At 40.3% G+C, this 144,179-nt stretch overlaps 1 protein-coding gene and 5 non-coding genes across 7 annotated transcripts; 5 read left to right on the top strand and 1 right to left on the bottom strand.

Moving 5' to 3' along the window:
* The first annotated feature begins 10,270 nt into the window (after nt 1–10,270).
* Nucleotides 10,271–10,345, top strand: Trnas-cga (transfer RNA serine (anticodon CGA)). Its single transcript has one exon. It is a non-coding gene; the product is annotated as a tRNA-Ser (tRNA).
* A 19,635-nt stretch (nt 10,346–29,980) lies between these two features.
* Nucleotides 29,981–140,775, top strand: LOC126365804 (mitogen-activated protein kinase p38b). Of its 2 annotated transcripts, none has more exons than XM_050008386.1 (10): nt 29,981–30,236; nt 55,422–55,551; nt 81,036–81,094; nt 90,201–90,342; nt 92,223–92,385; nt 94,972–95,043; nt 126,479–126,558; nt 134,070–134,148; nt 136,963–137,136; nt 137,247–140,775. In XM_050008386.1, exons 1-10 carry the CDS (start codon nt 30,133–30,135, stop codon nt 137,315–137,317), a joined length of 1,074 nt encoding a protein of 357 aa, XP_049864343.1. In that variant the 5' UTR covers nt 29,981–30,132; the 3' UTR covers nt 137,318–140,775. The 2 variants fall into 2 exon arrangements, with proteins under 2 accessions (XP_049864343.1, XP_049864342.1); XM_050008385.1 differs by lacking the exon at nt 126,479–126,558 and adding an exon at nt 103,880–103,959.
* On the bottom strand, nt 49,115–49,189 carry Trnas-cga (transfer RNA serine (anticodon CGA)). Its single transcript has one exon. It is a non-coding gene; the product is annotated as a tRNA-Ser (tRNA).
* Nucleotides 49,379–49,453, top strand: Trnas-cga (transfer RNA serine (anticodon CGA)). The gene has a single exon. It is a non-coding gene; the product is annotated as a tRNA-Ser (tRNA).
* Nucleotides 49,979–50,053, top strand: Trnas-cga (transfer RNA serine (anticodon CGA)). The gene has a single exon. It is a non-coding gene; the product is annotated as a tRNA-Ser (tRNA).
* Trnas-cga (transfer RNA serine (anticodon CGA)) lies at nt 50,279–50,353 on the top strand. Its single transcript has one exon. It is a non-coding gene; the product is annotated as a tRNA-Ser (tRNA).
* Nucleotides 140,776–144,179: the final 3,404 nt, after the last annotated feature.

The raw sequence follows: 144,179 nt of genomic DNA, 5'->3' as shown, positions 1-144,179 counted from the left end.
GCTCCACCTGCTCAGCCCACCTCGTTTGAGATGGAAGTACATATGGTGCGCCTGCCTATGCGCACGATTTCCACCGACGTCGACGCACGCACGCGCTCATCCTTGGACATCTGTAGTACTCCATACTGCAAGGGGGGGGGGGGGGGTGTCTGTGTGGCATCGATAGCTCGTATCGACCACGAAACTTAATATCTGTGAACTCTAAGTGCTCTGTCGAGCCTTAACTTTACTTTAGTCAGTTCTTTGTTATACTTCATTCTGTACAGACGCAGTGTCAAGTGTAAATACAGGGTGTTTCAAAAAGGTACGACCAAACTTTCAGGAAACATTCGTCACACACAAAGAAAGAAAATGTGTTATGTGGACATGTGTCCGCAAACGCTTACTTTCCATGTTAGTCCTCATTTTATTACTTCTCTTCAAATCACATTAATCATGGAATGGAAACACACAGAACAGAACGTACCAGCGTGACTTCAAACACTTTGTTACAGGAAATATTCAAAATGTCCTCCGTTAGCGAGGATACATGCATCCACCCTCCATCACATGGAATCCCTGATGCGCTGATGCAGCCCTGGAGAATGGCGTATTGTATCACAGCCATCCACAATACGAGCATGAAGAGTCTCTACATTTGGTACCGGGGTTGCGTAGACAAGAGCTTTCAAATGCCCCCATAAATGAAAGTCAAGATGGTTGAGGTCAGGAGAGCGTAGAGGCCATGGAATTGATCCGCCTCACCAATCCATCGGTCACCGAACCGTTGGTGACAAGCGTATGAACACTTCAACTGAAATGTGCATGAACCACATGTTGTGTCGTACTTGTAAAGGCACATATTCTAGCAGCACATATAGAATATCCTGTATGAAATGATGATAACGTGCTCCATTGAGCATAGGTGGGAGAACATGGGGCCCAATCAAGACATCGCCAACAATGCCTGCCCAAGCATTCACAGAAAATCTGTGTTGATGACATGATTGCACAATTGCGTGTGGATTCTCGTCAGGCCACACATGTTGATTGTGAAAATTTACAATTTGGTCACGTTGGAATGAAGCCTCATCTGTAAAGAGAACATTTGCACTGAAATGAGGATTGACACATTGTTGGATGAACCATTCACAGAAGTGTACCCATGGAGGCCAATTAGCTGCTGATAGTGCCTGCACACGCTGTACATGGTACGGAAACAACTGGTTCTCCCGTAGCACTCTCCATACAGTGACGTGGTCAACGTTACCTTGAACAGCAGCAACTTCTCTGACGCTGACATTAGGGTTATCGTCAACTGCACGAAGAATTGCCTCATCCATTGCAGGTGTCCTCGTCGTTTCTAGGTCTTCCCCAGTCGCGAGTCATAGGCTGGAATGTTCCGTGCTCCCTAAGACGCCGATCAATTGCTTCGAACGTCTTCCTGTCGGGACACCTTCGTTCTGGAAATGTCTCGATACAAACGTACCGCGCCACGGCTATTGCCCCGTGCTAACCCATACATCAAATGGGCATCTGCCAACTCCGCATTTGTAAACATTGCACTGACTGCAAAACCACGTTCATGATGAACACTGACCTGTTGATGCTACGTACTGATGAGCTTGATGCTAATGCTGTAGAGCAGTGAGTCGCATGTCAACACAAGCACCGAAGTCAACATTACCTTCCTTCAATTGGACCAACTGGCGGTGAATCGAGGAAGTACAGTACATACTGACGAAACTAAAATGTGCTCTAACATGGAAATTAAGCGTTTCCGGACACATGTCCACATAACATCTTTTCTTTATTTGTGTGTGAGGAATGTTTCCTGAAAGTTTGGCTGTACCTTTTTGTAACACACTGTGTATACGAGTTACGACATATGTGGGAATTAAGTCTTCTATATCCCGATTACCGATCCCATTCCCATAGGGGCAATTCTTCTCATCCAATAGAGTGAGAGACATTGAAATATATTCGATTTTATTTAGACTTTGAACAAGATCCGACAATCGTAGAACTCTATGTTATTCAAATTTGTGAGGACTGTAAGCTCAGAAAACCAGAACCACGAGTGGCGTATGTGATGTCGATGTTACAGGAAATCTGTAACACATTGTCCCATCATTACAACACAGTGGTAATTACTTGTTTCTATGCTACAGTAAAGTTGTAACAAATTATCACCTATTGCAGGGAAATTATAACAAAATTCTCCTATTACAGTGAAATTATAACAAATTACAACATATTACAGTACAACAGTATCAGAATGCTGCATGTTGCAGCAACATTGTAACTGATAACACTTAGGTTACAGTAAAATTTCAACAAGTATCACCTGTGTAACAGTTATATTGTAACAAATTGGCCTATATTACAGCAAAAATTAAGAAAATTCTCCATGCTAGAGCAAAAATTGTAACAGAATGGCCCTACTACAGATGAAATTGTAACCAGACACACCTGTTACAGTGAATTTGTAACAAAATGCCTTATGTCACAGATAAATTGTAAGTATTACCTGAAATACCAACACGTTATGGCAAAATTCCCTAAATGCCTGCAAGCTGCAGAGTTCCACAAAAGCTGTATAGCAGGCCAGAGACCAAACATGACAGATCAGTACAAGTTTGACACCACTAACATAGTGATTGTTCTGACTTGGGCCCATTATTAGATGCAACATCATAGCTTTGACACGTGTTCAGTGCTGTTATGAAAGACATCATAGCTCCAGCACAGTCATATCCTGCTAGGTTTTCCTCTTAGATCACACACTGTTATGGCTGTAAAATGTATTTACACCTCACGAACATTCTATAGCTGGTCGTCTGATTTCCTGAACCCATTGACATCACAGTGGAAGTACATCACTCATGCTAAGTATACTGTCCAAGATAGCTACTTAATTTAATATCCAAGATGAGAGTCCAAGTTGGCGGACCTTAGTGGTGCACTACGACATCACAATCAAATATGGCTACCTAGGACATCATCGATAGTGTTGTAATCCAAGATGACTCACCTGCAGATAATGGCGCAGCGTGCAATGTCACAGGTCCAAAATACTTATTCCAATGTCTGTGGTGCTGCAGTCACTCTCACAACTCATTCAGAGTATCCAGGCTTAGTTGCCATCAGGGTGGAGATGGCGTTCATGTCATGTATACCACAGTGAACGACTGGTCGTCATGAAGTATCAGCATAAATCTGCCACCTCCAGAAAGATAAAATTGACTCATATTGTCAGTTCCTCTCTGTCAGTGTTTATTATTATTCATTTTGTGTATGTGCATGTGTTTTCGTAGTTTTCATTTGTTTCTGCGTCAGCACAATAGCTCTCTGATGTAGACAATACATTGGCTAATACATTTGTTTGTGCAGCATCAGAAATTAAGACAGTGCATAGACATGTTCCTTGAGGCAGCTCCCAGCATTTAGAAGTAGAAATCAAATGAGCACACAGAACTGTTTCCAGACAATCTCCATGATACAATGTCTCATATATTTGAGCAGAGTACTGAACTGTTTCCAGACTTTGAGTTTCCACTATATCCAACGTCCACACCATTCATAAAGCTGTGACTAAATAGTATCAGAAAGCTCCAGTTGTTCAACATTGTTTATCAACTAACAAGGCAGTGGATCAAAATGTGTATAGCACCTGACATTGAATTCGAAGTAGGGAATGTCTGGCAGGGTACACAGTACAGTTGACTGACATGCAAGGGATCAACTGTTCAAGAAGCTGAAATACATTGAGGTTTGCATGACAACTGGCTGCAACACTCTCTCAAGACATCAATTCCTTTAGCAGCAACACCAGCAGTAGGGCACCCATCTCTACTATCTTTGGGGTGTGGTATACTGAATTTAACACCTCAAGATCCAACACAGTGTATATATTTAAAGCACCCAATTCTCATGGTCCGGCAAGCCTTGTACACTGCAGTATGGATTACCATGGTTAGTGCTGACCTATGGTGAACCCACATTAAATGACTCTTTGATGACATTCCCAGGTATGCACTGGAACATAAAGTTCACAGGTGGATGAGGAAGTAGACAAGTGTGTAAGTGTGTGTTTGTGTCTACTAATTCTACATCAACATCTATTCACATACTTTGCAGGCCACTGTACTGTGCATAGTGGAGGATAAAATGTACCGACACCCTACCTTGTTTCATCCACAGAAAAGAGTGAGGGAAAAACGACTACTATAAGCTTGTCTAGGAGACCTCATTTATTATATCTTACCTTTGTGGTACTTGTGTGAAATGTACAATGCAGCAGTAGAATCATTTTGCAGTTGGCCTCAAACGACAGTTCTCCAAATGCCCTTAAGAGTGTGTTGCAAAGAGAATGTCTTCCCTCCAGGGATCCCCATTAGAGTTGACGATGCATCTCCATAATACCTGCATGCTGATCAATCTTACCAGTAACAAATCTAGCAGCATGCCTCTGAACTGCTTTGATGTCTTCCTATAATCCAACTAGTGGGGCCCAAAACACGCTAGCAGTACTCAAGAATGGGTCGCACTAGTGTTCTACATGCTGCCTCCTTTATAGTTGAGCTCAAGTTTCCAAAAATTCTGTCAATAAAACGAAGTGCACCACTCGTCGTCCCTACTATCAACCTAACATGCTCATATCGCTATCTATAAAGTCTGTTACTATTGCTCCTATAAATAGAAATTCCATACAGCAGAGTTTACAGACAGTATATGTAAGTTTATTAATGCTCTGGTTGGTTTGGATGCAATACAAACTGAATTTAAAGAATATAAAAGGCAGTTATTTGGAAAATATTGCAGAGTGATGAATATGTTTCATGAAGAAAAAAGAATGACTATGTTTTAATGACAGAGTTCTGTTTTCCACAGCTAAGAAAGAACAAAAATGTATATCAACAGTGTGTGAAAGTTACATCAAAATATATATAGGGTATCTCACTAAATGTGTTTGCCTCTGTAAGTTACAAAGTAATATGCAACGGAAATATTTATTGCAGTAGGTTACCATAAGAAACGTTACACTGTCTGTGGAGCTATGAACATGGTTTACTGTGTTATTATTCAAAGACTTAAAGCAAAAAGATGCAATTTTTTTAATGGAACAATGGTTTTTTGTATCATGCACTGGAATCAGTAACACAAGTTATATATACATCAATTTAAATTACATTCCTATTACTTTTAGTTTGGGAGCTACAACCCATCATAGTTTCAGTGGCAGATACTACACACATTGCACGTAACGCAATGCACCTTCTAAATGTGAAATGTGATGCGACTGAGTTATAACGTCGCCGGTGACAAGGAGCGAGAAGCTTACTCGATGCGCTGTTAGACTACCGATTGTCGCAGCACACGACCATATATCCGACAGTTCGAGCCACACAAGCAAACGGGGCTCAATATACCACAGTTACTGACGTTGGATGAAGATGGTGTACACGAATAACGAGTACATTGACATGTTGCTGATGCTCGGCCAGTACCGACTCGATGCCACTGAAGCAGCCATGGCGTACGCTGTGAGATATCCCAGGCGAAGGGCTCTGAGAGCCATTACATTCTTACGTGCAGAACAACAATTTCGGGAAACAGGCAGCTTGGTAATGCACTGCAGTAACAGATGAAGAACTGCAAGAAGTGAGGAGATGGAGGTGTTTGTTTTAGCTGCAGTACACCACGGTCCTCATGTCAGCTTACAAGCTGTTGCTGTAGTCACTGGTGTCAGTGTCATATCTGTGTGGCATATAGTACATGGCCAAAGGTTTCACCTGTACAGCATGTCACTGACCCAGAGGCTGCATGGCAACGATTTCTGTGCGAGAGTTACATTCTGTGAATGGGCCATGCATTATTTCATGCTGAAGTCTTTACAAGGTGTTATGTTCTCTGATGAGTCCATGTTCACAAATTATGGTGCAGTGAATCGCCATAACGTGCACTTCTGGGCCGTAGACAATCCTCAGTGGGTATGACCTGTTGTCTTTCAACATCGGTGGTCTATTAATGTATGGTGTGTAATCCTTGGGGATGGAATCATCAGTCAACAGTTTGGGTGGTCTCCTTGAACAGGTGTGTCTACATCCAAGAGTCCGTATGTGGATGCAGCACAATGGTCACTCAGCCCATTCTGCATGTGCTGTTGTGTAAGAACTAAACAACAGGTTAGCAGGAAGGTGGTTCGGGCGCCATGGTCCTCATTCGTGAACCGCAAGGTCGCCCAATTTAACATCATTAGATTTCTTTTTGCGGGGATACCAAAAGGATCGTGTTTATGTCACTGAGCCCACATCTCCAGATGATCTAAAACGGAGCATCGAGGACGCATGTTGCTCTGTGACACCAGCAATGTTACATCTCGTCGCAGATCCTTTAGAAGGCGCATTGCACTGTGCATTCAGGAACATGTACCCACATTTGAACATATCATTTAAACAAACTTCCCACCGCCAGAACATCCATCACCCTCCACACAGCCATGTATTATGTACAGTGTGTAGTATCTGCCCCTGAAACTTTGAAGGGTTGTAGCTCCCAACCTAAAAGTGATAGGAATGTAATTTAAACTGATGTGTACACAGCTGGTGTTACTGATTACACTGCAAGATAGAAACAACTATTGTTCCATTTAAAAAATTGTATCTTTTGGCTTTAACTCATTGGATAATAACACAATAAACTATGTTCATAGCTCCGCAGACAGTGCAACGTTTCTTATGATCAACTACCGCAATACAAATTTCCGTCGTCTATTAGTTCGTAACTTACAGAGGTAAACACATTTAGTGAAACATCCTGTATAATAATAAGTTATATTTGTAGAAGTTGTATGTTTTATTCCATCATACATACTTCCCATGAGACATACCAGTTCAGCTGTTGGAGAGAGAGTCGTAGTAGTTCAACACATTAGCATTGTTAGAGAGACTTTGCAGTCCATTTGTTGCTATGTCGAAGAGTTAGTAAATTTTTACGTGAGATAAAACTTAACAGTTCAAAAGTTGCAATGTCAGAGAGTGAGACATAGCAGTTCATACATTTTCCAGTTGTTGCTGGACTTAGCACTTCATTATTAGAAGCAAAATTAATAAAAATAAATGCAGTAAAACATTCTTTGCTGCTAAGCTTATTATGACTAAAATTCTCTTACTTTAGTTGCACTTCAACATAAAGTGGAAGGGGAGCATTTACCTCAAACTGAAATATGCCTGCATGGATAGAACAGCACTCCAGTTTCATCAAGGAAAACGTTTTACATGGCCGACTATTGTCAAGAACCCTCATAGACACAGGCAGTTCAGTTGATGATTCACTCAATGCTTTTACAGAGTTTCAGATTCAGAGTAAGTTTTACATTAGCTGCATCCCTTGTTGTAATTAACAGAGATTTGTTGTGGCACACAGATCTATAAAATATTTACCCTTCACAAGGATCACAAATAAGCACATAGAAAGTCACAGAACATATTGAATTGATGGATCTTGTTTTCTTCCCAGCCTTTCAAGCCTTCACCACAAAGGATACACAAGGTTTGATCACCTTTACTGGTATAAAAGAATCCAACTCCACTGAGTTCGTCTGGGCACTGCTTAATATCTAACAACTAGTTGTTGAAGGATGCTGCCCCTTCTCATACATATTATATTTAAATTGAATTAACTCAGTGGTGATGGCTAGCACATCATGCTTTGAACTGCACATGATGTTAGTTAGTACATTCGTCAATGCACATGCATTTCCATTCTGCACTGGCTACAAGTATCATGCAAATAGACTTCAAGGTGTAACATTTAACTCGGCACAGACAGTCGGTAATCTTCCCCCATTCTTCTCATTACTTTTTTCTGGAAATAGGGCACTCGTCCAGTACAATTGACAAAATTTTACAATACGTGCGGCACTATAGAAGAACCCTATTCATCTCTTTTCTGAACTGACATATTTTATCTGCAAATTGCCCTTTCTTCTTATAATTATTAGACGAAGCCTACAGACGATATACGGTTTAAAATAACAAGAAAGCAGTGCGTTCAAACTCTTGACTTTTTGGTAACACAGCACGACCTTTATAAGCAGGTTACAACACAAAAACAGCTCGAGCAATCGCAAACACTGCCTCCACATCCTATAGTGTGGACAGTTCATGTAGACTGACGCATATAGGATTTTCAGAGATGGGCAAGATAACTGGCCCCTAATGTGAATAATTCTCACTTAGTTTCTGTGGTGATCAGCTGGCAGTCAGCTTTTATGTTACAGACTGCACAATCTATAGCCACCATTCTCGCTGTGTGTCTCCCTCTCACTAGTAATGATTTATCAAACAAGACAGAGAACAATTTGATGACAAAAATATCATTACCAGTCATGTTATTAGACTGTTGTATCTTTAACTGACCAGTGATTTCTTCAAGGACACAATAGTGTAAAACATATTGGTATTCTTCAATGTCAGTGGAAACCTCAAAACTTAAAGCCTCGGCAGAAATTGAGGCGATGAGATCAGAAACGGGTCTTGTCATCAGTTTTGGGGTATATGAGTTATTACTGTAGTTGGTATTTTCACACGATTCCGCATCTGTTGGGTATAAAATGGGACTTGTTCAGTGTTTTTTTTCCTGTCAAACTCAGTGTTGAAATTACGTTTCGTGCAGAAAGAGGACTTGTCACAAAGGCAAGTCCCTATATTACACTAATGAACGTGAGGCTTGAGGGCAGCTCTGTAGTGGTTTGCAGTAATCAGCTGTGAGATTTCAAAATGGCTTTGGTGATGAAACAGTCAGACGAGTCCGAAGACGATTTACGTGAATTTAGAAGGAAGAAAAGACGCCCTGAATTGTGGGAGCGGAATGTGATTAAGCAAAATAAGGCCAAGGGCTTGGAGCATACCAATTGGAAAGGACACATGGTTCCTAGGAGGGAAACAGGTGCAGATTGCAGGTAAATGGTCATACAATGTTTATTGTTTGAATTCTCTGTACATAATGTAATATTATGTAGCAGAGGCAAGTTGTGTAGGAACATTGTACAGAAATGTAAATATAAATTCCATTCATGGACGCAAAGTTTCAATTTCTGTTTTAGTTGTAATACAGGAAATAGGTAAAAATATGTTATTTGCCGATTATATAGGTTAATAATACGCTAATATCTGTTTACAGATGCCGGCGAAAATTTTTTGAGATGTTCTCATTTGCTGAGGAACTATTCTTGACAGAATTCAACAACATGAATAACAAAGATGGACAGGGTGTTCACATCCTTCCCTTCATTCCAAAAGCAAGGAGACCACTCCCAAATTCCGTTACCAATCGTGGAAGGACAGCAAACTATTATTATAAGATAACTGGCATGACAGTTGTAATATTACTTTATTAAGTATTTCGTTCCCGAATTATGGACATCTTTGATCTACGTTTTGTAAAATCCTTAAGACAATTAGTTAAGGCATATATTTAATACAGTCACAGTATTATGATTATGTAGATTTTTGTTTTATGATGCTAATTCACTTGTATCTGCAGGTTAAAGTTGGCTTCAAGGAAACTATGCTCTGCAAGAAAGCTTTTAATGCACTCCATGAAATAACAAAACACCGAGTGGAGAGACTGTGCAGCTTAAGTCAAGGAGGAGTAATTTCACCACATGATGGTCGTAGTAGACACCAACACTGTTTTTGGGTTCCAAAAAATAGCACTATGATGGTAGAGGAATTCACTGGGTCGTTTCCAGTAAGGGTAGCACATTATGTACATTGTGGTAGGACGAAGAGATACCTCTCAAGTTCTTTATCTGTTAAAACCATGTGGGAAATGTTTCTTGAAAAATACGACCCTGAGATGTAAATAATTTATAGGTCTCACCAAAGGTATGATATCATCATTTTTATCATTACTTCGTGAATCATTAAACTATGGCTTTGTCGTCCTCGAGTGTATGTCTGTGGTGAATGTGAATGGCTTACATGTACAATTGGTGAGAACAACTCCACCATTAAGATTGCAGCGCAAAATGAGTTGAAACTGCATAAGCTTCAGGCATGTCAGTTCCATGATAACATGCACATCGTGTAAAACTTGTACTAGGAGAAGAGGTGGAAAAATCAGAAATGATCACATTCGATTTCATGCAGAACATGCCTCTTCCACACATACCGGAAACTGATATGTTCTATTTGCGGCAGCCATGAGTATTTATCAGAATGAGATTTTCACTCTGCAGTGGAGTGTGCGCTGATATGAAGCTGTGAGTACCGGGCGTGAGTCGTGCTTCGGTAGCTCAGTTGGTAGAGCACTTGCCCGCGAAAGGCAAAGGTCCCGAGTTCGAGTCTCGGTCGGGCACAGAGTTTTAATCTGCCAGGAAGTTACATGAGTATTTATAATTGGTATTCATGGATTTTCTGGTGACAAAGCTTTCATTTATATCTTTAATGAAGTAACCGCTAAGAAGGGTCCTAATGCAATGGTTTCTCTCCTTATGGATTTCATAACTAAACATTTTCCCCCCCATGAACCATGGACCTCGCCATTGGTGGAGAGGCTTGCATGCCTCAGTGACACAGATAACCGTACTGTAGGTGAAACCACAATGGAGGGCTATCTGTTGAAAGGCCAGACAAACATGTGATTCCTGAAGAGGGGCAGCAGCCTTTTCAGTAGCTGCAGGGGCAACAGTTTGGATGATTGACTTATCTGGCCTTGTAACAATAATCAAAACGGCCTTGCTGTGCTGGTACTGCAAACGGCTGAAAGCAAGGGGAAACTACGGCCATAATTTTTCCCGAGGCATGCAGCTTTACTGTATGATCAAATGATGATGGCATCCTACTGGGTAAAATATTCCGGAGGTAAAATAGTCCCCGATTCGGATCTCCAGGCGGGGACTACTCAAGAGGATGTCATTATCAGGAGAAAGAAACTGGCGTTCTACGGATCGGAGCGTGGAATGTCAGATCCCTTAATCGGGCAGGTAGGTTAGAAAATTTAAAAAGGGAAATGGATAGGTTAAAGTTAGATATAGTGGGAATTAGTGAAGTTCGATGGCAGGAGGAAAAAGACTTCTGGTTATAGACACAAAATCAAATAGGGGTAATGCAGGAGTATGTTTAATAATGAATAGGAAAATAGGAATGCGGGTAAGCTACTACAAACAGCATAGTGAACGCATAATTGTGGCCAAGATAGATACGAAGCCCACACCTACTACAGTAGTACAAGTTTATATGCCAACTAGCTCTGCAGATGATGAAGAAATTGAAGAAATGTATGATCAAATAAAAGAAATTATTCAGATAGTGAAGGATGACGAAAATTTAATAGTCATGGGTGACTGTAATTCGGCAGTGGGAAAAGGGAGAGAAGGAAACGTAGTAGGTGAATATGGACTGGGGCAAAGAAATAAAAGAGGAAGCCACCTGGTAGAATTTTGCACAGAGCACAACTTAATCATAGCTAACATTTGGTTCAAGAATCATAAAAGAAGGCTGTGTCAATGGAAGAATCCTGGAGATACTGACAGGTTTCAGATAGATTATATAATGGTAAGACAGAGATTTAGGAACAAGGTTTTAAATTGTAAGACATTTCCAGGGGAAGATGTGGACTCTGACCACAATCTATTGGTTATGACCTGTAGATTAAAACTGAAGAAACTGCAAAAAGGTGGGAATTTTAGGACATGGGATCTGGATAAGCTGAAAGAACCAGAGTATATAGAGGGTCAATACATGGGCGATGTACTTGAGGACAATATTATGGAAATGGAAGAGGATGTAGATGAAGACGAAATGGGAGATAAGATACTGTGTGAAGAGTTTGACAGAGCACTGAATGACCTGAGTCGAAACAAGGCCCCCGGAGTAGACAACATTCCATTGGAACTACTGACGGCCTTGGGAGAACCAGTCCTGACAAAACTCTACCATCTGGTGAGCAAGATGTATGAGACAGGTGAAATACCCTCAGACTTCAAGAAGAATATAATTCCAATTCCGAAGAAAGCAGGTGTTGACAGATGTGAAAATTACCGAACTATCAGTTTAATGAGTCACAGCTGCAAAATACTAACGCGAATTCTTTACAGACAAGTGGAAAAACTAGTAGAAGCGGACCTCGGGGAAGATCAGTTTGGATTCCGTAGTAATGTGTGAGGCAATACTGACCCTACAACTTATCATAGAAGCTAGATTAAGGAAGGGCAAACCTACGTTTCTAGCATTTGTAGACTTAGAGAAAGCTTTTGACAATGTTGACTGGAATACTCTCTTTCAAATTCTGAAGATGGCAGGGGTAAAATACAGGGAGCGAAAGGCTATTTACAATTTGTATAGAAACCAGATGGCAGTTATAAGAGTCGAGGGACATGAAAGGGAGGCAGTGGTTGGGAAGGGAGTAAGACAGGGTTGTAACCTCTCCTGATGTTATTCAAACTGTATATTGAGCAAGCAGTGAAGGAAACAAAAGAAAAATTCGGAGTAGGTATTAAAATCCATGGAGAAGAAATAAAAACTTTGAGGTTCGCCGATGACATCGTAATTCTGTCAGAGACAGCAAAGGACTTGGAAGAGCAGTTGAATGGAATGGATAGTGTCTTGAAAGGAGGATATAAGATGAACATCAACAAAAGCAAAACGAGCATAATGGAATGTAGTCGAATTAAGTCAGGTGATGCTGAGGGAATTAGATTAGGAAATGAGGCACTTAAAGTAGTAAAGGAGTTTTGCTATTTGGGGAGCAAAATAACTGATGATGGTCGAAGTAGAGAGGATATAAAATGTAGACTGGCAATGGCCAAATAAGCGTTTCTGAAGAAGAGAAATTTGTTAACATAGCGTATAGATTTAAGTATCAGGAAGTCATCTCTGAAAGTATTTGTATGGAGTGTAGCCATGTATGGAAGCGAAACATGGACGATAAATAGTTTGGACAAGAAGAGAATAGAAGTTTTCGAAATGTGGTGCTACAGAAGAATGCTGAAGATTAGATGGGTAGATCACATAACTAATGAGGAAGTATTGAATAGTATTGGGGAGAAGAGAAGTTTGTGGCATAACTTAACTAGAAGAAGGGATCGGTTGGTAGGACATGTTGTGAGGCATCAAGGGATCACAAATTTAGTATTGGATGGCAGTGTGGAGAGTAAAAATCGTAGAGGGAGACCAAGAGATGAATACACTAAGCAGATTCAGAAGGATGTAGGTTGCAGTAGGTACTGGGAGATGAAGAAGCTTGCACAGGATAGAGTAGCATGGAGAGCTGCATCAAACCAGTCTCCGGACTGAAGACCACAACATCAACAAGAACCAATCATTTGGCCTCTGGTGTGAAAACGTTGTATACATTTTCAGATGCCTGTGCGGGACAGAACAGGAAACGCACAATGGTTCAATGTTGATACACTTTAGTTCATAGTGGTAGATTTTCCAACGTTTTCCACATGTTTCCAACCAGTGGGTATTCCTACAATGCTTGTGATAGGGACTTTACAAGTCTGGAATTACGGAAAAGGAAACTGGACACAGTGTATTCTCCCCACCAATGGTTCAGAGTACTTCAGAAAGCAAGGAAACGCATGAATATTGAACTATGCACACAAGATGCATTTCTTGACTGTCAGAAACTCTGTAACTGTGAAAGGAGAAAAATGGGCCGTTACACGCTACAAACTATTAGAGTACACTGACCAGTCAAAATGCGTCTCTGCTCCACCCAGTAGCAGTGGAATTGTGAAATATGATTCTCATCTGGTTAAGGCTGGGACAGTCCCTCATTTCCATAATGTGCCAAGAGCATACATGGACATCATTCAGCTGAAACCTGAGAAACTGAAGGATATTGCACGCATGATTGACTTTATCCCTTTGCAGTTTCAGGATTATTTTGATAGCTTTCTAAAACAATGTGACATTAATAAACTGACTGGTGGAGAGAACGTCAATGCATCTGGAAGTGAAGTTTGGGACAGTGATCAAGACAAATGTAAAAAGGGTTGTTTAACAAGCAAAACATGTGGAATTAACTCTCCCATGTTACATGTGTATGAATATGTTGAAAAGATTAAAAATAATATTTTGCTGTAGATGTGGTATTTTGTTTCATTATACAATATTTAAGTACAGTGATTGTTGTTTAAATCAAAAAGAGCATATGTCAGTCATTTTCTATTAGTTGCCTTCATCCTATGATTACAGGTTGTTGGTATAACATTTCATTCTTCCTCACGAGCCTGTGGGACTAACTATAAGATTTGGGAATAACGCTATTCAGAATTATACAGTTTTTTCAATATATCTCAGAACATCAATTGAGTGACATATCCCCATTTTGATCTCAATGCCTCAATTATTCAGACCAAATATAGAAGCTCTGCTTCAGAAATATTACTTGTTTATAGACGAGGAATTTATGAGAGGCATTCTACAAGCAATGAGTTCCATGTTCTTAATATTTGATGATATTTCTGTTTGAGATGTATTTCAAATAAATTATTTGATAATTTAATTAGTAATTAATTAAAATAAGTGCAATTTCATTTATTCATCCAGGTACATAATGATATTGTATGGATGTCATTAAACAAACACAAAACTTGATAAAATAGGGAATATACGATGCAATAAAACTTATTATGGTTTTATGAGTAAATGCAGTAAAAACAAAATATTGCAAGGTGTACTGTAGAAAAACCATACAGTGTAATTCGTTGTCAATACAATAAATCCAAAAGGCTGTACATTGTGTGAGAAACAGAATACAGGAGCAAAAACCTATTGCTCAGTTACATGCCATTTTATGTAAATAATTTCTTGTAAGATTCAATAAATATTTATTGCATTAGATGCATGAAATCATTCTTGCTACAAAAGGACTTTCGCATGAGATATTTTAAATCTGTTGAACACAGTTATTAATTACTGAGAACATCCACGACAGTTGTAATACATTTTTATTTTTGAATAGAAGAAGAACACAAATAGGTTTCAGGCGAGCAATTCCATCTTCAAATGCACGTGAAAAATTACAACTGAACTTTCACAACTGTCAAACTCTAGAAGACCCAAGGTAACTTGTAGTAATATTCTAAAGGGTATACACATATACATACAGATGGTTTATATAAGTCAACTAACAGGAGTTAATATAGTGATTACCCGGAACATGGCATGCAAACAAAAAATTTATCTCACATGTTTCTAGGCCAGATGGAAAATCTCTTAAAGAGGAGGACCTACATAAAACACATTAGATACCATGTATAACAGAGCACAACCACAGCAAATAAAATAAAAAGACAAAGTAATCACATCCTGACATCACACTAATCACAATACGAACTTACTGTGGTCCAGGCTTAAGGTTTTTGTTAACATACTTCCGCATAAAGCGAGATAACGGGAACTTTGCACACTGAAACCATAAAAAGAAATTATGCACTGTCTCTACACCTACAGGCCTCAATGTGTACATGAAATGTTCCCTTTTGTAATGTTTCTGTCTTACCAGTACTGCATACATGCTCATAGTACTGTACCGACCACAAGCCCTCAGTCTGAAAATGTAACTATAATAGCGAGTACTCACATATCTAAGGTCATAAGATGAACAGAAACTGTGGTGGTATGAAAAAGCCAACATTCACTGTCGTTTAGAGTTAAAACGAAAGTGCTAAAGATGTGGTACATCAAAAATAAAAGCCACAGACAGCAATCAAATCACTGATTAACTGATAATACCTAATAAACACAGTAACATGCTGTGTGACAGCTGACAAAATCACACAGACCTTGTGTAGTTAAATAGCAAAATAAAATACGGGATCAAATACAAACATCTCATCAAAAGCTATAATCCGATGGTATAACTGTCAGCTAGTTCAGAAGATAAACAGTGAAAGCCAGTGATAGGTCGAAAACTGGATTTCCATGGTAGAAAAACCAGAACTTAGCAATAAACCAATAGTGCTGTCAGTTGAAAGGAATGTGCGAAAACAATGAACCCAGATGAGAAAACACCATTATTCAGGCACTCAGTCCAACAAGGTCCCGTAGACACATCCTCAGGTAGCGTAATACGAAGATGCAAAAATAATCAGCTGACAAAGAAGTGAAGTGCATGCACTACAGACAAAAGTGTGTGTGGAGCCATGGAAAGAGGTGTGAACATTAACTGGTCTGGTATCGCCCATGTTACATTCTACAGCTTCAGTTGCAGTTATTAATATAAGAAGATGAATGGGAATAGCGAAAAAAGTTTTGTTTTCCTTTTTTCCAGGAAAATTAATAAATTATTGCAAGTGTACATTAACCTAATGATAAAAAAATGATGACGAATATTCAGTCTTTCATATAGATCTACTGTTGTTCATCTTGTGACTTGAGATATGTGACTACCCACTATTACAGGTACATTTTAGGACTGAGGATTTATGCTATAGGGAAAATAGAGTGGTTACATGTTTATATCTACATAATAACCTGCAGATGTGCTTGCAATGCCACAAAACCTGTTGTTAGCCCAATAAAAAGGATTTTCATACTTCTGAAGTAGTTTTTTATTTTCCAAGGCACAGATTTGCAACTGCGTTTGTCGGGACTCGATAATATTTTGCAAACAATATACGTTTAGTTGAACAATAACCTATTTAGAAGATCTTAGCATGGAAAGTCTTTGTGCTTTTTCTTACAGCTCATTTTCATAAAGTGTTTCAATCCTGTGCCAGAAAACGGAAATATGAAAAATTTGAAGCCCTTGTGCATTCTATTCTCCACTTGCTTGTGATTAAACGTAAAGTCAAAAAGTGAATTCAGCTTATTTTTGTCATGTAGTCTGGGTTTCCATCTAGATATAAACCCAAAATTCAGTCATAGGTTCTCTCTATCAGCAGATGCTTATCACTGATAACGAGGTCTGGATGAGACTTTATTTTTTGAAACGAAGTTAATTCGTTTTAGAAACATTTACAGTCATCCAGTTTTAGTCAAATCAGTCTTGTTTATACTCCAGTACTCCACGGGAAGTGTCTCACAACACCTTATATACTTCTCTTACTATAAAATTTGTTTCACCAGTAAGCGATGTAATTGGTGCATTGTTTGTAGAGCCTGTTGAACTTCCACTTCAACTGGTTAGTTGTTTGATATTAATTTATATGAGACTCTGAATTTTAGTCGAAATTATTTTAAAATATTGTACCATACTGTTTCTTCAAGTTTCTTCATATTTCCTTATCAAAATACCTTTTATGAATTGTGTGCTTTGGTCCAGAGATCGCAGTGCCACATCCAAAGTCAGCAACGCAAACCAGTACCACAGAAATTAGCGAGGGCTCACTGCAATATGCAATAACCAGTGGGAGACACTTCAGTGGACCACATCTCCCTCTCAGCGTAGCAGTTCCCTCGCACTGAGGTCAATATTGTGTCGAGCATGAAAGAGCTCTGAGTCTGTGACGTCATATGAAGGAGTCAACATCATGTTGTAGGGCCAACGAGTTGTTAAAGTTTTAAATGAAATTGTATTGTCATACACGTCTAATATTGCACCTCAAGAGAACTGTTTGTTACATAGTGCATCAAGTGAAACTTTTTTAGAAAAAGGAAGTCGTAAATTATCCAGTACTCGAGTCGCAAACAAGTGTGACACAGTTGAGTGTATCTTTATTCATTAATGTAATAAAGTTAACTAATATTTCACATTCTAGTGTGATGAGTCTTCTCCCAGAGCAATCAAGGAATTCATAGTTGTGGCCAGATAAAACTAATTTCATGTGGTAACAACATTTTGAGCTGTCTTATTCAGTATACTTACCTTTATGAAAACCATATAGAAATATAGAGAGGAGGGTCAGATTTTACAAGAAATTTTATACTTTTTTCCAAGATAGTTTCTATAGATTTTAAGAAGACTGGCAGAAATGATATGGGTATGTAGTTACCTACCTCTATCATGTCTTTCTTTTTAAGTAGCAGACCTATTTTGGCAAATTTTAATCTCTTTAGAAAAGTGTCTTTGAAATATACACTCCTGGAAATGGAAAAAAGAACACATTGACACCGGTGTGTCAGACCCACCATACTTGCTCCGGACACTGCGAGAGGGCTGTACAAGCAATGATCACACGCACGGCACAGCGGACACACCAGGAACCGCGGTGTTGGCCGTCGAATGGTGCTAGCTGCGCAGCATTTGTGCACCGCCGCCGTCAGTGTCAGCCAGTTTGTCGTGACATACGGAGCTCCATCGCAGTCTTTAACACTAGTAGCATGCCACGACAGCGTGGACGTGAACCGTATGTGCAGTTGGCGGACTTTGAGCGAGGGCGTATAGTGGGCATGCGGGAGGCCGGGTGGACGTACCGCCGAATTGCTCAACACGTGGGGCGTGAGGTCTCCACAGTACATCGATGTTGTCACCAGTGGTCGGCGGAAGGTGCACGTGCCCGTCGACCTGGGACCGGACCACAGCGACGCACGGATGCACGCCAAGACCGTAGGATCCTACGCAGTGCCGTAGGGGACCGCACCGCCACTTCCCAGCAAATTAGGGACACTGTTGCTCCTGGGGTATCGGCGAGGACCATTCGCAACCGTCTCCATGAAGCTGGGCTACGGTCCCGCACACCGTTAGGCCGTCTTCCGCTCACGCCCCAACATCGTGCAGCCCGCCTCCAGTGGTGTCGCGACAGGCGTGAATGGAGGGACGAATGGAGACGTGTCGTCTTCAGCGATGAGAGTCGCTTCTGCCTTGGTGCCAATGATGGTCGTATGCGTGTTTGGCGCCGTGCAGGTGAGCGCCACAATCAGGACTGCATACGACCGAGGCACACAGGGCCAACACCCGGCATCATGGTGTGGGGAGCGATCTCCTACACTGGCCGTACACCTCTGGTGATAGTCGTGGGGACACTGAATAGTGCACGGTACATCCAAACCGTCATCGAACCCATCGTTCTACCATTCCTAGACCGGCAAGGGAACTTGCTGTTCCAACAGGACAATGCACGTCAGCATGTATCCCGTGCCACCCAACGTGCTCTAGAAGGTGTAAGTCAACTACCCTGGCCAGCAAGATCTCCGGATCTGTCCCCCATTGAGCATGTTTGGGACTGGATGAAGTGTCGTCTCACGCGGTCTGCACGTCCAGCACGAACGCTGGTCCAACTGAGGTGCCAGGTGGAAATGGCATGGCAAGCCGTTCCACAGGACAACATGCAGCATCTCTACGATCGTCTCCATTGGAGAATAGCAGCCTGCATTGCTGCGAAAGGTGGATATACACTGTACTAGTGCCGACATTGTGCATGCTCTGTTGCCTGTGTCTATGTGCCTGTGGTTCTGTCAGTGTGATCATGTGATGTATCTGACCCCAGGAATGTGTCAATAAAGTTTCCCCTTCCTGGGACAATGAATTCACGGTGTTCTTATTTCAATTTCCAGGAGTGTATGTTGAGTGTATCTCTTGTTGCACGGTCATGGACAGAGCTGTTTGTGCAGAAATTAACAATGTTACTTTTGATATGTATAACTGACTGGTAAATGCATTCACATGGAGCAGTTAAAATTCCCAGTGTTTTGAACAGATCTTTACAATGTGCTCGACTAGTATTTTTGGGTATTGTTCCTATGGCCCTATTCTGGAGTTTGAAAATTTTGTTCATATTTTGTGCATTTGTTCCCCAAAACAGAATGCCATAACTAAGAACTGAGTCTAAATATGAATAATATGAAACTAAGAGGCACTGCATGTTACACACTGATGATAGGATTCTAAGGGCATAACGCTGATGACATTCTGTATCCCCTTTGCGTGTTCACACCACTTCAACTGAGAATCAGTATTCATTCCCAGAAATTTTGCATTTGTTACACAGTCTATAGACGTGCCATCTACATTTAATTTATCATTGTCATTTTTCCTCTTCAAACTGAAATTCATGGCATTAGTTTTCTTTATGTTCAGTGTCACTTTATTACTTATTGACCATTCATAAACTTCCTTGAGAGTTTCATTTGCTTTCTCAGCAAAGGAATTCTCTTGTTTTCTCAGTGACTGTTGTATTGCTGTCATCAGCAAAGAGAGTAACACTACTGGGCAAGTCATTGATGTATGTCAGGAATATTATTGGTCCTAATATGCTACCTTTGTTAACCTCCATATTAATGTATTTTGGTTATGATAAGTGTTTTACAAATTGTTTAAATCTATTGGAAGTATGTGTTGTCTGTACTCTTTGTACACTATCTGCTAGGTATGATTGAAACGAGTTATTAGCGACCCCTCTTATTCCTAATGCTTCTAATTTATGCAACAGAATCTTGTGGTTGACTGTAACAAACGCCTTAGACAGGTCCAAAAATATGCCTGTGACACTCTTATCTTTATCAAGAGCATCAAGTACAACTTTTGTGAATTCTACTACAGCTGACTCCGTATTTTTGCCACTACAGAAACCAAACTGTGATTAGCTTAAAAGATTGTATTTATTCAGGTAATTCATTAAACTGTCTTCCATAATTGCTGCTATTATTTTTGACAATACTGACAGCAAGGAAATGGGTCGGTAATTTTCTATGTCTTCTGCATTACCTTTTTTAAGCAAAGATGCAACTCTTAACTATTTTAACTGCTCTGGAAATGTCCCTGATGTGAAGGATTCATTTATGATATTCGTTAAGGGGCCTTCTATAATCCCTATGCATTGTTTCAGTACACACATTTATACTTCATGCAAGCATACTGACTTGTTATTTTTTAGTTTTTGAACGTTTTTATTGACTTCATTCTCTGTGGTTGGAAGTAACATCATTGTATTTAGTGCAACATTATTTATAGGTGTTATATTTGTTTCGGGGAATTTTTGCTGTAACTTTTCTGCAATACTTGAAAAATGCTCGTTTACATAGTTTCCATTTATTACCTTATCCCCCTCCCTTAGCAGTATGTTATTCTGTGATTGTTTGCCTCTCTCCATTTCCTTTTTTATAACATCCCAGACTGCTTCCCTTTATTCTCTGCATTATATATTATTTTGTCATTAAATGACTTTCTTGCATCAATCAGCACCTTCCTATACATCTTTTTGTATCTGTGATAGAAATTTAAGAATTCTGGATCATTGTGAATCTTTTTCGTGGAACTGAGGTGTTTAAGTGTTTCGGAGGACTTCTTAACACCTGCTGTTATCCATCTGTTTTGTGGGATATTGATACAGAGAAGCATGCGATTGGAAATGCCATTTCAAAGTTCACTTTAAACAATGTGGAGAATTATGTTGACCATTGTACTTGAGACGTTATCTAGAATTTCTGTTAATTTATTGAAAAAGGTATCCACACTACCACTATGCACACACAAAATGATTAATTTCCTGGCGATATCAAGCCCTGTTAATTCAATAGCTGATGTTTCAAAGTGTTTGTCTTCACTTACTGTACTGGGGTCATGTCTCGATTTGAACTATGTTCCTATTCTGATATAAATGCATGATCCTCCACCTCTTGAAGTAGTTCTGCAGTAAGAGTTTGCCCTTTCATTCACTGATAATACAACATGTTGGATTTCTGTGTCTCTACACCAGTGCTCAGAAATACAAACTACTGTGCAGTTCAAAGATTGGAGCTATACTTCTAATAGTTGTATTTTATTTTTTAATGATTCCATATTTTGATGGAGGATTATAAGGTCTGTGAAGTTCCCCATGTTACTCTTTTCAATGGTCTGTTTTTCTTTGTGATATCTGGGATGCGTGATATTTGAAATGTTAAAGTCAGTCTTGTGAGTGATTGTTTCAGTATTGTTTCAAACTGTTGGGTATACTATTCAAGAAGAGGAACCTGTTGTCTGGATTTATCCTAAAAAAGACCTACTTTTCCTACCAATGACAACAGGTATTTGACCATGTGTGGCCCAAGGTCCACCCCCTATACTTTCATGCATCACCTGCACCAATCTTCCCACCCCAATCCTGTTTAGGTGTGGGCCATGCCTAGTGAAACCCCATCTGTTGACAGTCCCAATGGGCACCAAAGAAACAAGAGCAAAGTTGACTGTCTTCAGAGCTATCCCTAACCCCACATTGATTCACCTCACAGCTCCATCAAGGTGTGGTCGATCATGATGCTGAAACAGCTCAACAAAGTGTATGTTGGTGCCATGAGTCAGGGAAGCTATCTTGTCCAGGTAACCACCTATGTCATATGCCCCATCCCTGTCCAAACTGTTTCCTGCCCCACCCACTATCACTACATGGTCCTCTTTTGTAAAGTTCTTACATAAAGACCCTAGGCCCTCTATCACATGACTTAGCCCTACATTTGGCATGAAGATAATGGTGGTCTGGTACACTGCCCCTAAACTTCCCTGTAACTGAGGACCTGCACCTCACCCATGGCTACTACCTAGCAGCAGCACTTTCTTCTTCCTAACACTTTGTACATTCCTAGGGTTTTTGCCTCTGTTGAAGTGTGCTGCACTTTTCGTGTCCCTTGTTCCACCTGAGGCTCTTCTCCACTTAATTCTGGCAGTGGTAAATACCTGTTTTTGGTTTTGATGATAAAACCGTCAGCTCGCGTTCTCTTTCTTCCTATCCTCCTACCAGCTGCCAGTTCCCAACCACCAGACTCCTCCCATCTCGCTTGATCCTTATGAGTTCCTTCCTTGCTTCCTCCAACTGTGCCTGAAGGGCACAGATTTTCCTCTCCTGTTCCCCAATCAGAATGTTCCTACTGCATACTTTGCAGTTCCAGGAGAGAGCCACTTCTGTTCTCCCAACATTCTCCCCACTGCATCCCCCACAGTGAAAATATTTCCTACAAGATTGGCAACAAATCCCTCTACTCACTACTCTATAGCAGCTCCCACATTCCTCACTCATGGTCAGTTTTGAAAGAATAATTACGTTTAAAGACTGCTTTAAATTTGTCAAGGACGTGAGATTGGTTGTGTTAAACAAAAAACGAGACAAAGGTCTTATGTGTAGTGGTTGTTGTTTTTGTACTGATTTAGAGATACAATGACAGAAGAATGTATTTGTAATTACACTGCTTTTAGAGAATTTACGTTATCAGGCGCGTTTGGTGAGGTTTTTAAACGTTTATAATTCGGAAAATGTAGGCCTGGATCTCGTCTATCTAACTAGTTAACAATACGAAATGTGTTAGTTAAATAGGATTTATAAGCGTTTAGTTACACTTTTATTGCGACAGTAGAAACTGTTGAAACTAGAAGCTGTCTTTTTAAACGAATTTTGCACTATCAAGAAAACTTGAATAGAATGTTTTGTTTTTGTCACTCAAAATTTCGGATATGTCGCGATTATCGGCACTTCAGCTAAAGAACAAGCTTTTTTAAGAACACTCTCAACTGGGACGCTAATATTCAGTTGTGTGACAAGAACAGACACTGCAGCAAGTATACAAAACGAAGAAAATTTTAATCTGACACTATTTCGTCTCAAATAAGCTCTTTTTCTGGACGAAGAAAATACCTGTGATCTCACTCGGCGGCCATCTTGTATATTGTTAGTTACTTCGTTGGTCCTTTTGACTAGCTAAACAAGCTTCAACCATTTGAAAGCTTCATTCACAATTCAGTACATGACCGAAATCTGCCATGCTAATTTATCATTCAAGTACTTTCACTGTTTAGAATGAGAGGTAGTGCTATCACTTCCAATCACACATGATGCATAACAGCAATTATCGTCATTTCTCTTCAGTCAGAACTTCCATAGACTTCTTCTGGACTCTAAAAATTTTTCTTAAAGTTACTTGACAAATCTTCCTTCGAACAGAATCCCTCAAAGTTACATTTTTTATATTATATATTAATCTCATTTGAACTAGTTCATTACTTCTTCAGAAGAGTTCTTACTTTTTAGAGATTACTAGTAGAAGCATATCTGATAGTAAACAATTTTCACAGTTCGACATCATGTACAATAGCGAGTACAAATTAAGCATTTACTTGTATTAGCAAGACATCTTGATAATAAGAGATATATCTTGAGAATGTCTGCCAAGTTCGCTGCTACCCACTGATCATTGGCTGGATTCTAATGGAGCCCAGAGTACCTGTTTCCATGTTGTGAGCACAGCACTGGAACCTTGTCTCGAGTCGATCGTATAACATGAAACAAATAACAAACATAGGGTTTTAATACAATGCTTCATGTAAAATTTATAGTACAAATTATGACATATATTTGTTGTTGCCTGCCATTGCTCAGTGAGATGCACCATTGTTATTATGATTACCATAATTACTATGAACTACTTAAGTAGATAGAATATTATGAAAGGCTTAAAAAGAATGTGATTAGGCAAAGGCAATGTATAGTGATAAAATAATCAAAGGTTCACAAATGAAATCCAACGACATTTCAGAAATGATATGTAAGTAAAGAAACAAAAGATGACAAACTGTGGTGGTACATTCTTAAGAAAATAAAAAAGACCCATTTCTTTGTCTGAGACCTGGAATTTAAAAAAATCGTATAGGAAGATTAGTGACTCAGTATCAGCAACATAGATCATCCTTAATAGTGTGTGGATGTAACTTATTTGCATATTTTACAACTTGTTTGGAATTTATAGCCATCTCAGTGTAACAACATACTGTGAAATTACTGGTGTCAATTAAGCAAATTTTATTATTTATTTGCTTGTGCGCTTCTTTTTAACAGTGATATGAGATATGTCAACAAAGACATTATAGGAACAAATTGACCTAAATGTAGAGAAAAAAATATATATGTAAATGTAAAATCTCATGCTACAAGGGCACGTAAAGTCCACTCATAGAAACTGTATTTCACTGGCGGACACTGTTTCATGAAGATCTGTTGCTCACATCAATGTATGTTACATTTAATGTAATATCAATGTCAACAGCAGGCAGACCCATATCACAGATAACAATGAAGTGGAACTTATCACACCATCACTCAGTATCATATTTGAACTACATTTCTTCTTCCATTGGCAGTAGCAGGTATAGCTGCTAGTGTATCTTATAAACGTGCAAATGAAAAATAGAAACAGTGAGCATTCCTATAACCAAAGTTATGCAGAACTTGTCTGCTATAATAAGTTCAAATTTAGATCTTTCATAAAGGCGTACATGTGAATCAGACTGAGATGCTGCTGCAATTTATTTCTTAAGGCGAACAACACCATGGCATTCTTTATGTTGTATGAAAAGTTATTCTTTAAAAACTCTTCCTACCTTTACTTGAATTTTATTCATTACTTTTAAAAACTTACTTTCTATACGACAATCATTCCTATTCCTACTGTTATGATCATGTATATCTTGGTTTAATTTGGCTGAGCAGTGATAGTTTACAAAGGAATCGTTTCATAAGCTGGAGATCTTTAAATTTTCCTCTGCAATGATTTCATTTATGTATAATGTGGCAACCGTTAACTTCTGGACATCTCTAATTTCCTCTCTGCAAAATTGTGAAAGACCTGTTTTTGTCATACACTTAATGGCTTTCTTTTGAAGTTTTAACAACCCTTGTATATGGACATTTGTAGCACGATCCCAGACCACAACGCAGTTAGTCATGTGTGTATGAGACTTTAGCACATTTTTAATAAAGTGTCTTTATTTACTGTACTAGAGGTTTTCCTCATAAAAGTAGTACTGTTATGCAAATCTTCTCTATATGAGTCTTGCATGTCACGTAACTGTCCACTACCACATCCAGTAATTTATGTCTGTTTGCTTCCTGTACCGCTGAGCTTCCAAAACTAAGGCTAGAATTATCAATGTAGAGTACTGTGCTGGTGTGTAACTGCATGTACATTCTTTTGCTTCCATTTTTAAACTATTGTTGCAGTTGAATTATATGTTTGATTTTCCAGTACTAAGATATGGCTGTTTTTGAAGTACTTGTGCTGTGTTACAGAAAGTAGCAAGAGAAGTGTTGTCAGCTTACATAATGACTTTGTCTCCCTGAACAACATTTGTGCCATTTGTGAAACGAATGAAAAGTAATGGCCCATGTACAGAACACTGAGCTGCTCTGTTCTTGATGTCAAGGAATCCACTGCAAGCATTAACAACATCATTATCCATTTTATATTTATCAGAACATTGTTGTTATCAGCAGAAAGAAAACTTGCGTTCTACAGATCGGAGCATGGAATGTCAGATCCCTTAATCGGGCAGGTAGGTTTGAAAATTTAAAAAGGGAAATGGATAGGTTAAAGTTAGATATAGTGGGAATTAGTGAAGTTCGGTGGCAGGAGGAACAAGACTTCTGGCCAGGTGACTACAGGGTTATAAACACAAAATCAAATAGAGGTAATGCAGGAGTAGGTTTAATAATGAATAGGAAAATAGGAATGCGGGTAAGCTACTACAAACAGCATAGTGAACGCATTATTGTGGGCAGGATAGATACGAAGCCCACACCTACTACAGTAGTAGAAGTTTATATGCCAACTAGCTCTGCAGATGACGAAGAAATTGAAGAAATGTATAATGATATAAAAGAAATTATTCAGATAGTGAATGGTGATGAAAATTTAATAGTCATGGGTGACTGGAATTCGGCAGTGGGAAAAGGGAGAGAAGGAAACGTAGTAGGTGAATATGGATTGAGGCTAAGAAATGAAAGAGGAACCCGCCTGGTAGAATTTTGCACAGAGCACAACTTAATCATAGCTAATACTTGGTTTAAAATTCATAAAAGAAGGTTGTATACATGGAAGAACCCTGGAGATACTAAAAGGTATCAGATAGATTATATAATGGTAAGATAGAGATTTAGGAAACAGGTTTTAAATTGTAAGACATTATCAGGGGCAGATGTGGACTCTGACCACAATCTATTGGTTATGACCTGTAGATTAAAACTGAAGAAACTGCAAAAAGGTGGGAAGTTTAGGACATGGGATCTGGATAAGCTGAAAGAACCAGAGTATATAGAGGGTCAATACAAGGGTGATGTACTTGAGGACAATATTATGGAAATGGAAGAGGATGTAGATGAAGACGAAATGGGAGATAAGATACTGCGTGAAGAGTTTGACAGAGCACTGAAAGACCTGAGTAGAAACAAGGCCCAGGAGTAGACAACATTCTATTAGAACTACTGACGGCCTTGGGAGAGCCAGTCCTGACAAAACTCTATCATCTGGTGAACAAGATGTATGAAACAGGCGAAATACCCGCAGACTTTAAGAAGAATATAATAATTCCAATCAAAAAGAAAGCAGGTGTTGACAGATGTGAAAATTAGCGAACTATCAGATAATAAGCCACAGCTGCAAAAAACTAACACGAATTCTTTACAGACGAGTGGAAAAACTAATAGAAGCCGACCTCAGGGAAGATCAGTTTGGATTCCGTAGAAATGTTGGAACACGTGAGGTAATACTGACCTTACGACTTATCTTAGAAGAAAGATTAAGGAAAGGCAAACCTACGTTTCTAGCATTCGTAGACTTAGAGAAAGCTTTTGACAACGTTGACTGGAATACTCTCTTTCAAATTCTGAAAGTGGCAGGGGTAAAATACAGGGAGCGAAAGGCTATTTACAATTTGTACAAAAACCAGATGGCAGTTATAAGAGTCGAGGGACATGAAAGGGAGGCAGTGGTTGGGAAGGGAGTAAGACAGGGTTGTAGCATCTCCCGATGTTATTCAAACTGTACATTGAGCAAGCAGTGAAGGAAACAAAAGAAAAATTCGGGGTAGGCATTAAAATCCATGGAGAAGAAATAAAAACTTTGAGGTTCGCCGATGACATCGTAATTCTGTCAGAGACAGCAAAGGACTTGGCAGAGCAGTTGAATGGAATGGATAGTGTCTTGGAAGGAGGATATAAGATGAACATCAACCATAGCAAAACGAGGATAATGGAATGTAGTCGAATTAAGTCGGGTGATGTTGAGAGAATTAGATTAGGAAATGAGGCACTTAAAGTAGTAAAGGAGTTTTGCTATTTGGGGAGAAAAATAACTGATGATGGTCGAAGTAGAGAGGATATAAAATGTAGACTGGCAATGGCCAGGAAAGCGTTTCTGAAGAAGAGAAATTTGTTAACATAGCGTATAGATTTAAGTGTCAGGAAGTCATCTCTGAAAGTATTTGTATGGAGTGTAGCCATGTATGGAAGCGAAACATGGACGATAAATAGTTTGGACAAGAAGAGAATAGAAGTTTTCGAAATGTGGTGCTACAGAAGAATGCTGAAGATTAGACGGGTAGATCACATAACTAATGAGGAAGTATTGAATAGGATTGGGGAGAAGAGAAGTTTGTGGCACAACTTGACCAGAAGAAGGGATCGGTTGGTAGGACATGTTTTGAGGCATCAAGGGATCACCAATTTAGTATTGGAGGGCAGTGTGGAGGGTAAAAATCGTAGAGGGAGACCAAGAGATGAATACACTAAGCAGATTCAGAAGGATGTAGGTTGCAGTAGGTACTGGGAGATGAAGAAGCTTGCACAGGATAGAGCTGCATCAAACCAGTCTCAGGACTGAAGACCACAACAACAACAACAACATTGTTCTCTCAATTTCACAAAAGAATTTGTAGGTATCATCAGGCATCACACAAAAAATTAAATGCATGTACTTTTTCTTGTATTATCTATTTCAGGCTCAGCACATCATTAGGAGTTTAGATTTAGTATCAAATCATCAGCAAATGATTTGAACTTAACATAATAACTCATCAAACAAACTGTGAGCACATTTCTGGTCCTGATCAGTTGACAGATTATTATGCAAAATATTGACATCGTCTGATGATGACTTGATAAAATGGCGAAAGTGGTATGATACCATTTGGATAAGATGTGGATGAAATTTATTGTATATCTCTGCTGTGGGTCTTCAAGTGTACATTCTCAGGTGTTTCGACAGATATTTGCAGTTTCGTTTTTGCAGTACGTATCCGGAGTCAGCCCAAACAAAAGCCGGCCTAAGTGGCCGAGCGGTTCTAGGCGCTTCAGTCTGGAACTGCGTCACTGCTACGGTTGCAGGTTTGAATCCTGCCTCGGGCATGGATGTGTGTGACGTCCTTAGGATAGTTAGGTTTAAGTAGTTCTAAGTTCTAGAGGACTGATTACCTCCGCTGTTAAGTCCCATAGTGCTTGGAGCCATTTGAACCCAAACAAAAACTGCTCACAATTCTTACTTAGGACACCAGGTGTCGATGAAAATTACAAACAGCACGACTTTTAAATCGGAATTTTGTGAGCCCATTAGATAGTTCGGTCCTAAGCTAGTGTAGTGCGTTATTCGTTTTATCTATATGTATTAACAGAAATAGTAAAGGCCAAAGAATAATCAGTACTCCAGCAGCGACTGCAAAACAGTAGCAGTCAGTGCAAGCCAGAGTGGTGCTATCGCTACTGGAACATTAGTTATTCTTCGTGTTTTACTAGCTGTATCGAATGGGCACTTAGAATTCCATTTTAAAAACCATTTTTTTTAAGGGAACCAAACCGACGCTTTCCATAGAACCTGGGAGTCGATTAAGGACATGATGAGCAATATATGTTTGAGCTGACTCCAGCCCCATGTTGCAAAAACGAAATTGCAAATTGATGCCGAAACATCATTGAAAACGTTCTTGATGGCTCTTGGGAGAGACACCCTAAATAACAAAAAAAAAATTAGGAAACGTCACTTAGTTTCGTCGGTTTCTGATACATGTTTAATGATTGATGCCATTTGTAGCTCCTTCAGCGTAATGACAAATAACAAGATAGCATTTATACCGTTCTAGAAGCGGATTCTTGCGTAGCTGTCTAACAAGAGCAGACGGAGATAATTTATAGTTGGCTAAAGATTAATTAAAGATTGCAATTCTGTCAGACCGCTTTTTTATCGAGTTGATCTCTGATATGGATTGCATGTTAGCGACATATGAGAGAATTATTAGCTTCGTGCTAGGGGAGCAAATTTTGCTTTGCGACTATCGAGATTTGTTTATCACCTTTGCGACAAAATAAGGTGCCAATTTTTGCGGGAGTTATGGAATATTTTCTAGTACGTAATATCTTTGTTGTCCCGTAGGATTTTGAGTAGGGTGTAGGATGTGATTGTGGTGTTGTTGATTCTGTTGTTTGAAAAGTACCATTACTGTCACAACCCAAAATATTAAAAAATGCCCTCCTTTTATAAAATTGAAATCAACAGAACGGAATGGGAAGTGCCAGAACGATACCAGATGCTTACTGCAGTAGGTTCAGGTGCCTATGGCCAAGTTTGGTATGTGCAGAAAAGAACTATTATGCTTTATAGTTGTATCAGTGTCTGTGCAATTAATGAAAGAATACCAGAGCTGAAATTTTCATAACTTTATTTAGGCTATCAAAGCTATTTTATCAGCGTTCAGTTGGCACTTTAGTTTTATTAGTACGGCGTCAAATAAAATGTCCAACTTAATGTCTGAGAGTTGTGCAAATTTAAGTTAAGAGTAATTTCGTCATGCTCAAAGTATATGCATATCCTTTCGCAGTTCAACAGTTTGCGTCTTTTCTACCCACATTCCATCCCTCTGATCCTTATCTATCTTTCGGCTCCTGTCACCTCCGCCTCCTCTAACCTTTCCTCGCTGTTTCACCTTTTCTGCCTCTCTCCGACCATCAACTCCATTCTCACAAATTTCATTTGCTTCAGAATTTCTACATGCTTTTCAGACACATTTCTTTGTGTGATCTCCAATGTATATGACTTGACTGTATCAGGAAGATGCTTGACACTCTTGAAATCATGGGGCGGTATCAAAAGAATGGGTGGCCTGCTATAAAATTCCCGAAACATTTTCACACTTTATTTGAATTTCACATGAAATAATACATGTACTATGATTGTCAATTGTATGTTGATTTGTTATTAGCGTATTAATAAGGCATAACATAAAAATCTGTCTTTTTAATTAATAGGAGCCTAGATATTTAGTTGTTCCAGTATTGCTCATGGCTTTATCAGTGATTCCTTTCCTACAACAATAGTAAATTTGACATTTTCCGGTCAATCCTATAAGGCTATCCAAGCAATACAACTGTTATTAGTGTAGGAATGTGCAATATCATTATTGCTCCATTTCAGTTTTTCTATTCACAAATGATCAATTTTAAAGAAAGTTGTTTTGTCCATGACGCAGCAATTTTGATTTTTGTACTATACAACCACTGTGCTATCGTACCTCATTTGTATGTGATTGCTAGGTATTTCATTCTGTGATAGCAGGATTTGTGGTCACTCTGACTCGATTTAAGTTGTATTTATTCCATCTTGTGGCAATTTAGGATTGAAACTCAGACTGTCCTTTACTGAAAGAGTTGTTAGTCACAATGAGAAGCCGGCTGTTGTGGCCAAGTGGTTGTTGGTGCTTCAGTCCAGAACTGCGCGACTGCCACGGTCACAGGTTCGAATCCTGCCTCGGGCATGGATGTGTGTGATGTCATTAGGTTAGGTGTAGGTAGTTCTAAGCTCTAGGGGACTGATGACCTCAGATGTTAAGTCCCATAGTGCTCAGAGGCATTTGAACCATTTTCTCAATGAGAGTGGATGGTGCTTCATAGTTCATATTATGATATTGTGGTTGCATGTAGCAAAATTATTATGTCTACACTGTACGTATGGTATTGGAGACCTGGGTATGTTAAAATTACATACTCATGAAACCACTGTTTTGATTTTGTCGTAACAACTATTGAGCTACCCCAAATTATATTGAGATTTAAAAGAAATTCAATAATTGTATTGTAAATTTGTAACTTCCATATTTTGTGGATCAAGAATAGAATTTATTGAGATTCGTTTCAAGTGATGTTTTTCAGACTCTGCATCGATGCCTCAGATAAAATTCCAAACCTCTGTGTAGAGTCTCTTGGAGTTAGGGCTTGTGATATTGTTGATGGTGACCCATCCATCAGTTGGGTTCTGAGCTCGGCAGCCCCATTGGTGCTATTCGAGAGGAATATGCTATGTTCCATTGCTGGGTTTCACCCTGTTCATTCTCTGATCATCGTACAATGCAAAAATAACACACACACACACACACACACACACACACACACACACACACACACACACACACACACAACAATCATCTATATGTCAGATATGTTTCCATAAAAATCTCGTGCTTCAAAAGAAAGGTGCCAGTGTGTGCAAAGGATCAGTAAAACCTCTCCAATTAGTGGCTTAATCTGTTCTTTGAGGTCTCCCAACCAATCCTGCTGCACAACTGTAAGTGAAGTTTTCATTTGTTGCTGTTTGTGTATTGCATGCAGAGAGACAATGGGGAGTTCCACTGTCACATACAGGGCAGTTGTACGGCATCTTTTTTTCTTTTCATAAAACACTTGAGTGTTACTGAATGTGAAAATTATATCTAAAGTAGGGCACATTATTTATTTTTCTTGCTATAAATTACTGTCTTGTACTTTTACATATTCTTGAAAACATGCTCTATACAGATGCCACATGCAGGACAATGCATGAAATACCTATACATGTAAAGAGTTAATAAAAAAATTCTGCTATTTGAAAAATACTACTGTAAGAAGACAATTTCCTCTTGAGAATATAGAGTGTCTCACATATAAATGAAATACTACTAAAATTTATGAATCCTGGAAATTAGTAAACAATTTATTTTTGTCACATGTATGGACTCTACACACATCTGGTAGGATGCAGGCATGTGATGGGATCAGTTAACTATATCCCAAGACTACACATGTTTAGTGTATGCAAGCTGTGAGGTCTACAGATGAAGGAAGTCGTTAGAGTACAGTTTCGAGAACAGTGTCATCAGTCTGACATTTATTTTGTAAAAACACCAACATAAACAAAACTTGGTATTTAAAATAACACTTTTTAAGATTGTTAGTTTCAGTTTAGTATGAAGTGAAAGCAGATAATACAAACAGTGACAATTAAATGTATCCCGTGAAGCAGAAGTGTCCATGCTTGTTTACAATTTCTCGTATTGCAATCTTACAAATCCATTATCATTGCAATAAATGCAGCCAGGGGGAACTGGCCACTTGAAGGTACCTGAGCTAATTTTGTGCACAACTTATATCTCGGTCCCTTGGGGATAGTTTTACAAGTCTCTCCAGGATATTTTTGTCCATTGTATGACGCAGTTACCCGGTCTCCAGCTGACCAGCTGTCATGTTGATTGTGCCTGCAGGAGTAAATTACATTGCAATCTAAGGAATATTATTCCTTCTTTATTTATTTCAATTGCATGAGACTGTAATACTCCTGCAGTTTCAGGAACATTTTTCCAAGGTTTCTCTTGTTCAATGCTTTTTTAATCGTCTCCTGGTCCACATTGAGCATGGTAGTATTTTTGCAAGCTTCAGAAGTCCTTGGCGGACTGTACAATTGTTGCTTTCTCACCCTGGGCCATGCTCTTCTGGCATACAAGATGCTTTGCATTTCCACCCACTCCATCCACTACATTTTTTCCCTATGAAGTGGCAAGATATTTCCAAGTAAATTTCTTGGAATGCTTCGCAAACAATAAGAAAAAAAAAAATAATCAAGAAGTCTGACCATGAGTCGATTTTTAAATTCTGAGGATGGGCCACCCCTCCAAATTACCACCTCTCCAGAATTAGATTTAAGTTCATTTTGGCAAATAGTATCATACAGTATATTCATAAAGACAAATATTGTGTCTCTGTCTTTCTGTGCATATTTGAACATATAAGTTTTACATTTTCCCTTGTAGAATTTGGCTGCAGTAAATAAAAGAATACTACTTCTAGGCCACAATGCACTCTGAATCTCATTTTGATACGTGCAGGAGTGTGACAGCAAAATCTACCTGAGGGCTACTCTCCCACTTTGTATTGTTTTATCCCTTTCAAAGACTGCATGTTGTATGCATTTTATGTTTACGTGATTCAGAATTTTAGGGAATTATCCTATGAGTACTTCAAACAATCCTCCCAAACACCCTTCCTCACAGAGGAGCTTAAACTTCATTTTTTCTCGAGTCTTTCCAAGTTATTTCTTTTTCAGGCTCACCTGGTGCCATAAGTTTACTCCCAGAACTACATGTGGAACATTTATTTTGTCAACAATTAGAATTTAAAATAGAATGACACAAATGGGACTTCAAAAAAGTCATCACTATAGTGGTATCGCAGACTCTTCAACTTCAGAATGAAATTCTCATGAATTTTACATTAGCATGGGTCAAGATGAGTAGACTTCAGAAGTAGAACATTTAGTGGTTTTGAGGAACAGAATTTTGAAAAGGCTATATGTAAATCTATACTACTCTCTTCCTTAAAGATTGCCAGATAATACATCTGCAAAATTTGTTTGTTTCTGTTTAACCAAAGGCACTTAGTCTCTTTTATCCCTGGGCAAAAGAAGAACACGACAACTTTGAATAACCTTTATTGCGATTAGAGGACATTTTCTTGTGCATTTCATTTGCAGGGGTCAGGCCAACTTTCTTCACAAGTCCTTCAACTACAGCTATGTTTTTCCAAGGGGATGTAGGAAGTGCCTGGATAGGCTTTGATAAAGCCTTGCCAAATATCTGAGGACATTCGTATGATGATATAATTGGCATTAGGATGTTCAGAAGAATAGCATTCTTCTTTTTCGTCCTCTGAAGGTGCTCTCGAACAAGCTCCTTCTTTTGAAGCTCCTAGAGTTCCATTTCTGTCATATGGTACATTCTTTATGTTTTAATTTTATTTATCTTTTTATTTCTTTCTTTCTGAAGCTGTGGATTTTCTTCTTTGTGCCGACTTCTCATTTTCCTCATTCTGGCTGCACTTGTGAGCGTCTTCTTTGATTGATCTGCTGCTTCTGTCAAAACGTAATCCAAATTAGATTTATGAACATCTTAAAATTAAATTATTTGCCAATGGCTGAAGCTAAATATGGATAGAAAGGAGTAAATTCATACTCTTACAGCATTGTTTAAGTAAAATTAGTATCCTTTACATACATTCATATGCATATGATGTCACATGTGGGACAAAAGTAAAATTAAGATATATCTAAACACGTAATTGAACTATTGTTGCCATATGTCAGTACTTCCACTCCGTCTTAGGAAACAAAGCCATCCCCTTTTTAACTTTTTCTCTGGATGCAATTTGAATCATAACCTCATTTTTGTCACATGCGTAACAACTGATTTTGGATGAACTCAAAATCATGTGGTCATAAGCTATAGGTATGTTAGTAAAATATGCATGCTGAGTATAGTTGTGCTTTCTATTATCAGAAACTAGAGCCACTTTCGGTGTTTCACACCCCAGGTGTGCAGCTGTATGACTTGAAGAAGATATACTAATTCAGCATGCACAAATCAGCTGATGGGCAGCCATCTTTAACATAATGCTGCCAACTCATAAAACGAAAATTCCTGAAGTATTATGTAGGTCACTGCTGTTGGTGCATTTCATTACTCTTTAATACAGTTTTTAACACTCAAAAATATATTTTTAAAGTATACATGTGGTTGCTGCTTTTCATGGAACACCCCAGTATAGCCTCTTTGTTCAGGTGAAGTGAGTATTTAATACAACCTGTTTTGGGATGGATTCAGTTCCTGGAATTAGAATAATGGCATGTAATTTCCAGTACCTTTAGTTTTGATCATTAATGGTTATCTAATTATTTTCATGTGTAGCTGCTTTTTCTCTCTTTACTGTTACTCCTATTGTGGATAAAACTCTACATCAGGGCTAGTGGCGTGCTTGTTTCATACATCGATGTTGTCTTTGCTGGTAGTGAGTTGTGATGGGAAGCAAAGGGGAGTGTCAGCGGCTGGGTCTACCTAGCCAAAGAGAGAACAGCAGACAGATGATTTATATGTGATGCCTTTTCTTTTGGACATTTCCGACTTTGACACGTCCGAAAGAACACACACGATTTTGACTCTGCAGGCATTATGAATTAGCCAGGACACAAAGGAACTCATGACATTAGCTGCCAGTGGCCATTGATTTAAATCAATGGGGAAAGTTGAAAATTTGTGCTAGGGTGGGATTCAGAGCCTGACTTCCTGTTTACCCAGTTCGGCACAAAATTTTCAACTTTCCACATTGATTTAAATCAGTGCCATTGCCAGCTAATGTCATTAATTGCTTTGTGTTTTGATTGACAGGCGGTGTGTTTAGAGGGATATTGTCACATTCTCATGGCAGTAGATCACAACCTCTGAAATGTAAACACATTGGGAAGGAACAGGTAAATATTATTTGAGACCTGAGATTATTAATTTAATGTAAGATGTACTGTTAGGGTATAACCTAACCACAACCTCATAATTTGTGATGTATACGGCAGAAACCAATGTATGTGAAAGTAAAGAAAGCTTCTGAGATGAAGTTTATTGCCTTGACCATGTGTATGTACATGGGTTACTAGTTCTGAGAGGACTAAGCTACCATCTTCAGATACACTTGAGTACAGGAGAGTAGAACATTAAAAAGTGTAGCTGTGTCTTCATGGCAAGACAGTGATACAAATGTGACATATCAAGAAGTGCTGCGTGTATCTGGTTTGGCTGTCAGCTACAAGTCACACACATGTGGCACTTCTTGATATGTCACACTTGTATGACTCTGTCTTGCCATGAAGACACAGCTATGTTATTGTAATATTCTGCCCAGTTTTTATTATGAACCCATTATGATGGTTGTTGTTGTTGTTGTCTTCAGTCCTGAGACTGGTTTGATGCAGCTCTCTATGCTACTCTATCCTGTGCAAGCTGCTTCATCTCCCAGTACCTACTGCAACCTACATCCTTCTGAATCTGCTTAGTGTACTCCTCTCGGTCTCCCTCTACGATTTTTACCCTCCACGCTGCCTTCCAATGCTAAATTTGTGATCCCTTGATGCCTCAAAACATGTCCTACCAACCGATCCCTTCTTCTAGTCAAGTTGTGCCACAAACTTCTCTTCTCCCCAATCCTATTCAATACCTCCTCATTAGTTACGTGATCTATCCACCTTATCTTCAGTATTCTTCTGTAGCACCATATTTCGAAAGCTTCTATGATGGTACAAACATAAATGTGTGGTTTAATGCACAGCATGATTTCATAACCTGTTCTCAGTGGATCTTAAGATGGCAACTTAAGCCTGTCAGAACTAGTAATCCTGTGTACACACACATGGTGAAGGCAATAAAAAACTTCATATCAGAAGTTTTATTTACATTGAATTAACTGATCACTATCCAGATGACAATGTCAGGTATTTATGAGAAGTGAAAGTGTTGCATTCTAACCCAAGCTAGGCCTTCGGATAAGATACTGATCAGTCTGTCACTACAGCCAGGTTTTTAAGCTTTCACATTCTTTGGCTTCGCCAACTCACAACGAAACTCACATTCCAATGTATCCTAAATCTCAGGCTGAGCTACAGATCAGTTTGTCGCCACAACGCTTTTTAGCTTTCACATTTGTTGGCTACACCAGCTCACAACCAAACTATTACATTCCAACTTTACCACAATGTTGTAATTCATGACATGCTTGGAAAAAAACTGTCACATTTGTGACAGTGAATTGCTGCTCCTTTAAATCACAGCTGTTTAAGCTGTGTTATTAGGTCCCAGCCTAACACAGTCTCATAATTCGTGACTCACCGGAAAAAAGTCTAAGAAGAGAATGGTTTCTATTTTGGCACTGTAAATTCATTGCCTCTTTCCTTTCCTCTCATTGGGTATGTGAAAGTATTATCCGATCAGCTACACAAACTGATTTTGCCAACTTGTGAGTAGTAGAGAAATGCTGCTGTGTCTTCCACAGGCTGTAATTTAGACTTTAGAACTCATTGTCCAATGTGGTCTATGGATATAATTTTTAAATACTCTCTCAGTATGACAAGGCCATACTCACAGGTTGGTAATATCTTTCACAAACCATAATACAAATGGGTATATTTTACCTGTAATGATGGAATTTTTACATGGTGTGTAGTAATTAGAGCACTGTTTTTGTATGTTGTGATTGATTTCTTTCTAGAGAGAAACATCAATGCATTTTCTTGCCACCATAGTGTGATATGTGTATTTTTTATCCACAAAGAATTAGTATTAATACCTAAATGGTTGTCCTGTGATTATTGAAACCTCAGTAACAAGACACATTGAGGATTTCAGCAACTCAAAATGGGTATTATTTGCAATCCAGCCTTGGTGTCAATTATTACTTTTTCTAACAGTAGTATGAATATTGTGACAGTGCTGTGGATGACATTGACAGAACTTCTTCTTCTCTCTATTCTCGTAAGTATTTCTCTGTCTCTATTAGGTTTGAAGGTCGTTCTTGTCATTCTTATTTCCAAGATATCCAATTTCATGGTGTGCCAAAGTTTCATGCTCAAGGTTACAATTGGGTGAATGGTGTATCTATGAAGACTGAAGCGACAGATGAAAATTCGTACCAAGCCTGGTGTCTCCTACTCACTAGGCAGATATGCTAACTATTATGCCACACTGGTACATTGGCTTTGCACAACTGTTCAAACTGCTCTAGCATGCGTCCCTCTTCCATCCAAATTCCCATTTACACCTCAGCCCACTAGATATTCCCGCTAAATTCAAGCAGCAGTGTAGAGGCTCTCCAACTGTATTGGAATAGTGCCTATGCATCAAACAAAATTGAGGATTCTCCTTGAAACTGGGCATAGGTGCTTTGATCAAATGCTGTTTGAGTTTAAGGGAAATACTATGTGGGTGGAGACACAAATTGGAATTTGGACTAAGGAGGTAGGCATCCGTGCAGTTGTGCAAAGCCACTGTGCCAGGGTGGCATAATGGTAAGTGCATCTACCTAATGAACAGGGGACCTGGGTTTGAAGCCTGGCCTGACACAAATTTTCAATCGTTACTTCAGTCTGCACATATACATCACACATAGATGTTTCAGATTTCAAAAGATCTCTGGAACCATTTTGTTTCATTTGAAAAATCCAGGATGGAATGTAACAACATTCTGGGAAGGAAAGTAACTACTCACCATACAGCGGAGATGCCAAGTTGCATATAGGCACAAGAAAAAGACACACACAATTAAAGCTTTCAGCCATTGGCCTTCATCAACAAATGCAACTCTCACACACACGACTGCAGTCTCAGGCAACTGAAGCCACACTACGAGCAGCAGCACCAGTGCATGATGGGCAATTGGGTGGGGTAAGGAGGAGATCGGGGCAGGGAGGGGGGGGGGGGATAGTGTGGTGGAAGTGGCGGACAGTGATGTGCTGCAGGTTACATGGAGGGCAGCGGAGGGGGAAGTAGCGGAAAAGGAGAGAAATAAAAAGATTGAGTCTAGTAGTGGAATGACAGCTGTATAGTGATGGAATGGGAACAGGGAAGGGGTTGCATGGGTGAGAACAGTGAGTAACGTAGGTTGAGGCCAGGAGGGTTACAGGAACATAACATGTATTGCAGAGAGAGTTCCCACCTGCGCAATTCAAGAAAGCTGGTGTTGGTGGGAAGGATCCATGTGGCACAGGCTGCGAAGCAGTCATTGAAGGATATCACGTTTAGCAGCGTGTTCAGAAACAGGGTGGTTCACTTGTTTCTTGGCTACAGTTTGACAGTGGCCATTCATGTGGACAGACTGCTTGTTGGTTGTCATGCCTGCATAGAATGCAGCACAGTGGTTGCAGATTAGTTTGTAGACCACATGACTGGTTTCACAGGTAGCCCTGCCTTTGATGGGATAGGTGATGTTAGTGACCAGACTGGAGTAGATGGTGGTGGGAAGGTGTATGGGACAGGTCTCACATCTAGGTCTGTAGGGGTATGAGCCAAGAGGTAAGGGTTTGGGAGCAGTAGTTGTGTAAGGATGGAAAAGTATATTGTGTAGGTTCAGTAGACAGCGGAATACCACTGTAGGAGGGGTAGGAAGGACAGTGGGCTGGACATTTCTCATTTCAGGGCACGACGAGAGGTAATTGAAACCCTGGTGGAGTATGTAATTCAGGCATCAGTAGTCACGAGCAGAACACCATGTGGTAAAGGGGCAGGAACTGTGGATAGTTGGTGGAGGAAATGGTTGTTATCTTTTATATAGAGGGTAGGTTCTGGGTAATAGGTTGACGGTGTTGGTCTATGAGAGCAGATATTCTCTCATTGGGAGCACAGTAACTGGACACAATGAGGCGTTCTGGGTGGTTAGGTTTACGGACTTTAGGAAGCATGTGAATTGGGCAGGGGCAGCAGGCCTGAAAACTGGTCTTTCTTCCATTTGCCTTGCCTCCTTTAATTAAGGACCAGTTTAGTACTAGTGGTGACCTAGATGCAAGACCTGCCCCATACATTGTCCCACCACCACCTACTCTAGTCCGGTCACTAACATCACCTATCCCATCAAAGGCAGGGCTACCTGTGAAACCAGTCATGTGGTCTACAAGCTGAGCTGCAACCACTGTGCTGCATTCTATGTAAGCATGACAACCAACAAGCTGTCTGTCCACATGAATGGCCCTGACAAACTGTGGCCAAGAAACAAGTGAACCACTCTCTTGCTGAACTTACTGCCAGATATGACATCCTTCATTTCAATGGCTGCTTCTCAGCCTGTGCCATATGGATCCTTCCCATTAACATCAACTTTTCTGAATTGCGCAGGTGGGAACTTTCCCTGCAATATATCCTACGTTCCCGTAACCACCCTGGCCTCAACCTTCGTTAGTCACTGTCCTTACCTATCCGATCCCTTCCCTGTTCCCACTCCAGCACTCATTCATTCAATCATTCATTCATTCATTCATTCATTCATTCCTGTTTCCAGCCAGCATTTGCAAAAAATAGCAGCTGTGATAGCTTTGTCATTTCCTTCGTAAACATTTTGTATTGAGCACGGTTTTTCCAGTGTCCAGGATGGGGCATACAAGTAGGTGGCCTGGATCTTCTTCAGCCCCGCAGTTGCAAGAGATGTCTGCAGTTGCTGGAAGGATTCCCCAATTCGTCAAATTGGCCTTGTATCAGGCGGACGCCCACTCTTAGGCTGTTGAGGAACTTCCATACAGGCTATTGTAGGTTTGCACCGGGAGCTAGTTCTTTTGGTGGTACATCTATGGGCAGTGAGCTCTTCCATGTTGCAAGACGAATTGTCTCCACTGGCACAGTCCTAGCAAGGAAACTCTTGTGGGATTGCAGCAGTGGCCCTCTGGATATTGGGTGAGGTTATTCCAATAATTGGACTGGTGTTGGCTTCAAGCATGCTGATATCATCCTTGCAGTATTGTTGACCGCAATATTGACTTGCTTAGTATGAGCCACATGGGAGCAGCATACGCAGTGACTGATACACAAAGCGCAGGTTCAGATTTCCTTGCGAGGTGCGGATTGACTCCTCAGCTGTTGCCAATCACCTTCAATCACCTTCTTAAGTATCCCACTGCGAGCAATGACTTCATGTTTAGACATTGCTGCCTGTACGCTAGAGCCCTGTCCAGTGTGACACTGGGGTAGACTGGTGTTGGGCAATTTTTCAGTTGCTCTCCTCGCCATGTGATGTCAGGCTTTTGCTGCACTTCCCTGTTTCGTGAGTAAAAGGCACTCACTTGAGTTTTACTGGGATTGGGCTTGAGGTGGTTGGCATCATAGTACTTGGAGAGTTCATCCATTGCTAGAGACAGTTTTCCCTCTACTTCCTTGGGCATAGATGAAAGAGAGTAGTACTTGCTGGTATTGGCTGATCATTTATGTATGTATTGTACAGTACTGGAGCAAGCACACTGCCTTGGGGAAGTCTGTTCTTCTGCATTCACCATCTACTCCTCTTACCCTGTAATGAACCTAGAATTTTCTGTTCTGAAGGATGGTACTAATAAGGGATGTTAGTTGGTAGTCCTTAGTAAGGTTATACAATTTCTCTAACAATTCCTTATGCTTCACAATGTCTTATGCAGCTGTTAGATCAACAAAAGTGACTCCAATAGTCTCACCATGTTCAAAACCATCTTTAATGTGCTGGGTTAGTTTCAAGATCTGACTACAGCATGATTTGCCAGCATAAAAGCGAGTTGTTGTGGGATAAACTTCACTTAGACAGTGGCACTGCTTCAACTAAGTACCAGCACTACACAGCCGTCATTCCACCACCACACCCAGTCTTTTTATTTCTCTCCTTTTCCACTACTCCCCCCCCCCCCCCCCACACCACACCCTCCATCTCTCCCCCACTCTCCATGTAACTTGCAGCAGTTCAATGTCCACCACCCCCACAACACTATCCCACCCTCTCCCTGCCCCAGCCTCCTCCTTACCTCCAATGAGTTGCCACTCCCGTCGTACACTGGTGTTGCTACTCGCAGTGTGGTTTCAGTTGCCTGAGACTACAGTTTTGTGTGTGTGTGTGGGGGGGGGGGGGCGGTGGGGGAGGCGGGGGGAGCAGCAGGCCTGAAAAATAGTCTTCTTCCATTTGCCTTGTCTCCTTTGAATTAAGGACGAGTTCAGTAAAAGTGGTGAATTAAACTCCCAGGTGTCGGAATTTATTCCATATTTTAACCTTAGTCCACTATCAGACAAAGTAGTCCATCACATTACCAAACACACACACACACACACACACACACACACACACACACACACACACACACACAGAGAGAGAGAGAGAGAGAGAGAGAGAGAGAGAGAGAGAGAGTCTGTCATTCATTGGTCCATAATTTCACTTTTGCAGCATGCTGCATAATATTTCCTGTCATACTTTTAAGTTTATCTTTGTCTTAGTTCAACACTCACAATGGTTTTCCATGTTTACTCACAGATCACAATGTCTTTTCAACTCTACTCTGTTGCAGTGGTTCTGTCTGTGTTCTTGATGACACTTTCCAGCCTTAGATTGAGTAAACTTATGCATCACTGCACCTGAGCTTGCAATTCATTGGAAACCTCTGACTTACCTCTTCACCTGCCACCAATTATGTTAGTTTAATCAGCACTTTGAGTGCTTGAAACATTTTCATGATAACTGCAAAGGCGCTTTTGGTGGGTTATATCATTTGTATCTTTAAAGGCAGTGAAAAGTTTGTGCAAGTCCTTGTGATGTTCAACACATCTTTTCCATGGGAAAAAAATATGTATGTCTTGTCAGGAGACTGATTGGTTCTTTCATTTTGTACAATCGAAATTTTCATTGACACAGGCCCCCCATGAACCATGGACCTTGCCGTTGGTGGGGAGGCTTGCGTGCCTCAGCGATACAGATGGCCGTACCGTAGGTGCGACCTCAACGGAGGGGTATCTGTTGAGAGGCCAGACAAACGTGGTTCCTGAAGAGGGGCAGCAGCCTTTTCAGTAGTTGCAGGGGCAACAGTCTGGATGATTGACTGACCTGGCCTTGCAACATCAACCAAAACGGCCTTGCTGTGTTGGTACTGCGAATGGCTGAAAGCAAGGGGAAACTACAGCCGTAATTTTTCCCGAGGACATGCAGCTTTACTGTATGATTAAATGATGATGGCGTCCTCTTGGGTAAAATATTCTGGAGGTAAAATAGTCCCCCATTCGGATCTCCGGGCGGGGACTACTCAGGAGGACGTCGTTATCAGGAGAAAGAAAACTGGCGTTCTACGGATCGGAGCGTGGAATGTCAGATCCCTTAATCGGGCAGGTAGGTTAGAAAATTTAAAAAGGGAAATGGATAGGTTAAAGTTAGATATAGTGGGAATTAGTGAAGTTCGGTGGCAGGAGGAACAAGACTTTTGGTCAGGTGAATACAGGGGTATAAATACAAAATCAAATAGGGGTAATGCAGGAGTAGGTTTAATAATGAATAAAAAAAATAGGAGTGCGGGTAAGCTACTACAAACAGCATAGTGAACGCATTATTGTGGCCAAGATAGACACAAAGCCCATGCCTACTACAGTAGTAAAAGTTTATATGCCAACTAGCTCTGCAGATGATGAAGAAATTGATGAAATGTATGATGAGATAAAAGAAATTATTCAGGTAGTGAAGGGAGACGAAAATTTAATAGTCATGGGTGACTGGAATTCGTCAGTAGGAAAAGGGAGAGAAGGAAACATAGTAGGTGATTATGGATTGGGGCTAAGAAATGATAGAGGAAGCCGCCTGGTAGAATTTTGCACAGAGCATAACGTAATCATAACTAACACTTCGTTCAAGAATCATAAAAGAAGGTTGTATACATGGAAGAATCCTGGAGATGCTAAAAGGTATCAGATAGATTATATAATGGTAAGACAGAGATTTAGGAACCAGGTTTTAAATTGTAGGACATTACCAGGAGCAGATGTGGACTCTGACCACAATCTATTGGTTATGACCTGTAGGTTAAAACTGAAGAAACTGCAAAAAGGTGGGAATTTAAGGACATGTGATCTGGATAAGCTGAAAGAACCAGAGATTGTACAGAGTTTCAAGGAGAGAATAAGGGAACAAGTGACAGGAATGGGGGAAAGAAACACAGTAGAAAAAGAATGGGTAGCTCTGAGGGATGAAGTAGTGAAGGGAGCAGAGGATAAAGTAGGTAAAAAGATGAGGGCTAGTAGAAATCCTTGGGTAACAGAGGAAATATTGAATTTAATTGATGAAAGGAGAAAATACAAAAATGCAGTAAATGAAACAGGCAAAAAGGAATACAAATGTCTCAAAAATGAGATCGACAGGAAGTGCAAAATGGCTAGGCAGGGATGGCTAGAGAACAAATGTAAGGATGTAGAAGCTTATCTCACTAGGGGTAAGATAGATGCTGCATACAGAAAAATTAAAGAGACCTTTGGAGAGAAGAGAACCACGTGTATGAATATCAAGAGCTCAGATGGCAACCCAGTTCTAAGCAAAGAAGGGAAGGCAGAAAGGTGGAAGGAGTATATAGAAGGTTTATACAAGGGCAATGTACTTGAGGACAATATTATGGAAATGGAAGAGGATGTAGGTGAAGACGAAATGGGAGATAAGATACTGCGTGAAGAGTTTGACAGAGCACTGAAAGACCTGAGTCGAAACAAGGCGCCCGGAGTAGACAACATTCCATTAGAACTACTGACGGCCTTGGGAGAGCCAGTCATGACAAAACTCTACCAGCTGGTAAGCAAGATGTATGAGACAGGCGAAATACCCTCAGACTTCAAGAAGAATATAATAATTCCAATCCCAAAGAAAGCAGGTGCTGACAGATTTGAAAATTACCTAACTATCAGTTTAGTAAGTCACAGCTGCAAAATACTAGCGCGAATTCTTTACAGATGGATGGAAAAACTGGTAGATGCGTACCTCGGGGAGGATCAGTTTGGATTCCGTAGAAATGTTGGAACACGTGAGGCAATACTGACCTTACGACTTATCCTAGAAGAAAGATTAAGGAAAGGCAAACCTACGTTTCTAGCATTTGTAGACTTAGAGAAAGCTTTTGATAATGTTGACTGGAATACTCTCTTTCAAATTCTGAAAGTGGCAGGGGTAAATACAGGGAGCGAAAGGCTATTTACAATTTGTACAGAAACCAGATGGCAGTTATTAGAGTCGAGGGGCATGAAAGGGAAGCAGTGGTTGGGAAAGGAGTGAGACAGGGTTGTAGCCTGTCCCCGATGTTATTCAATCTGTATATTGAGCAAGCAGTAAAGGAAACAAAAGAAAAATTTGGAGTAGGTATTAAAATTCGTGGAGAAGAAGTAAAAACTTTGAGGTTCGCCGATGACATTGTAATTCTGTCAGAGACGGCAAAGGACTTGGAAGAGCAGTTGAACGGAATGGACAGTGTCTTGAAAGGAGGATATAAGATGAACATCAACAAAAGCAAAATGAGGATAATGGAATGTAACCAAATTAAATCGGGTGATTTGAGGGAATTAGATTAGGAAATGAGGCACTTAAAGTAGTAAAGGAGTTTTGCTATTTAGGAAGTAAAATAACTGATGATGGTCGAAGTAGAGAGGATATAAAATGTAGACTGGCAATGGCCAGGAAAGCGTTCCTGAAGAAGAGAAATTTTTCAACATCGAATATAGATTTATGTATCAGGAAGTCGTTTCTGAAAGTATTTCTTTGGAGTGTAGCAATGTATGGAACTGAAACATGACGATAACTAGTTTGGACAAGAAGAGAATAGAAGTTTTCGAAATGTGGTGCTACAGAAGAATGCTGAAGATAAGATGGATAGATCATGTAACTAATGAGGAGGTATTTAATAGGATTGGGGAGAAGAGAAGCTTGTGGCACAACTTGACTAGAAGAAGGGATCGGTTAGTAGGACATGTTTTGAGGCATCAAGGGATCACAAATTTAGCATTGGAGGGCAGCGTGGAGGGTAAAAATCGTAGAGGGAGACCAAGAGATGAATACACTAAGCAGTTTCAGAAGGATGTAGGTTGCAGTAGGTACTGGGAGATGAAGCAGCTTGCACAGGATAGAGTAGCATGGAGAGCTGCATCAAACCAGTCTCAGGACTGAAGACAACAATAACAACAACAACAACAACAGGCACACAAACATTTTCTACTGTTAACCATTAGAAGCACTACCTGAAGCCAATCCTGATGTGCTTCAGTTCTGATGGTGCCACTGGTGACCAGTACCAGCAACAGCAGTATAAGACTTTTGTACAATTGTGTCAATAAAAAGATTAGATGTACTAACTTTTCCCATAGCTTCCTTCAAATAAATGTGTCATTTACAAATAACTACAAGAGAGGAGTGTGATGATTACATATGCCTCCATAATGCACCCAAATGATACACAAGGTGGTCAGCACTCCATGTTTTCAGTTAATACTCATTGTTCGTACCTTGCAGACGCGTGTTGGGTAGTTACCAGGATGTTCTATGTACATTTTCCAAGTGTGATTAACAAAATCATAGAGAGTATTTTACATGCCGTAGTAAGGTGGAATTACCACTGTAGTTGTAACAGTATGTCTTTAGTCCTTTTCATTCTTAATGAACCCATTCGAATTTAGGGAAATATTAAAAGTATGTCTCACAGGAGTGAAAGGAGACAAAGTTAGTTACTAACATGTTTCATGTTCTGTTCTCACCTCTCTGCTTTATGGCACATATGTGGGTATTATTCTTTTGGGCTCTGGAAAATAAAATCAGTGATCACACATCCGTTTCATGGGCATTAAAGACAATGCTATTTTTTACTTGCCCTCCTCATCGTCTTCACCCTTCACGCTTCCCCCACCTCCGGCCCCCCTGCCCTTTCCCCAGAGACCATCTAAAGAATACGTACCTTTTAAATTAAACAGATGAAATGCATCCATAGGAAAAAGATAGGCATTAGCAATTGATTTCTCCTTCTGCTTCTGTGGACACTGTTCAATTTGGAACAGAGTAAGTCTTGTGTTCAAATGACCACCCACTTTTCTTTATTGAGCTGTGATGGAAAGGGATCATCATAAAACGCAAAACTGCTTAGCTAGGCATACTGGATTCTGTATAGGCAGATTCCTGTATTTCAGCATAAAGATTGTACCTGGTGTGTGGCAGGTTATATTGAGGCTTTGACAGATTAAGCCATTATTGCATACATTCCAAAATCATTCGGACATTTCAGAATACATCTTGTTGATAGTTGGAGCAAGGAGTAAACCTTGCCAATCAGAGATAAGTATGTGCATCTATGAATTGTTTCAAGTGGAGTCAGTTAATAAGAAACCCTGCAGCTTTTAGGGTTATGAAGACAAAATTACATCATAAAAGACCAAGAAGATGTGGTAGAGGTAATTCTTAAACTATTCTACATGTTCTAGATAAGCTAGACTTTCGTTTATGTTGTGTTATGTTATTTGTCGTGTCAGTATAAGGTTCATTAAAGAAATAACCTAGTGTTGTATCACGTTTGTTGGCTTAGCCAACTCCCAGCCAGTTGTCTCTCAACTAACACAGACCTCAAGCTGTGCTACAGATCAGTCCTGCCAACTCAGTCTTAAAAAGAAATCTGATGGTGACATCACTGGTCCAATTTCTCATCCTTCCATCTGGGTTTTGTATAGTTTCCTAAATTGATTGAGATGGATTCTGAAATACGTGCTTTGAAAGATACATGCCTAATTTTTCACCACCCTTTTTACAACTGGGTTTCTACTCATCTCTAATGACTTTATTGACAGTAATACATTAAACTGTAATCTTGCATTCTTCCTCTGCCAGAATCTGTGTATCATCCTTGGACAGCTTCAGAGCTAGGCAAAATACAGTAATTCATGTATGCCTTCCACATTCTAAAGCCACTTGGGTTTTGCTTGAGTGTGTGAGACAAGTTTCATGTTGGATATAGCTTGATTCCAATGGTGCTAATATTGATCCACATTCTGAGAGCTTGTCAAAACCATGAGATTCTCTGTAGCTATAGTAATGTTGGTTTGGCTACCTAAAACGGGAGGGGGGGGGGGGGGGTGGGAGGAGGAGGAGCTTGGGAAGAATGATAGCCATGAATGAATACTCATCATATTTGTTTTGTTCACTGTAAGATTTGACTATATTTTTCTCCATCTGATACTTGACTCTTTTGCTAATGATTAGGAACAAAATCTTTAGTTTTGGGTTCCATCTTATTGGTGGTGGTTGTTGTTCCCCCCCCCCCGCCCCCCCCCCCCCCCCCCGACCCACCCACTCCCCCTCCCGTTTGGAATAACCTTACTGTACTGCCTTGAGGTGTAATGTAATATGCTTTAGTAGTTTAATGGATTGGGCTTCCAAAGATACTTACTCATTTTACTCTACTCTATTCTTCTCTTGTGGCATATTACTTGGACTGGTAGGTGATGTCAAGTGCTGTCGCACATTTTAATGTGAGGGAGTATTGATCCTCAAATGTGTGTTAAAACACTTAATCTGTTTTTATATGGCTGCTAACAGTGTTTCACCCTCTGTTAAAAGTTTGTAGAGTGTAGTTGATTTTTCTGTTAAACATCCAGCCATTTTCAACTACATTATATCAAATGAAGTTCATAATATTTGGTTGGAAGAGTGGCCCAAAAAGAGTGGATTTTAATCTTTTATCTGAGTAAACAATCCATGTAGTTTTTAAGCAACCACATCACATTTTAAACCTAACTGGATTATGTATGGTGGATACCACTCTAAAGGTTGTGAAATTTAGCCAATTTAAAACTTCTTCATCAGTTTTCTGACTGAAACTTCCTGACAGATTAAAACTGTGTGCCCGACCGAGACTCGAACTCGGGACCTTTGCCTTTCGCGGGCAAGTGCTCTACCAACTGAGCTACCGAAGCACGACTCACGTCCGGTACTCACAGCTTTACTTCTGCCAGTATCCGTCTCCTACCTTAAGCCATGTCTCCGCAATATCCTTTCTTTCAGGAGTGCTAGTTCTGCAAGTTTCGCAGAAGAGCTTCTGTAAAGTTTGGAAGGTAGGAGACGGATACTGGCAGAAGTAAAGCTGTGAGTACCGGACGTGAGTCGTGCTTCGGTAGCTCAGTTGGTAGAGCACTTGCCCGCGAAAGGCAAAGGTCCCGAGTTCGAGTCTCGGCCGGGCACACAGTTTTAATCTGTCAGGAAGTTTCATATCAGCGCACACTCCGCTGCAGAGTGAAAATCTCATTCTGGAAACATCCCCCAGGCTGTGGCTAAGCCATGTCTCCGCAATATCCTTTCTTTCAGGAGTGCTAGTTCTGCAAGTTTCGCAGAAGAGCTTCTGTAAAGTTTGGAAGGTAGGAGACGGATACTGGCAGAAGTAAAGCTGTGAGTACCGGACGTGAGTCGTGCTTCGGTAGCTCAGTTGGTAGAGCACTTGCCCGCGAAAGGCAAAGGTCCTGAGTTCGAGTCTCGGTCGGGCACACAGTTTTAATCTGTCAGGAAGTTTCATATCAGCGCACACTCCGCTGCAGAGTGAAAATCTCATTCTGGAAACATCCCCCAGGCTGTGGCTAAGCCATGTCTCCGCAATATCCTTTCTTTCAGGAGTGCTAGTTCTGCAAGTTTCGCAGAAGAGCTTCTGTAAAGTTTGGAAGGTAGGAGACAGATACTGGCAGAAGTAAAGCTGTGAGTACCGGACGTGAGTCGTGCTTCGGTAGCTCAGTTGGTAGAGCACTTGCCCGCGAAAGGCAAAGGTCCCGAGTTCGAGTCTCGGTCGGGCACACAGTTTTAATCTGTCAGGAAGTTTCATATCAGCGCACACTCCGCTGCAGAGTGAAAATCTCATTCTGGAAACATCCCCCAGGCTGTGGCTAAGCCATGTCTCCGCAATATCCTTTCTTTCAGGAGTGCTAGTTCTGCAAGTTTCGCAGAAGAGCTTCTGTAAAGTTTGGAAGGTAGGAGACGGATACTGGCAGAAGTAAAGCTGTGAGTACCGGACGTGAGTCGTGCTTCGGTAGCTCAGTTGGTAGAGCACTTGCCCGCGAAAGGCAAAGGTCCCGAGTTCGAGTCTCGGTCGGGCACACAGTTTTAATCTGTCAGGAAGTTTCATATCAGCGCACACTCCGCTGCAGAGTGAAAATCTCATTCTGGAGTTTTCTGACTGGTTTCAACCACCATGGACCCAACTTAAAATGGCCGTTCTCAAATTTCAGATCCAAGAACAAAGTGCATAATGTCTTGGTCGTATTTGAATAGCCTTCTGTAACCTTTGCAAAGCATTTATCAGTTCCAAAACAGGCTAAGGCAGTATTAGTCACAAATTGCGAAGAATCATCTACCTGAACTATTTAGATGATCCCCATCATGAGAGCTGCTGTGCTAAGGCTAGGGTGCCATATTTTGCGATACAATGACACCAGATCATTACTAGAACTACTTAGAAAATATTATTACTGTTGCTGTTGTTGCCAATGTTCTTGCTTATCTATTTTTTGAGCTGCTATTGGGGAACAGCCATTATAATAATAATCCATACTAAACAATTCTTTGTGGTGCTGGGCTGAGCATATATGAATTTAATGACCCAGGGTTGGAATGAATATTCACTCCACTGAGACTAGGTGCCCAGATTGAATTTTTACACTACAGTGTTCATACTCAAAATTACATTTTTGCAGGTATATTTTCCTGAGTTGTGTGTGTGTTTTTTATTACTATATGTACTAACAGGGTATGAGCAACGCTTTACTCTCAACTGATACACTATTGTGATAGCGTGACTAAGATTTTGTCTACTGAATACATTCATAATGAGTTCCATGTCAAGTGTCATTTTAGAAATCATCCCCACCTTACAACTTAAGATTCCTTGTTATAGGTAATTGTACAACATTGTAGCTCTCAGTATGCAGTACATACTTCTTGGAGTTCTTTTAGTCAAATGTGTTGAAACTTTGTGATGAAAATGTGAAAGTTTTTGTCATGGTTGGGTGATGGTACATGAGAGTTAGTGCATTAGTCTTGATGGTTTATCATATAGAAGATAAAGGTGTTTTGATATAGTATCTTGCCACACTTATTGTGGCAAAGTGACATTTGGTAAAGGTTTTAAAAGAAGCATGAAACATTGACAGATGAAAACCGTATGATAGCCCAAGACTCGAATCAACAATTCTCTTACCATCTGAGCAGTACAAGCACATCTCATGGTCCACTGCAGCATCTTTAATTCTGTCAGTAACTTTTCAGCTACTTCCCAAACACACTGTTGAGTAACTTCATGACAGGGTAAAACTGTGTAGCAGACCAAAACCCAAACTTGAAACCTTGCATTTTGTGATCAATGCTCTAACCAACAAATCATAGATTGTACCTAAGCCATTCTCAGTGTTGGCCTTTCATCCAGGCATGGTAGTCAAACAGTGTTAGTTAGAGCATTGCTCACAAAAGGTAAGGTTTCAGATTTGAGTTTTGGTCTGGTACACAGTTTTAATCTATCAGGAAGTTACTCAACAGTTCACACTGTGTTACGGGTTGAAAATTCCATTTTGAAAGTTTTCACGCATTAGGCTATATCACCAACTGTACTTCTAGAACAAAGTTGCTAATTTCAGAGAAAAATACTTGACACAATGTTATTTGCAAAGTTGGTTGTAATTTGTATTTGCAGCACCAAATTGTCAGATATTTGGTCACACTAATTGCCCTGTGTTGTCGGTTGGTGTTCTTCGTCAGCTAAGTGTCATATTAGTAATAATCGAGGTTAAAGACTTGACTGTCAGGTCATTGGAAATTTTTCCAGGCACTTGATAGAACTTTGATGTCTAGCAGAGAGAGTGGGGGAGGGGGGGGGGGCTCTCATAACTTGCTAGGAGAATGCTGTTATACACCACTTCAAATGAGACTTTGCTTGGGTTATGGATTATTCTTTAGACCTGGCTGAGAATAAATCAGAATCATGTTTAGTTAAAGTACCCAGTGACCCACTGGAAAGATGCTATAGTTGTGTCAGAGTATGAATTACATGTATTGAGTAGGCTAATCACATGTTATCTTTCATGTTTGTATGTGAGTTTATTTTTACTGTGTATTTAGTGATAAGTGAGATAGTCTCCCCATGTAGATACTGCTTATCCATCAGGCTTATTGCGTTATGCCTCCTGACTCGCATTTCCAATCTGAATACTTGCTACATATCTTGTTTTGTTTTACCAGAGTTATATATACCCATTTCTCAGTGTGAAAAATGTATGAAGTATTGAAACAGTACTAGCTGGGGCACTCTTTGAGATACCAAAAACTTCATTATAATAGTTTAAAAGTGATGAAGTTGCAGGAGTGTAAAAAATTTAAAAACTGTAATACTCATTAGACTTAGTTTACACTTGCCACACAATTGTGTATCTCAAAACAGTTACACTGTTAATACTTCATTATTTACACATGTTGACATGACTCCTTAGTGACCACACTATTTTTCTCTGATTGTTTGGCCAGTAGGTCTAAGCTCTTTGGTTGAGAGCTGAGGGTAAAAGATGTGAGAGCTAAGAAAAGTGATGAATGAAACAGCAAAGTGAAGCAAATGTTGCTAAAAGTCTGGGTCAAAACAAGCTATAAATATAAAGTCCATTTGAACTGCCTGATTTGTGCACATTTGTATCTGTAAATCTGCATTAGCAACATTACTTACCAGTTTCTTCAGTCTAGGTACCAGGCTTAGATAGAAAGGGGTGAGGAATTATAGCTTGTACAGAGGCATACAGACAGTTGTTTTTCCCAGGTTGATGTCCTTACTGACTGGACATGGAGTTTGTATTTTGCGTGATATTATGTTTTATTTATCTCTTTTAAATTCTTTATAATTATTTACATTTTTCTGAAACAAAAGATGCAAGGAAGGGGGAGGACTGAAGACTTTTGAAAGAGGGGTCTGCAGGAATCTGTCTGTCATGCATGGTGCATTGCTGTTTTTTGGTTCAAGATGATGATGGAGCTAACAGTTGCACTACCCCAGAATGTAGTCCCATATTTAAGAATTCTGTGGAACTGGGCAAAGTATGCAGTTGAAACAGTGTGGAATCTTGCTTTGTGTGAAAGTAAATTTAGGTGGAAGCATACTCTTTTTCAGTGTCACATTTGCTTTTGTTAAGTGTATTTACCATTCAAAATCATGTTGAAGCCATATTCCTAAACATTATGTTTCCAATGAGGGTGGCATCACTCCGCTGACATTTGTCACATAAGTTATGGCAACTTCCCCCATTAAACAGAAGTTTAAAAAAGTTGTTTTGGATGTATTTATTGTTAGCTTATTTACATCTAACCAGTCATTTAGCCAGTCTGTAGCTTTATTTATGTTTGGCAGTTGTCTGGAGGTTTTCACTGTAACAAAGATGCTAGCATCATCTGCTAACATGGTATTTATTTGTGATTCAGTGCTTAGATCTGAGTTGGCTATATACAAAAGGAAAAAGATTGGGCCCAGGGTGGATCCTTGAGGGATCTACTTTTTATTTTTCCTGCATCTGAAAAATATTTTCTTAGTGCTATCAGTTAGTTTCATGTGTTGTCTTTGCTTTGTTTCTTATTTGTTAAGTATGAGCAGAACCATTATAATGAAGTTCCTGTAATGCCATACTTTTTTCCAGCCTTTCCAACAGGATTTTGTAGTCCAAAATGTCAAAAGCTTCACTTAGATCTAAAAAAATTCCAGCAGGATTTAGTTTTTTGTCCATTGCTTCTAGCATGTTTTGTAAAAAATTATAGAGTGCATTAATCATAGATTTATTTTTCTAGAAGCCATGCTGACCATCAGTAAGGAATATGTTCTTGTCCAGGAATTTAATTAACCTTGTTACACGTGATTCTTTCAGTGATTTTAGCAAAACCTGATAATAGAGAGACTGGTCGACAGTTTGTAAATTATAAAATCTGGAAGATCATCAGTTCCCGAGGACATTTTTTGATGGTTTTTGCTATGTGAATGATTCCTTTTGGGGTTGTTTCATAGAGATAGATTGCATAGAGGCAAGAATTTACTTTGTTCTGGTGGATGTGTGGACTACCTCTCTTACTTATGATTATTATATTTTTTTGTTTTGTCTGCATAGTACTGAATTGAAGAGATTTGCAATCTTTTGTTGTCACAGTTCAGGGTGATATTTTCCTTTTTGCTATTTCCTTCCTGTTTTATTACTCTCCAGTGCTTTTATTTTCTGACTCTGACATAAACTTATCATTATACATTCTTTTTGTCTGTTGTATGACTTGTTTGTGTATCTGAATATATTTTGTTTTATAATTGTTAAGGAGAGGGGATATTTAGTGGTACTTTTTTTAAAAAATTCAGCAGTTCTCTTTTTGTGCTGCTTGAGACTTTTATGCCTCTTGTTATCCATCTCTGTACTTTTGGACTTTTGTTCCCAACCCCTGTGTTTTGAGAGGAAACAGTGTTTCAATATAACAATTGAATATCAGAACTTCTCAAATTTCTTGTAGATTCATGCATCTGAGAAACTTTTACCCACCTTTCTCTTGATAACAAGTGAGTGAAAATTTCTATGCTGTGTGTTTTGAACCTTCTTGCAGTCAAAGTTCTTTTATGTTGTGCAGATTATGACATTATCAAAGTTGAGAAAGTTTGTTTTTGTCATAGTTCTTAAATCAATTGCACGAAAAACGTACTCAAATTTTCTTATTAAAGGTGTGTAATATTACTGTTAACTTATTTGTACAAGTGATCTTTTGGCTGTTGGGTTTATACATTACTGAACTGTAACACATTCCACTTATTAACATTTTGTTTTGCTTTAATTTGCTGCTAGGTGATGCTGTGGTTATGGACATTACATTTGTGAATTGACAAAGATGTATTAATATGAAAATAAACAGATAGACCGAAATATGAACAATGTATAGCCAAAGTGTGATGACACAGGCTGTTTTCATTTGCCACTAAACAAACGTACAGTGTTACAGATGTAATAAAACCTCTGCTTCTCATGGAATTACCCTGGTGTGAACATGATTATGGGACAGAAGTCGTATTGTTTGATCAATGCTTATGCTTTCAATAAGTGGTTGTGTTATCAGTGATTTTGGTTGATGCACCTTGCAAATTAATCATTTATTGTTCATTTTCTTTTTTCAGCTCTGCATTTGATACAAAACTTCAAATAAAGGTTGCTATAAAAAAACTAGCACGTCCGTTCCAGTCTGCAATCCATGCGAAAAGAACATATAGAGAATTGAGAATGTTGAAGCACATGAACCATGAAAATGTAAGTAGTAGATACTAATTTCATGAAACAAGAAAAATGGAATACAGAAATGTTAATTTTGCACGAAGAAAGACAGTATTTTCAACTTCAAGTACATCCTGTAGAAATATGTATACAAGACACACTCAAGGAAAGCCCAACTTTTGGTAGAATCAGTTCCATATTCACAGAGAGATTAGGAAGCCCAATATGGTGGATGGTGGGTGAAAGGAAGCAGGGATAATCTGATTGATCACCCCTCTCTCTTTCATACCTTCCCTCTTTTCCTGTCAAGAGAAAAAGACATATAGTTCTAAACAATTCTTGTGCAAGGGGGTTCACAGTTTGACTGTGAGAACACAACTGGCGAACATGAGCCCCTTGCCATCGCAATGATATTACCTATTCTGCAATATAATTCGAGCTTCTGACTGTCCTCTACTTCCTTTTTTCTCCAAGGAGCTTGCATTTGGTGGCTCTGGGGTTTCCAAAAAACAGAGGGGGGGTCTGGGAAGGGGGGTCGCAGGTCAACACTGTCAGCTATCTTCTGCCTTAAGCTCTGAGCTTAATTCAGTAACACTTGAGGGTGTATGTAAACCACAACCTCAAGGTGAGCTGTGTGCCAATGTGGATGATGGCTCTGAGGAGGAACAGTCATTAGTGTGCAACTTTAGGGTATGTCACATTCCAGTTCTCTTTAAGCTTGTCCAGAAATGTGGGGCTTTGCATAGATTTATCACCCTTTCCCCAGCTGTTGCTCCCCCCCTGCGGGTTCGGGGGTAAGACCAGGCCCGCGGTATTCCTGCCTGTCATAAGAGGCGACTAAAAGGAGTCTCAACTGTTTCGGCCTTTAATTTGATGATCCCCATTGGGGTTTGACCTCCATTTTTCCAAATTCAACAGAAGTACGAGCCTTTTGGGGAAGGACACCTTACATGGTGCAACATTAGTCCTCTGTGCCCTAAGACCTTGGCACTCTTTATCGTCTTGGTGTCGTAACTACACCTTCCATCCCTTATTTTGGGCATACACCCCTGATGGATTGTGTAAGTTACATACCTATGGACTTTCCATGGCACCCGAAATCCAGCACAGTAGCCAGCCCGTTGTGGTGGGGTCGTCATGTACCCTCTAGGTTGTAGCCCCCTGACAACACAGGGATCGTACTGCCGATGCCTGAGCTGACACCTCCCCACATAAGCCGAGGAGTAGATGCTCATCTCTCTGGGGCATCAGGACTCCCGGCAATGGCCATCCTGCGAGGTGGCCTTTGCTGTGGCTGGGTGGCACCCGTGAGGAGAGCCCCTGGTCAGAGTGGGTGGCATTGAGGCGGATACCCCGCAATGAAGCAGGTAAAGTCTCAATCTGGTGGTCGCACAACCACCAACGTCTCTAAGTGCGGTAAAGTAGAATTTTATGCTGTGGCCCAAATCGTTCCCTTCCGTAGCCACACCATGGGAGGAACGTAGGGCTACAGACAGACAGGAGCCATATTCGCCACGATACCTTGTATGCAGCAGAACTGATGGGGATTCATTTTTGGGGACTAAGCCTCTGTTCTTTGTGACCATCTTGAAGATAAGTTTGGGGAAGTGGCATCTCTTTCCAAAATGCGGAGTGGGGCCATTTTGATACAAGCGGCTTCAGCTGCACAGTCAAGGGCATTACTCAGCTGTGAGAAGCTTGGTGACATCCCCGTCAATGTCACTCCCCATAAGTCACTAAATTTGGTCCAGGGGATTATCTTTCATAAAGATCTTCTGCTACAGTCTGATGACGAGCTACGGGAGAACCTGTCACGACAAGGTGTACACTACGTTCGTCGTGTCTTTAGGGGACCCAAGGATAAGAGGATCGCAACTGGTGCTTTCATCCTGGCCTTTGAGGGCGACTGCTTGCCCGAGAAGGTCAAGGTCATGATCTACCGGTGCGATGTCAAGCCCTATGTCCCGCCCCCTATGCGATGCTTCTAGTGCTGCAAATTCGGACACACGTCCTCCAGATGCACTGCCAGCCCCACGTGTCGAGATTGTGGACGACCTTCGCATCCCAATGCTTCGTGTGCACCACCTTCCACCTGCGTTAACTGTGGGGAGCATCATTCTCCCTGCTCGCCAGACTGTGCAGTCTATCAACGAGAGCGGAAGATACAAGAAATTAAGACCCTGGACCGTTTAACTTACCAAGAGGCCAGGAAGAAATTAGAACGGCTCAACCCCACACCTATGTTGAGGAGTTATGCTGCTGTAACACTGCCGCCACAAGTTCCTGCAAAGACTCCTTTCACAGTTAGCCCACCGAACAGTCACGTTACGCCTGCCCCACCACAGGTGGGGGCCACTCTCTCTTCCACTGCTCCCAAAACACCCAGTTTGGGAGCAGTGCGCCCCGAACAACCGGGGACGCCAGTCCCCACCTCTCAGCCAGAGAGGTGACAGCCCTCTCCGGCTGCTCAGCCGTGGGCGTAACAACCTCCTCCGGTCTCACTTGTTCGGAAGGGACCCCTTGGGGGAGTCCCTTCCAATGACTTCCCCAGTGTCTCACAAGACACTAGCCAATGGCTGAAGAAGCCACCAGCTGCTGGTCGAAGGGCTTCACGCTCTTAGTCTGTTCCTGGTGATGCGTCAGGAAAGCCCTCCCAGCATGCAAACCCTCCTCCGAAAGACAAGAGAGAGAAGAGGAAGCTCTTGAAGAAGGATAAGGACCCAGTGGTTCCCGCACCACCACTTCCTGTCAGCTCAGCCTCTGAGGATGAGGTTGAGCTCTTTGCTTCCCCTGATGACCTCGATCTCGCCGTCTCCTCGGAAACGATGGCCGTAGTGACGTCCGTCACTCAGTCGATGGCAGCATGTGACCCTGCGAAGTAATTTGCCTTTTCCGTGCCTGCATGCCCCTACAGGACACGCTTTGTACAATCCTCCAGTGGAATTGTGGCGGTTATTTTAGCCATCTACCAGAGTTGCGTCAGCTTCTAAGCGCGACACCGGCTTTGTGCATTGCCCTCCAGGAAACCTGGTTCCCGGCAATGCGGACCCCTGTCCTTCGTGGATACAGGGGTTATTACTGCAACCGTAGCACTTACAATTGTATGTCAGGTGGAGCCTGCGTGTATGTCCTTACCTCTGTATATAGTGTTCCTGTGCCCCTTCAAACATCATTGGAAACTGTGGCTGTCAGAGTAAGGACTACTCAGGACCACTCGCTCCAGGTGGTACAGTCTCCCTGACCGAATTGGCTGCACTTGTCACCCAATTTCCCACGCCTTTTCTTCTCCTGGGGGATTTTAATGCCCACAATCCCCTGTGGGGTGGAACGAAGATTACTGGCCGAGGCAGAGATGTTGAGAATCTCCTCTCCCAACTCGACCTCTGCCTCTTAAACACTGGTGCCACCACACATTTCAGTGTGGCGCATGGCACATTCTTGGCCATAGATCTGTCGTTGTGCAGCCCAGGGCTTGTACCATCGGTCCACTGGAGAGTCCATGACGACTTGTGTGGTAGTGACCATTTTCCCATCTTCTTTTCACTACCCCAGCGTCGCTCCCATGGCCGCTTGCCTAGATGGACTTTTAGCAAGGCCAACTGGGAAACATTCTCCTCTGCTGCCACTGTTGACTCTCTCCCCCAAGGTACCATCGATGTGGCGGTTGCGACACTGACTGCAGCGATTGTTTCCGCTGCGGAACGTACCATTCCTGTTTCGTTAGGGTGTCCCCGGCGAAAGTCAGTGCCTTGGTGGTCTCCGGAGGTCGCTGAAGCCATTAGAGAATGTCAGCGGGCTCTTCACCAACATAAGCGGCACCCGTCTTTGGAGAACCTCATTTATTTCAAACGTCTCCGTGCTGAGGCATGGCGGCTCATCAAGAGGCGGAAACAGGAGTGCTGGGAGAGGTACGTTTCCACCATTGGTTCCCATATTTCACCCTCCCAGGTGTGGATGAAGATTCGGCGCATCTTTGGATTGCAGCACTCTACAGGTGTCCCAGGGCTTACCATCAACGAGGCGCTATCCACCGATGCCGATGCAATCGCTGAGAATTTCGCACAGCACTATGTTCGAGCCTCTGCATCTTGGAATTACTCGCCCGCGTTTCGCGCGCTAAAACACCGGGAGGAATGCAAACGGCTTTTTTTTGCTTCTCGCCACCCTGAGGCGTATAACACCCCGTTAGGTTTGTGGGAACTCCGAAGCGCCCTGGCACAGTGCCTCGATACAGCCTCTGGGCCAGATGGCATCCACAATCAGATGCTCAAACACCTGTCCCCGGACTGTCAGCGGTGTGTTCTTGCCTTCTTCAACCGCCTATGGGGCGATGGTGTCTTTCCGTCGCAGTGGCGAGAGAGTACCATCATTCTGGTGCTGAAGCCTGGTAAGGACCCGCTTAATGTGGATAGCTATCGGCCCATCAGCTTGACATACACTCTGTACAAGCTACTGGAACGTATGGTGAGTCGACGGCTGTGTTGGCTGCTCAAGTCTCGGGGTCTTCTGGCTTCGTGCCAGAGCGGCTTCCGTCAGGGCCGTTCTACCGCCGATACTTTGGTCTTCCTTGAGTCTGCAACCCGCACTGCTTTTTCCAGGCGTCAACACCTCATCTCCATCTTTTTCGACTTCTCCAGAGCATATGACACGACGTGGCGGCACCATATTCTCGTCACGTTGCATGGGTGGGGTCTCCGGGGCTCTCCCCACTTTTTATTCAGAATTTTTTTATCTGTTCGGACATTCCGCGTTTTAATTGCCACATCCCGTAGTTCACTTCATATCCAGGAGAACGGTGTTCCGCAGGGCTCTGTATTGAGTGTGCCCCTTTTCCATGTGGCCATTAATGGCCTTGCAGCAGCAGTACGGTCGTCTGTCTCACCCACGTTATATGCTGACGATTTCTGCATCTTTTTCAGCTCATCCACCATTGGTGTTGCAGAACGTAGGTTGCAGGGAGCCATACGCAAGGCGCAGGCGTGAGCCCTAGCCCATGAGTTTCAATTTTCTCCTGCAAAGACTTGTGTTATGAACTTTTGTCGGCGTTGAACTGCCCATCCCCACCCTGAGCTCTGTCTTCAGGATGTCATGCTCAGGGTTGTTGATACGTACCGTTTTCTGGGATTGCTGTTCGATGCTCGGCTTACGTGGCTTCCACATATTCGTCAGCTCAAGCGTCAGTGCTGGCAGCATCTGAATGCCCTCCGCTGCCTCAGCAACACAACTTGGGGTGCAGATCGTAATACGCTGCTGCAGCTCTACAAAGCCCTCGTGCTGTCCCGACTCGATTATGGGAGTCTGGCGTATGGCTCAGCGTCGTCCTGAGCGTTGCAACTGCTGGACCCCGTTCACCACTGTGGGGTTCGACAGGCGACAGGAGCATTATGCACCAGCCCTGTTCATAGCCTCCTTGCTGAGGCTGGGGTTCCTCCGCTTCGTATTCAGCGTCAACAACTGTTAGCGAACTATGCTGCCCACGTCCGTTGTTCGCCCCGTCACCCTAACTACCGTCTCCTTTTCGCTAATGCGGTAGTCCATATCCCACACCAGCGGCCGCGATAAGGCCATACAATTGGGATCCGTGTTTGGTCGCTCCTTCGTGAACTCGGGTGTTTGCCTCTTCCATCTGCTCACCAGGTCCGCCCACATACACCACCTTGGTGAATTCATCCGCCGCAGCTTCAGCTGGAACTTTCGCGATGGCCAAAGGATTCAGTTCCTCCTGCAGTCTTGCATCTCCAATTCCTTGCTCTCCTAGGTGCATACCATGACTCAGAGGTTATCTATACCGATGGCTTGAAGGTTGATGGCCGTGTGGGGTACGCTTAGGCTCACGCAGACTATGTTGACCAGCGCTCCTTGCCGGAAGGCTGCAGTGTTTACACCGCAGAACTGACAGCCATTTTTCATGCCCTTGAGCGTATTGGTACCTGCACTGGAGAGTCCTTCGTCATTTGCAGTGACTCGCTCAGTAGTCTGCAGGCTCTTGACCAGTGCTAACCACACCATCCCATTGTTGGTGCCATTCAAGGGTCCATTCACGCTCTTGAACAGCGTGGTCGTTCGGTGGTGTTCATATGGATCCCGGGACACGTTGGAATCACGGGAAATGAACTCGCCGATGAGTTAGCCAAAGAGGCTACCCGCAAACAGACACTGGAGATCGGCCTGCAGGCAACTGATCTTCGAAAGGTTTTGCACCGTCGAGTCTTTGGGATGTGGGGAGACGAATGGCGCACTCTGTTTGCACCCAATAAGCTGTGACATGTAAGGGAGACCACAGCTTTGTGGGGTTCCTCCATGCAGGCTTCTCACAGGGATTCTGTTGTTCTGTGTAGGCTCCGCATTGGTCACTCTTGGGTGACGCATGGTCATCTGCTGCGTCGAGAGGACCCCCCTCATTGTTGCTGTGGTGCAACCATGACGGTGGCGCGTCTGTTTTTGGAATGTCCTCTTTTAACCACTCTCAGGCGTGCTTTTAATCTCCAGGTTGATTTATCATCTCTTTTAGGTGACAATGTCTCTATGGCAGATTGGGTTTTACGTTTTATTCTCGCAAGCGGCTTTTATAGGTCCATTTAATTTTCTTACATCACCCTCTTTTTGAGCTGTATCTTTTAATTAGTTTTGTGTTGTAATTCAACTCCATCCTAATCGTTTAGGCTGGAGGTTTTAACGTGTTGCAGAGTGGCTGGCTCATCCTATTATTTTCGTGATCAGCCAGCCACGATCCTCTGCTGTACAGTTTTAATTCTTTCTGCCTTTCTTCTCTATGTTGTTTTTGTTGCTGTGCTCCGTTTTCCATGCTTCTTTATTATTGAACTCGGGGATTTTCTTCCCTTGGAATTTTTATCTTGTGCTCCGAATGACAAATGGATGGTTTCACTGTGCTTTGTGTGTTTATGAAAGAAGGGACCGATGACCTATGCAGTTTGGTTCCTTTAATCCTCAAACCAATCAACCAACCAGCTGTTGCTTGTGGCATAACTATGGATTCTACTAACCTAGCCAGAACTACTGTTCATGGTAAGAGTTTACTATCAGCAGTACAACACCCAGCAACCAAAATGAGATCAAATAGATAGCCTTCAGGACAACAGATTTAACATGTATAAAAATACAGAATGAAAATTTCGCTTCACAGCGGAGTGTGCACTGATATGAAACCACCTGGCAGATTAAAACTGTGTGCCACATAGAGACTCAAACTTGGGACCTTTGCCTTATGCAGGCAAGTGTTTACCACTGGTCCCAAGTTTGAGTCTTGATCTGGCAAACAGTTGTAACTTGCCAGGAAGTTTCATGTATAAAAATAGTTGTAACAGGTCAGCCATAGTGGTAATCAACATTTGCCTTTTTCTCAAAAGAGACAGAGGCACCTATGAATAACAGCCGCTCTTCAATGTGCACAAAGTTTTGGAAACTGTATCGGGGTTGTTGAAAAGAATGAAAAACCTATGTTCTCATTCAAAAAAACGTGGCTGATCAAATACCATAGTTCTTGGATGCTAAACAGCCAGTGGAATGTGCTATACACTCATTGTAACACACTACAGATGGGTCTTCACTAGGGAACAGTTCACTGAACTGAATGGAAGAACTGAGGAATGACTTCTAATTAACGATTGTTCACTATTCCCTTCAGGTCCCTCGTATTCCCACTTCGGTCTTGATCTAGTTCCTGCACTGCCATTCCTTTTTCCCTGTCTTGGTTCTGTTTGTTGTCTCTTGTTTTTTGGGTGGTCACTCATTAGTAGTGTTAGCTGCACACTTCTTATATTCAATTGCAGCTCATTTCATTCGTTACATTCACCTATTCTTGTTCAGTTTAAAACCTTTCTCAGAATCATTACATCTAGTTCTTTTACACTGTTCAGCATCCATGACTGAAAATTTATTATTTTGCTATAATTGTTGATTGAAAGTAAGACAACAATTCACTATTCATTGCATTTTTTTTAATGTGCCAGTGCATGTTTTTGAAAATGAAATGCCACTTTGGAATTTAAAAATAACATTTATTTGTAACTTTATTTTAGTTTGGAATCAAGCAGTGGAAAATCCGGGCTGTAATAACAACAATATGAAAATGATAAACTATTACTCACCACATGGAGGATATGTTTGATCACAGACAGGCACAGTGAAAAATAATGCCATAAACATTCAGTTGTCAGAATAAGTCCTATATCAGATGTAGAAAACTACACACATTCACACAAGTGCAACTCGCACACACACGGCCACTGTCACTCCTCGGCACTAAGGGCTGATTGCGTCTAAGAGGGCCAGCAATATTTGCTGGGGTGGATAGTAGGTGTTCGTGAGAGGTATGGGACAGTGAGGAGGGGGGATGGCAGGGTAAGGTGGGGAAAGACATTAGTGCTACTTGTGGGAGTGTGCAGGGATGAGGTGGAGACAGGATAGGTCTGCTTGGAAGGGGTGCAGGAGGAGAGGGGGAGGAGGTAAGCAGAGAAGGGGAAGTACTATGCAGGTGCACTGGCAGGAAAGGTGTATGTAGCACTAAAATGGAAGCAGGGAGGAGGAGAGGCAAGTGGAGTATGAAATTAAGTGAATGTATCAAAACAGTTCCCTATGCCACCTTCACTTTTCAGCTTCTGAGGCAGAGCTGGTAATCCTTAGAAGGGATTAAAGGGCAGTCTGACTACCTCAGGTCCATTCTAACCTGCTCCAACTTTTTTCTGTTTCCGGTTTCTGTCTTCAGGTGAACGCATGAATGATATTTAATGAGAGGACTTTACAGACTGTTATATTTTGATTTGCTTTGCTTTTAGGATTTGAAAGTTTGTTCCCAAGATTGATTTCCTCAAGCAGCACTAAGCAATTGTCAAAACTCTCAATAAATTGGCTTTGAAAATTGGGAGATATCGGACTCTGTTAACAGTAAAACTATTCTGTCATCTGTATAGGTACCAATAGCCAATTCTGTAGCGTAGCAGTTTTGTAAATGTGAAGTTACTTTTTCAGATCTCACTAACTGTAATCTATTTACTTGCATTTCCATATATATTAACATATGGACATGTTAATTACCAAATACTGAATTGCATTTTTAATAAAATAATGTCATTTACTTTTAATTACTAGTCATATAAAAATAAATTAAAATTTATACAGAAATGTTATTGTGCAATTAGATAAAAGGGAAAGATGAATGAATACTAATGAATGGGTGCCATGAGAGACTAGCCTCCAGTGATCTAGTTCCCAAAGATGAATGAATTTGGCCACCTCAATAGCACACCTCACGTAATTCCAATAAAGGAGTCATATAATGTAAGGATATTTTGGTCAGCACCACAAAAGAACTACAGAAGGTGGAGGAAGATAGAGTAGTGGATATCAGAAATATAAAGAAAAGAATGAACAGCATACTCACTTCCAGTGGGCAGAAGCTACCAGACTGTTATTGCTCGATGTAGATAGTTCAGTGTTATTACATTTGTGGCTGCACACAAGCCCACCAAGAGTAATGTAAAGAGTGCCCATATTTGACAGTGTCCAGCCTTCATGGACAGAAAGAGAATCTACTAAATAATCAGCAGATGCCATAGAGAGACACAAAGCAGCATAGCCCATTGCATGTATGAAGTCATTGATAACAGTGGCCAAACATATCACTCCAAAATTGCCAGCACAGAAACTTTTATATCATTACTAATATCTGCTTGTGTACCTACAAATGAAACTGTGGAGCTGCACCACTTAATAAATCAATAAACATAGTCAAATAAGAAAGAACAGCAGGTGAAAGAACCCAAAGGTGCCACAACCAATTGTGCTCTCTGCTGAGTTCGTAGCCATTACTCGACCTTTAAAACACATCAATACCGAGCAAATGAGAAAATCATCCAGTGTTGTGATGCAATGAGTTGCCCCACAGGTTACTGATCAATAAATCACACAGGCATAAAACTCAGTACTTGCAGACAGAGATGCCATCCTGATCACGTTTATTCACTTACCAGGGCATGTGGGCAGTTCGGGAAATGAAATTGTCATCGAATTCTAGGAGTGTAAAACAGTAATCAAAAGACCTTGCAATGTGTTACACTGATATGAGAGTACAACTGTGGTATTTCACCATGAAGGCATAATAAGGAGAGTGGCAAGCCACAACAATCACTTAGAAATTAAGAATATTTAACATAACAATGATCAATTGCAAAACTTGTAAATGGACCTTTAGGAAAGAACCTGCCACAACACACAGACTTCACTTTGCCACATCAGACATGTCCAAACTTTATCCCACAGTGAGCAGATCCACCCCAGTGCTAATGTGGTACTGCCTCTACAGTTGCCATGTACTCAGAGTGCACACTCTTGTCCAACCTGAAGAGGAAGTTGAATCTTAACAACTCCTTACTCCCCATACACCTGACAGTGAAATTACTGTCAGGTGAGCTGTCTCTGTCATGAAAGGAAGTGACTCCTTCCACAAAAATTTAATTATCTCCTGAGTTCCGTAATGGTTTGATTGGGTAAGGAAGAATCAGTTTGGAATGGACCTCCAGCTAGGTTCTCCATCTACCTCCGGTATCTCTAAACTCATAACAATGTTGTTGGTCTAATATGTGTACTGTTAAGGTGGAGTACCAACTTTACTCCAGATGAAAAATTGTGAATGACCTGAGTACATCTTAACACCAATCTTTAATCTGATCCAGGTATGCATGAATGGTGTGCCTTTACTTCAAAAATGACTTGTAGAACCTCCAAGTAAACCCTCTTGCATCCTGAGTCTCCAAGACTATCATCAACATAGAACTCAGGTTCTCTGGTTAGCCCATGTTTTACATGATATGTTGCAGTAACTTATCTTGCAACAAGACCTCAATCTCAGTGGAAAGGTGCCACCTTTCCATCACCTTGCCACAACTTGTGTACCAGCATCCTATAGTTGAAGGGACTAATGGCTGAGCAGTCCAGTTTCCTAATGTGACAGTAATAACAGACATTTAATTAGTCCATTCTTAGGTGTCTCGTTGATCAGTGAAAGCTTTAGCTACTGAAGAAAATCCTTAACTATCAAATGAAAAATGCGTGAAACTAATAGATTACAAATCATTTTCTCATTTTCATTTTCTCTACAATCTTCAACTATGAATGCCATTTGTCAGAAAGCTTCTAGTGTCTTACACTTATCAGCTAGAAATCTAAGTCAGGTGATAATTTTGCGATAATTGGCCATTGCAAACTCAAAAACATTCTCTCTTTGGAATACTGCAGGTGGTGTCTCTTGCCACTATTTGATGTAATTTCAGGTCTTATTCTGTAGTAACTTTGATTTTTTTCATCAGTGATCCTTCCTGCCCTACTGTTATTATTAGTTCACTGTGTGTACTTTTGTTAAAACCTTCAATAACAATGAAAATTAAACTTTGTCAGTATCAGTATTCTCTATAGGGCAAAGATCAACGTAACAGCAGTAAGTTAGTTGTTAAAGATTAATCTGAAAGTATTCTTCCTATTGTTATAAGTCTATTGTCTTACTCTAATGAAATGAAGTGTTTGCAAAATTATTTTAACATATTTTATGATGATCCATATTATGAATTGTCAACCATTACTCATATTCCCGAACACCCTACTGGCAGCAGTAGCACCTTCTGCCACCACTACCCTGCTATCCCTTGCCCTCCACACCCCACATCTTTTCCTTACCTCCACTACTCAGCTCAACTTGATTGCTGCTCATGTTAAACTCAGTCACAGTTGGCCTTAGTGTCCAGAGTCAATGGCTGTGTGTGTGTGTGTGTGTGTGTGTGTGTGTGTGTGTGTGTGTGTGTGTGTGTGTTCGTTTGAAAGACGAAATATTTCTATTGTTCTTTTTTATTGTGCCTGTCAGTGACTCAATGCCTCCTCTATGTGGTGAGTCGCAATCTCTCCTTTCCAGATTGTTATTACAGGAAACATGGTTAAGAGGTGTTCAGACATGTTCATGGGAGAGTGACAGTGAAAGTATAGTATAGTGTGTACCACATAATATCTTAACATGAATGTCAGTACTCACATGAAAGTCTGTACATGGTGTTGAAATTCCCTCTCTTAGTAGAGCATTATTACTTGACTGACTTCCCATCATCATTCAAGGTTTCCCAATTTCTGTCACCTTTTGAAGGCTTTGTCTGAAAGCAACCACTCATTATTACTCACACCCAAGGTTTTTTGATTCTGCAATATTAAAGTAATGTACCCATACTTTCAGCAAACCACTATGTTAGCTTGCATCTGTTGGTATGATGCAAATCTACAGTCATTGGCAGGAACTCTTGAAAACTCGTTAGTGAAAGAATTATGTGATATCCTGTGGATTCTCAACCCACTGGTATTTGTCGCATCTGCCAATATCAATTCATTGGATGCACCATGGGCATTGCCATGTCAGACCCAATCCAAGTTGACCAGTGCTGAAAATGAGCAAGCAAGAATGCTGCCATGCTACACAGTGCAAAATAAAGTAACATGGAGGAGATATGAGGATTCAGTAGTTGTTCCAGCCAGTGCCTCATCCTATAGCCAGGATGAAATGGTGAATAGTGTGATTACTCCCATAGCAAATACTGATCCTTCAAGTGCATTTCAGAAGCGCATGTGCAGTCATGGGTATGGGATCATGGAAGTTTTTGATGGGGGGGGGGGGGGGGGGAGAACAAGAACTGAGGGAAAATACACCCTGTGATTATTATAAAATTACTTTAAGACTCAGTCACCTTTCATAAATGATATTGTTTACATGTATAACACTGACAAGACTGTAATTCCATTGAAATGAAATCATCTGCAAGTGTTAATGTGTTAGTGAATGCAAGTATATGCCAGGAAAAATATTTTGATGATGCCTATGTTCTTAGGCATGTGGTTCCCCAGCCAAGGAGACCTCCAAAATGTTGACAGAAATAAGCCTGCTTACAGAATTAAATCAACAGCCAGCTGCTTTGTTGTTAGCATAAAGCAATGTGCCAAGAAGCCAATGAAAGATAAGCAAACCCATATTTTGATCTTCATATATATTATTGACTGTTGATGCACAAGAATTACAAAAATCATTTTCTTAAAAAGTGACTTAAAACCTGAATCGACACATTTTACCACCTTAAGGCTGTGCTGTAATTATTGCTACTTTTGACGTATGAGCTAGCGAGTACATCCTAATTGAGCATTTGGAATGTGGTAAGACTCCCCCTCTTCTCCTCCCATGATAACCTACAGCTATGTGCTAACAGAAATGGCATGCATTTCATCGCAGACAGACTGGGCATAGAGTATCGTAGAGGAAGAATGGCTCAGAATGTGAATGTAGTTCACAGTACCAGAATAGTAGGAGATATAGAGTGGCAGATTCTTACCCATACAGTGAGAAAGTTAAAAGTGGTCCACATTATTTCCCAGCTTCAAATGTCACAAGTAGTAGGCAAATCCCGGATATCACATCAAATGTGTGAGATTAGTAACACTTCCTGGCAGTGTAGCCATCAAAGCCTACCCTTGCTTGAGATTACAAGTGATGGGCAAAAGCATGTTTTTGAGAGTGCCACAAGCCCATGTTATTCATAAATGGCAGGAGGAGAGAACAACATGGTTCCAGATAACACAACAGTTCCCGATTTGTTGCCATAACTATTCACAATACTTAAACAGTCCATAACATATCAGCCAAGTTTGGAGCAACTTAGGGACAATACTCTGACTCAAAATAATTCCCAAGACTTGATGTATGTAAGCTCAGCATAAGACTAATGTATCAAGCTGACTGAGGTCAACTGGAAGCAAATGCCACACCACATGTTACATTTAGAAGACTGTATTTTCAACCCTTAGCAGCCCACATAGATCAGCTACATTAAATTTTGTATGGCAGAAAATATTAACAAAGATCCAACCATCTCAATTACTTTGTAGCAACCTCAGTGCTCATGTTACAGCTTGAGGTTGGCAGGTGAAAGACATTTGTGATTCAGACTAACTCAGCATCTCCACTATATGGTGAGTAGCAACTTTCCTTATCATAATACTGTTACTTTAATGACTCATTAATTTTCTTACCAGCACAAGGCAAAAATCTTTATTCTTAAGTGGCATTTTCCACATTTTGGTATCAACTTCTTATTTCACAAGCTCAGTTACAGCTATTTTTATCTGTTCATCTCTCATTTTGATACGTGACTGTGACGTCTTTAAAAACCTCATGTGATGGAATCATTATTTCATTCTGATCACATTAATAGCAAACTTGCCTCCCCTGCATCAGATAATTGATCCAATCAAATGAACTGTGACAAATACAATAGTAAAGGCCATTTGACATGGTTAAAAGAAAATGACTAATCTCCTTCCCCAACTCATTAGACGTATGACAGGCACCTGCTTTATTTTTACATTAGAGAGAGCAACTTCTACGACCATTCCAAAAACATTGCATTGCAGTAATCAGTCGTATTGTTTAGTATGGTGAGGGCTAGAGCAATATTTAGAGTATTTAGACAGCAATCCACACACATTTTCCAAAATACAAAGCAGTAATTCTTGAAACAATGCCAAAAGAGACAGTTCGCTGTCATTCTGTACCTTACTAAACTACAGTTCTAACATGATAGACATATGATGGAAACTTAAGAGGTTTATGAACAGGAAATATGTTCGTAACATTAGAAATGGAGTTTCAAGTTGAAAAGAAGACTTTGTGTTCATAATCACCCCTTATCTATTTACCCGCAAGAAGTTTTATTTGGTCCCATGGTGGAGAATTAATTTTTATGCACACCCATTAAAATGCTAGTATGTAGGAACTTCATCTGGAAATTGAGCAAAAATTTAACATCTCCCTTGGGGTTGACATTTCTTACCTGATACTCACGTATGTGCCATCAGGAGTTTGAACACTTCTGCTACATGTCTTCAATGAAATGTGGCCTCCATAATCTCTCTTGACAACACAGATTACAAAGACATTGGGCGAGTACTGAGAAAAGGAGAAGTCTGACCATGCCATATCTTACAGTCCTCTCTCTCCAAGCTCCTACATCATCAATACTCTGAAAAGTATTTTTAAAACATGACTGATTGGTATACTAGTTGGAACACAGCTACTTCTACATACATACTTTGCAAGCCACTGTTTGGCGCATTGTAGAGGATACCTTGTACTGCTAGCCCCCCCCCCCCCCCTCCCTCTCTCTCTCTCTCTCTCTCTCTCTCACTCACTCACTCACTCACTCACTCTCATTCTCTTTCTCTTTGTATGACTTTTAGTAGTACAAGGTACCCTCTACCATGCACCATACATTGGCTTTCAGTGTGTGTATGTAAACATAGCTGTGTTACAGCTAGTATACCAATCAGTCATTTTTTAACAATACTTTTCATAGTTTTGAAGTTTTGATGATGTAGGAGCTTAGGGAGAAAGGACTATAAGATATGGTATGCCCATACTTCTCCTTATCTCAGTATTGATACAATATATATAATCAAACGATGGAAACTCCAGACAGGAATATCAACAGTGAAGGAAAAAATTGTAAAGTTGCAGAAAGGCATAATTAAGACACTCATATAAAGCTTTTGGCCACAGTCTTCATCAGTAAAAGAGCAACACATACCATTCACATACAGAAGCAAGCACACCTCATGCTTACTTGACTGCCAACTCCAGCATCTTAGGCCAGAATGCATCTATCATCTGGGATGCAAGCAGCAATCTGGATGAGGTGAAGAAAGGGAAGAGATGTAGTGTACAGGTGGAGAGAGAAATGAATGCTGTCTGTTGGAGTGTGCAGGGACTAGACTGTCAACAGGCACCCCTTCAGGAAGTTGTGGGGGAGGGAAGTGGGGGGAAAAGGAGAGGAATGGGGAAAGACATGTGGTTGATTTGACAGGGGGCTGCAAATAAACAGAGTGGGAGGTGAGAATGGGGAGGAGCTGGTAGGACAGAGGGGTTGGAAACTGTTGGGTGGAAGTTTTGGGGACAGTATGTTACCAAAGGTTGAGGCTGGGATAATTATGGGAGCGGACAATGTGGTGTAAGGATAACTCCCATCTGTACAGTTCAGAAAAGCTGGTGGTGGAGGGAAGAGTCCAGATGGCTCAGGCAGTGAAGCAGCCATTGGAATCTAGTGTGTTACATTCAGCTGCATATTGTGCCACAGGGTGGTTTGTCTTCCTCTTGGCCACAGTTTGACAGTGGCTGTTCTTGCTGGTGGACAGGTGGTTGGTAGTAACACAAACATAAAAAGCTGTGCAATGGTTGCAGCAGAGCTGATAACTGACATGGCTGCTTTCACACGTGGCTCAGCGCCCAATGGGATAGGATAAAATTGTGACAGGACTGGAATAGGAAGTGCTGAATGATGAGTGGATTGGGTCTTCCACAAGAATATGATCCTTGTGGAAAGGGGTTGGGATTGGGAGTGGCATAGGAATGGACTAGGATGTTGTGGAGATTGGCAGGGTGACAGAACACCTCTTTAGGAGGCTGAGAAGTATCACGGGTAGGATGTTCCTCATTTCAGTGCATCATGATAGAGAATCAAAGCCCTGGTGAAGGATGTTGTTCAGTTGTTCCAGTCTGGGATGGTATTGGGTGATGAAAGGGACACTCCTTTGTGGCTGGTTCTTGGGGTTGGTGGGAGGATTGGGGGTGTGAATGGAAATGACACAGAAGATCTGTTTGCGGACTAGGTCTGCAGGATAGTGCCTGTCTGTGAAGGCTTTAGTGAGACCCTCAGCATACTGAGCAAGGGAGTTTCTGCCCTTGCAGCTATGCTGTTGCCAGATGGACTGGCTGAATGGGAGGGATGGTTTGGTGTGAAAGAGATGACAGCTGTCAAAATGCTGATACTGTTGGTGGTTGGTGGGTTTAATGTGGACAGAGGTGTGGATGGAGCTATCAGAGAGGAGGAATTCAACATCTAGGAAGGTGGCACACTGCTTTGAGGACCACCATATGAAGTGGATGGGAGGGAAGGTGTCGAGGTTGTGAAGAAACAAAGATTGGCTGGCTTTGCCCTGAGCCCAGATTGTGAAGTTATCATCAATGAATATGCGCAAAAAGAACACCGTCAACCCTCCAAGGATTACCATTTGAGTTCATGAAGCGTCGCAGTAATACTCACGTGGTGATCGAACATACTGGTAACAGATCTAGCAACATGTGTCTGAATTACTTTGATGTCTTCTTTTAAACTGACCTGATGGGGATCCCAAACACTCTAGCAGCATCAAAGAGTATGTCATGCTACTATTCTACAAGCATTCTCTGTTGTAGTTTCCTAAAATCCTCTCAGTAAACCAATGATGAATATTTAGCTTTTCTACTACCATCAATACAGGCTCGTTCTATTTCATGTCACTTTGCAGTGTTATACCTAGATATTTAATCAATGTGACTGTTATATTGTATTTGAACATTACAGGATTCTTCCAATAAAACAAAGATGAGCATTTGATTTCCCTATTACAAACCAGAAGTGCTCATTCAGTTTCATATTGCCTTGCAACATTAAGCCTAGATATTTAATTGAAGTGGCTGTGTCAGGCTACACCCTACTAATGCTGTATTTGAATATTGCAGGACTGCTTTTCCTACTCTCCAGCATTAACTTAAATTTTTCTATGTTTAGAGCAAGCTGCCGTTAATCCCACCAACTATAAATTTTGTCTATGTCATCTTTTATCCTCCTGTAGTCACTCACCAACTATACCTTCCTGTGCAGTGCAGCCTCGTCAGCAAACAACTGCAGATCGCTGCTCACCTTGTCTGTCAGGTCATTTATATAGGGAATAAGAGTGGTCCTATCATGTTTCCCAGGGGCAGTCCATCCAAGTACCCTTGTCACTAATGATTATCCACCACCGAGGACAACACACTCAGCTCTATTACAGTCTTCAATCCACTCACATATTGAGGATCCTGTTCGGTGTGTTTAGACCTTTGTTAATAGTTTGCAGTGGGGCAGCAAGTCAGCTTGTAAGCCCATGCTAATTTGTGGACAGAAGCTTTTGCACCCGAAGCAAATTTGTTACATCCAATCTTGGAATATGTTCAAAAATTCTGCTGCAAACCATTGTTAAGGATTTTGTCTGTAATTTTATGGGTCCCTTATTTTACCTGTATTATGAATAGGAGTCACCTTGCACTTTTTTCCAGTCACTTGGGACTTTGCACTTACTTCTCAGTACTCAAAATGGCTCCAGAAATGAAAAGTAGATTTGCGATAATCATTCAGTAGTTATGACTGACATCTTGACTGTGTTTGTCCAGGTCTGCCATCTTGCCACACTTTTCTTTGATATCTCAGTTGTGTATTATTAGGTGCTATTTCCAGCATAGCACATATGCTACATACTCTTAAAATTAGAGACCAACACCACAGGCATCTTACAGGCTGCTTCATGCTCAATGAGGATACAATTGATTGAGCATTGAGGTAATAGGCCCATATCAAATATCACAGGGTTTCATTCAAAAGTTTATCATTAGCCCAGTAATATGTGCTGTAAATACTGGTGATATCCATACTTCTCTGGCAGGATACCTTAAACACATCAATATGCAGACAATTTTCACTTTTACCCAGTGGCCACATCTCTTGAGGATACATGTCAGAGACTGTATCATACTGTCATTCCTATTGTAATACTGGACTACTGGCTGACAAAAAATGTCAAATTAGGGTATCACTCACTAGCACGTACAGATGAAGCTGGGATTTACTCTCAGTGAATGGGACCAGATGATTCCTTGGACTCTCTTCTATAAAACAGCAGAAGTTTCTTTCCACAGGTGTTATATGTATGAAGTAGATAATATTTTGTTGTGGAGAATCCAAATTTTTGAGCACTCAGTTAATCAGAAACTAGGGCACCTACACTAGCTTCTCAAGACAAATTATCATTTCACTGTTGAAAAAGAAATTTCACTTGTGAATAGCAATCACGTTTTAATAGGAATGCTTTATTACTGTCCAGTTCAATGAACAAACCAACATTTCAAAATTTCTTTTTCTGAGCTACTCATTGCCTGCAACATTAATCTCTTCTCAGAACAGGAACCATAAAAAATTAGCAACGTATTCGTGAAAGTATTCTGCATTCAGTAGTCCAGTGTGATTGAAGTGTTCAGACAGATTAAAAATAACTGATCAGTCATACGTTTCTTTTCACATAATCTCCTGGCAGCATCATGTTGCTCATTCCTCATTCAAATCATGACTGTTTTGTCAGCTGCAGAAGTAGATTCCACAAGTTAGTGGAATCTATTTCTGTTGCTTCAGCAAATACTTGCCAAACTTGTCATTTGAAATTTTTTCAAACTTGCAACAGTTTAGCGTGTTCAGTACTGGTACGAAAATGTTAATGCTGAAAAGGAGAAACGTGCAAAGGTGGATGGGCCGAAACAAAAGTGCCATTGGAACCCCCAAACATTTAGAATTTGCCATCAAAGCTAAGGAAGTGCAAAATGACAATATTATGAAAAGGTTAGATTGCTATCCACCTTATAGTGGAAATGTAGAGTTGCAGACAAGCATAACAAAAAGACTGTTAAACAGATAAGCTTTCAGCCAAAAAGCTTTCTTCTGAATTAAACAAAAATGATATGCTCACATTTCATACAAATGCAAATCTCACATGTGACCACTGCATCTGGCTACTGAGGCCAGACAGCAAGCAACTGCACATGATAGTAGAAGCACTCTGGGTGCTGGGACTAAGGAGGAGACTGGATGCGGGAGGGATGGCAGGATATGCATGGGGGATGATAAAGTGCCACTTGTGGGAGCATACAGGGATGAGATGGAGAGTGGGTGGAGCAGCTAGGTGCAGGTGGGAGGATAGGCAAAGGGGGGGGGGGGGGCGGAAAAGGAGAGAAGTAAAAAGACTGTGGGTGTGGTGGTAGAATAGAAGACTCTGTAGCCATGTAGTGCTGGAATGAGAGCAAGGACAATGAGCAATGGACAATGACTGATGAAGATTGAGGCCAGGAGGGTTAAGGGAACCTAAAGATGTGCATGGAGAATTCCTACCTGTGCAATTCAGAAAACGTGGTGTCAGTAGGAAGGATCCAGACGGCACAGGCTGTGAAGTAGTTGTTGAAATGAAGTATGTTGTTTTGGGCAGTGCTGCTCAGCAGCTGGGTTGTCCAGCTGTTTCTTAGCCACAGTTTGTTGGTGGCTATTCATGCAGACTGACAGCCTATTGGTTGTTATGCCCACGTAAAATGCAGCACAGTGGTTACAGCTTAACTTGTAGATCACATGACTGGCTTCACAGGTAGCCCTCCTTTTTATGGGATAAGTAATTATTGTAACCAGACTGAGTAGGTTGTGGTGGGAGAATGTATGGGACAGGTCTTGAATCCAGGTCTGTTACTGTGGGGAAGGATAGTGGGCAGGACAATTCATCATTTCATTGCATGACAAGAGGTAGTTGAAAGCTTGGTGAAAATGTGATTCAGTTGCTCCAGTCCTGGGTGGTACTGAGTCATGAGGTGAATGCTACTCTGTGGCCAGACGGTGGGACTTTTGGAGGTGGTGGGTGACTGGAGACATAAGGCATGGGAGATAAGTTTCTGTGCAAGATTGGGAGGGTAATTATGGTCTGTGAAGGCCTCAGTGAGATGCTTGGTGTTTTTTGAGGAGGACTACTCATCATTACAGATGCGGTGGCTACAGGTGGCTGGGCTGTATGGAAAGGAATCTTGGTGTGGAATGGGTGGCAGCTGTCAAAGTGGAGATATTGCTGGTTGGTAGGTTTGATATGGGCAGAGGTACTGATGTGCCATCTTTAAGGTGGAGGTCAACGTCAAGGAAGGTGACTTGTTGGGTCGAGGAGGACCAGGTAAACTGAATGGGGGAGAAGGTGTTGAGATTCTCGAGGAATGTGGATAGGGCATCTTACACTCTATCCAGATCGTGAAGATGTCATTAGTGAATCTGAACCAGGTGAGGGGTTTATATTATGGGTGGTCAGGAAGGGTTCCTCTAGATGGCTCATGAATAGGTCAGCATATAATGCTGCCTTGCGAGTCCCCATTGCTATACCCTGGATTTGTTTGTAGATGATGCCTTCAAAGGGGAAGGAATTGTGGGTGAGGACATAGTTGGTCGTGATCACCAGGAAGGAGGTTGTAGGGTCGGAATCTGTTGTGTGTTGGGAAGGGTAGTGTTCAATAGTGACATAGCTTTGGGCATTAGGGATGTTAGTGTAAATGGAGATGGCATCAGTAGTGACACGCAGGGCACCATGTGGTAAAGGAACAGGAAGAATGGATAGTTGTTAGAGGAACTGGTTGGTATCTTCTAAGTAGGAGGGTAGGTTGTGGGTAGTATGCTGAACGTGTTAGTTTATGAGAGCAGAGATTCTCGGGAGCGTTTGGGGAGAGGTTCTGGGATGGGTCTAACAATTTGAGGAGAGACTGGCTATTCTGCTGAATATCTGGAATGTCTCGTTGTTGGCAGGGTTTGTAAGTGGACGAATCTGACAGCTGGCGGAGTCCTGCCAGGTAAACCTTGTGCTCAAAACAGTGGTAGAGCCTACTCACTATTCTTCCCAACTGTCACAAAGTGGTGTGTTGCATTCTATGTGGCCATGACAACCAACAAGCTGTCTGTCCTCATGAATGGCCATTGATGAATTATGGACAAGAAACAGCTGGGCCACATAGTTGCTGCCCAATACAACATTCTTCATTTCAGTGTCTGCTTCTTAGCCTGTGCCATCTGGATCCTTCCTATTGACATTAGTGTTTTTGAATTGTGCACGTGGGAATTCTCCCTGCAATATATCCTGTGTTCCCATAACCCTGCTGGCCTCAACCCTCATTAGCCATTGCCATTTGCCCACCTATCCCTGTCCCTCTTGCCATTTGCACCATTACTCATTACTCAGATACACAGCCTTCACTTCCCCTCCCCCCCCCCCCCCCTGCCGCTCCTCTAACCTTCCCACTGTCCCTAGCTGCCCTACACTCTCACGACATCATCCCTGTATGCTCTCCCCACAAGCAGTATTTTACCATCCCATATCCCTTTCCTGCTATCCACCACCTTCCAGCCTCCTCCTTTCCCCCCATCACCCAGGCTGCTTCTCCCATCATGCACAGTTGCTTGCAGTCTGGTCTCGCCAGCCAGAAACAGTGGTCATATATGTGAAGTTGCACTTTGTGTGTGTGTGTGTGTGTGTGTGTGTGTGTGTTTTGCCACATTCAGAAGAAGGCTTTTTGGCTTTTTCTTGTTTAGCAGTCTTTTTGTTGTGCCTGTCTACAACTCTTTATTTCCTCTATATGGTGAGTAGCAATCTACACTTTTTCGTAACATTGTCATTATTCCATCCTGGATTTTCCAATGTTTGAGGTGAAAAATGAATTCACTGATTACTTTTTGCACCAGAAGGGAAAGTAGAATTGACAGTATTGATTTCTTTAAATTTTAGCTGATTTTTTAATGTTAACATAAATATAAATGTGTTACACTTGCCTAATAAAAGTAGTAAATATTGTTTACAAAAATCAAAGAGTAATGAAAAGGTCATCTCTTGGTGAGACAGCTTTCTGCATTTTTGCATCCTGTTTTCAAATATTTTATTGTACAAAAGGATATAGATGTTCGAAATTAGCATATGATGTACTTGGAAAGTTGTTAACGTGAGCGAAGTTTTTTCATTTTATTTCTTGATAACTTAAATACATACGTCTCTGCATTCTTCACCCATAACTCCTTTTTTTTTTAAGTTCATTTTCATACTTAACGTGTTAAAATTATTAACAATATCTTAATCTTCCCAAATGTTAACCTTGATATCCCCAGATTTGAATAAGATAGGTGAGGGACTTGCTGATGCAGGTGAAGGACTTGTGGATATGGATAGCGGTTTTGTGCTACATACAGGCCCCCAAGAGAACCCAACTCCTCCCTCCCATCCCTTGCTCATTGATAGTAGTTTTTAATATGACATCCAATAGACGACATTTAAAGTCTATCATGACTGCTTCCACCCGTCATCTCCATATGAAAGGCATGAGAAACTGACTCATGTGATTAAGCATTACCTGATAATTCAGATCACCTATTCTTTTTAGCTGAGTGATATTGCAACCAGAAAAGCAGGAGATGAAGCACATTGAAGCACCCATTTTCCACTAGTATCGCCTCTAGCCTCTCATCAGAAAACAAAACTTACAGAACCATTATTAATTTTTATAGAGTGTTACCTGTACTTGTAATTGAGTGTCAATTCCCACAAAGGCTTCTGTAATCTCTGAAGTTTGGAAGCCATCATATATCCAGAATATTATGTAATGAATTCATTTTAGAACAAATTGATATATTTATACTATCCATTACCTCTGTCCCCTCTGTCATCTAAAACAACTGTATTTGTTGCCAGTTGCTTTGATTTGTTATGATCTATAAGTTCTTAATGATATTTTTTTAATCATTTGACGTACCACTCTTGTAATAAGATGCTCCCCACAGGATATGTGCACTAAACATGTTGTAGAAACAACGAAAAATCATGCCAAATTCAAATGAACGCAAAATCTCCAAGATTGGCAATCTTTTGCAGAAGCTCAAAATTTAGCACTGACGTCGATGTGAGATGCTTACAATAGCTTCCACAACGAAACTCTATCTCGAAACCTGGCAGGGAATCCAAAGAGTTTTGTATTGTATGTAAAGTATGGTAGCGGGAAGATAAAGTCAATGCCTTCTCTGTATGATAGCAATGGAAATGCTATCAATGGCAGTGCTACAAAAGCACAGCCTTCCAAAATTCCTCCACCATGATGACAAAGTAAATATTCCATAATTCGAATCAAGAACAGTTGCCAACATGAGTAACATAGAAGTAGATATCCTAGGAGTAGTGAAGCAACTTCAATCACTTATTAAAAGCAAGTCTTCTGGCCCAGACTGTATGCCAGTTATGTTCCTTTCAGAGTATGCTGATGCATAGCTCCATATTTAACAATCATATACAACTGTTTGCCTGACGAAAGATCCATACCCAAAGACTGGAAAGTTGCACATGTCACACCAATATTGAAGAAAGGCAGTAACAGTAAATCACTAAATTATGGGCCCATATCATTAACGTTGATATACAGCAGGGTTTTGGAACATATATTGTGCTGGGACATTATGAATTACCTCAAAGAGAATGGTCTATTGACACACAGTCAACAAAGATCTAGAAAACATTGTTCCTGTGAAACACAACTAGCTCTTTACTCACACGAAGATTTGAGTACTATTGACAAGGGCTTTAAAATTTATTCCATATTTCTAGATTTCCAAAATGCCTCGAACACCGTTCCACGCAAGCAGCTTGTAGTGAAATTGAATGCTCATGGAATATCGTCTCAATTATTGTAACTGAATTTGTGATGATTTTCTGTCAGAGAGCTTGCAGTTCGTTGTAACTGACAGTCATCGAGTAAAACAGAAGTGATTTCTCGCATTCCTCAAGGTAGTCTTATAGGCCCTGTGCAGTTGCTCATCTATATAAATGATTTAGGAGACCATCTGAGTAGCCGTCTTAGGTTTCTTGCAGATGATTTACTATCTAGGAAACTCATCAGAAGATCAAAACAAATCGTGAAACAGATTTAGAAAAGGTATCAGAATGGTGCGAAAATTGGCAGTTGACCCTTAATAATGAAAAGTGTGAGGTTATCCACGGGTGCTAAAAGGAAAAGGAATTGGTTAAACTTCGATTACATGATAAATCAGTCTAATCTGAAGGCTGTAAATTCAACTAAACACCTAGGAATTACAATTACGAACAATTTAATTTGGGAAGAATACATAGAAAATGTTGTGGGGAAGGCAAACCAAAAGACAATGTGTTATTGGCAGAACACTTAGAAAATGTAACAGATCTACTAAAGAGACTGCCTACACTGCACTTGTCTGTTCACTTTTGGAGTACAGCTGTGTGGCCTGGAATCCTTACCAGGTGGGATTAACGGAATGCTTCGAGAAAGTTCAGTGAAGAGCAGCACGTTTTGTATTATCGCAAATAAGCAAGAGAGTGTCACAGACACGATACAGGATTTGAGATGGGCTTCATTAAAACAAAGGCATTTTTCGCTGTGGCAGAATCTTCTCACTAAATTTCAGTCACCAACTTTTTCCTCTGAATGGGAAAATATTTTGTAGTTGCTGACCCACATAAGGAGAAACAATCATCATAATAAAATAAGGGAAAATCAGAGCTTGCACAGAAAGATATAGGTGTTCATTTTTTCTGCATGCTGTTCGAGAGTAGAATAATAACGAATTATTGTGAAGGTGGTTCGATGAACCCACTATCAGGCTCTTAAGTTGATTTGCAGAGTATCGATGTAGATGTAGAAATTTTTGTTAAAGTAACAGTAAAATGTTAAATTGACATTTAGAAAATACGTATACTGTTGTGTATGTTCATTGTCAGTATTACCAATAGTATTGAATTACGTCTCCAGTATTTGCATTAACCTCTGGTAATGTCTTTCGCAGGTGATTGGGCTTCTCGATGTATTTCATCCAGGAACTTCTTTAACTGACTTTCAACATGTGTAAGTTCACAATTCGAATGGAACAATTTTTCTTGCCTGCTATTAGATTTTTGTGATTATCATGACAATCTTAATTGTGACCATTGTATGCTCTTAATTTTGTTACATTAATTACTTGGAAAAGTCCAGTACCTGTAAGAACCTGTGGACTCAGTAGAATTAAGTGAAGTGGAAAATAAAGTGTAGACATTATGGGGCATTGTTGAAACACATAAGTTGTGTTACCCAGTGATGTATTTTATTGAAATATTGTATTGGTTGATGTAAAATCAGATGTAATATACTGGGTGAAATGAAATTTGCGCACTCGGGCTTTGCAGTGCGACTCCTCACATGCCAGCAATAAAAAAATGTCTGTCACAAAATTTCGTCCTTCGAGTAATCCGGCAGAAAAGGACGTTAAAGAGTGACAATCTGGCAACACTGTAACTACATGTGTAGTAACTAGCTCAGTCAACATGTAAGGTTGTGCTATACAGTTGGTGCCGTGGATAGCATGCAGGAGGTCAAGGGTTCGATCCTGGGTTCAAGAATATGTTTTTGGGCTTGAGTTTATTTGCACCACTTCCTCTACTAAAAGCAAAACCTGTTTTCTTTGTACCTTCCTCTAATGGTCACATAGATTAGTACCAACTATTATTCTTGCCTCATTCAGGTCCATTACATTTCGTTTGGACTTTACGTTACCAGTAGGACTAGCAACGTGCTTTGCGAAGGAGGTCCAAACTTGGTTACTATTTGTATATGTTATCACTATGGTCCAATTAATTGTGTCAACTGCCTATTTTTTATTTGTTTAACCACATATTTGTTGTGTTCAGCATTACAAAATGTTGTGAATTTAGGGTACATGTGAAGTAAGAAACGGTGTATAGTACAGTATGAAATCTCGGAATGAAATTAGGGGAAAAAAATGCACCCCAACCCAAGATTGAACCCTGGACCTCCTGCATGCTAGCCCAAAACTCTGTCCACTGCGCCAACTATGCAGCATGATTAAAATGTGCTTCCAGAGGTAGTTACCATATTTGTTGTTACAGTGTTGCCAGATTGCCACTCTTTAATGTCCTTTTTCGCTGGATATACGTGCCAGACAAAATTTTGTGAGAGAATTTTTTTAATCGCCTGTTACGTGAGGAATCGCACTGCGAAGCCCGAGTGCACGAATTTTACTTCACCCTATATATCAGCTAGTATGTTTGTTTTACATATCAGGAAGTATCATTACTGAGCACGGTAGACCTCTAAACAGTCTTGTAAATGAAGAGCAACACCACACTCTTGACCATATCATGTACTTTCACTTCTTTTTCGTGTGCGAGCATAGCTTATTATTTGAGTGCGACAGTAGTTAGAAATAAGGAAACAATACATTTTTAGGAAGGTAACAGTTGTGTTGAAAATTGACAAAAGATAAATTTGAATGACAAAATGATGTTAGGAAGTGATAGTCAGGTACTGCTCTTGTATAGAGAAACAACAGAAGCAAAAACTAGTGCAGAAATAGAATAGCACAAGTGGTGAATTTTAGGTGATTTGTAACAAAACACTGACAGATAGTTGAACCTTGAATGGGTGTACATGTATTTGAGTTGGATAATGTGAATGATGTATTGGAGTATCTTATTTGGTATACTGAAGAAAGGAAACTCCAGTATGAATATCAACAGTGTAGAAAAAGATAGGGTGCTACTTACCATAAAGATAACATGCTGATTGGCAGACAGGCACAATTAAGACACTTGCACATAAGCTATTGGCCTGAGCCTTCATCGGATAAAGAAACACACACCATTCGTTCACACAAGCAAGCACACCTCATGCACACGTGACCGCCAATTTGGGCCCAAGCTCAGTGATAATTATTGACAGTTGGAAAATCTATTTCTAAATTGTTTTATGTGAGAGTACTGAACTTGTAAAGTTGGTGAGGCCTATATGAAATGATATTTCAAGGAATTCTTCCATTAGAATTTCATGTTGATTTTTATATTGAAGGATACCAAGCTACTGGAAATAGCTTTTCTTTCAGGAACACTAATGGTTTAGTGTGATGAAGTGTCATCTTATTGGATCTGTGGTAGCAGATAATTGTAGACATAACAAATCATGTTTCTGCACATAACAATTTCTGTGTAGGATCAGTTGCTTGTGATGTCAAACACCAGCAATCTCTGTGACCTAAGCCTTTTCATTACTTGTTTTTCAAGGTAATATGCTGCGGCTCCCTGAACCATGGAACTTGCCGTTGGTAGGGAGGTGTGCATGCCTCAGCGATACAGATAGGTGCAACCACAACGGAGAGGCCAGACAAATGTGTGGTTCCAGAAGAGAGGCAGCAGCCTTTTCAGTAGTTGCAGGGCCAGCAGTCTGGATGATTGACTGATCTGGCCTTCTAACGTCAACCAAAATGATCTTTCTGTACTGATACTGTGATTACTTGAAAGTCAGGGGAAACTGCAGCTGTAATTTTTCCCGAGGGTTAAATGATGATGGCGTCCTCTTGGGTAAAAGTAGTAGGTGAATATGGACTGGGGGGGGGGGGGGGGGGTGTAAGGAATGAAAGAGGAAGCCACATGGTAGAATTTTGCACATAGTGTAACTTAATTATAGCTAACACTTGGTTTAAGAACAGGAAAGAAGGTGCTGTACGTGGAAGAGGCTTGGAGACACTGGAAGTTTTCAGATAGATTATATAATGATAAGACAGAGATTTAGGAATCGGGTTTTAAATTGTAAGACATTTCCAGGAGCAGGTGTGGACTCTGACCATAATTTATTGGCTACAAACTGTAGATTACAACTGAAGAAACGGCAAAAAGGTAGGAATTTAAGGAGATGGGACCTGGATAAATTGAAAGAACCAGAAGCTGTAGAGGGTTTCAGAGAGAGCATTAAAAAACAGTTGACAAGATCAGGGAAAAGAAATTCAGTAGAAGAAGAATGGGCAACCTTGAGGAATGAAATAGTGATGACAGCAGAGGATCAGGTAGGTAAAAAGATGAGGGCTAGTAGAAATCCTTGGGTAACAGAAGAGATATTTAATTGATGAAAGGAGAAAACATAAAAGTGAAGTAAATGAAGCAAGCGAATAGAAATACAAACGTCTAAAAAAATGTGATTGAGAGGAAGTGCAAAGTGGTTAAGCAGGGATGGCTAGAGGATAGATGTAAGGATGTAGAAGCATATATCACTTGGAGTAAGATAGATACTGCCTGCAGGAAAATTAGAGAGACATTTGGAGGAAAGAGAATCACCTGTATGAATATCAAGAGCTCTGATGGAAAACCAATTCTAAGCAAAGAAGGGAAAGCCGAAAGGTGCAAGGAGTATGTAGAGGGTCTATAGAAGGGCAATGTACTTGAGGGCAATATTGTGGAAATGGAAAAGAATGTAGATGAAGTTGAAATGGGAGATATGACACTGCTTGAGAATTTGAAAGAGCACGAAGAATTTGAAAGAGCAACTAAAGATCTAAGTCAAAACATGGCCACGGGAGTAGACAACATTCCATTAGAACTACTGATAGCCTGATAGCCTTTGGAGAGCAAGCCATTACAGAACTCTTCCATCTGGTGACCAAGATTATGAGACTGACGAAATACCTCCAGACTTAAAGAAGAACATAATAATTCCAATTCCAAAGAAAGCAGATATTGGCAGGTGTGAAAATTACCGAACTATCAGTTTAATAAGTCATGATTGCAAAATATTAATCTGAATTCCTTACAGACAGATGGAAAACTGTTAGAAGCTGATCTCAGGAAAGATCAGTCTGGATTCTGTAGAAATGTAGGAACACATGAGGCAATCCTGACCCTACGACTTTTCTTAGAAAATAGATTACGGAAAGGCAAATGTATGTTTCTAGCATTTGTAGACTTAGAGAAAGCTTTTGACAATGTTGACTGGAATACCTTCTGTCAAATTCTGAAGGTGGCAGGGGTAAAATACAGGGAGCAAAAGGCCATTTACAATTTGTACAGAAACCAGATGTCAGTTATAGGAGTTGAGGGGCATGAAAGGGAAGCAGTAGTTGAGAAGGGAGTGAGACAGGGTTGTAGCCTATCTCCAATGTTATTCAATCTGTATATTTAGCAAGCAGTAAAGGAAACAAAAGAAAAATTTGGAGTAGGAATTAAAATCCATGGAGGGGAAATACAAACTTCCAGGTTTCTAGAGACAAGAAAGGATCTGGAAGAGCAGCTGAATGGAATGGACAGTGTCTTAAAAGGAGGATAAAGATGAACATTAACAAAAGCAAAATGAGGAGAATGCAGTGTAGTTTAATTAAATCAGGTGATGCTGAGGGAATTAGATTAGGAAATGAGACACTTAAAGTAGTAAATGCGTTTTGTTATTTGGAAGCAAATTAACTGATGATGGTTGGAGTAGAGAGGATATAAAATGTAGACTGGGTATAGCAAGCAAAGTGTTTGAGAAAAAGAGAAATTTGTTAACATCAAATATAGTTTTGTGTGTCAGGAAGTCTACAGAAGAATGCTGAAGATTGTTGGATATACCATGTAATCAATGAGGTGGTACTGAATAGAATTGGGGAGAAGAGGAATTTGTGGCACAATTTAATTAGAGGAAGGGATCGGTTAGTAGGACACATTTCAAGGCATCAAGGGATCACCAAATATAGTTTTGGAAGGAAGTGCAGATTAATTGTTGACATCCTTTCAATCTGCATCGAGGACACCCTATTCACATTCCTCCAGAGCCTCAACACGTTCTCCCCCATTTACTTCTCTTGGTCCTACTCAACCCAACAAGCCACCTTTTAAGATGTTGACCTCCACCTCAAAGATGGCTACATCAGTTCTTCTGTCCATGTCAATCCTACTAAGCACTAGCACTACTTCCACTTTGACAGCTGCCACCCATTCCATACTTAGAAGTCCCTACCATACAGCCTAGTCACCTGTGATCGTGGAGACAAATTTTACACTTAAAAATATAGAATGTAACTGAAAAAATAAAAATTATTCACCATTGGCAGCATGAGAACTGATGCATAAAAAAAGGTTTTACTTTTGCAAGCTTTTGAAGCCAGTGCCTCTTCTATGAGAAGGGTTGAAGGGGAAGGAAGAGGGATGAAGGAAAAGGATGGGAGAGGCTTAGGTAAAGAAGTAGAATTCGAAACCCTGGATCAGGGGACACTTACTGGACAGGATGAGAAGGAACAGTCAGTCTCTCCGTATCATCCCGCCCAGTATGTCCCCTGATATGGGGTTTGGGGTAACTTTTCTGAACTCTACCCGTTTTCCTAAACCTCTCCAGTCATTTTCCTTGACCCCTTTTCCTTCCCTTTCAACTCTTTTGCCAGAAGGAGCCGCCACTGGATTTGAAAGCATGCAAAGTAAAATTTTTGTGTGTGTGTCTGTTTTCTGCTTTTTTTAATGTATCCAATTACTTAACATACAGAGAATTTCTTCTCACCACCTCATGTTTTTATGATTGAATGCTCTGATGAATTCTGTGTAACAACAGTTTATTAAATGTTGATGAATGAGTGAATACTGTAGATTTGTAACATATTGAATGCCCATGCCATTCAACTCTTGATAACACACATGTGAACTGTGGCACAAGGGTTTTTTCTATAGAAGGAACAGCATGTGGATATCTGTTTTGGCAGTCAAGAAACTCGTGTTTTGACTTCTTGAGGTGTCTACAATGTTAAGTTAGTTGAGGGCTGTTGCTGGCATTTAAAAAAAAGTCTCTGTCTGCACAGTTTTTCTGTTATGGAGATAAGAATTCTTTTTCAGGTAATTTTTGGAGGAGAAGTGTGTCCCTCAGAGGAGTATTGTAAGTGTGAGTGTTTGCTATTATAATAAACGGTGCAACCTCTGCAATAAAGAGTCTAGTCCATTTCTCACCATCTGCCAATGACTTAAAATCTAGCGTCTCAATAGTGGGATTGGCTGTGAAATTGGGTATTTGTGTTTTATGTATATTTTACTGGTTGAAGTAAGATCTTGAGCGGATCGGTGTAATTATTACAACAATGAATTCAGCTGTTTATGTAGTGATTGAGTTGTAAAACAAGCTGTAAATTGTGTTATATATTGTTCATAAAATGGAAACAACCACTCTGCAGAGCACCTGGAAGCACACCATTGAAGTTACTCACTGTTAGTTAACTGCTAGCCTATTTTCCACAATGTCACTTACCTTTTCCCTTCTCTTTGGTGTGCACCACTCCTTCCCCGTCCAGATTATGCACTGCCTTCACCTGCCACTCTTTTTTCTCCCTCCTCCTTCCTGGCTTTCTCCCCCTCCCACCCCATCCCACTTCTCCCACTCCTCCCACCCCCCACTCCTCCTCCACTCCTCCCCCCACTCTACCTCCCCCTCGCCCACTCTACCTCTACCTCCCCCTCCCCCACTCTACCTCCCCTCCCCCACTCTACATCCCCCTCCCCCACTCTACATCACCCTCTACCTCCCACTCACGCACTAATCCTCCCCCTCCCCCACCTTACACCCCCTCCCCCTCTACATCCTCCTCACCCTCTACATCCCCCTCCCCCTCTACATCCCCCCCCTCTACATGCCCCTCCCCCTCTACATCCTCCTCCCCCTCTACACCCCCCTCCCCCTCTACATCCCCCTCCCCCTCTACATCCCCCTCTACATCCCCCTCCCCCTCTACATCCCCCTCCCCCTCTACATCCCCCTCCCCCTCTACATCCCCCTCCCCCTCTACATCCCCCTCCCCCTCTACATCCCCCTCCCCCTCTACATCCCCCTCCCCCTCTACATCCCCCTCCCCCTCTAAATCCCCCTCCCCCTCTACATCCCCCTCCCCCTCTACATCCCCCTCCCCCTCTACATCGCCCTCCCCCTCTACATCCCCCTCCCCCTCTACATCCCCCTCCCCCTCTACATCCTCCTCCCCCTCTACATCGCCCTCCCCCTCTACATCCCCATCCCCCTCTACAACCTCAACTCCCCCTCTAAACCTCAACTCCCCCTCTAAACCTCAACTCCCCCTCTAAACCTCAACTCCCCCTCTAAACCTCAACTCCCCCTCTAAACCTCAACTCCCCCTCTAAACCTCAACTCCCCCTCTAAACCTCAACTCCCCCTCTAAACCTCAACTCCCCCTCTAAACCTCAACTCCCCCTCTAAACCTCAACTCCCCCTCTAAACCTCAACTCCCCCTCTAAACCTCAACTCCCCCTCTAAACCTCAACTCCCCCTCTAAACCTCAACTCCCCCTCTAAACCTCAACTCCCCCTCTAAACCTCAACTCCCCCTCTAAACCTCAACTCCCCCTCTAAACCTCAACTCCCCCTCTAAACCTCAACTCCCCCTCTAAGCCTCAACTCCCCCTCTAAGCCTCAACTCCCCCTCTAATCCTCCACTCCCCCTCTAATCCTCCACTCCCCCTCTAAACCTCCACTCCCCCTCTAAACCTCCACTCCCCATCTAAACCTCCACTCCCCATCTAAACCTCCACTCCCCATCTAAACCTCCACTCCCCATCTAAACCTCCACTCCCCCTCTAAACCTCCACTCCCCCTCTAAACCTCCACTCCCCCTCTAAACCTCCACTCCCCCTCTAAACCTCCACTCCCCCTCTAAACCTCCACTCCCCCTCTAAACCTCCACTCCCCCTCTAAACCTCAACTCTCCCTCTAAACCTCAACTCTCCCTCTAAACCTCCACTCTCCCTCTAAACCTCCACTCTCCCTCTAAACCTCCACTCTCCCTCTAAACCTCCACTCTCCCTCTAAACCTCCACTCTCCCTCTAAACCTCCACTCTCCCTCTAAACCTCCACTCCCCCTCTAAACCTCCACTCCCCCTCTAAACCTCCACTCTCCCTCTAAACCTCCACTCTCCTTCTAAACCTCCACTCCCCCTCTAAACCTCCACTCCCCCTCTAAACCACCCCTCCCCATCTAAACCACCCCTCCCCATCTAAACCACCCCTCCCCATCTAAACCACCCCTCACCCATTATCCTCCCCCCCCACAATCCTCCCCTCCCCCACAATCCTCCCCTCCCCCACTATCCTCCCCTCCCCCACTATCCTCCCGTCCCCCACTATCCTCCCCTCCCCCACTATCCTCCCCTCCCCCACTATCCTCCCCTCCCCCACTATCCTCCCCTCCCCCACTATCCTCCCCTCCCCCACTATCCTCCCCTCCCCCACTATCCTCCCCTCCCCCACTATCCTCCCCTCCCCCACTATCCTCCCCTCCCCCACTATCCTCCCCTCCCCCACTATCCTCCCCTCCCCCACTATCCTCCCCTCCCCCACTATCCTCCCCTCCCCCACTATCCTCCCCTCCCCCACTATCCTCCCCTCCCCCACTATCCTCCCCTCCCCCACTATCCTCCCCTCACCCACTATCCTCCCCTCACCCACTATCCTCCCCTCACCCACTATCCTCCCCTCCCCCACTATCCACCCCTCCCCCACTATCCACCCCACCGCCACTATCCTCCCCTCCCCCACCATCCTCCCCTCCCCCACCATCCTCCCCTCCCCCACAGAACCTCCCCTCCCCCACTGAACCTCCCCTCCCCCACTGAACCTCGCCTCCCCCACTGAACCTGCCCTGCCCCCACTGAAGCTCCCCGCCCCCACTACTCATCGCCCTCGCCCCCGCCCCTCGCCCTCATTTATATCTATTATATGCTCTACCTTATCAGCTCATTTTGTTTTGTTGTGCAGCTGCCAAGTCATGCATCAAGAACCCTGTCTCGCACTGTCCCACTAACCCCTCCTAGCCTCATTCGTTGTTCACTACACTCCCCCCACTGCCATTTGCGCAGGCAACTGTTCTCAATAATCATTAATCAGTCTTGCTGTGGGGGCATGCATTTGGGTGACAGTCTAGTTGGGTGTGAATGTGGGTACTTTTGTTAGAAAAAGTACAAGATCAAAACCTAATGTGAATGTAATTGTGTGTTAGATCTGTCCATGTGCATCACATCAATCTGCGGCCGCCTTTCCTTTATTTTACTTATTGCTATTTAATCTTTTATTTGCAGTAGTGTGACGTATTGTCTTCTTTATGTTGTGTAATGTTACATTGCATGTTTTTATATCGAAATTCTAGTTTGTAATAAGATTTTTGTTTTAGTTACCTGGTGACTCACTTAATGGGTGCTGACCTAAACAATATTGTAAGAACACAAAAACTGACTGATGACCACGTACAGTTCCTAGTTTATCAGATACTGAGAGGTCTGAAATACATCCATTCAGCTGGAATAATTCATAGGGTGAGTTTATTTTCACTATTTTATATGGTTGGATGGCCCTTGAGTTTTGTGGCTTTGTGTGCTCAGTACCCCCCCCCCCCCCCCCCCCCCCATCATGTCATGTAAATCTTCTCCACATTTCCTTATTTTGTTTCTTCAATAAGTACTTACAGTTGTAATTATTTGATAGCGGTATAGATCCTACTTCTGTAATCAACTTCAACTGTCTAGATAGTCTATTATAGCAGAGTTAGCAGTATGTGATGGAAGGAGTAAAGGTAACAAATTACCATTTAGTGGAGGCTTTGGTTCATCAATGGTCACATATTCAAGACTGAAAACATTACTAAGCTTTTGAACACTTTTCAGATCTGGTGACGGAAACACACACACACACACACACACACACACACACACCTGCATGGCTGTTGTATTGTCCCATGGGCCCAGAGAAATACGTCTACATTTTCAGTGTGTGTGTGTGTGTGTGTGTGTGTGTGTGTGTGTGTGTGTGTGTGTGTGTGTGTGTGTATTGATGGCTCAATATAAATATACAGTGAGGTGCTACCTTTACTATTTCCATTATTTGTATTCCACACAGGACTTTCCATTACATATGTAATTTGCAATATGTATAATATTCATAGTTTTATGCTTATAAAGTTTGATATGGGACAATTAGAAGATACCATTGTTGTGCCTATCAAGTTTTGTAGATTAACAGTGAAAGACTGGTTATTCTGAAGGCTGCATAGTGACAAAGACAGGCAATTAGAGATTTCCTGAATCAGAGTCACTCTCACAACAAAACAATAGTATATTAGTGCTCCTGAAGCTGATTAGGTGTGATCCTTGCCATCTTGCCATATCTTCTGCACCCTTACCCCTGATACCCCCCCTCCCCGGGCACAAACAGAAGCAAACTCCAATACAAATTTTGATAAAGATGCTACAAAAAAAATCAGTGTTCACAAAATAAAGCAAATGTAACTGAATTGCCAGTTGCTGTGGCAGTGCAGCTGTAGACAGCATAAATTGCGAAGATTATTATAGTGTGTTATTTGTCATGTACTCTTTCAATAGTTTGATACCAGTAAGCCCTTTAATTTCATCTATACTACTTGGAGCATATGAAGGTGTACAATAATGTTGAGCAGTATTGCCACTGTGCTTAACAAATAATTGTGTTATTGTTAAAATCTTACTGAATCATATCTCCAAAAATCATTGCCTTCAGCTACCAGAAACTTAGAAAACCTGGTCCTGAAAGCCAAATTCCTTTGTACCTTATTCTTGAATTATATGCACATTCAAAATAGCACTTCATCTGAGATCATTATTGACTATTTATCATCCACTGCTGGACATAGGCCTCTTCAATACTTCTCCATACTTTATGATCTTTGGCTTTTCACAGCTGGGTTTGTCCTGCATGTTACTTTGTCAGCAAACCCTCTTCCATTAGTTTATTACCAAGTTAGAAATACAGTTTTAATTGCATGTGATATTATGTTTTGTGTTGTGTTAGTTCCAGAAATTTTTACTTCAAACAAACATAAATGACTTCTGTGTATTAAGAGATGAGACAATTTGCTTTGCCTTATATTGTTGCCTATTTGGAATGAGAATTTTGATTGTGAATTTTTCATTATGAAAAAGTAATAATAATAAAACTAAATAAAAGATAACTAATGTTGCACCGCCGCACCCGGGTTTGATTCCCGGCGGGGTCAGGGATTTTCTCTGCCTTGTGATGGCTGGTTGTTGTGTGTTGTCCTTAGGTTAGTTAGGTTTAAGTAGTTCTAAGTTCTAGGGGACTGATGACCATAAATGTTAAGTCCCATAGTGCTCAGAGCCATTTGAACCATTTTAACTGATGTTGTTGTGATGGTCTTAAATAGGATCTTAAGCCATCAAATATCGCAGTGAATGAAGACTGTGAATTGAAAATACTAGATTTTGGTTTAGCTCGGCCAACAGAGAGTGAAATGACTGGATATGTGGCTACGCGGTGGTACAGAGCACCAGAGATAATGCTTAATTGGATGCACTACAATCAAACAGGTAATATAGTGTTCTCTTCATAAGACTTCTTCTAACTCTTTTTAATGATATCTTTTTTTTAATCTGAGAAGTTTTAAGTGTTTTGTGTGCAGAATATATCACAAGTGTTTCATGTCACCAAAAAACACTAAAAACACTTGTTAAATTGTCTTTAAATAGTAGGGAGTCACCAATTTCTGTTGAAGTGTGTAAATATAATACAATTGGATAGATAAAAAATATACCCGCCAAGTGGCGGCAGGATAAAACACAAATAAAGGCTAAAGAAATGTGCATCCTGCCCACTGTTGAACTCCAGGCTCTTTGTTCACTAAAATCTGATGACTCAATTATAGCCTGCTTGTGGTCAAAGGATCTACCACTGTGATAAATTTTATGGGAGCATGTTAGTGAGTGACTGCACCAGTTTTCTGGCACCTGTATGTACAGAATCTGCCATCAAGATTCTATCCCTGTGGTACACACTGACCTACAATCCTTCCTTAAAACCTCAGGCCCCTCACAAGGACTAAAACCTCAGTCCATAGAACTTCTTACCCCCACTCAAACCACACACTCACCTTTTACCTTCTTCTTAAGATCCACAAACCCAATCACCCTGGTCGTTCCATTGTTGCTGGCTTCCAAGCACCCACTGAATGTATATCTGCCTTAGTTGATCAACACTTGCAACATATACTACAAAGATTCCCCTCCTATATTAAAGGCACTAACTATTTCCGAGATCATCCAAAATCTGTGCCCACCCACACACTCCCACCACACACATTCCTCTCTCTGTTCCAACATCCCCCCATGTATGTGGTCAGTCTGCTGATGAACATTACCTCATCCATTGCCCATCTTATTTCAAACCTATGATGTTCTCTCTGCTCACCTTAATCAACTTTATACTTACCAGCAACTACTTTACTCTTGAGGGGCAGACTTACAAACAAATTAAGGGCACAGCCATCGTAACCATGATGATCCTTCCTATTCCAACCTTAAAATGGTCACTTGGAGGGGCCTTTCCTGAGATTCTTAAGCCTGCAGCCCTAGGTTTGGTATAGATACATTGAGGACATCTTTGCCACATGGACTCATGGTGAGGCTAACCCTTTTACAATTATTGGAATCTCCTAATACATTCTCACAATTAAATTTCGCAAGATCCTGTTCTGAATCCCATCCCACTTTCCTTGATGTTGACCTCATCTGCGCCAAGTGTCAGCTACACGCTTCTCTTCAAATTAAACCTACACACAAACAACAGTACTTACATTTTGACTGTTGCCATCCTTTACATGTCAGATGATTATCCCACTGGCTTAATTGAAAGGCAGATTTCCCACGCCATTACATCCAGTCCAGGTAATGCTGATACCATCAAAAAACAACATGGGAATGCACGTCTTGTCACTCAGTTTTATCCTGGTCTTGAATCTATTAGTCAACTACTTCAACAAGGTTATGACTTCCGAAAATCATGCCCTGAAATGAGGTCCATTCTATCAGGCATTTTTCCCACCACACCTAGAATAGCTTTTTGCCCCCCCTCTCCCCCCCCCCCCCCCATCTCCACATTATCCTGTTCAGAGCCTGTGCTCCTATTGCACCCATGCCTTTTCTCTGTGGTCCACACTGCTGTAAGCTTGCCCTATGCACCCTCCTACCACGATCTATACCAGTCCTGCAACGGGCAGAAAATATATTATCGAAGGGAAAGCCAATTGTGAAATGACATTCGTCATGTACCAGCTGTTACGTAAATGCTGTTCAGCCTTCTGTACTGGTAAGACTACCATCAAGTTATTAGTTAGGATAAATGGGCATTGACAGAAGGTGTACACTGGCAACATATGGGATTTCCAGAATATGCTCTACAACATGACAGCCAAAACCTAGGTGCCTGTTTCAACACACATACCATCTGGATTCTTCTCCCAGACACCAGTTTCTCAGAACTCCACAGATGGGAACTGGCATTACAAATGTCAATGGTTCTTGCCACACAAATGGCCTTAATTTACATTATTATTATTATTATTATTATTATTATTATTATTATTATTAAATTTCTTCAGCCTCAGAATTGTTTCTCAGCAAATATTCCTTTCATCATTCACTTTCAGCATTCTATACCTTTTATTTTATGCTTTTCTTTTTTCCCTCACCCCCACCTCTACCACATATGATCCGCTTAGCTTTCCATTTTTATTAACTCTTGCATGATGTTTTGTCAGTAACTTGTCTTGCTTATTGCCCTATTTTTCAAATCTCATCCAGCACAATTACTATCAGTGTTTCCTTTTCATCCCGTCCGATAAGTTTTCCCTGAGCCAGGGTTCTGGGCAATTTTTCTGAACTATCCCCATTCCTTAAACCTCACCACTCCTTCCCTTCCTACCTCTTCTTTCCCCTTCAATTTTGCCAGGAGGAGGAACTAGTGGCTGCAAAACCTTGCACAGTTCTTTTATTTGTGTATTCTCCTGCCACCACTTTGTGAGTATTTTATCAATTGAATCATATTTTATTTTCAAAAATTTATTATTTTTTGATATATTAGAAAGTTTGTAAATGTAATGATGATATTTATCTTAACAGTTGATATCTGGTCTGTTGGCTGTATAATGGCAGAGTTGCTGACAGGAAGGACATTATTTCCAGGAACAGATCGTATCCTTTACCAAAAAGTTCTTGATTTAGTTTATGCTCTGAGCAATATCATTTATTGTAAAAATGTACCTTATCATTGCAAACGTTTATGTTGTAAATGAAACAAAGAAACTGTAATTCCAACTGATGCCAGTTTATGAAAACTGGGCTGCCATTCCTATGTGCCGTACTGAACTTTGTGTCTTATAATAGTGAATTATGAACATTTGATCTACACTCTCTATCATTTTACCACTGAAATATTTCTTTCGATATAAGACATAGATCAATGGTACTTTCTGTCACTGACAGAAGGAGCAGCTTTAGAATTTCAAGAGTGGGTTTCACTTATTTTGAACATATTTGACATATGTTGAGGCAGCATCTATTATTGTACACTACTCTATCTTGAGGCAAATGATGTTGGTCTTCATTGAACTTCCTCTCTTGTGTTAACACTGGAAGAACACAGATGGGGCAATAATACTAAAGATTCAATATTTGATTGAGCAATAGGATTCTAAGCAATGTCATTTTAGTATATTTTTATAAGAATTGTTTCAGCAACTCTGACCCTGACTTACGTGGTGATTCAGTCTTAAATCCATGCAGACTAGTAGTACCGAATGTAAACTCATAAAATAAGGGTAAGGCACCATGCTCCTATAGTGGACAGATTGGTTGCATGCTTGTGTGTGTGTGTGTGTGTGTGTGTGTGTGTGTGTGTGTGTGTACACTTTTGCTAGAAAAAAAGCAAGAGCTTGAAGTTAGTGTGAATACTATTTGTTGTCATGTGCATCTGTGTGTCCCATACCAGTCTGCTGTAGGTGAATGGTTGCATTTCCCTTATTTTATGTGATTTTCCATTATTGTTATGAAACCATATGTATCTCTTAAGGCCTAACCAGTATGGTGGAGTTAGAGTGCAGCATCTTTTCACCCCTTCAATTTTGTTGAGACTCTTTGTGTTATGTATGAGGTGCTACACAAAATATCTGAGAATTTCATTGTAAAAATCGGAAAACTGTTCTTACATCCTAATTTCCTCCGCCATGTTCAAATTAGTAACCATGGCCATGTATGCAATGATCCAAGTGGTGTTCTCATTTTTGGAAGCACTCCTGGAAGCCTACAGGATGAAAGATATTCAGAACCCATTGCGATTCCACTTGGAGGTCTTCAATTGAGTCAAAACATAACCCTTTTAATGTAATTTTCAGCATCGGGAACAGGTAGAAGTGGCACGGGGCTAGATCTGGTGAGGAGGGGGCAATGGGGACTGGTGCCATGTTGTTTCTGACCAGGAATTCGTTCTAAACAAGCGAGGTGTGCATTGTCATGATGCACTAACCAGTCTTTCTTTTTCCACAACTCTAGCCATTTGTGCCAAACATTTTCCCTCAGTCACTTCAAAATTGTGCAGTGAAACTACCCATTGGCGGTGTGATCAGATGGAACAAACTCCTTAAGCCCTATTACCTGAATGTTGAAAGGTCAGCATTGACTCTATGTTGCTGTCAACTCATCAAGCTTCTCTCGGTCTTGGAGATGATGTCGTTTTCTGTTGTGAAGATTGCTGCTTCGTTTCAGGGTCATAACTGTAGACCCGAGATTCATCTTACTGCAGCTCAGAGCACGTCTGAATTTTGTGGTTTCATTGGTCAATGCTGAGAACGCACAGGACAAACTCCTCTGCAATTCATTTGATGTTCAGTTCATTCGCTAGAATTCGTCGACACACACTGTACAACAGGCCAAGTCTGTTACAGACATTGTGAATTGTCTGCGTTATCTGGGCCGATAGAACATGTTGTTATTGATTTGTCTACTATGTTGCAAAATGCTTAGATGTTGATGCTGCTGCTGTGATGGATAGTCAGTCACACATTTATGTTTGTGAACGTGTCGACAAAAGCAAAATTACATCTTAGTGGAGATACTGACTATTCACCAACCAACGAAACTAAATTACATGGGATTCTGTATCATGAAACACAAGCTTTTTAAATGGTTTAGTGATAAATGGGGAAAGGTGAAGGAAAACAATTGAAAACCTCTTGATGACTCAAAGATCATACTGAAACTAGTTGCTGAAACTAGTTTGTGTAAAACAAGAGATTTTATATCGAAACAAATGTAAAAGTCCTACATAACAAAAACAGTGATTTTCTGAGCATATTTTCTGGTGCTTAGTATTTTACTAGTTTTGCCTTTGATAGGTCTCCTTGTTCAGAACGATATACTATTTTCCTTCGGTTAGAACATATTGAATCTAGTCTTTTCTCTGGTATGAATTCTATAAAAATCATTTTGTGTTCACTTTGTGACATTGTGGAACCATTTAATTTGGTTTAGAGAAATTAGGAAACGTGCATTCAGCTCTAGTTTTACTATCTACCAGCATCTGGAAAAGTAGAGTGAGCAGATTTATGTGTGACTGCAGCTTCTACAACTTCTGTAGGTTCCTGCAGAGGGTTTGAGGTTGAATTTCACCTGTTGAGACAATTACCAGGATTGGTTACCTCAGTCAACTTGATGTATTTTTTATGGACCCATGGTAAGCACCGAGCCAGATGACTTAGTGACAAGACACTGTCTTGCACTCAGGAGGACAGCAGTTCAGATTCCCATTTGGATGGCCAGATTTAGGCTCACTGTGGTTTCCTTATATTGCTAAAAGAAAATACCTAGACAGCTCCTTTGGAAAGGACACAGCCATTTCCTTTGCCATCCTTCCCAAATCGTAGCCCACACTATGTCTCATTGACCTTGTTGTTGACAGGATGTTAAATTGCAATCTTCCTTTATTTCTTGGTTGGCAGATTCTAAGAAAATACTATTCATCCATGTTCTTCACTGCAATTACACAGTTATGTGACTGATGAGATCAATTTAAGATAACGAGAGTATCAAGGAAAAGCCTCAGTAAAATTTCTTAGAAAGAAAAAAATAGAACACAAGGTTACTACAAAAACAATGGAACCAGCAGGAAGTGTAACACTAACTCTTTTGAATGATTACAGGAGGATAAAAAATAGATTTTGATGTTTAAACAAAATTTATGTTCTATTGAGTTAATTGAAAGACTAATGTACTTGTGAGAAAGAACCCCTTGAAGTATTTGAACGAATAACTTTCAACTTAAATTACCATACAAGATTTCTGCGTCAAAAGACCAATTAGCCTAATGTGGCATTTCTTCTTGAAAATGGAGTAAGCATCGTTTGCATATCAGTGCATTTTCAGTAATATCATTTGCTCATTATGCAAATTTGTATTCCAGTGCCAGCTTCTTTCAATTTTTTAAGTACGTTGGATACAGTATTTCTAAAACTGTGCTTCTTGTTCGTAATTTCTGCATTGTGCTGATTTGGAAAATTTGGCAGTTTGAATTCCCTGCATAAAGAGAGAGAGTGTGGTATGCATGGTAAGTATAATAATACTAATTTCACTCCTGATAAGTGATTGTTACCCGTAAGGAGCTCAGTTCTTAAGCTAACAGTGTCAAAGGCAGTTACATAGCTTCATCAAGAGTCAGAAAAAAAGTTTTGAGCAGTAAATTTAGTGTGTCTTTGTATTTCCCTTTTGCTTTTAGGAGAATGCTATTGAATGATGAACATTTACAAACTGGTTTTCTCAGAGTGGGTGTATTATCGTAGTATAAATTTAACTATATTTAAAAAGTGCGTACTGCTACATAATTGTTGATGCCATTGTACATTCTGTTGTGTACTGTCTAAGTGTGGAATGAAATGTTGGCTATTTAATGTATACTATTTTCCTCATTTCAGTAAGTAAAGGTTACTCTTAACACCCTCCCCTTTTTGTTCTTATTAATAGTGGAGTTGCAGGTGTTTAGTGCGTTGGAGGTGATATTTTTGTATACCTCAGATTGAGTATTTTTCAGAAAATTACATATTTTAAGATTTAATAGTTCATGGGCTTGAATGCAGGTGATGATCTGTTTGTTTGTATGCAACTGAAACTTCAGTAGGTACGTTTCCAGTATGTTTGTTTTTAGAGGAAAGGAAAATATTTACAAATAGCAATTATTATTTAAATTCTGGCACAAGTCATAATGCTACATCACGGCAAAGATAATCATGTACACCAGAATTTTAATAGACAACTTAAGGTTAGAATATGCCCTTCCTGTTCTATTTATTCATTGATGCAGTGAGAGAAAAATAAATCCTTGTTTGCACTGTTGTTCCTTGGCTTGTGTATGAAGCTCCATTTTAATTGTTGTAAAATGTTGCATTTGTTGTATCAGCATGCAATTTGTACGTTTTGCATATTTCATATAAAATATTAGTTGTGGCATTACACAACCAATGATATAAGTTATGTAAAGATCTCCATTTCTAATGCTCTAACACTGCGTTACAATAATTGAGCAGTATAAAGTTCTTAATTTTCTGGCTGTAGTTGCTTTACAGTTATTAAAGGTATTTAAAACCTGTCTGTGCAACTATAAGCTGTAGTTTCACTAACAGATATGAAAAGTAGAAAATTAAATTACCGCAGCAACTTACGAAAGCAAAGTCTGTTCCCTACAAGAAAAGTAACAACCTTGATATTAAGCAGAAAAGTATCTGTATAATTTGTTAAGGAATCTTATAAGAACCTGTTACTGAATGCAACATGCACTCTCTGTGGTTTGTGTGTGTGTGTGTGTGTGTGTGTGTGTGTGTGTGTGTGTGTGTGTGTGTGTGTGTGTTTACAGAAAATCTGCAGTGGAAGTGGTCAGACTTTGAAAGAAATAGCCTCATTATCGTAACAAATGTTGGTTTTGGAATATCAGGAAGCACCTTTTCAACAAGGACAAGAAAAATTGAAATCCTCATACCATAATATTGCAGCAAGCTGCTAGAACACTCAAAACATCGATAATGCATAGTATTTTGTGGTAATTAATTTTCATCAGCAGTGGAAATGAATTACTGCACAGTACTCCACACTACCAATAGACTGCCGAATTTTGATTTGGCTGCTCTTGGCAGCATGCTATATTAATGTAGTGCAAGGATTCCAGTCTGTATCAGGGCTGCTGCCATGTGCCCACAAACAGACAATAAATTGATTAATTAACTCAGTTTTCTTTTAGGTAGTAGTGAGAAATTTATGATTACCACTTGTACCTGTGGGCTGGGGTGGGGGAAGCAGTAAAAGATGTCATCTTCAAGACACATTGTATCAAATATCAAAATGAAAATTTGTTATCAGTTGTGCAATTTTTAGATATTCTGAATGTGTTGTGCTTACTCACTTGTTTGAAGCCACTAACATTTAACAGTATTATTAAGAAGCTGTAGTCGGTGATGAGTACTAAGGAGTTTGAGGTTTACAGCTACATGCCAGACAGATACTATTATCTTATAATAACACATATACACTGTTCAGCCAGAACCTCATGAGCACTGACCTATATATATACCCATCCAGGCAATAGCAGTGTCACCTGGCGAGGAATGATTGCTAGTCAGACACACGCACAACGCTTGTTGTATCAGTGAGTGTGTTGTCCGTGTATAGAATGGAGAAGGCGCGTGATCTGTCTATGACCGAGGGCAGCTTGTGATGGACAGGAGGCTTGGGATGAGATTTCAGAAACTGTATGACTTGTCAGGTGTTCCAGGGGTGTTGTGGTGGGGGTCTTCAACACATGGCAAAACCAAGATGAAACCATGTCCAGATCTGGGTCGAGTAACCATCCATCGTTATAGGTTCGGACATGGTAGGCTGGGCAGAATGGTAAAACAGGACAGGCAGCGAACTGTGGTGCATCTAACATCAGACTTTAATGCTGGGCAGAGTAGACATGTGCCTGTCCACACAGTGCACTGAACACTCCTAATGACGGGCCTCCGCAGCCAACGACCCAGGCGTGTGCCTATGTTAACACCATGACCTCAGCAACTACAACTTAAATGGGCGTGTAGCCATCGGCATTGGTGCAGTGGCAGAACGTTGCACAGTGTGATGAATCCTGATACTTCCTTCATCATGCCAATGATGTGAATCCATCACTTCCAGGGGAACAGATCCTTGACACCTTTGCTACAGGATGGAGACAAGCTGGCGAAGGCTTCATTATGTGGGCATCTCCTTCATAACAATTATGTTACCTAATGGCAGTGACATTTTGCAACAAGATAATGCGCCATTTTACAAGGCCAGGAGTGTGATGGAGAGGTTTGAGGAACACAGTGGAGAGTTCCAAATGGTGTGCTGCCTCGCCCCCACCACCCCTCAAACTCAAGAGATCTGAACCTGATCAAGCACATCTTGGATGTGATTGAACATGGCATCAGAGCTCATTGCACCCCCCCTCCCCCAAATCCCTCCTTGGAATTTATGGGAATTGGGTTATTTGTATGTGCAGATTTGGTGCCAACTTCCTCCTGTGGCCTACCAAGGTCTCATTGCTTCCATGCCATGATGTGTCACCACTGTTATCTGTGCCAAAAGTGGATATACCAGCTATTAGGCAGGTGGTCATAATGTTCTGGCTGATCGGTGTAAAAATTGACAGTGTAATATCACTGCTGTGTGATATCATCTCATTCCCTTAGTAATTAATATACATGAATTAAAATTCCATGTTCTTAAAAAAAAGACTTTTTTACATTTTGAAGAATTGTTAACTTTACAGTGAAAATACATTTTTAAATTTTCCATAAAACCTGTGGAAAAGGTGCCAAAAATATGTTACTTCAAAACTGATAAGTCCACTTAATTTTTAATAATGTACACATAGTGTCTTGTTTCATTTAGGATGCATGCCAATAGGACATAAGTGTGTAAATGTAATTACTGGAAGCTACATGAGCATAGAAATCTTGCATACATACTTGAGTCTGTTCATCTGCGTCCACGTCGATACTCTGCATTCCCCCTTATGGTATGTGATGGAGGGTATCCCGAACCACTACTAGTCATTTGATTTCGTGTTCCACTCACAAATAGAATGAGGGAAAAATGATTGTCTGTATGCCTCCACATGAATCCCAGTTTTTCAGATCATATCTTCATGGTCCTTTTGTGCAGTGAATGTAGGAGGCAACAGAATCATTCTGCAGTCAGCTTCAGATGCCAGTTTGTGAAATTTCTCAGTAACATTCCTCAAAAAGAATGTTGCCTTCTCGCTAGGGATTTCCATTTGAGTTCCTGAAGCATCTCAGTAACATGTGTTGTTAAAACCTAGCAGTAACAAACTTAGCAGCTCGCCTCTGAATTTCTTAATTTCTTGCTTTAATGTGGCCTGGTACAGATCCCAAACAATTGAGCAGAACTGAAAAATAGGTTGCAATGTATTGTCTCTCTGCAAAAAAAATAAATAAAAGGACATGCCAACTTTTGAAGTACACCTCTCTGTTGATACCTGTTGTAAGAAGAATAATAATTGCGTGTCACAAAGTGGCTGCTTCATAACAACAAAATGCATGCTGACATTGCATTGTAGGTTATTTTTTTGCTTGTGGACATAATAGACGGAACTGTATTGAGGCAAACAATAGTGACCATAAGTGGCTCATTACAAACAATTGTAGGAAATGTAAATGTGCTCAGCTACATGCACGATATGCCAAAGGAAATGGACTGATGTATCATTAACATATGTGATGAACTTATCTGTTTCTTATTATTAGAATCTCTTTGTTTCCACAGATACTGTTCTGTGAACCCTCAGCAAAAGTTTTTTTTTTTTTTTTTTTTTTTTTTTTTTTTTTTTTTTTTTTTTTTTTTTTTTTTATCTGGCGTTGGTATATTTCGACGTTGTACTCCAGTAACTATGAACTGTGGGACACACACAGATTTACTTTATTATACTTAATTACATAGCAGGTGCTACACTGCAGAAAACTTTAATTATACAATGTGAATGAGAACTAGAAGACTGTCATATGGCTAACATATTGTGAAGCAATTCTTACAGAGTTTTAAACTTAGCGATAGCTATTTCTGGCTCTTCTTGGCATCATCTAACATTACAATGTAATTTAATAATCTGCCCTTATACTGCTGGCAATAAGAGTGGTGGAGGTGTGATGTTGTGTGTGTTAGTGTGTGAAAATGAATTTTGCATGTGTCAACTTGTTGAATTAAAGATAAAGTTTATCACGATCTATGCAGCAAGAATTCTGACCATCATTCAGCAAAATCTTAGAATATAGATGAAGAATTCTGTACTGATCTTGATGAAGTTAAATAATACAGATTCAGTGGATGTGATGGTTCTCATTTTACTGCTATAAAAATAATTCAGCATGCTATTGATGGATTTACAGTCTATAGGTGTTTTCGCTTATCATTGGTTTTGTTACTTACAAGCATGTTGATTCATTTTTGTATAACATTGCTTTAATGCTTTGGCACATATGACACTGATGTTCATATAAGTGTGGACTACGCTGTAGAACATTTTCATGCTAGTTTTAATACATGTTAGGGATGTTGTTACACATTTTAAAGCGTAAACATTTTTTTTGTGTTGCCCAGTTTTTAGAGGTTTTGTAGTGGACAATGTAATGAATATGATAGTCAAATTTCATTGTAGATATGGACTGTTGGATAGATAGCACAATGTAGGCACTCATAGCTCCCTGGAGTGGGCAGAACTGTATTTCATAATACATCAATAACATATTCAATAAATTTCAAAATAGCTTGAATGCTTTTTTTCATTAAAACTATGTTATAGTTTGCTTTGTAGCGTTTTCATATTTCTAGTAGTGAATCCAGTCCATTTTTATTTGTGTATATTTGTAGTATTATTTTTTCCGCACTTATATGAATTTGTTTAAGCATGACTTATACTGCACCATTTCTTTGAGGTACCCTTAGCACTTCTTAGATATCCATCAGTTAAATCTTATTATGGAGATACTTGGAACCCCTTGTGATGAGTTTATGAACAAAATTTCCAGTGAATCGGTAAGTTCTGAGAGACATGATTGAACGATACCTTGCTTGCTTTATGTGAACCTATTTCTTTTGTCTTTGCTGAATCTGTTCCGTGTTCAGTCTTTTGACACCAATTTGTATCATAAATATAATATTTAACACATAACAGCTATATGTTACCACGGCAAATCCATCAGACGATGGTTGTGATTTCTCTGTAACTAATATGATTAGTGCGGTCTCATACTGTAAAGGCAAGAACAGTCTAAGTGATTACTATAGTAAGAAAGTTCTAGTGGAATGTAAATAATTCAGGAGTAAGGGAGACCACTCACCGAATAGCAGAAGTGTTCCCACGGTTCCTTGTGATGAACACTAACCTTTGAGCAAAAGAAAGGACAGACATACACAGTCTCAAAACAGATGCTGGCCTAATCATCCTCCCTGCAGCCAAAGACTCCACCACTGTCGTGATGAATTACAGTGACTATCTGACAGAAGGCTTCTGCCAACTGTCTGACTCCTCCAGCTACAAGCTCTGTCACAATGATCCCATCCCAGAAGTCTAACATAACTTCCAGTCCCTTCTGAAATTGCCAGACTCATCACAGAGCTTCTCCCCCAAGTCCATCTGCCTCATCACCCCATACACCAAACCCAACATGCTCCTCAAAATTGATAAACCCAACAGTCCTGGAGGCCCCTTTGTAGCTGATTATTGTGGTCCTGCAGAAAGAATTTCTGCTCTTCATGATCAACACATCGAAGCAATTGCACCAAATGTAGCCTCACGCATCAAACATAACTGACCACTTTCTTCACCATCTCTCCGCCGTCCCCACCCCTTTACCTCCTGGATCTCTTTTCATCACCCTATACACCAACATCCCTCGTGCCCATGGTGTTGCCACTATCAAACACTATCTCACCCACTGTCCTTCAGACACCAAGCCCACTACCTCATTCACCTTACCAGCTATATCTGTGGCAGAGCCATGCGCACCGACATGACACCGTGCTACTCCAACCTTTTTTCTGGCTTTAGAGGAAATCTTCCTAGTTTCCCAAAACTCCAAACCCCTTGTCTGGTTCAGGTTCATTGATGATATCTTCAAGATCTGGACTCAGGGACTAGACACTCTGTCCTTGTTTCTCCACAACCTCAACAACTTCTCTCCAATCAGCTTCATGTGGTCCTGTTCAGCTCAGTGTGCCGCTTTCCTAGGGACCTCCACGTCTCTGATGTCTTCATTCACACATTTGTCCATAATACATCCACTAACCACCAACAGGACGTGCATTTCGACAGCTATCATCCCTACCACACGAAGTAATTCCTCCCGAGCAGCCTTGACGCTCTTGGATGGCATATATGCAGCAACAAGAAGTCCATTCCTCAGTACGCTGAAGGTCTCAAGAGGGCCTTCATAGATGGGCACTGACCCCCAAACCTAGTCCACAAATGAATTTTTCATGCTGTATGCTCACACACCCCTAATCCTACCACCACCCCCAAGAATCAACTAGAAAGCAGTGCCCCTTTGTTACCCAGTATCACCCTGAACTGAAACAACTGAACCATATTCTTTGGCAGTGCTTTGATTATCTATCTTCATACCTTGAAATGAGAGGCACCCTACCCAAGATCTTTCCCACTCTTCCTAAAGCTGTATTCCGTCACCTGCCCAACATACACAGCATCCTGGTCGATCCCTACGCCAGTCCCAATCCAAACCCCTTGCTAAAGGCATCATATTCTTGGGGAAGACCTAGGTGCAAGGCCTGCCCAAACCACTTACCCGACACTTTCTACTCCAGTTTTGTCAAGGGCTTATCCAACCCATCAGAAGTAGGGCCACCAGTAAAAGCAACCACCCAATCACAGCACAGCATTTGATGTGGTATGATAATGAGCCATCTGTCCACCAGAATCAATGGCCACTGCCAAACTGTGGCCAAAAACAATGCTGACTACCTGTGGTATGAGATGTAGCTGAACACAACATACTAGATTTCAATAACTGCTCCACAACTCAAGCCATCTGGATCCTTCCCCCACCACCAGCTTTTCTAAACTACGCAGATGGGAGTTATCTTACAACACGTCATTCACGTCCATAATCCTCCTGGCCTCAGTCTCCATTAACCCACTGTCCCTATACCCTCCACCCAATTTCCCCCTTCCTCTGTTATATTACTCCCTCCCATTTCAAATCACCTTCATCCTGCATAACTCTGCTCCAGGCTCTGTCACAAGTGCCTTACATGTCTAGCCCATACTTCTTCCTCTCCTGTTCCTACCCCTGTTCCTCTCCCCTCTTAACCACACCACCCAGTGTAACCCCCATCTGTCGAATGGCAATCACAGGATTGTGTGTCCAGCTGACACTGTGATGTGGGGGTGCGGAGGTGTGTGTGTGGCAGGGCAGGGGCACTATGAATATAGTGTGGGACAATAAGTTGGGAATGTGGGTCTCACAGGAGGCATGTCGGAGATAAGTCCCTGCAGTTGCACGATCCTCTGTGTCCTTGGTGGCTCAGATGGATAGAGAGGAGATCCTGGGTTCAAGTCCCGGTCGGGGCACACATTTTCAACTGTCCCCGTTGACTTATATCAATGCCTGTATGCAGCTAGGGGTATTTATTCCATTGTAATTGCTTTTTCTCCAATTTTATTTAGTACTTTCTTATTAGTTACACAATCTACCCATGTATTCTTCAGCATTTTTCTATAGCACCAAGTTTCAAAGCCTGTATTGCCGTCTTGTCTGATCTAATTATAATCCAGTTTTTACTTCTGTACAAGACTACATTCCAGACAAGTAAATTCAGAAACTTTCTAACACTTAAACTTTCATTCACTGTTAACAATTTTCTCTTAACATAAATGTTTTTCATGCTAATGCCAATTTGCATTTTATGATCTTTCTACTTCAGCCATCATCAGTTATTTTGCTGTTCAAATAGCAAAACTCATCTGTTACATTTATTGTCTCATTTTCTAATTTAAATCCCTCAGCAGTGCCTGATTTAATTTGACTACATTGCATTACCCTTGTTTCACTTTTGTTAGTGTTCATCTTAATAGATTAGTGCATAAGTTGGTAGTGTTTTTGTTTTGCATGTTGGTATTCCGGTTGATATGGTTCATTTATCAATTGTAATTTTTTATTTGTGGTTCACTGCTGCTATTTCAGTTTACATATACTCATTTTGTCACATAGGGATAATGGGTGGAGCAGTAGATGCTAGAAAATGGAGTGCCAAATGGAGAATTGGAACTATTCTTCCATTTGAGTTCAATAGAGGGCTGACAGCATGGAGGCAGTCAGACACATTTGCACGGTATATTGAGATAATTTCATTGGACAAGGCATAGCAAAAAAAATGTTTTAAGGAGGATTGTTTTGGCAATAGTGACTCTCCACATTCAGAAGACATTTGGGGTAGGATGAAGAGCTTTAAACACATTAATCCACAACACTCCACATCAGTGTGCTCAAGAACTGGTGAATGTGATGAACTGTCACCATTCCATCATGTGACATTTGCATGCAATGGGGAAGGTTCGATAACTGGGTGTATGAGTATCACATGCACTAAGCCAAAATTGCAAAAATCAGTGGATGGTCATATGTGCAGCTCTGCTTGCTCATCAGTTGGCTTACAAACAACACTGACCATTCCTATCCTGTATCATTACTGGTGTCTTTATGCTAACATAAGGAAAAGAGAGGAATGATTGAGCCCAAACAAAGCAGCAATTCCCCATCAGAGACCTTCCTGCATCCCCAAAATATAATTTTATGCATCTGATTGAACAGCGATGGTGTGGTGTCCTAGAAATTGCTTCCCCAGAGTGTAATCATCACTGCTGACATTTATCTGCTAGACTAACAAAAAACACTATACAGGAGTCGGGTTGGGAAGTCATTCTGTACCCACCTTATCCACCTGCTCTTGTGCCTTCAGATCTGCGACTTTTCCATTCTCTATCAAACAACCTTAAAGGAACTTCCTTTCTGGGTCAAAATATGTTCCAAACTCGGTGAGTTCTCCGCCTCGAAACCAAGTGATTTCTACAGTCATGGAATCAAAAAGTTACCCCAGCATTAGTAGACTGATGTAAAAAGTGGAGGAGAATATATTATCGATGACTTAAAGTCTCTCTTATGTGTATCTGTTGTGTTTATTAAACATAAGAAAAGGTGTTATGAACTTATGCACCAACCTAATGTAATATCTTGTCAAGACACTATCCATTCTGTTCAGCTGCTGCTCAAAATCCTCTGACCATTGCAATTTTGTCAGCAAAACTGAAGAGTTTTTATTTCTTTTCCCTGAACTTTAATTCCCTTTCCAAATTTCTTCTTGGTTTCCTTTCCTGCTTGCTGCTCAGTATACAGATTGAATAACATAGGGGACAGACTGACGATAGCTAAATAAAAATATTTAGGATCACTTGGACAAAAATTCAAATGAAGAAAATAAAGGGAAATAAAAAGAAACAAAGTTAATAGGATTATTAAAAGAATATGGTAAAGAATGAGCAATGAAAAAATTGTATTTAAACCAATTCATTAAATAAAAATAATGATTGCAGTTCTTTTGATAAGGATATAAAAAGTAGATATTGTACTCAACAGGTTTCCAACCCACCATCTTCATCAATACAGTAACTTAACCACTACGCTATGGCACCTTCCTCTAATTCAGTGCTGTTTTAAAGGCTGTAGAAGATCATAAGACATTCAGAAATTCTTTTTCATCAATTACTCCTGAATGAGGGCCCACCAAGGTGAAAGCCTGCAGGATGTGATACCTGATTTCATAAAGTCAACCCCACCCTTCTTTCCTTGTAATATAAATTGCAGGGTCAGTATTGCCTCAGAGGCCACCAGTCTTTGATGACATGTATTTAGCTGTGGCAGTTGATTTACAGAAGCATGGGCATGGTCCTTTGTGATAAAATGAGGTATGAAGCATCAAAGAAGTGAGAGGCAGGGGACAATTACTTATGACTTTCAGAAAGTGCCCAGCAAAGAGTGCAAGCACTGTAGAAAAGTTCTACTGATTCCAAACTATTTTTAAAACATTTGAGGAGTAAATTCAGAGTATGATTGAATAAGAATGAGAATTTTAAGATGTAAAATTCATAGTGAGTGTAGCATCAGTACAATTGTTCATGGAGTATATCTTCTGTGAATTGTTTAAGGATTTTTGTTTGGCCTGTGTAAGATTGAACGGCAAATGTTTGTAGAGGCAATCTAAGGGGAGATGCGATGCACAACAAAGTGTGCTGTTTTGCTTTCATGATAAATATGGACAGATTAACAGTAATTGGATTGGGAGCCATTGTGTACCAGTAGACATTTGCTATCATTTTATTGATTTTTAGGAAGTAAATGGCCAAAGTCCAAAATCTTTTAAGGGCAAAAAAGTTGTTAAAATTTCACACAGTACTATTAAATATGAAAGAGTCGGTTGATACAAGCAGCTTGATGGATATTTTATTGACACTTGATAAAAGTGGGCTGTGTTAAACTCCTGGGCATATACCAGAAGAGTGAAAAGAGTAAACTCAAAATTTTTTTATCGAAAAGTTATAAATGAAGTAAGATATAATGGTGGTGATGATGCTCTTGCAGAAGACTTCATGTAAAGCTGACTTGTAAATATTTATGTTAAGACTTCACTACCCAAACAAATTACTGATAGGTAGTGAAGCATATATTATTTACTGCTTCACTACCTATCAGTAATTTGTTTGGGTAGTGAAGTCTTAACATAAATATTTACAAGTCAACTTTACATGAAGTCTTCTGCAAGAGCATCATCACCACCATTATATCTTACTTCATTTATAACTTTTCGATAAAAACCTTCAAAAATAAATTTTGAGTTTACTCTTTTCAATCTTCTGGTATATGCCCAGAAGTTTAACACAGCCCACTTTTATCAAGCGTCAATCCTCCAATAAAATATCCATCAAGATGCTTGTATCAACAGACTCTTTCATATTTAATAGTACTGTCTGTGTGTGTATATATATATATATATATATATATATATATATATATATATATATATATAAAACAAAGATTCCAAGACTTACCAAGCGGGAAAAGCGCCGGCAGACAGGCACATGAACAAAACACACAAACACACACACACAGAATTACGAGCTTTCGCAACTGGCAGTTGCTTCGTCAGGAAAGAGGGAAGGAGAGGGAAAAATGAAAGGATGTGGGTTTTAAGGGAGAGGGTAAGGAGTCATTCCAATCCCGGGAGCGGAAAGACTTCCCTTAGGGGAAAAAAAGGACAGGTGTACACTCGCACACACACACACACACACACACACACACACATATCCATCCGCACATACACAGACACAAGCAGACATATTTAAAGGCAAAGAGTTAAGGGCAGAGATGTCAGTCGAGGCGGAAGTACAGAGGCAAAGAAGTTGTTGAAAGACAGGTGAGGTATGAGCGGCGGCAACTTGAAATTAGCGGAGGTTGAGGCCTGGCGGATATCGAGAAGAGAGGATATACTGAAGGGCGAGTTCCCATCTCCGGAGTTCGGATAGGTTGGTGTTGGTGGGAAGTATCCAGATAACTCGGACGGTGTAACACTGTGCCAAGATGTGCTGGCCGTGCATCAAGGCATGTTTAGCCACAGGGTGATCCTCATTACCAACAAACACTGTCTGCCTGTGTCCATTCATGCGAATGGACAGTTTGTTGCTGGTCATTCCCACATAGAAAGCATCACAGTGCAGGCAGGTCAGTTGGTAAATCACGTGGGTGCTTTCACATGTGGCTCTCCCTTTGATCGTGTACACCTTCCGGGTTACAGGACTGGAGTAGGTGGTGGTGGGAGGGTGCATAGGACAGGTTTTACACCGGGGGCGGTTGCAAGGGTAGGAGCCAGAGGGTAGGGGAGGTGGTTTGGGGATTTCATAGGGATGAACCAAGAGGTTACGAAGGTTAGGTGGACGGCGGAAAGACACTCTTGGTGGAGTGGGGAGGGCCAGCTTCATCCTGACCCACAACTTCTTCACTTTTGAAGGCCAGACATACCAACAATTAAAGGGAACAGCCATGGGTACCAGGATGGCCCCCTCGTATGCCAACCTATTTATGGGTCGCTTAGAGGAAGCCTTCTTGGTTACCCAAGCCTGCCAACCCAAAGTTTGGTACAGATTTATTGATGACATCTTCATGATCTGGACTCACAGTGAAGAACAACTCCAGAATTTCCTCTCCAACCTCAACTCCTTTGGTTCCATCAGATTCACCTGGTCCTACTCCAAATCCCATGCCACTTTCCTAGATGTTGACCTCCATCTGTCCAATGGCCAGCTGCACACATCCGTCCACATCAAACCCACCAACAAGCAACAGTACCTCCATTATGACAGCTGCCACCCATTCCATATCAAACGGTCCCTTCCCTACAGCCTAGGCCTTCGTGGCAAACGAATCTGCTCCAGTCCTGAATCCCTCAACCATTACACCAACAACCTGAAAACAGCTTTCGCATCCCGCAACTACCCTCCCAACCTAGTACAGAAGCAGATAACCAGAGCCACTTCCTCATCCCCTCAAACCCAGAACCTCTCACAGAAGAACCCCAAAAGTGCCCCAATGTAACAGAATACTTCCCGGGACTGGATCAGACCTTGAATGTGGCTCTCCAGCAGGGATACGACTTCCTAAAATCCTGCCCCGAAATGAGATCCATCCTCATGAAATCCTCCCCACTCCACCAAGAGTGTCTTTCCGCCGTCCACCTAACCTTCGTAACCTCTTGGTTCATCCCTATGAAATCCCCAAACCACCTCCCCTACCCTCTGGCTCCTACCCTTGCAACCGCCCCCGGTGTAAAACCTGTCCTATGCACCCTCCCACCACCACCTACTCCAGTCCTGTAACCCGGAAGGTGTACACGATCAAAGGGAGAGCCACATGTGAAAGCACCCACGTGATTTACCAACTGACCTGCCTGCACTGTGCTTTCTATGTGGGAATGACCAGCAACAAACTGTCCATTCGCATGAATGGACACAGGCAGACAGTGTTTGTTGGTAATGAGGATCACCCTGTGGCTAAACATGCCTTGATGCACGGCCAGCACATCTTGGCACAGTGTTACAACGTCCGAGTTATCTGGATACTTCCCACCAACACCAACCTATCCGAACTCCGGAGATGGGAACTCGCCCTTCAGTATATCCTCTCTTCTCGATATCCGCCAGGCCTCAACCTCCGCTAATTTCAAGTTGCCGCCGCTCATACCTCACCTGTCTTTCAACAACTTCTTTGCCTCTGTACTTCCGCCTCGACTGACATCTCTGCCCTTAACTCTTTGCCTTTAAATATGTCTGCTTGTGTCTGTGTATGTGCGGATGGATATGTGTGTGTGTGTGTGTGTGTGTGCGAGTGTACACCTGTCCTTTTTTTTCCCCTAAGGGAAGTCTTTCCGCTCCCGGGATTGGAATGACTCCTTACCCTCTCCCTTAAAACCCACATCCTTTCATTTTTCCCTCTCCTTCCCTCTTTCCTGACGAAGCAACTGCCAGTTGCGAAAGCTCGTAATTCTGTGTGTGTGTTTGTGTGTTTTGTTCATGTGCCTGTCTGCCGGCGCTTTCCCGCTTGGTAAGTCTTGGAATCTTTGTTTTCTATATATATATATATATATATATATATATATATATATATATATATATATATATATATATATATATATATATATATATGGTAAGAGTGGTGTGAGAAAGTGTTAATAAACACAGTGACACAGCCTGAAATTTAATATGAGACAAATTGTAGAGAGGTATTGAAATAGCAGACATAGATTAACGAACCAGTTGAAACTGTAGTTTGCCACAACAAAGATTTGAGGCACGATTGCTAAATAAAAATTGGTACTATTTTGTAGCTCTCTCCATTGGAATATGTTCTGAGCTGGCAAAAAATCAATTGGGGAATAAATTAATCAGTGCAGACTTGCTTTTATTAGCATAAAGATTCTTATGCCATTAGCTGTAATTGGAGATTAGAAAGCACTAAACGGAAAACTGAAAAGAATTTGTCAGTTTGACATTGCTTTTCTTACAGAGGAAAGTTTACCATTGAATAGCAGGTGAATGTTCTGACTTGCTGTCCATAGTTGGTATTTACTGTGGCCTTGTATTATACTTATTGGAGAGCAGTTACATATGATGAATGTTGAACATATTGCAGTAGGAAAGGGGCATATAGAATCAGAAATGGATAAAGGGAAATTTTCTGCTAGTAAGACTGTACAGTTAATGTATCACATCCAAAAAACTTATCTAGTAAAAGAACTTTTGCTCAAGGTGAAAGCTACCAGTTCACTTTGGGGGGGGGGGGGGGGGGGGGGGGGGGACTATACTGATTCAAATTTGGTGACTGTTGATGAAGAACTAAGGTTGGTCTGAAACAACAGATTCTGTCATAAGAAGTGTACAGGAACTATTCATGGTGCAGAAACTTTTCCAGTTACTAGTGTTTTTCCAACAGTCAGAATTTAAGGATTATGATCAAGCTGAAAGTGCCTTGTTATTATTTTGTGTCACATAATCCATAAAAAACTCTATTTTACAATTGGGGAATAAGACTCACCTTGATTTAGAATTTGACATGTATGTGTGTGTACTTACTTGAGTGTGGCAGTGTTACAACAACAACAGCAACAACAACTTGTGAAGCATGTACCCATGACTTTCCAACATCAACCAGTTAATGGAGTCCTCACCTTTCTGCACTGTGTGATGTATAATGAGCGCAATAATCCCAAGATCCTGCCTGACTATTAAGTTGTGAGATAAGTGTGACAACTTACAGCAAATGCCAGATTTAGCTCAAATTAGATATTGGACAAAGACAATTTGTCCCTTTCCCTCACACACTGCTGTTGTTCAGTTGCACGAATTAATCATTAAATCACTTCACTTCACACTATTTGGTTAATTATGGTATAGTATTTTTCCATGAAGATATGTTATAGCAAATGAAAATATTATTTTTGTCCAATCAGAATTACGTAAGGATACATTGTAGTTAATTTCTGTGCCTATGATGTCAATTTATTTGAATGTGGAAACCATTTGTAAGTTTTCTTTTATGGTACTGATATCTATTTTCCACAGTTTCATGTCTTGGCACTTCGAAATTTACAAAATACAGCATTGAAATTATACTGCAGGTTTGCTTCATGCATTTCTCATAAACCGTCAAGGAATAGCCAAGTTTAAGGCATGGATGTCTTATCAAAATGTAGCATCATGATTGTAACAAAAAAAACTTATTTATAATGTCACTTACCAATGGTTGCAAAACATTTAAAAGTCTTTCCGTATAATCAGTTAAATCAACTGTAAATGAAGAGTGAATCTGTCCATGTTCTTTGATAAGTTTTCAGAGGCTGCCCACCAGTAACTTATCAGTTGTAACTGAGAGTGAGGGGTTGAAAGCAAAGAATTAGCTTGGCAATAATCGAATCAGTGACACTTTAAAAAGTATCAAATTTCCCCAAGAAGCAACATCAGTTAAACAAAAAAACTAAGTAATCAAGAAGGGCAAGTATAAATCGACATTCCGCAGACAGAAACAAAATTGCATTTTCACTCAGAACTTAAATATTTATTGCAAAATGCAAATATCAGGCGTACAATTGGAAATGCAAAAATTTAATCTGTAGTTCTCAGGATTTTTTACCTCTTTTTATCAGGAGCAGATAATAAACAAAGAGAAGGAAAGACATAAAAGTACTGAAACAGAAGGGAAATTCTGAACTGGATGTGGAAAGTCTGATTCACTATGTTGGGAGCACACTGAGACAGAATGGAAAGTTAAAAGGAGCAGTATGCCCTTGGGACACATTTTTGTAAATATGTGAATGTCCTTTAGATTTATTTTTTTTCCAGTTAGTTTGTGTCTTTTCATGTGTAATAAAATTCAGTGATGAATGATAAAGACTAAGAAGTGCAATAGTATCGAAGGAAATTGACGGAGATTCGAATTGTGAAATGATTTGGGTGAAGGTCACGGTTAAAGCAGGCTCAGACATGGTAATTGGATGTCTCTATAGGCCCCCGGGCTCAGCAGCTGTTGTGGCTCAGCACCTGAAGAATAATTTGGAAAATATTTCGAGTAGATTTCCCCACCATGTTATAGTTCTGGGTGGAGATTTTAATTTGCCGGATATAGACTGGGAGACTCAAACGTTCATAACGGGTGGCAGGGACAAAGAATCCAGTGAAATATTTTTAAGTGCTTTATCTGAAAACTACCTTGAGCAGTTAAACAGAAAACCGACTCGTGGCGATAATATATTAGACCTTCTGGTGACAAACAGACCCGAACTATTTGAATCAGTTAATGCAGAACAGGGAATCAGCGATCATAAAGCGGTTACTGCGTCGATGATTTCAGCCGTAAATAGAAATATTAAAAAAGGTAGGAAGATTTTTCTGTTTAGCAAAAGTGACAAAAAGCAGATTACAGAGTACCTGACGGCTCAACACAAAAGTTTTGTCTCAAGTGCAGATAGTGTTGAGGATCAGTGGACAAAGTTCAAAACCATGGTACAATATGCGTTAGATGAGTATGTGCCAAGCAAGATCGTAAGAGATGGAAAAGAGCCACCGTGGTACAACAACCGAGTTAGAAAACTGCTGCGGAAGCAAAGGGAACTTCACAGCAAACATAAACATAGCCAAAGCCTTGCAGACAAACAAAAATTACGCGAAGCGAAATGTAGTGTGAGGAGGGCTATGCGAGAGGCTTTCAATGAATTCGAAAGTAACGTTCTATGTACTGACTTGGCAGAAAATCCTAAGAAATTTTGGTCCTATGTCAAAGCGGTAGGTGGATCAAAACAAAATGTCCAGACACTCTGTGACCAAAATGGTACTGAAACAGAGGATGACAGACTAAAGGCCGAATTACTAAATGTCTTCTTCCAAAGCTGTTTCACAGAGGAAGACTGCACTGTGCTTCCTTCTCTAGATTGTCGCACAGTTGACAAAATGGTAGATATCGAAGTAGACGACAGAGGGATAGAGAAACAATTAAAATCGCTCAAAAGAGGAAAGGCCGCTGGTCCTGATGGGATACCAGTTCGATTTTACACAGAGTACGCGAAGGAACTTGCCCCCCTTCTTGCAGCGGTGTACCGTAGGTCTCTAGAAGAGCGAAGCGTTCCAAAGGATTGGAAAAGGGCACAGGTCATCCCCGTTCTCAAGAAGGGACGTCGAACAGATGTGCAGAACTATAGACCTATATCTCTAACGTCGATCAGTTGTAGAATTTTGGAACACGTATTATGTTCGAGTATAATGTCTTTTCTGGAGACTAGAAATCTACTCTGTAGGAATCAGCATGGGTTTCGAAAAAGACGATCGTGTGAAACCCAGCTCGCGCTATTCGTCCACGAGACTCAGAGGGCCTTAGACACGGGTTCACAGGTAGATGCCGTGTTTCTTGACTTCCGCAAGGCGTTTGACACAGTTCCCCATAGTCGTTTAATGAACAAAGTAAGAGCATACGGACTATCAGATCAATTGTGTGATTGGATTGAGGAGTTCCTAGATAACAGAACGCAGCACGTCATTCTCAATGGAGAGAAGTCTTCCGAAGTAAGAGTGATTTCAGGAGTGCCGCAGGGGAGTGTCATAGGACCGTTGCTATTCACAATATACATAAATGACCTGGTGGATGACATCGGAAGTTCACTGAGGCTTTTTGCAGATGATGCTGTGGTGTATCGAGAGGTTGCAACAATGGAAAATTGTACTGAAATGCAGGAGGATCTGCAGCGAATTGACGCATGGTGCACGGAATGGCAATAGAATCTCAATGTAGCGAAGTGTAATGTGATGCGAATACATAGAAAGATAGGTCCCTTATCATTTAGCTGCAAAATAGCAGGTCAGCAACTGGAAGCAGTTAATTCCATAAATTATCTGGGAGTACGCATTAGGAGTGATTTAAAATGGAATGATCATATAAAGTTGATCGTCGGTAAAGCAGATGCCAGACTGAGATTCATTGGAAGAATCCTAAGGAAATGCAATCCGACAACAAAGGAAGTAGGTTACAGTACGCTTGTTCGCCCAATGCTTGAATACTGCTCAGCAGTGTGGGATCCGCACCAGGTAGGGTTGATAGAAGAGATAGAGAAGATCCAACGGAGAGCAGCGCGCTTCGTTACAGGATCATTTAGTAATTGCGAAAGCGTTACGGAGATGATAGATAAACTCCAGTGGAAGACTCTGCAGGAGAGACGCTCAGTAGCTCGGTACGGGCTTTTGTTGAAGTTTCGAGAACATACCTTCACCGAAGAGTCAAGCAGTATATTGCTCCCTCCTACGTATATCTCGCGAAGAGACCATGAGGATAAAATCAGAGAGATTAGAGCCCACACAGAAGCATACCGACAATCCTTCTTTCCACGTACAATACGAGACTGGAATAGAAGGGAGAACCGATAGAGGTACTCAGGGTACCCTCCGCCACACACCGTCAGGTGGCTTGCGGAGTACGGATGTAGATGTAGATGTAGATGTAGATAAATTCTTTTAGAGGTCTGAATGGAAGTTTCCTCATATTAGGATTTTTCTAATGGTGTACAGATAATGATGATGGGTGATGAGCAATAGCTAAGTGAATTACTAAAATGAAGAAAACAAACAATGAAAAGTCCAGGTAGGAATATCAACAATATTAGAAAAGGATAGATTGGTACTTATCATCAAGATGACACATTGAGTTGCTGACAGGCATGATGAAAAAACTGGTACAAATAACCTAGCACAGTTCACACACACATGACCACTACCTCCAGCCACTGGAACAGAAACGCCTGGAACCAAAGCAAGACAATCCAGAGTGTGGTGTGAAAGGGGGAAGGATAGCAGTGTATGAGTGACGGGAGAGGAATTGGCACAGCATGGCATGGCATGGCATAAAGGGACTAGAGGTGGGAGGATGGTGCTTGCAGGTACAGCATTGGGGGGAGGGGGGGGCAGAGAAGGTAGAAAAAAATGGGGTACGGAAAGGAGAGGAGCAGAGAAGGAAAGGAAAAGAGCAGAGAAGGGGGAAAGATCAGTCGATGCACTGGTAGAGAGCAGCACTCAGTGAGGATGAAGGGAGGCAAATTTTGAGGTGGTGACAGCACAGAGGAGGCGGAAACAGTTGCTTGAAGGGTGTGGGGCAGTAGGATACCATTGGTTGAGGCCAGAATGGTTTTGGGAGTGGGGAATGTGTGTCTGATGGCTCCATCCACACCTCTGTCAGCCCTGTCCCACCACCTCTAGTCCCTGCATGCACCACCAGGCTGCACCGATTTCTCTCCCGCCCACCCCCCACCCATACCCTACTATCCCTCTCACTTCCCTGCCACACTCATCGATGCTCATATTTACTGTGTTTCTGTTGCAGTCCAGCCAGAGGTACGATCATGCATGTGTGAGGTGTGCTCAGTTGTGTGAATGTGTGTGCGTGTCTTTTCTGAAGAAGGCTTTGGCCAAAAGCTTATATGTAACTGTCTTTTCATCACGCCTGCCTGCAACTCAACATGTCATATTTACAGAGCGTAGCAGTTTATCCTTTACTAATATTGTTTGAATTAAGGGGAGTATTGCAAAGTTTTCTGTTTCATAATCTGCAGAAATACAGATACATTTATGTGTTTTAAACATACTCTTAAATCCTACAGCATATTGTACATGATTGATACAATGTTTTTCAGCTGAATTGATGGTTATATTGTGCACATTATTTGGATGGGTTGATCAGATGCTGCAAGTGGTGGTCTTGTGTATGCCTGGGCTCCAAGGAGACTGTGAATTGTAGTTTGAATCACACTGCTATTTATCACAGTTTTTATCTCCTGACATCTTCTATATCTTTTCAAAGATAATTTTTTTCTGTGCCCTTTGTTGTTCTGTGAAACATCTGCCTTCGCTTTTTCCACCTCACACAGTTGAAAAGGCAAGAAATATCCACATATACATGGTGTCAAATCCGCAGTCTCAGTTAAATTGAAGGCATTGTACCACAAACCAGAGCTTGCAACACCTGTAGAAGATAAAGCTAGGTTAGTTATTGAAAGGCACTACACAAAAACAGATTTATAAACTTAATAGTAAACTTGAAAAATATCATCAGACAATCACAGTGAGAACTTCAGATATAACATAATACATTACATTCTTGGGTTAGTTATTGTAAAAATAAGATTAACCTGAACAAAGAGAATATTTCACTGGGTGTTTATTGTTAGGGGTTTAGTTATAGTCCTCAGAACAATGATTTTTCACCTGGAAAGATTGTCGTAGGGCCTATGTGCCTTCAAAATAACTATGGTTCTTGATGCAACAGCTCTGTCCACATTCTGCAAGAGATTTATCTATGCTGCTTTCTTTTCATTTGTATTTTCAACTCATTTACATAAATTATGTAATGCTGAGATTGTAGTTTTGCATGTTTGTGTTTTGAGGAGGAAAGAGAGCAGTATTCAAAGTATTGCCTTATACCAATGAAAACAAGTCTATAGGGTGTTCTACAATATTTTCAGTGCTGTTTTAGTGCACAATATCTTGTGTTTTTTATGTAATACGTAAAATAAGGGAAGGGCAACTACTCACCTACATTGGACCGATACATGGAGCACAGAAAGAAATAACAGGAAACAGCGTTCTCACTAGTTGTTGAGCTCCTGCTCTTTTTCTGGCAAAAGTATGTATGTTCACACACACACAGGCACCCACTATTAAGAAAGTTCCTGTCAAATTAAAGCTGAGGATGGCCTTTAGGCTTTGGCTAAGCCACTGCATCCTTTTCCCCAGGAGTGCTATTTCAGGGAGGAATTCGGAAGAATTTCTGTGGAGTTAAAGGTATGAAAGAGGTAATGGTAGAAGTGAGGCTGTGAAGGTTGGTTGTAGGTTGTCTTATGTTGACAGCTCAAGAAGTAAGAGCACAGATCGTTATAGGTAAGGATTTGGGTTCAACTCTTCATCTGATATGTGTTTTGTGATAACATCGCCATACAGATAATTTAAAATCCAAAGCAGCAGTTGTACAAGTCATTCATAAGAACAACCAGATCAGTTTGAAATCTTGGATGGAATCTAAATATTAAAATGAGGAATAATTCAAAAGCCAAGATCGCTTAAATACTGTTTACTGGATAACCGGTTTCAACACACTAAAGATGCCATCATCGGATCTGAATGTAGATTAACATATATAAGCCATTCAGATCCGATGATGGCATGTTTAGTATGTTGAAACCGGTTATCCACTAAACAGTATTTAAGCGATCTTCGCTTTTGAATTATATGTACACCAGAGTGATTGCCCCACTACACACTGTGTGTTCACTGCAAAATATTAAAATGAAGTTAGGTCATTACCCACAAAATATCAGTCATTCTAAAACACAGAAAAATGAAACCTGTTGTTAGATTAAAACTCTGTGGGCCTGTAACGTTTGCCTGCCAGGGGCACTTGCTTTACTGACTGTGCAATCCAAGCACAGCTTGTGACCCATCCCCACAGCCTTACTTCTGCCAGTACATCTCTCTTACCTTCAAAACTTCACAGAAGTTCTCGTGTGTATCTTGTGTAGCACTCCTTAAATTTCTCCACAATATCCTTTCTTTCCTGGAGTGATAGTCCCTCAAGGCTTTTCAGTTTGAAAGATAGCAGACATAATGGTGGAACTAAAGCTGTGAGAGCAGGTCAGAAGTCACATTCGGATAACTCTGTCATTGGAGCTCTTGCCCTGTAACTTGTTGATTGCTGCATGCTTAGTGATGGATGTTTAACTGCTAGGCCAGTCATACGGCACTAAGCATGAGGCTCTGATATGACCAGTGGTAACCACACAGCATTGAGCATGCAGTTTTGCTGCTGGTGGTCAAGTGGCAGACAAACATGTTAAAAGTAAAGGCCCTACATTAAAGCCTCTGTCTGGCTCACAGTTTGAATCTGCCAGGAAGTTTCAAATCAACGCAGCACTCTGTGCTACAGAGTGGAAATTCATTATTGGCTAAATGGTAACTGGATTAGCTTTCAAGCAGTCCTTATGTGATGACCTAAAAATCTGCAGTCTTGGAATAAAGTAAATATTTGGAAGTGTAGTTTAGGTGTGTCCTTATAATCTTCACCTATCATCACTATGTATGTGCCACCCACCTCTCGTGCTCATTGCGACATATTCTATGCTACAGTTATTTTTCGTCATGGCTTATGAGACTTTTGTGAATGATGAAGCTGTTTGATGTAGTTACTCTCTTGAGATTCCATCATTTGCAATTAAAAAGAATACTGTACAGAGTGATTAAAATTGAGGGACAATTTCGTATGACCAATTTTCGCCAATATTGAATATAAATACATCATGCTGCCATGACTTTTAAAAAATATGTTTCATTGTTTACACCAGCCTTAAATGTAAGTAATTCCTTTCTCACTAAACCCCATCATCAGAAGTGCTGTGATGCTTGCAGAAAGAAATCTCAGTGAGATCAGGCAGGAACAGCACACATTAGCAGAAGGCATTATCTGTGTTTGATGCACACCCAGGCAGTTGATATGACAGTTTTCATTTATGTTTTAGTTTATACACCTTATTGGAAAGTGAAACTTGTTTGTCTTCTTCTTTTTCTTCTTTCTCAAATTCCAAAAACCTGAACAGTGTGCCCGTTGGATTTTCTACATAAAGGAAGTATTGCTTCTTATTTCATCAGACCCTCCATTTTATTTGCAATGGACACAAAATTCTCAAAAGAAGTGCCTCTTCAAGATTATGAGGCTGTTATTTGTGTATCAGTTATAATTTCCACTGGATCCCATATAATCACTTCTGTAGAATATAAAATCTTCGTTATAAAAATTTATGTCTCTCTTATTTAACAATGGAGTAACTTTGTTTTGTGTTTATGACACTGATTCAATCATTCAAGAAGGCTGTTGTCTCTCAGAGTCTCTCTTTTTTCTATGCACAGGGCAAATACTAAAATTTTCTTGATATAAAACATAGGTGCTGCCTATGTTAACCACCAGGCCTCAACCTCCGCTAATTTCAAGTTGCCGCCCCTCGTACCTCACCTGTCATTCAACAACATCTTTGCCTCTGTTCTTCTGCCTCGACTGACATCTCTGCCCAACCTCTTTGCATTTACATATGTCTGCCTGTGTCTGTATATGTGCGGATGGATGTGTGTGTGCGTGCGTGCGTGCGTGCGTGCGTCCACGCGCTAGAGTGTGTATAGCTGTCCTTTTTTTCCCCTAGAGTAAGTCTTTCTGCTCACGGGATTGGAATGACTCCTTACCCTCTCCCTTAAAACCCACATCCTTTCGTCTTTACCTCTCCTTCCCTCTTTCTTGGTTGTGTTGCAAAAGCCTGAAATTTGTGTGTGTGTGTGTGTGTGTGTGTGTGTGTGTGTGTGTGTGTGTGTGTGTGTGTGTGTGTGTGTGTGTGTTTCTTATTGTGTCTATCAACATACCAACGCTCGTTTGGTAAGTTACAGAATCTTTGTTTTTCACTGTACATTTTCTGCTAAAATTTATATTGTTTTCACAAACAGAACTTTGGTCAGTGTTTTTGTGAGAATCCGTTCATTTATTACCTTCTCCCTCCCTCCACCATCCACAGTGATTGCTTCTTCAGAGGATAAAATCTGCTGCAGCACTGAATGAAGATGTGAACTCCAGTGTGTTACAAATCAAGCTAAAATACATAAATTCACTTAAATTTAATTTTTCACTATACTCGATTAGTGTTCTTCACACACTTGCATGTTAATGTATGCTGACTGCTACTTCACACAGTAACTGTTTTAGAACTTATTAAATGCATGGTCTGGTCTATATTGCAAAAAAGAAATTATTACACCCTTTTAGATGATTCCAACCCACTCAAGATTTATTGTTGCATGGTGCATATGGAGTGCATAAAATGATTACATTTACAGATCAATAGCACAAGCAGTTATGATGTACCAGGTATCAACCCATGGTGAAACACCCATATTATATGTGGTGTAGCCTCCGTGTGTGGTAATGCAGACACTGACTCTGGTGTCGTACAGATGGCTAAATCTGTCCTGGGATACATTGCGCCATGCCTGCTCGTCCTGTTCACGCATTTCTGTAAGAGTTGTTGGTCGATGAGTCGCAAGAGTCAATTCTTGTCGTGCAACTTCATATTTTTGCAGTGCAAAGACTGTTCCAATAATTTCGGGCGTGCAGCCGCACATGTTCGACTTTATCTTTTAATATTTCGGCTGAATACCAGCCAGCCATCTTCAGGGTGAGTCGAGGTGAATGACACTCCAGGACTTGCTCCATCCTTTTAAACCTGCGGATTGCACCACTGCCCATGCAGCCACAGATACACAAGACGCCAGGAACGTTGATCAGTGGCAAAGAGGTATGACATACGTATGGAATTAGCTGTATGACTGCGAAGTTGATCCATACAATGGTATCAATGTATCACTGTGAGCTGCACCATCCTGATGTCTTTTTGAGTTTATTATGGAATTGCCGGATTCCATGATTTGTCCAAGCTGAAGCCACTATCTCTATTAATTAAATTCATTGCCAACCAAATTTCAATTGCTGCTTTCGCTACTGAGTCCCAGGAAGATGAATTTGAGGCTAAAATTTCGACATTATTGTACACCACGAGTGCCCAGTGACAGCGCAGTGCTCTGCCACCACAGATTTATTAGGTTGTAAGAGCTGTGTGTACCTACGGTGCCCTGTGCCTCTCTCCTGGACTGTAGGTGTCATTTGTCCAATGTATGAACGGCCGCAGTCACAGGGGATCTTGTAAACCCCAGGATTCCGAAGCACCAAATCATCTTTAATGGAATGCAGCAGTGCTGCTGTCTTTGGTGGAGGGTGAAAAATCACTTTCACTTTGTGTTTACTGAGGATCCGTCCTATTTTTGACAATAGGCTTCCCACGTTTGGCAGAGAAGTCATGGATTAAAAACTTTCCACGTCTTCTCCTGCTTTTCTTAGTTTGACTGGTGATTTCATTTGTAGTATCTTATGTATGTGCTGTGGAGAGTACCCGTTGGCTTCAAAAACTCATCTCAGGTGTAGAAGCTTGCCATCAGGACTGCTCTCGTCAGCAATGACGTGTGCTCTGTGTACCAGAGTTCTGAGTACACTCATCATCTGCGAAGAATGGTGGCAACTATTTGTGCATAAATATCCTATGCATATGTCATACCTCTTTGCTGCCGATCAATGTCTGTGGCATCTTGTATATCTGTAGCCAAATGCACGTATCAAGCGCTGGTTAGTGTCCCCTCCAGAAACACCAAAAGTGAAAGAATGTTGTTGTTTACCACACTTCAGACCATAAGGCCTGGGGGTGAGATTAGTGTGTCTTGGACAAATGCATTGTACAAGGCAGCACTCACCTACACTTGAATGCAGGCAGAATATGCTTTCATCACTGACGACCAGTGCATACCATTACATCTTCCCAGTGATTCTCTGATGGCACCATTCGATGCTGTGGCATGATTGGAAGACAGGTTGGAGGTGTGCGTGCCCATAGTTCCACTGCTAATAACCGGTTCACAACAGCTCGTGTTGACACGTCTGGGCTCACAAGTCCTCTTATCTTGTGCTGTGGTAGCTGTATGATCTGCCATTGCTGCACTTAAAATACAATGATCTTGGTGGATGTCTGTGCTGTACAGACATACAAAACCTTGGCTACAGGTATGAGAATTTCATCTAAGTACTGATACCAGCAACATTGCATAGCCGATGCAGTGTGTTCAAATTGTGTGGCAATTCTCCAAAAGGACCATAACACCACTCAGAAAGCCACAATTTAACCCCTTCCAAACGTACTTAGTTGGCTGTAGGAAGCAAGCGTGTGACAGTAGTCTGAAAGGACCATCCCACCACTCAGAAGTCAACAATTTGACCCCTTCCAAACTCTCTTAGTTGGGTGTAGGAAGCAAGAATACATCTCTGTGGCACGGTTGCCTACTTGCTTCAACATTTGCATCACGCTGAGCCTTCTGGCTGTGAGCATTCCCTATTAAAGGGTAAAGAGAGGAAGACTGGTAGCTATGCCACCACACTGTCTGTTGGCGAACAAGGTTGAAACCATTATCAGTACGTCTGCTATCCTCCAGGTGGCATATGTCATCAGTGGATCAACATCGATTACGTATTTCTAGGTGCACTAGTTTTTTTCCTGGCAGTGAAGTTGTAGGTATCTTCCGGAGAATACTTCTATAAAACTTCCAAAGAACGATTGATTTGAGTTATATACTTGCTTACCAATTTACTGGACGATTAACACCTGGATGACTTCAGCAGAAATCCTTTAACAGTGTGTGTTCAGTAATAATTCAGAATCTTATGGTCCAATATTGCTGTATAGTTTCTAATACAATATAATAATCCATTTTCTCACCTTGACTCCATAAAATCTTGTTTTAGTAATTGCTTTTGGTATCTGCACGGTTCAGTCTGGTCCAGGAAATCATTTGGCATTATATTTCCTCTTCCCTTATTCTCCAACACATCTATTATACTTTTATTTTCAATTCTTCTAATGATCTGTGTAACCACAAATTTATGTGACCTCAAATTATCTGTATAATATTTGTTTCAACAGGAAGAGTTTCTCTCAGAAGAGGGGTTTCTTCTTAGCAGATTTGGAAAGAGAAACAAATGAGCAGGCTGAGAGGCAAACAAATTTAAAAATATGGTGGAATCGTTACATTTTTGTCACCTTGCACCATGCTCCGAGAGTGCAAAATAAATCCCCTTTTTAATTAGCACTGACATGATGCAGACAAGACCACTGTTTTCTCCATGGTTTCGATTGTATTTTAAGGATCCACTGGTCAAATACCAGTTTCCATTTTTCTGAACTTCCCAAGTCCAAAATTACATTTTTGTTCTTGAAGCGTATATGATTGACACGGAGATTCTATAATGTTTAGAATGTATGACAACAGTAAGTTATTTTCAACATTCTTCAGTTTTCCAGGCGTTCCTCTGATATAACTTCATAGAGAAAGTCAAAAGTAAAAATCATATAGACACAAAGGGACAATGTTTTAACACAAAAATACATTTCTCCTAGTGTCAGTCTTTTAGACATTTTCTCTGCGTGCAGATATTCCACTGGTTGCGGTTTTTTGTTTCATCAAGTGAAGATGTAGATCGTTAATAAGAGCTTGCAGTATCAATTTTCTATTTCGTAGTTTTACATTGGATTTTGTGTGTTCGGTAACTTTTGGGCGTAATTTTATAAATGGCTTATGTTTTCCCTGACCATATTTGGAATTACTGTGTGAGAATTATGCTCTTTAAAGGATTGTAGGTGGTGCAGACACATTGTCTTGCCTGTGTTGAGTCTGGAGTACACTACAACTGGTAAACATTATGAATCAGGTTATTTTTAACATATTTAACCATTGTAGCTAGTAATGCTTAGAATCCTTAACAAAGTTTTTCTGCAGACATTGATCATTTAACACGCATTCTAGTGCTTTGTGGAACTCCAACTAAGGAGACAATTGATAAAATAACAAGTGAGGAGGTAACTGTCATAGCTAACTTATTTTTAATAGCTATTTTTACAGTTTTATTTTGCATTTTGTAAATATGTTTGTAATTAAGGTAAATCACATGATGCTTTGTTTGCTTCTTGTCTGTAAATTGTAAAGTAATGTAAGTAACGTGGTATACTTTCTAACTTATTTCAGTATGTGCATGCTGCTGGCATACATTATTACATAACAATTGTACAGTCGTGAAAACAGTTAACTCAGCGGAGGTATCAACCATTGCAGGAAGAGATGCTTAGAACGTGTTGAAATATATTGATGTATTTATTGTGTGTATGTTATCTGTATGACTTAGTGTGTGAGATGACAGTTTTTGGACTAGTTAAATAGTTTGCAGTCTTGCAAAGCTTCAAAAGTTAAAGTTTTCCTGGTAGTTCACAATGATCATAACTGGCCAACACTGTTTCTCACCTGCTGTCAGGATTTGATGATTTTTTGGGGAATGTTATACCACTTCTCAACCTTAAGTTCTGGGACAATCATTAGAGGTGTTGTGTAGTACACTGCATCTTCCTAATGAATCACAGGCATGTTCAATGATATTCCAGTTCAGGGAGAATGCTTATCATTATATTAATCTCCTCACATCACAGTTTGTTCTTCTTCAGTTAAGCTCTGTGGGAGGAAGTGTTATAATGTTACTGTTTGCAAGGCTCACCGCAGTTGAGTTTCACTGTGGCATATTTCTAATGAAATGTGAGCAAGAGTTCTAATGAAATGTGAGCAAGAGGTAAGAACTGCTACTCATAAACAACAGTACTCTGTTGTTGTAATGCTTCTAATTATTTGAAAGCAGTCCTACAATCATGACTATTGACATTAGTTAATCTAATGCTTTGACTGACTATTGTTGTACCAGATTCCAATAAATTGCCCAGCTGTGATGTGCGATGTTTAATCATGTTGAAGGGAGCACAGGCATTAACATATGAATCCTAAAGCACCAGTATTTGAATAATACTCAGCTTGTCAGTCATTTGTCTATTTATTATTTGTGTGTGAGAAAACAGCCATTTCTGCTTTCCGTTAGTGATTCTGTGCTGTTTTGCTTTAATCTGTTTCAAGCAGTATATTCTTCTCAGAATCCATCAAGATATATTTACTGATCCTCTAATCAGTTTGATCATTCTACACATGAGGCAGTCCTCAGCTGTCTGCTGTTATTGCCAAAATATGAGGGAAAAGTTTGCAGTGTTTCACAGAGAAATAATATAATTCTCTTTCAAAATACTGACAAGTCCCATGAATGGAAGTACGCTTGTCGAAATTACACTGGTTCATTGTGACTGTTGCCAATAGTGGGCAGTCAGAATCAGGAAGTCCTCAAGGGAAGACTTCTGCATCATTCTGGAAGTAAACCACATTTTGGGAGCTGTTCTGGCCATTCTGGGAAATTGAAAAATGTATTAGTGTTCTCATTTTAGGAGGATTGTGGAGGTTTCCCTGTAATAGTCTTCCATGACAAGCAATCTCTGGGGCTGAAAAAGGCCAACAGCAGATAAATCAGTAACAAGGTGGAATTTGGTACCAGAAAGGAAACTGAGATTTTCAGGCCTTATAGGAAATCGTTATGGCCTCTGTTTAGATTTGATCTAATTGATCATTGCCCTTAATGGTGTACAAAATGAGTCAGGTTTGGAAAAAACAAGACACTGTCAACGGCTTTTCCATGATATGTGTGTTTTGAATGTCATTTTATTTTCCAAAATTTAACTCTTAATTATAAAGACTAATATTCAAACATCCATGAACATACATTGCCCAGCACACAAAAGAACCTGACACATCCATATCCATTTGGTAGGAGACAGACAGATATTAATCTGCATATAAATAATGAGCTTGTTTGGTATTCAGATGCTGGTGCCATCTTGTCTTGATAATGTTTGTAATTGGTGTATCACCTATGGAAGGCAGATGTTATCTTGCAAAGTAGGTGTGGCAGATACTAAGAAATAAATTATCATGTGGCAATATGCATATTCCTTGCTATGGTTCAGTCAGTTTTGGAGACGTATTTTAAAAAGTGGCCAGGGCAAGAGGGCCACCTTGGATGACAATTTTTTTGCTGTGAGGGATACTCTATGTATGTGTGTGGTTTTAAACAGTGGCTTCATGACTGTACCACATATTACACCTAAGTCCTCTGGAGGGTATACTCCTGTCCATTTATAAGTGGGTTGTAACAGGTACTGTAGGTGAATGAGGAGTGTTATAACATTCGAACTATTATGTAGATTCTGTTTAGCAATATGAGTAATTGACATCCATATCCCGTTTTGCAATATGTTGCGACTTCAGAGTCTTAAATGATTGTCAGAACTTTTTCAAGGTGGTATTGAATAGCTTCATTCCCATGGAGTGAATGTTTTTGTCTGGCAAAACCAACTTCTCTAATCAAGAAGTCCTTCTTATATTGTTGAGTCAATGGGTATTAGCAATTAAAGGGAAATTTCCTGAGAAGTGTGAAAATGGTACTGTAAGCAACATAAATAGGAATCCCCTACCTGTGCTGTTTCATTGAATGGAGGCAGTTATGTTACCAGACCAGGTTTCACTTCTTTAGATACTTTGTGCAGGAATTATATCTTTCGCCGTAGTTCTTATTGGTGCTGTTGTTACTGAAGTTGCAGAAACTCAGTTTATCCTTAATTCGCTATTATTGCTAATCACAAATTATGCGAGCAGAGCAGATTCCTCTTCTTCCAGTAGTTTGTGCAGCACTTGGATCTTCTTTTGCTGTAGTTCTGATTGATGCTGTTGTTGCTGAAGAAGTTGCAGAAAGTCAGTTTGCTTTTAATTTTCTCCTTTTACTAATCACAAATACCACTGCAGAGTAATTCTATTGTCAATAAATGTAAGAATCCTACTGCCCATGAAGAGGCTTCTGTAAGATGCTATCAGCTTCTCATCATGTGCATTGTCCTAAAAGATTTATGCTATAGTACACTATTAGGTAAAAGTATGGTAGTAATCCCATCTTTTGTAGTGAGAAAGATTTCTATGTACAAAGCACAAAGCAGGTAAGACTTAGCTTTCCCATTAATGTATCCCTGTGCTGGTGCCACCTCACTTTTTATCTGTTTCGATTACTAGAAGTTTCATGCATTTTGTATCACATAATGTGTTCCCATTGATCTTTCTGTCTGGTACCTGTAAGTCTTCTTTTTTTCTTTTCTTTTTTAATTGCATAACATTGGTTTTTGTAGGGTAAAAGCTCAGATGTTTGCCATAAACCATTTGTAAGATTGTTTCACTATTCTCCTGACTGTTAAGGTACGGATGTGTTTGGGTCCTTTATTGGTATAATATTACCACCTGCAAGCATAATAGTATTCGTAGGAGTGAGCCAGATAAGACTCTTTATTTAACATTACTCCAGTAAAAATTAATTTTTATTGCTGTTTTTTTAAATATCAACATTTTGAGTATGATTCCATCCAAGCAAAGGAGATATCTTTAATGCCAAAACTCTGTAATTTGCCTAGTAGAGTTTTATGATCCACACGTTATTGAAGACCTAGGCGATGTCACAGAAAATGGTGCTGGGGTAAATTTTCTTTAGTTCTACCAGACCTGAGTTTGAGATCTTTTATTGGTTTGTTTGTTGAGAAGTCCTTACAGAAGCAAAACTGTGCACCTTTTAAAGGTTGTCAAAAAAGTGGTTCAGTATTCTGTTATTAACTAGCTTCTCTAAAAAATTTTGAGAGTGCTTGGAGAAGGGAGATTCGTTTATAATTAAGAGGTCACTGTTTATCCCAAGCTTTATAATTAGGTGTTACCTTTACATAGTTTAGTATTTCAACAAATACACCTTTACACATTGAGTAATTACAAAGATAACCAAGGAGAGCACTATCAAGTACTGTAGTTGATACATCTTCATAGCCAGAAGAGCTATAGCTTCTCACTGACATAAAGCTTTTTGTTATCTTTCCAGTAGTTGAGTTGGTAAAAGTTATGCCCGTTGTGGGAATATGCAAGGCCTGCCTTAGTAAATCTCATGAAATCATTGTTGATGATATTTTTTGGTCCCATTGCTTTCTACTACCGTTAGAAAAAAATTAATTTGGTGGTCAATAATTTGAATCTAACGTCATTTGTCTTGGCATTATTGTCATCAGGGAACTGAACGTCATTTGCCTTACGAAGTCGATTCATGTCATGCTTGATATCTTACTGGCACAGGATAATTTGATGCCAGTTATTACCCAAAATTTATCACTTCTTACACACTGTCTGTCCCTGATTTGTTGTAAAAAAAGTTCTTTCTATCGCCATAATATTATAAGGAAAGTATTACATTCCTAATTTATATGTGCATGGTTAACTTCTTTACATTGTCTGTCTATTGAAGTCTTTCTCTATAGTATTACAGAATCAGCATTTATGCTCAAATGAAACTGTACTTCTTAGCTAAACTAAGTTGAAAAGGGTGATCCATTGCTGCTATTTGATCACCACCACCAGGCAGCCATGTATGGAAGTGAAACATGGATGATAAATAGTTTGGACAAGAAGAGAATAGAAGCTTTCTAAATGTGCTGCTACAGAAGAATGCTGAAGATTAGATGGGTAGATCACATAACAAATGAGGAAGCTGAGAACACTCTACTTCGACCATCAGTTATTTTGCTCCCCAAATAGCAAAAATCCTTTACCACTTTAATTGTCTCGTTTCCTAATCTAATTCCCTCAGCATCACCCGACTTAATTCGACTACATTCCATTATCCTCGTTTTGCTTTTGTTGATGTTCATCTTATATCCTCCTTTCAAGACACTGTCCATTCCGTTCAACTGCTCTTCCAAGTCCTTTGCTGTCTCTGACAGAATTACATTGTCATCGGCGAACCTCAAAGTTTTTATTTCTTCTCCATGGATTTTAATACCTACTCCGAAATTTTCTTTTGTTTCCTTTACTGCTTGCTCAATATACAGATTGAATAGCATCGGGGAGAGGCTACAACCCTGTCTTACTCCCTTCCCAACCACTGCATCCTTTTCACATCCCTCTCAGCATCGGGGAGAGGCTACAACCCTGTCTTACTCCCTTCCCAACCACTGCATCCTTTTCACATCCCTCTCAGCATCGGGGAGAGGCTACAACCCTGTCTTACTCCCTTCCCAACCACTGCATCCTTTTCACATCCCTCGACTCTAATAACTGCCATCTGGTTTCTGTACAAATTGTAAATAGCTTTTCGCTCCCTGTATTTTACCCCTGCCACCTTTAGAATTTGAGAGTATTCCAGTCAACATTGTCAAAAGCTTTCTCTAAGTGTACAAATGCTAGAAATGTAGGTTTGCCTTTCCTTAATCTTTCTTCTAAGATCAGTTGTAAGGTCAGTATTGCCTCACGTGTTCCAGTATTTCTTGGGAATCCAAACTGATCTTCCCCAAGGTCGGCTTCTACTAGTTTTTCCATTCGTCTGTAAAGAATTCGTGTTAGTATTTTGCATCTGTGGCTTATTAAACTGATTGTTCGGTAATTTTCACATCTGTCAGCACCTGCTCTCTTTGGGATTGGAATTATTATATTCTTCTTGAACTCTGAGGGTATTTCGCTCGTTTCATACATCTTGCTCACCAGATGTAGAGTTTTGTCAGGACTGGCTCTCACAAGGCCATCAGTAGTTTCAGTGGAATGTTGTCTACTCCGGGGGCCTTGTTTCGACTCAGGCCTTTCAGTGCTCTGTCAAACTCTTCACGCAGTATTGTATCTCCCATTTCATTTTCATCTACGTCTTCTTCCATTTCCATAATATTGCCCTCAAGTTCATCGCCCTTGTATAGACCCTCTATATACTCCTTCCACCCTTCTGCTTTCCCTCCTTTGCTTAGAACTGGGTTTCCATCTGAGCTCTCGATGTTCATACAAGTGGTTCTCTTATCTCCAAAGGTCTCTTTAATTTTCCTGTAGGCAGTATCTATCTTACCCCTAGTGAGGATAAAAATCGTAGAGGGAGACCAAGAGATGAATACACTAAACAGATTCAGAAGGATATAGGTTGCAGTAGGTACTGGGAGATGAAGAAGCTTGCGCAGGATAGAGTAGCATGGACACCTGCATCAAACCAGTCTCAGGACTGAAGACAACAACAACAACAACAACAACAACAACAGCTACATCAGGCAGATCATTTGTTGTGGAACCACATATGCTTCACAACACACTTTTGGATTTAAAAATAAATTATCATCTGCTGTTGCACTATGTCCTTCTGATCTTGTTGTCAGTGTTACTGTGGGAAACATACCAAAGCTGGATGTCAGTAACTTTAGGTGCCCACAGTTAGTACTGTCAGAGATGAACTCAGTATTGAAGCCAAAAAATACTGCAACTTCTCAATTAGTTTTACTAAGTCTCATTAATATTATCTCTAATTGTATGATAAATATCAAAACAATTCCTGTTAAGGGTCTGTACTGTGTTAGACTTGCTATGCAGGTCTTTGTGATGTAAGCCAAACACTGCACTGGGAATAGTCAGCTCATTAACATGGTACCTTCCAACCATGCAAAGAGCATGGGCCTAAATTTTATCCAGGAAGTCAAAAATGTGCACATAATAATGAATGGATTTGTCTGTACAACATGGGTACCTCACAGTGATGCATACATAAAAGTGAGGTTTGCAGTTCATAGCTTCATGTTTTTAACGTGCTGTGCTGCTCGGGATTTTCTCATGCAATGTCTCACTGCTTTCCTGTATGATAGCAATGGTGCTAGAGGTACGCATCACAGCTGATGTTCCTCCACTGTCTGTAGCAGATTTGTATATTTATTCTTGGAATCAGACTGGGAAATAATATTCACTATCTTGTGTATGTTGGTTTTATACTGCTGGTTTTTACTGTATATTCAAAGTATATCGTGAATATCAGCATGCTGTCTTAGTTCTGTGTGTTTAAGCCATTTCCAGTTCTGCAAGATATTAAAGTGAAAGTACATCAGTGCTTTTGTTTGAAAGTAATTGCCTATTTTTCAGTTGTTTTGTATTAACATGAATGGAATTAGATTGTAGGTAAAGCTGACACTGTTTATGAGATTAAATATTCCGTCTGTTGTGTTGTGGATTACATTGAATGAAAATTTCATAAAATTGAAACTTGTTGAGTGGATTCTTTTTAGAGTTTCAGGATTTGAAGTTAACTTTATTTAACTTTTGTTTTGGGACATTTTGAAAAACTGTAAAGCCAGATGAAAAAAATAAATGGTAAATAATTCAGTTGAATTATATTTCTTGAAGTAGACATTGGCCTCTTTGAATTATGGTTAACAACGCAGGAACAAAATAAGAACTAAGAACGTTGATTTGTAATTTTTTGTTTCTGCATTGAAATTCATAGATACTGTGTCATGTATCAGAGGCCCCACTGTCATCTGTATTGTTCTAGTTTTAAATAATTTGTAGTTAAATTGTGTTTACTTTATTTCTGTAGGTATAACATGTTTTTCACCTGTGTTTTTTTCTATTTTAGGCAAGAAATTATATTCAGTCATTACCACCATTAAAGAAGAAAGACTTCAAAGAAGTATTTAAAGGAGCCAATCCACTAGGTAATTTCTTTGATTTTTGTTGTTTTCCAGAACTGTTACTTGAAATATTAATAGGTTCAGTTCTAAGTACAGTGCGTGCCATTGCGTACTGTATATCATTTCTCTTGGTTACTTCTGTACTTGTCCTTAAGAACCTTTTGTAGAGGTTCCCTCCTCAACTGGATGATGTGAATGTAGGTCTGCATCTACGTTAATACTCTTCAAACCACTGTGAAGTTCATGTGAGAGAGCACTTAGCATGATACCACATTTTAGAGTTTCTTCCAATTTCAGTCCCATATAAAGCACAAGAATCATGACTTAAAGGCCTCCGTGTGTGTTGTAATTAGTCTTATGTTCACATTCCCTACTGGAGAGATAGATAACTGGATGAATAATATCTCTTAGTGTTCACATAATACTGGTTCTGGAATCTTTGTAAATTGTCTTTCATGGGATAATTGACACCTATTTTCAGGAGTCTGCCAATTTAAATTTTTCAGCATTTCCATTACTCTCACCCTGTGAGTCAGGTGAACTTTTGAGATTTAGACACAACTTGACTTAAAGAACCGAGGTTGATAACACACTCGGAATTATGAAGGAACAGTAAATTTGGTAATGGAGGGATATGTCGTGGGTTAAAATTGCAATGGAAGACAAAGGCTCGAGTACAGTATGCATGTTTAATTTTATGTAGGGTGTAGATATACATAGATTAAAGAGCCTTACAGGGGATTGAGTAGTGTGGACAGATGAATCAAACCAATAGTTTAGTGAAACCAGAATTTCTTAGCTGGACTATGGTATAAATTCTGTGAGTACTCTCTAACTATAGCCTTGAGCTGACGGAAGTGAGCACCATGCAGAGTAATAGCGTAATGTTGTACATCATAGGGAACAGAGATCTTGACTGTACCAATGAGATCATAGAGCTGGTAAAAACCCTTCAGATTCAAAGAGTGTTATGTGCCAGTTGGGTAGAGGATTGTTAATATGAAGCAATTGTTACCAAGCTATCTGAGTGGCACATGCCAAACTTTAGGCATATAATGTTTATTCAAGTATGTTACACTCTGCTTGGGTCAACATGTATTTCCCCTCATTATTTGTGGAATCTTAATGATTCTTATCTCCCTAAAAATACATCCAGGAGAATGGATGTCCTTTTTGAAAGCAGTGTCCAACTAATCAAAAATCTTTTTGCCTCTAAGAACAGTGATGGTGAAAAAATCAATGAACTGTTGGCAGAATATATGCTATTACAGAATGTTTCCTTTATTCTGAAACATGGTATGGGGTCATTTAAAAAGATCTCATCTTTTTTATATTCAAAAAGATTTCAGTGTAATGCAGGAATCTTTTAAGTTGATCAAGAAGTGGAACAGTTGTAGTAACTACATCTGTGTCTCTACACACCATCCAATTACGAATGGTGGAATGGCTTGGCAAATATGCATTAACCTGCTTAGCTTCACAATACCCAGAACTTTAACAAGAGCACTGTCATGCAGAAACCTAATGCAGCTGGATGTCCAAATTTTAAGATAAATTAGGTACTTATGATGTAAAAAACGTAATGAAGTGGATGAATGGCGAGTTTTAAACAATTCTCACTTTCAATTGCCTACAAAGCACAAGTATTACTGGAACACACCAAAACTGATCTTGTGTGTATTAAGTTAAATTTGTATGTGTGATTTAAAAGTCAACATTAAGGGCGCATGGCCGTAAATTGCAAGAGTGAGGCAGCTTAAGGTAGAGCAGTACATGAACCTCGAATCTTGTTCATCACTACCATTCTGCACAAATAGCACTGGAAAACGGACAGCGTGGCAGTCAGGAGTCATGAGTATTCATCTTTCATTGAAGGAAAGAAAATCTGGGAAATCGAGTTCACAAATTGAACTCTATATTATCTCGGGCACATCAAGTCACAAGATTTTTCAATGTCATTTACTACTGTGACTAAAAAAGTTTGTAATGGTGTTCTAGTGCATTTATTGGCATCTACAAAGTCAGTGAGGGTTTTCAGTTATCTGCCATCAACAGCTGAGATATTGGTAAAAAGGCTGTTATTTTGGAAAAGACATGCTTGATATTCTTCTCCGTCTTTGCCCTGTGAGTGGTTTTACTTGATTGCTAATCACCCCATTGTTGATAGAATTTGAAAACTTGATGTACATCTACATGCACATCTATCCCTGCCAAAGTCATGCCCCATATTCTTGTCCAGACATTTATCTGTTTTTCACATTTGCTTTCTCTTTGTATGGTTTACTTTTTATTTCATTCTCATTATTTTTCTTATTCTATGGTCTTTGTCATGTGTAAGTTACGGTCTCTTCTGCTCTCCACTTTGGTTGCATGTTCTGTGTATCACTTGGTACTTTCCAAATTGCCAGATCTCTGTCTGTTGCTGGTATTTCTTTATCGGCAATAATCTTTTCCTGTTGTGCTGCGACATTTGAGCCCAGCACCAAGGTGGCGTTATTGCCTAAACCTTAAATACCTTATTTTTATTTAAATTTTTGTTTTCATTTCAACAGGTGCAGCGTCAGTATCCAAATGCCATTGAATTTTGTTTCTTGTTTAATATTTATGGACTGTAAACGCTCAGAAGCTGGGTGTAATAACAGTGATTGTTGGTGTAAAGATTGGTACAGTTGTTTCTTAACTTTAAATGTGTTGAGGAAACTACAGGAATAGATTACTTATTTTGTTGCTTTCAGAAGGCATAGATTTTAAACTAATAGTGGAGAAAAGATATAGATAATCTTTCATTCTGATTTATAGCCCTATTGTCAAGTAATTTCAGCATGTATTTGTTTAAAGCTATTGACCTATTAGAAAAAATGTTGGAGCTGGATGCTGACAAAAGAATCACAGCAGAGCAAGCTCTGGGTCACAAGTACTTGAGTCAGTATGCTGATCCAACAGATGAGCCTGTTTCAGCACCATATGATCAGAGTTTTGAAGATATGGAATTAACAGTTGAACAATGGAAAGGTAACTTACGGCTTTCTTACTAAAGATAATTATCTTATCAGTTTTGTTGAAATATGTTTTTCATCATGTAGCAGTTCACCTTGTTTTACTAGTTTGTGATTGGCTTCCAGAACTTGTCTACAAAGAAGTTGAAGAATTTGTACCTCAGCAGCTACCGCAACCACAGGAAGCTCCTCATTAGCTTATTTACATTGTTGGTGTGTAGTTATTTGTAGAAGCTGTGTGAAATCCATGTCTGATTCCCCCCTACCATGGTTGTGTTCATTGTTTATGGATAATGTGTAATATGTTTCTGTGGCAGTGAAATGTTTCTGTTCTTTCCTTTATTACTTCACTTCTCCTTCGTATTGTAGGTGATCTGATTTTAAATTCATGAGGTTTCTTTTTGCTCACACAGTAAATGTACATCATTAAGTAAGTACTTCAAGAGGAAGTTATGTGATAAAAGATGTAATTGTTTTATGTTATCTTCTCTAACATAGATGAATAGTACATGACAAGTTGGTCTAATGTGATGAGAGTTCCTGTTCTGGTAGGAATCTCCTGTACAGTTTTAAGCATTGAGCTTCCAAATTGTCCATACAGATTTAAATTTCTGTACAGATTCAGTGAAACGTATTAACTCAGACTTTTTCATTTATCTTAATGTACAATTTATTTTTGTTAAAATGCTTTGTCACAAAGATGTATATAAATATGAAAGACTAATCTCTGTGCTATCTCACCACTTTCCCTCTCCCATCATATTAAAACTTTGAGAATGTTTACTGTGCAGTTTACTCAATAATTAAGAATTACAAAGCCCACAATCATTTTCACTATGCTGAAAACAAATATTTTTTGTTCTTTCTTCCTGTAGTAACCTTTTCTGTAAGACTTCATTTTACTATTACATTATCTGTCATCAATACTGCTGAAGGATGTGAAACTTGAGCATCTCCCAGTGTATCATATGTTCTCATAACATACAGGAATGCAGCCAGGTAACATGCTTGACAAAGGCCAATACTTCAACAAGTGAACACCCTCCCATTTTGGGGGCACAGGTAAAACTGTGCACAGAAGATTAAATCCTCTGTGGATGGCGAAAAGACTGTGTGCAGAAAGACAAAACAAACTGCAAACACCTGGGGGCGAACGCAACTATAGATAACCAATGCCACACGTTACAGTAGTGAAGTATTTATTAACAGTAGATGAGGAAGTGTGCTAATTATTCCCTCTGTTGTTTGATCAGGTAGAGAGCAGGATTCTACGCGAATTTAAGCAAAAACCTCTGTTTCTAAGGTGACTTCCCAGTTTAATCAATAGAGGTAGAGGTTTTTGGTTACATTATGCCCAGAATCCATCCTTGTTCAGGCAACAAAGGAGTAGAGGTAACATTACTTCTGCACCATTTAACAAAAGCTTCACTATTGATAGTGTTTGGTGTTTGTTATTTGTTATTTTTGTTGATGCAAGTTGTTTACAGTTTGTGTTGTCTTTCTCCATATGTCACCTCTTCTATATAGTTGTTGTAACCCCGCCCACTGAGGGTTTAAGTTGCCATGTACATCAACCTCTAGTTTTTGTGCCTCAAAGATTTGTCCAGCCGTCAAAAGTATTGGCAGTTGTCGAGGGCATTACATGGCCACATTCTGGCGGGAACACTGCCTAAAGCTATTCATTGTTTTAATCACAATAAACTTGTGAAAGTTTTCTGTCACAATTTTACATTTCTTTAGGATACATGAACAATGAATTATGTGTTAGTAGTTCTTCTAATGTGCAACTATTTCATGTTAGCTTAAGAAAATTCTGACAATTTTCAGAATATAACAATATGTGTTATGTTCGCGTAGCAATATCATTTATGCCCATGTATCATGGGACCTATTGATGTATTAGAACCAAAATAACTGTCTGTGTGGAACAAATTGTTTTATGGATGCTTAAACTTGTAGGATGCAAGAATTTCTGTGAAATGCTGACTGAATTGTGGCCTATTTATCACATTTTAACTAATTAGTACCTTGTCAGTGCAATCTTATTTTTTGAACTCTTTAATCTGTGGAAGTGACCAAGAAAACACACATTGCTCTGTATTGCCTTCATTGAAAAGGCAAAATTTCTAGAGGGAATTTTTTTAGATTGTGTTATATGATAATTTTTTTCCCAGAGCTCACAGTGTCAGTGAACTGTAATACTGCTTTTTTGATACTTTTGTAGTACTTGCCTGCAAAATATTTATGCTGGCATTATTGTCTTCTTTGTAAGGAATGTTGTATTGCTTATAAGATGACAATAGAAAGGTATATTTTTATCAGATTGATTTTTAAACTGGTGCTTAAATATAAAAAAAAGTGTGGAAGCTGAAAATTTGTGTTGTATATACTTGTCACCACTTGATCATTAAAGAATGTGCATATTGTGCTTGTTAGCTTTGTGAATTGATAAATTGTTGCATTACTTGTATCATTTGACACTACAACTATTTGCAGCCTATTTAATATGTACAACATGTCAATTGTTTGCATGTCTTCAAGATTTCCGGAAAATTTAGAAAAATGCTAGAGTTAGATTTCTCAATTTCCCATGGGGTGCTCAGCTAACGCAGTTTACTGTGTAGTGATATTAATCAAAAAGGTTTTTGCTGTGTAAAATCTTGAGTCACTGATCCATAAATAGTATAGAATGGTTTTATCTCAGATATGTCTATATTCCTTAATTGTAAGATCGTTGTAGAGTTCTTGCATTTTAGAGAGCCAAAAGAGTGTTTTTAAGATTGTCATCAGTGCAGAGAATTTGGCCATTCAGGAATTGTAATGAAAGTATCAGATATTTTTCATACATTAGTTTACAAATGAGAACTCCAAATGTGTAGCAGCACAAGAATTTAATTTGTAATTGGCCTTGTAGGGAATTCGTAATTGAATGTTAAATGATAGAAAACTTTTACTGCCTTGTTCTGGGTTTTTATAGATATATATTTTTCTTACATCACTTTTGCAAAGTTTATGAAGAAAGGTATCAGCTAAGAAGTCTTGTGTAAGATCTGACACTGTGTAATTATTTATGGGATTGAACTGAAAGGTTAATAGCTGAATTGAACTGAAAGGTTAATAGCTGAAAGATCACTTAGCAACACGACTGTGTATTTGTTTCACAATCCATAATTTTGTAGTGAAATTTGTACAAGGCCTGTAGAGCAGTATTTTTTCCAGAAATGTTTTATTTTGTAAATATTTTATTAATGTTATTTATTCCATATTGGCAACAAGGTTGCTACAAATTTAAGTTACAAATGTGTCGCGTCTTGAATATTTTTTGTAACAATGTTCTGTGGATTTAATTTAAATGCAAAGCATTTTTTTTTCAGAATTTAGGATAATATGAAAAATTGTTACCAGAAAAGAAGCAAGTATGAAATATAAAAAAGAGATAACAGAGCTATCTTTTTATTGTAAATTATTTCCATAGTAACATGAAAACACAAAGAAAATATTATTTTTATACTTACATGTATGTGTTGCAAAATATTGTATTATATGATAAAAAAATCATATGTTACTGAAAATCACTTTGTTGACTAAATGCTGTTTTTGTTCCCAAATGTGCCTGTGACTATAAGCCGCAATAAACATGTAAGAATGGAGTTTACATTGTTGGCTGAAATTTTGTAAGTTAATTTTTATGCTTCCATTCACATCACCGTAATAAGATAGTTAAACATTGAACCCACCATTTATTGGTGCTGTGGGGATGTTTCAGGATCACATGTAATTTTTGTTGGTGCTCCTCTGTCTACCTTTCCTTCCTCAAATATTGACAGTTGTAAATTAGTAATACAGAGTGTCCAGGAAAACTGGGAAAAGTCAGGGAATTATTGGATTATTCAAAAAAAAAAAAAAAACTGGAAAAAGCTCAGTGTCCGACTCCCTTTCTTCGGCAGCTCAGTACCCACTTCGCTGTTCGGCAGAGCCTTCCGCTTGGTTCTGTTCAGTGCTGTTATCCTTAAACCTGCCGCCGACAGGATTTCCCGATTCCACACCCTCGTCCCCTTCGCCCCCCAACCCTGTCACAGTCCAATACAAAGGCATGCCGGTTTCATAGTCCCTTTTCTTCTACATTTCACTGCCAGGCACAAGAGCCATACTACAAACTGTTAAATTACGAAATAAACCGTACCTACAATCCGTAGTCTCTGTACAAATTGGAGAAAATATATAGGCAAGAAACCATAATAATCACCACCCTCTCACTAGTATTAAAATAAATTTGTGTTCGTAACACTTCTGAAAATTATTATTCATAGACCTATCTAAATAATAATAATGTAAAACGTATCGAGGCAAATAAAAAATCGGACGCCACAAGTAATTACTCATCATCGTGAAATGTCACATTGGATGCCATATGCATATGTCTAAATTGTGATTACAAATTAACTGGCGCAATAGGCCTAATAGACTGAGATTACAAAAGATCGGAAATAGCTGCGGATCGGCGTTTTTTTAATAGAACAATACGTTGTCGTCACATGCCACAGTGTAGAAACATAGTATAGCACATCCTCAAATAAATATATGAAAAAAAATGGACGCAGATTAGTGAGCCAATTAGAAGACAGACTTCAGAAAATGGACTACATTTGCGAATCTGCCAAGATAGCGAGTAGTTCCACTCGCTATGGTTTGTGTTTGGTTCGGAGGACCGTTGTTGCTCCATTGATTTCCTTCAGCTCTTTCCACGGTGTCTCTTTATTGCCGTTAGCGTCGTGGTAAGTATTTCTATTTCCGAACTTGCGCTTGCAGCTCGTGCCGTTTCCTGAGTTACCGTCGCCGTAATTCCGTTTATTGGCTACGTAACGGGTATTCGCGTCATTCGAAACATGGTTCGGATTATTGTTGTAACCAGGTACATTCGTTTTGCCGTATTGACCTTTTCTGTGCTGATTACGTTTACTCTGTTCATTACTACTCGGATTATCAACACTGTGACAACTATTGCAGTTATTCATGAATGCTTTGTAGGACTTTGCGTCTTCTTGAATTAGGTCTAAAGAGTCGGTCACCGAAAGAAAATGCTTTCAAATCTTCATCTGGTACATTTAACTTCTTCCTAAGGTTGATCGGTAATTTTGTCTTTAATATACGTAGTACTTCTTTGTGTGAGACAGGCTCAGACCAGTATCTCGTTTTCTCAATATATCGTTCAAAATACTTGTGCAAACACCCTTTTTTCGTATTGCACAGTTATGGGGTATAAACTTCCTGTGGAACGATATCCCGCGAGGAAAGCTTTCTCGAATTCGCAAGCGTATTGCATAGTTTAGCGGTTTCACCTGCCCATAGTGCCGTGTCACCGGTGATGTGTGACATCACGAACTGAATTTATTGATATTCAGACCAGTATCTGGGTAAGATATTCCTGAATGCAAGTATAAATACAATTGGATGAATGAACTTCTTGTCCTCGGCAAATGTTTGAAAATGGCGATGCTTGAGTAGACTTTGCTAAATCTTCGCTGAATTCATTATACGTTCGTCTTCGTAATTACATTTTGCTGGCGTTTGGAATATTCTTTGATTCCCGAATGTCGTTTTCGGTGCATTGTCGTCGGTTACATAGGAAAATTCAATTCTGTTCTGCTGTCCGTCGAAACGGCTTTCTCCAAATTTTGGACGCGAGCGTTCATCTCCCGTCTCCACATAGGCGCTTCTTCGTTTGATTCTTTTTGTTCGTCTCACGTATTGAGCGCGGCGTCTAAATTCGCTTGTACGGCAGAACATATTTTTTTCCCGTGCGCGCTGCACAGCGTTGTCGTCGGCAACATTAATTTTTGCATCAAGTTCCGTTTCCTTAGTGGTTATCCAATTGGACATTCCAATATTTATTTGCTTTTGTGAGAATCTAGCTGTTCATCTTAAATCTTTTTGTTATTTACTTTGAGATTTGTAACGACAGATATTAAGTCTTCCACATCCGACTTTACTGCGGAATGCGAAGTTCGTAGACTTTCAACATCACTGTCCAGTTTATTGACTTGGCTCAAAATTGGTGCATAAGCTTGCTTCAAATTCATTAACTCGGATCTGATGTTGCCTAGTAATATTTAACAGTAACATGCATATATAGATAACAGTAAATAATACTAATACAATAAATGATTTTCCTGACTACAATGCTCTTTTATCATTGAGCGGCCAAATCGGCCATTTTATGTTCTCTATCTTCACACGCAAAACAATCTTACGTCGATTTTTGCAAAATTGGATTTTTCGTAACACACCATTCCAAAATCCCTGAGCTAAACTGTAACTAACTACGATTTTACTTTCTGTAGGGAATCAAAGGAAAAGATGAGTTTCTGCCTTAAAGATGTACAATTTGTCATAAGCAGGATTGGTAGACTGTTTCCACGTCGTGGTACAGTACATCTGATGGATATATGAAATAAAAATACAAGTTTTATATTAGAAATTGACATTCAAATTCTTATGTACATTTATTCTTACGTGTGGCCACTCGTTTTGAGCGACAAATATACTAACGTTTTAACTATGGTATTTCATAAATATGAGTGTATATGATTGTGGAATTACGGAAGTTCATGCTCCAGCTAGCGTAAATTGTAATTGATGTAAAATAAACTTAAGTATATTTGTAATAATTCAGTAACTGAATAAATATTTCAAACTAATTATGTCTCGAAATAGCATACCGACGAAATCTCAAGTTCTTATCCTAATTTGGACAAATTAGCATTTTTTGATTACTAAGCAGAATTTGTTCAACTTAATGTGTCCCAATTATTCTTGACTTTTTTATTTAAATATGAGCATGAGACTGGTTATTTTTATTACTTAAATATCTCACAACTATTAGTATGTGGATTAATTAGAATTATCACATCTTACCATTAACTAAAAGTAAACGAATTAAGTATTTCACACAGGCCACTTTTTATTTTTTTCGAACAAAAATTATTTTTATCAGAAAATGCGCACAGTACTCCGAATGCATAAGCTGACCACTTCTTAGTTTGTTCTACTCTTTTTTTT

The sequence above is a fragment of the Schistocerca gregaria genome, chromosome 4 (genome assembly GCF_023897955.1).
Source record: "Schistocerca gregaria isolate iqSchGreg1 chromosome 4, iqSchGreg1.2, whole genome shotgun sequence".
Lineage (NCBI taxonomy): Eukaryota > Metazoa > Arthropoda > Insecta > Orthoptera > Acrididae > Schistocerca > Schistocerca gregaria.
The sequence above is the reverse complement of the archived record's forward strand: the minus strand, read 5'-3'. Positions and strand labels throughout refer to the sequence as shown.

What these genes read in the sequence shown, in the direction of transcription:
- LOC126365804 (XM_050008386.1), top strand. Translation starts at nt 30,133, where the DNA reads ATGCCCTCCTTTTATAAAATTGAAATCAACAGAACGGAATGGGAAGTG. An exon ending in GGTGCCTATGGCCAAGTTTG is followed by an intron (nt 30,237 to 55,421) that starts GTATGTGCAGAA and finishes TTCTTTTTTCAG; the next exon opens with CTCTGCATTTGATACAAAAC. An exon ending in TTAACTGACTTTCAACATGT is followed by an intron (nt 81,095 to 90,200) that starts GTAAGTTCACAA and finishes TTTTTGTTTTAG; the next exon opens with TTACCTGGTGACTCACTTAA.